The sequence below is a fragment of the Cupressus sempervirens genome, chromosome 5 (genome assembly GCF_028749045.1).
Source record: "Cupressus sempervirens isolate cs-2001-9-10 chromosome 5, ASM2874904v1, whole genome shotgun sequence".
NCBI lineage: Eukaryota > Viridiplantae > Streptophyta > Pinopsida > Cupressales > Cupressaceae > Cupressus > Cupressus sempervirens.
Genome location: NC_143122.1, coordinates 721,862,125 through 722,006,303, shown reverse-complemented (window position 1 = coordinate 722,006,303; position 144,179 = coordinate 721,862,125). Strand labels below are relative to the sequence as shown.

Sequence of the window (144,179 nt, the reverse complement as noted above, 5' to 3'; positions counted from 1 at the left end):
GTCATCATCAAAAACAAATTTGTTGTAAGCCTATTCTATGATAGGATCCATCTCCCTCCTTTTATAATCCTCAACTATGAGGTCCAAAACCTACACTAGGGGTTCTTGGGGCATTCCTTCTTCCAACTTTGATGTTGTTATCAAAACATCATCCTGACCTCCCATCTTCCTTAGTTTCTCCCTTAATGTATTGTCATTATCAAAGCGCATAGGAGCCTAAGAAAGTGAATATTCTTCAACTCTTGTTGAACTTCCTACCTCTAATTTCTACCTCTTTGTAGATGGTTCTGATGGTGGACTCTCAAAATACTACCTCTAATAGAATGGAATAGGATGTGGTTCTATATTCCTAGCCACTATATATCTAGTTCTTCTTTGGAGGGTGTGCTATCCTAGATTTATGAAAAATTTACTTGACAATATCCTCTCTACCTCTTTAGCTTGACCTTCAATATGTTTTTATTAATAAATCTCTTTTCTTATTCAATTTTTGCATGATTCAACAAAATGTATCATCAATTTATTTATTTTGTCACCCCAAAACATTATATCCTTCAATGGATCATAATGATTATCTAAAGCATTAATGAGTATAAGAACTTTACTAAAAACTCTCCATTTTTGCTTTTTGACCTCTTTTTCTTGTAGAGAAAATTTATTTCTAATTATGTCTTTAGGATGATAAAAAATATGATTATAACTCATAGGTTTAGTTCTTTCTTTAAACATCTTGTAAAATCCTTCAAGATCTAAATTTTTTGATAAGACCAAGCCATTTGATATTTATCTAAAAACTTACCTAGGTATCTCCATCCTCCCTTGGTTATTAGAAAATGGTGAGCCACTGTAAAACTTGGAAAAATTGTTCCTTAGGATCTACCAACCAGTTCTCTCTCCTCAAGCCCTCTAACTCGCCACAGGAACTCAACAACACCTACCTTGAGGGGTACTTGGTAGGGTAGGACATATGATTTTTCCCTGGAAACTATAGGCTCTAAAAATAGTGGAGACAAAGTATGGGATTATGTCTCCCCAATTGTGACTTACCTTCAACCCTGTTGCATGTACTTTTGGTATGATCAACTCTAACAAAGGCTTAGGGATTTTATGGTTATCCTGGACCAAAAGTGTCCTCATCTTTGATGCAAAATATAAATCAAATCTTACAAAAATGGCATATGTGACCTCCCAAGTCATGTTAGAATTCCATAGTTTGACAAGAAACTTTTCACCATCTCTTTCCCTTTCTAATTTCATATCTTTTTTGAAAATAGAGACACCCTTAAACAAGCACATGTACATCAAGTACTAGCCAAAAGGCTTGTCTACTTTCCCCTTGTTTATGCCAATCAATCCATTATGCATCTCTTTAACCAAAATGGAAGAAAAATCAAAAGTAGAACTCATACCATACTGAAGGATCTGAGCTATTATAAATACAAGAGGTGTTGGGATGTGTTCCTACTCAGCCATACCAAAAATTTTGCAAAGAGAAATATACAGGGCCTTTTCCCTAGGGTTGAAATATTTCCTTGATAGAGACTCTGGGGTAGATGATGTCACCAATGCCAGATTTCCCACCTTAGAAAAATGCTCCTGCAAAGGCTTGCTCCTAAGATACACCCTTTTTCCATCATAGTTTTCTTGCAGCTTTCCAAAATATATCTCTTTATGCAGGAAAGTATTAGGGTTAACATAAAAAACTCTCTAATTACCTCTGCTATCACCTTGAACAAACCATCCCCAAAATGATTTCTAACCAATCATAGCACAGGGTCGTATCTCTTTGCCAACATAGTCAATAAATCCATATCCATAAATACCTTAGGTAAAACAAGCTTTCCAACATAAATTCCCAAACATTATTAAGTGGAGTGTCCTGGATTCTCTACAAAAACCATTTTTTGAACCTTGAACCTTGTGGAACCCATTTGAACCTCTTTGAGCTTGGTTTGAACTGGTTCAAAGCATTGCTACCAAATTTTCATGTCATTCAAATTGGTGACACTTAGTAGCCTAATTATTAGATGAATTTGCCTCTACAATACCCTAGTTTGTCATTATTATGTGATCTTGATTATATTTGTGTTCATTTGTAAATCAAGAGAAAAATCAAGTACACAATCAACTGAAATAGAGGAGCACACAAAAGGAAGAAGAAGAGAAACATGTGTAACTAAAACATTGTGCATGTATTCAGTGGAATATGAAATGTGCATAATAAAATATGCTTGTAAGAATGATTAAAAACAAGGTGCATGGACTCACACAGGCCATGAGCATAGCCAACACATAGAGCATACTGAAATAATTTGCATACATCAAAAATGAAATAAAAATACAAGGTACCATACAATTCTTCAGTCATATATGTAGATGGTTGATTACTAGCTCTAGTTTCCTTCCAATACTTGCATTATCTTAGATCTTGCAAGGGTTGCAAGAAGAGATTCAGTGGGATTAGATCTAGAATGATCTAAATATTTGATATCTTTTAAATACCATGCATGCATATAGTCATCAATGGAGAATCAGAAAGTACTCATCTGGCTATTCTCAAAACATGCACAAATGACTCAAAAAGATGATGTAGAAGGAGAGAAGCCCATGTTTTATCTAATGTGTTTGTTCCATGTGTTGGAAAAATGAGTTAAATGGATTAGAAAATTCATATCTAGCATGCATGAAAAACTTGCAGAGGTGACATGAACTAGGAATTGTTCCTATAGAAAAAAGCAGAATGTACAATGCAAGCCTATTATCAATGATAGGAAGAAAGTAGAGAACCATATGCAACAGAAATACATGCGACAAGAGAATAGTATAAAGGGTGAAAGTGTGAATTAAGAATAAAAAGAATATACCAGATCATGTAGACATATAAGGTACATCAACAAGTGATAAACATCTATATACATATGTTAAAGAAATGAGATACATTCAGCTTGGTACAACATGCTATAGGAGGTAGTAGTAGAAAAGGAAAAAAATCAGACACATCAAATGCATTTTACATGCATCCATGAAAAATAAAGAATTTCAATTTGCATGCACGTGTAATAACAACAAGGAATGAAAATACATCATTTATCAAATGCACAATTACACCAAAGTGGCATACTTCAAATACATGCATGTAGAAGCGACAAGAAAATGTTTTCATTCCTATAGCAGAAGGCATGATGTCGAAGAATACAACACGTGACTTTGATGAAATAACCTGTAGAAGAAAAAAAACATAAGAAAAAGCATGGAGATCTTATTTATCTCATGAATCTATAGGGACAAAGCCCTTTTCAAATGCATCAATGCCATATGGTAAAATGGCACTTGCAATGGGGTTACAAAAGCATGAAATTAAGAGGAAAGCATCTATATATCTGAAAATTGCAAATGTAAATCTATAGCAAGCTTCAAAGGGCATTCATAGAAAATAAAATGAGCAAATGGAGGGATGAGAATCGAAATCTTACTTTATAGATTGAAGTTTCCAGTTTCTATGCTATAGGAAGTTTGCTTAAGTTGTCTCCTGTCATGAAAAATTTCCCAAAACACCTCCAGTTCAAACTTGGGCTTCGTTTTGAAGGATTTGAACATGTGGAAGACATATTTCAGCCTTAATAATTGTTCTTACATTTTTATGAGTACGTTTTAAATAAGGGGGTGACATTTTGATATGCATAGTGGGGAAAGTATTTATTTTTCTAAGTGTTAGCAAAGGGGAATGTTTATGTGTGCAAGGTGGGTATTTAAAATCAAGGCCTAAGTATGTGTATAAGGGTATTTTATATATCACTTTTGCATTTTGACATTAAATGTAAATATTTAAATGGGCGGTGTTATTATAAATCATCCCATTTAGATATAATTTTAAATGCAAAAATCGCAAAGTTGGTAGAATTTTATTTTACCAAAATCATGGGTAGGGGAAATTTAAGAGGGAAAGTTGCATACACCTACTAGCGGATTTTTGGGAGATGTAAATTTTTCAGATTTAGTTTGCAACATGATTCATGAAGGCAATAGATGGCAATCTTCAACTGATTTGATGGAAATCATTGATTGGTTTCCACTCTAAGGGATGATGCAGATTCTGGGTTATGAGCCTATTTATAACCCTTTCCTTGGCAATTCTGAGTTAGCTCTTACATTCTATCTCCTTGTGAGTTCTTGTATTCTAACTCCTTGGAGAGTTAATGTTTTGTAACTCAATCCTATATTGTGATGCATTTTTGAGCTTTTTCTCCTTCTGAAATAATATAACAATGATCCTCCTTGGTCCTATTGTCAATTTGTCATTGTCTTTTAGGTATTTCTAGCTTGAAGTTAGTGTGTTTTTCATGAAACCTTGGCTTAAGTGTTTTGAGAGATATTTAGAGGTTGTTTATGAGAAGAGTGAGTGTACTTTGTGTGCAATCTAAGTTTGAAAGTTGTGAACAATTTTCCTTCTTTCAAACCCTACACCTTGTTACATTTCATGCACTTAATGTTAATAGGATCTTTTTGTAATCAAACTATTATAGTCATAATTTGAAGTTGTGAGTTTTATTCAAGGTTGCATCACTCCATAGTTTTGGTGAATCACCTCCATTTATAGCTAAAGAAAATTTATGTTTATTCTCTCCCCTTTTCCTACACAGTTAAAGTTAGTTTCAAGAGGTGATTCAAGGGAAGTCAACCCTTCATACTGGAGGTTGATCCTTAACATGGTATACCCATAGGCCAAGGATCATCCCATGTTTCACTAGATTGCTAGAAAGTTATTTTCAACACAAGGGTGCAATCTAGGTGACAACAAGTATTTCATAGTAATTCAATTTTTTTGCGTGTTGATATACTTAAGTACATAACATAACAAGTTTCTAAGGTACAAAACTTTAATCGACTGGGTGAACTCATTTGAGATTGGAACTTGAAGACTTATTAATGAAACAATATTGCGCACACTTTGTTTTAGATATAATTTAAGCTTTTGAGACACCTCAAGAATTATTAACATGGATTTTATAGACCTACCAAACTTCAAAATAGAAATAGGGAGACTCAATATATAGGGACTAATAAATCTATCAGTGAAAATTCTTGTACAAAAATATCTTTAAAGAGGGAAGTGGATTATGATCTAGTGCTTTTGTATTATTGTGTAATTTTTTTGATAAATTCTCTAGGAGAATAATATTATGTACTTGAGTTATTGATAAAATCCATAGGAGCCAAAGATAATCCACAACCAAACAATATTTCTTACAAGAGAGAAGGAATTGAAATGTTATGAAGATAGAGAGTTCATTGATGCACAAATTATACCTTAGTTACTAGTTCATATGCCATACAAAAAATTGACACACAAATTTTTTTTGCAGGGTGAATGTATTTGTGTATGTGTGTGTGTCTGTAAACACAAAAAATGAAAGAAATATAAAAAAATTTCATACTAAATCATTTGATCTAGTATGATATTGATCCATAGTGCTCAATGCCAAACACACACACACACACACACACACACACACACACACACACACACACACACACACATACATAATAATAATAATAATGAAAATCATTACAATTATAATATGTAATTCATGAATCATTGACCGCTAAATGGAATATAAAAATAATCATCTATTAGATAAAAGAAGCTTCACTTATAGTAGATGCACCATGTGTAGGCATGTCACCACTAATACATTTGGCATCGATTTGCAATGGCCAAGTGTCAAAATTGCGACGTGAATGTGTCGCCATTGCGACGGCAGTAGACATCGTTGTTTTTTAGTCGCAAATTACAACGTCTACTCGTGGACATTGCAATTGCGACGCCTATCTGTCGCAAGCTCAACATTCTATCCCATCATTGCTCCTGTCGCAATGGATGTGGTTCTCATAGCAATTCTGACATCTTCACCATGCATTGCGACGGGATGGCATTGGCATCTGCCAATGGGTTCGCTGAGGCAGGAGCCTTTACAGTTCATCCGTGGGCGTCGCACTTGTGACGTCCATGGAAACTTGCGACGGTGCTGTCGATGCCGTTGGCCGTCGCAATTTTTGCGAATGTGTCACAATTGCGATGCAAAATCATCAATTGCGACGGCGTCGCTATGCACGCAACGCTTATTTTGTCGCAATGCGCGTGCATACGTCACAATTGTGACGTCCATGGTTAGCAATATGGCGAGGTCGCTGTGGCAGCGACGCCAACTACTGTCGCCGCTACAGTGGCCCCGCCACAACCTCCTTGATTCCAATTGTATGGTGATTGGATGCTGTGAAATAAATTTAGATGTGGCATGAATAGGGAGGGTAGATACCAACACTCCACTAGGTAGGTCGCCTCTTGCTTGATGTCCTATGTGCTTGCTAGTTGGGGCCAAGAGGGCGAGGGTCCGCACTTGGTCTTAGTGCGAGGATTGTTTCAGGCCAATCTATCATGCTCCCTTCTTCAAATGTGAACTCTAATAAAAAGATGGGTTTAATGAACTATACTTCAAATATTTTTCTAGAAGGGTTGCGCGGGATCTCAACCAGATTTATCTTGATAAAGTCTTTTTATGTAACCTGTAATAGTTATATATTCTACAAGAAAAGTGTGCAAGATATAGTGCAATAATTATATGTTTACTACATTGAAATGTTTGTAAATAATGGGAAAAAAATTGTCATGTGTGAAAGTTATGATGGTGTTACGATGATATTTTTTTTTGGAGGATGGGTGTGTTTTCACAAAAAAATATCAAACATGTATTTATGATATGCAGTATTTCAAAATTATGCATAAGGGAAAAGAAATATAGTGCATTAGCTCAAAACTAGAATGTATTTAACTTCTAAGTCAAACCCTCAAAATCAATCAAAAATTACAAAAGGTAAATGCCAAGCAAAAAAGAAACACTTGTCAGATGAGCCAATAAGGCTGGTTGCTATGATGTACGATCCATGAGGGGGTTGTTGTTCTTAATGAAAAAGTCTAGCTTTGTTTTAACTCCTAATTTGGCTCAGTTGTTCCACATCAAATACATCAGCCATTACAAAGACTCTCAATTAATTATTTTAGCATTAATTGGTGCCATAGAATTATGAGACTGCTAATGTCCCAAAAAATTTCAACCAATTTTTTTTTAGTACAATTTTCCCTATAAAAGCCATGGGACCAACTGATTTATGAGTCTCCTGAACTTCTTAGAAATTTAAGTGGCTTCCCTCTCTTCATGGGATTATACCCTAAGTAGTTACAATTTCTGCATAGGGGTATAAAAACTTGTTTTTTTTTGTTTTTTACAGTATTCACTAAGATGATTTTCCTACAAATGACACAGGAAGCTACAAAAATGATGTTACTTCTATTTTTGAAATGAAAATTGTGTGTGAAATATCTGCATAGCTTTTTGACAGTTTGTGGTAATTTTGCTCATATATTTGAGTACCTCAAGGAGGCACAAAATGCTCATTAGGCTTCACAAGTTTTGTTTACCATCTTTTACGATTCAGAAGAACCAGTGTTGTGCAATTTGAAAGCTAAATTCATAATAAAGTGCTCTCGATTGATCCATTTCTACTCAGCTTATATAGGCAATGGTGATGTAATAGCAATCACAAACAATGACATGGAAAGGAGAAATGTTGTGCTTATTGTGACGAGCCAAACAAAATGAATTGCTATTGATGTATTTGCATTTGAAAAGAATCACTATGTTTTTAGATGAAGAGCTTGTGGAGTTCTTGTCAGATTTGGAGGCAAGAAGTCAACAAGTTTGATTTTCCTCCTTACTAGCTAATGCTAAGGGGGAAAAAAATTATTGACAAAACGTGGGCCAAAATTTTGGAAAAAATTGGGAAAATCCTGATCAACCTTTTTTTGGGAAAATATCTTGATCAAGATAGCAAATCAGAGATCTAGTATCACAACAGATCATTTCCCAGGAATAATAGAATCGCATGCCTGAAATAATGATGGAGAACTTTTGAACCACTGGAATAACTATATCTCTGACTCACCTTGTGCGGCATCAACTTTGTAATAGGAACCAATGATGGAAGATTACTTGGTTAGAACTTGATATGTATCAATAGAAAGGAATGAAGAACATTGTGTACATAGTGAATCATGATATACATAACGTGTTATACAACTATGAGGATGAAGGAAGATGTCATAGTAGTTTTAGTGAGTAGTTGTCTTCTATACAAAGCAAGTATTGTTAGCAAAACTACTTACCATGTCACCTGCAAAGGCAATGAAAAGATTAAGATCTAAAGTATGCGGTGGGAGTATGCAGTGGAAATGATCTGCATAGGGCCTCTTAAAGCACTCTACGATTACATATCATAATTGCAATTTGTCTATGTTGATGGAGAATTTTATTTTGGTGAAGACAAAGACAATATTCAAGCATTGTTGGTACCAGATGATCAACCTCATACTTAAAACAATAACAGCCACAAAACTGTATATTGGGATGGCACATAATGAAATATTCTGGATTTATTTTGTTCTTAGCTCCTCATCTCAAGTCGTAATTTTTGGAGGACATATTGACTTTTATTTATCCAATGACTTATATGAATAAAACAACAATTATATATCTCACAAAGGTAGAAGTATAATGAAGTGTGATACTAATAAGGCACTGATACTGAAAAGTTAATTATTTTGGGTGACCTATCTGCTAGGTGAACCAAATAAAGGAGCTGTGTGGTGGGACAAATGCCACAAATAAGACCTCATTCAATTAAGAGGACCGTGGCTATGATGTTCCAACACAATGGATAAAATTGCTAATCATTGACACAAATTCTCATTTATAAAATCCTTAAAGTTACCTTGACATAGCAGTAGTGAATATGCAGGGGGAGCAATTATTGTCCTTTGGGGAGCTTCTAGTCTGCTTGCAAGGGATTGCATAAGATTGATAAAGCAATATTATATTGTTGATTGAACTGCTGACATCTTTGCATTTACAAGGAGTTGGGAATTAAAATACACATCCATTCATACAAGTACTCTAGGGTTCCCATGTCAATATCAATGGGATGGAAATAATTTTAGATTTCAAATATAAATTTTAAAGGCTCTATCTTGGAAAAATATAAGGTGTGGATATGTGTGAATGAGTAAGAGTGCGTAGTATGTGTGAAATAAAAAAGAAGACCAATGGAGCACAACACACGCTAGAATCGCAACATAATATGGGAGTACAGACAGTATATCCAAATTGTTGGACAAATTGGCTTAAGGGAATGTTACCAAGAGATGGGATGCATCGATTGGAGATTAAGGGCATGCATAAATATTTTCATGAAAGAGAGTGTATGTGATATAAAATAGAATACTACAACAATAACGGATAATAATCCAAGATGATTTGATTATGTGGTATTTGTAAAACCCATTAGGAAGAGCCAAACCATCTTATCAAACTATGAATATGGCTAGTCTCTCATTCTACATACTATGACATTAACCCTTCTTGATATGTGTAACCCTTGTACTTATGAAGTCCTTGCATAGCCATTAGAGTTCAAACATTGTACTATGAATTGATATAAGAGTGGTGATCTCTTATGAAGCATTGGAGTTTATGAGTGTATCACAACCTATATGGAGAACTAACACACATTCGTGTGTTTTGGGGTAGGGTAGTTATTTGAGTATCTTATTGAGCTTCACTTTGTTTCGAGAATACTTTAATATTCTCTACTAAATAGGGCCAACCACGTGAAGGTGGAAGCTCATTTGGCCCCACCCCCCTCCCCCTAACATCACTCTACATTCCCCATTAACATCTAACATTCATTCATTCTTTCAACCATTAATAAAATGTAACATTCAATCAATATCACATGATAACATTCAATCAATATCACATGATAACATTCATTAACACATTAGATTTGTTAACATGCAACATTCATCAATATTCTGCATCAACACATAATTCATGAACATTCATTAGCACATAATTAAATTCATTGAGACATAAAATACAGTCATTATCAATTAAGGTATGTAGTGACAATCATTTCTTTTTTTTCTTTCTATTTCTTTTTTCTATGTAAGCTCTAAGAGGAGCATCAGTGTCATCATCAATTCCCCCCTCATAAGTTGTTCTATTCTCTATTCTTGATGATCTCAAATTCCTATGATGTTGCAAAGGGGGGTCCTCTGCAATAACAAATAAAAGAGTTAAATTAAAAATAATTTATTATAATTGTTACAAGTATTTAATTATTTTAAATAACATAATTGTGTCTCTTTACCTGATCTGACCACATTATTTTGTCTGGACTCAACGTCAACACGGTCATGAACATCGACCCCTCGATCCTCTACAGCTGCTATACAAAATGTTACGTTAATCGAAACACCAATTGCAATTACATATAAAAAATTTAATAGCAAATGTATACCTCCACCACTGGGATGCACATCATGCGAACCTTTGACATCCATAGATTGTGTAGAAGGATTGTCATGCTGCATTCTAACATCCTATGCATTGTTATCATTGCTTGCTTAAACAGATATACTCACTTTATATTGGAACTTAACATCAAATAGACTAATTGGTAAAGTATTCAATTTGAAATAAATTTCATTTAGCTTATTTACCTGTGGCTGAGATGCATCAGTATTAGAACATTCCACACTAATTTCAACTCGTAGCCATTCAACCATGGCTCTATAGCCTTGTTGGAAGCCAATTCTGTTATCGTCTTCTGTGAGGCATCTCTTGAACTCTGAGCCCTGCATTTTTGCGTGGTATGGTGAATTTTACTTGCATTGTTTCATCAACCAATGGAGGGTAGTTAAAATATCAATAGCAAATCATCTATATCCATCACAATATAATAGGAGAAAAATCGAGCAGTTTTGATGGAGCAATCTACTATATAAATGTTGCGTGTTTGTATGCTTTGCTTGTACCAACATATTTTCTTCAAATTCTTAAGTTGGGTAAGAGTTAGTTCAGCTCTTTGGAAATAAAAATGGCTACAAGTGATGCTGCATTCCCTCATTCTTTCAATCACTGCCTTTATTCTCAACTATTGGAGGAAAATTCAGTCAAGGGTGAGATTTTAAATAAAGTCATATTAGTGAATCACAAGTTTTCTTCACTAATCTAGATTGCAGAGTCTTGACTTCAATTGTTGAATTGTTTATATTGAATATGAAAATCCACTACTGTTATTATATTCTATTGACCTATTTATAATTGATGAGCTAAATAAGGGAGTCCTAGCATTTCCCTTCACATTATATAAAAAATTTGATACAATTTTTCATTTACTAATACTTACAACTCTTGCTTGAAGTTTCGAAAAACCACCAGAGCCAAGCTTGTGTGTCTCGTGCTTTTCTAGTCTTGCCTTTGTTGCCTTTGATGTGTCAGGCAATCTATGAAAAGTTTGAAATATGTTAGATAGTATAAATATGAGGTTAATTAGTACATAATTAGATTCTCAACAGTATCACATACCTTGTTGTACTCTCCACTGGTGTAATATTATTTTTCTTGTCAGCTTTATACTTTCCATCCAAAATCAGAGCCTGTCACTCAGCCTCAGGAACATAGGGTGGACACTCATACCTGGGGTTATCCCGTAAATTTTTTCTGTACTGGTCCCTAATATAATTCAAACATAAACCAGTTTTTTCAAGGAGCTTGTTTCTCTCGAATGCACGAGGTCCAAAGAGTTGGGTCATGCTCTCTATAAGATCATCCTTCAACGGTTTGCGTTGGTGATTCCACATTTTAAGTAAAAAAAAACATGTTAGACTCATAAATGAAGTGAAGCTACCTTTAATATAGTTCAAGAAATGGACGAAAAGGAAAACTATTATAGCAATGATATGAAATCAAAATAGTGGTTTGGGGTTTTAGTTAGGATATGATGTTCCACCAGGTACGCATGGTGGGCCCAAATATTCGTAAACACTCATCACCAAGTTTTCTCCAAAAAAGATCATTCCCTACAAAACAATCATGGGATCATTAGTCGATGAAGAGTGATCAAAAACTAAATTACTATTATATCACTATAGAATAATAATAACTTTAAAGTACCTGGAACTTTGGCTACTTTTAATGGAATGCCTTCATCGTCACTGACGATCAATGTGACATCCTTCACCGTTCTCGTACTAGGAACATAGGAACATCCAAGAAATAATGTCACAGGTCCTATTGTAAAAAGTTTCATAAGTTTCATAAGTCTTTGTCACGATCGAAGTATAAAAGAACAAATGATAATTGATGTTATAAAGTTATAAAAAAGAAACTGTTTGTTGCTGTCATAAGAGAGAAAAAGAGGGATTTGTGTACCAGCAGATGGTGCAATAGTCAATGCATGTAAGCTGTGTGTTGTTGACTCAGTAGTCAAAAAGAGATTTGTGGTTCTCTTGGATGGAGGCGGCGTCATCGTAGGATTCAATTGATGTGAAGCTGAAGAATAAAATTGTTAGAGCATGCATAAATATAGAACGCGTGGACTAGCATGGACAAGATTGTTAGAGCATTAAAAAAAAGGATTGTTCGAGCATGTATTGTCAATGATTATGATCATTCCTATATATATTCAGTGGAAAATAGAAGTGGGGAATGGAACATGCGATCTACCTAAACCACCTGCAGCACCCTCATCATGGGAACGGGGCTCGAAATCAAGCAAAAAACTATGTAAAGACAACGCATCCATATTTTAATTAATGCCATAAAAGAGAATAACATAAAAACCATTATTGAACTCTTGTTATAATTAAAAATTTCATTAATACTTACTTTTAAGGACTTAGAGGTGTGCAACAATTCAGATGCCCTATCTTTTATTTGTTGAGTCATAGGCTTTATGGTTGCCAAACGTAGAATTTCTTTGCTAATTTTCTTTAAATTAATTTTAATCGAACCGATCGGGTCATCGATCTCTGCTAAATCGATAGAGAAAGGGTCCTCCTCAAGGGGGGTCTGCTGAGGGACTGTAGGTTCCTTTCCCTCCCTCCGACCACTAGCCCTCTGTGACAACAATAGTATTAGTATTATCAAAATTACTCCAAAACAATAAAGAAAACAACATTAAAAAAATAACATTTTGCTTCTATCTAGTTTGCACAATTACAAATGAGTTTTACCTGCTCATGTGTAGATGAGCCGGGAGCATCACCAGCATCCCCTCCAGGCGGTTGCTCCATATTGTACCCCTGTGTCAAAGATGAAGTATAAAAATGTTAGCCAAAAATTTATTGACTAAATGGTATGTTGGAGTCATTGATTAGAAGTTGGTTTAGCAGTATGTACCACCCCCATGATAGTAGCCTCGTTTGTATCTATGTGGTTCAAATTGTAATTAATAAGAAGCTCTTCCCCTACACATATTGATTTTATCGCACAGATGAATACATGATTTCCCTCGTGCGCCTCAAATATGCAATTGGGTTGCTTTATAGTTGACCCAGGTCGTGTACTATTTATAAAACCCACAATATTCCCTGTTGCTTTTGGCCTTCCATCAATGTATATAGCCACACTTTTACTTTGATTATTTTCTTGTTGTTGTATATAATTTGCGAAGAGGGCATACCTACGCATACTTTTTTTATATTTAACAATATGCATCCAACTTTTGTAATCATAACATGGTCCAACATACTCCAATTCAGAAACTTTGTTGTAAGACACCTTTATGCCATCCATAGAAAATAGGCCCAAACCATGTAGTGATGATGGTGCTATGCGATATATCCTCTCGTTAACACAAAAATCAGTGTTTATTGGAGGAAGTTCCTTGGGTACCCAATGTTTCTGTAGATGTTGGTACCTCAAGGGCACCTCGATGTCACCTTCCGTCTCATCATCATAAGAACATGACCCCCCTTGAGCAAGGAAAAATTTCATGCGTTTATTGAATTTCCTTCTAGTCCTTTGACCTCTAGTTAATCTCCCTATTCTAGATAAATTGCATGTCTCACTTTCCTCTTCTATTCTTATATTTTCCTCACTCGAGGAAGACACTTCTGACAAATACCTATTCGCTGGTACCTGCAAATGGGAGAGATCTTAGAAGACATCAATCTTACTATTGATAAGTGTATTAAATATATTGTCTATAAGGAGTATTGACTTATACTTGTCGATCCATGAGACTGTGCAGGATGCTCCTGAAAGGGGTTCAATTTCCTGCAAATGTAATTCAATTATCGTGAGCATAATCACATCATAATCATAATCACATCCATAATTAGCAACACATAAAAATTAAAAACATTAAAAGGTACACAATAAAACACTTAAATCAGGCTCACATTATAAGCCTACTAGGGAAGTAGGCCTAGTGAAGGGCTAAAACTGGGTTTTTGTAGCAGCTGATGAGTTGAGGGCTTAGTCACCTTGGGGACATGCTATTTGAAGTTGTTTGATGTGTGTGGAGGTGGAGGAAACACCTAGACTAAAGCCACTTGCATAACATTTTGAAATTCAATTAGATATTTTATATTAATTAAGATAACTGTAATTTCTTCCAAAACCCATTATAATAATTTTAAAATGGATTACTGGTTTCTTTTTACTTACCGTATAAATCCCATAGATCCAAATACATGTACTGAAATAAGTTTTCTAGTTTTAGTCTGTAAACCAACATACTGATACAATGTTATTCCTATTCTAAAATGAAATGTTAGAGATACTTGAATTATTAACCAACAAATTGGGTAAGCACTTATATTATGTTTTCCCTATGAATTTTATTCTAGGTACAACTCCCTTTTATAGATATTTAATGAATTCCCTTTTCTAAACTAAACACTTACAAATGCTTTTGACCTGAAAGAAAATAAGGCTCAATACATTCACGCATCAATATGTGTTTTAAATAGTTTTATTTAATTAATTTAGATTAGCAGTATTCTATTTGTAGTTGAAACTTGTAGCTTTTAAATAGATAATGAATAAACTATGTAACCATATATAAGAAAAATATATTTCTATCAAGAAATGAATATTAAATAGATTAAGGATTGATGGCATACCTCTAAATTCCATCATCATCATCCTCATCATCATCATCATCATCATCATCATCATCATCATCATCATCCTTGTCATCATCATCGTCGTCATCATCATCATCCTCCTCGCCATCATCGTCGTCGTCATTGTCGTCGTCATCGTCATCATCAACATCAACAGCATCTTCATCATCATCATCAGTAGCAGCATCATCGTCATCATCTTCTTCTTCTTCTTCATGAAAATTTGTGTCAAGAACATCATCCAATAACTGTCAATCGTGATCACCATCTACATCATCTTCTACTTCTTTGGTATCTTCTTCTTCCATCGCATTATACTTTATTGGCCTTCCTCTCGGTTCATGTCTAACAACAAATGACCAACCCAGTTTATGTGGAACCTCTGAGTAAAATACCTGCTCACATTGGCTTGGAAGAACATAAGGCTCATCCCCAACTGGCTCAAACGACCTTGTATTAACCATTGTAAATCCATTATCATGTTCAATAATAGTTCTATCAGGATCATTTGGATTAAGTCGTAGCCTGTACCATTTGACAATGAAGAGTACTAATTTGAAGGAACTAAAGTCACACTCAATTATCTCATCCAAAATGCCATAGTATCAATTTTTAGACTCTTGAGGATGTAAGTCGTTTCTAGATGAAATATTAGTCACTTGAAAGACTGCAGTTATTCTTGAATCACAAGTTTTCTTCGTGTCATCCAACACTTTGACGCAAAATTTTTGACCATTACAGAACATAGCCTTGTGGTGTTTAAACTGCAATAATATGTGAAACATATCAAAATTATTGTATCGTGAGTTGATAAACATACGGGTGATTAATAAATTTGTACGTACCTAGAAATCTCTTGAACCACGTGCTAAATCTATTTCCCTTTGCGTAACATTGGAATCTCCATTACGATGAGGTTCTTTAACCAATGAAGATACAACTTCCCATGTTAATGTGCGACCAGAATGTTGACATCGTTCAATCCATACCGTCATCCAATCAAGATTGTTTGCAATATACAAATGTAGTGCATCCCACTCTCGAGCACCTGTACAAAAAAAAATAGACAACTTACAACCGATTTATTTTGAAGATTAAGAAATAATTTATTACAATAACATCTTATAATTTATTACCTCTCACTTTCCTCAATGTACCTTTCCCCATCAAGTACTCTCCTTCTAATTTTTTAAAAGGCTTGAGATCCCAAATGCGATCTACATGGATATTTGATGCAAACTTAGGAAGATATTCAGTAATGTACACCATAGTCTGGTATACCATATGTCCCTCTACCATAGAACCCTCAGGATGTGCTCTTTGTCGAACCAAAGCCTTCAAAGATTTCAAATGCCTCTCAAACATCCACATTGACCTAGTATGTATAGGTCCACACAATTCAATCTCCTCAACTAGGTGTATGAGGTAGTGTTCCTGTGCATTGGAAAAAGTTGGAGGTAGACGCTTTTGCATTTCACACAGTAAATGAGGAATTCTTCTCTTCCAATAGTTTATATCTTCTTTATGGATTTCTTTAGATGACAACCACCTACATTAAGAGATTCAAGTCACAAAAAATATATAGATATGAGACTTTACAAAATAATATACAATAGATTACATAACAAGAAAAACAAATCATGAATATAATAAATATATACAACAAATTGAACAGATATTACTGCTTACCTCATATATTTTCCAAGATCATATATCACGTGTTTGATGTTATTGTTGAAGTGCTCTAGGAGAGATAGAGGAAGCATGTACTGCAGTAATTATAAACCAATCATTTCATTGTTTTCTAACATAACATAACGAACAATTCACGTAGTTTATGAATATATTGTAAATACAGAAGAACATAACTTACCTTGACGAAAGTATGCCAATCATGCGTTTTGAGCCCTAGCCCAAATTCACTTTTTTTTTATATGAGATTGTTTATGTTCACAGCCAATCCTATGGGAAATCAAATTTTTCATATGACTTCTTTTATGGCATCACTTTGCTGCTCCGTTAATAACCATGGAATGGCACTTATATTAATCTGATCTCTGTTGCTATTTGAGTGAATGAAATTTTTCAATGCATGATTGGATTCATGTATGTCATTACAAATTTTGACAATTTTTTCTTTGTCATGCCTTCCATCCAATATTTTCCACATTGTCTCTGTTATATTCTTTCCAATATGCATAGTATCAAACAAATGCACAATTTGTAAGTGCTCCTAGTAGGGAAACCTACTAAATTGTCTGGGATAGCTTTTTAGTCCCTTTGGAAGGTTGTTAGTATTGCCTTGACGACCTTCATGATCATCAATTACACAATTAGTCAACAAAAATCACAATAGAAATATATAAATTACAAACATAAACCATTAGGTGGAACAACATTACCTTGACGATTAATTCTATTATATTCCAACTTCCATAGGCGAGGTGTCATTCTTCGTGGCTTTGATGTAGTCTCTTCTTTCCCATTGAAAAGATGTTTTTTCGTACTTCGATACTTATGATTCCTGTGGAGGAAGTGTCTACACTCATCAAACACTTGCTTTCCTAAACTTTTTGAATGACGAGATTTCATCTTTGGACCACAAAATGGACATGCAAATTTTCCCTTTGTTTGAAGACCTACAAGATAATGATGTAATTGGATTATTAAATATGTTGATTTTTATAATTAGAATTATTGTGGGCAACTTGAATTCACTATAACATACCACAAAAATGTGTTAGCCCTGGGGCATCATGTATTGTCCATTCAAGTACTGCATGGAATTGAAATTGTCTTTGTCGTATTGGTCTAGACATGTCATACATAGTGACACTGTTCCATAATTCCACCAACTTGTCGATAAGAGGCTCAATATATACATTCATATCTTTTACTTGATATTTACCTACTTGAAAGAACAGTAACATTACATAGTTATTGTGACCGTTTTACTGCAAGATTTGTAAGTACGTATAAATTAATAACTATCAAATGATAAGATACCTGGAACAATCATTTCCAACATAATGTGCTCCCTCTTTATTGACATCCACGGAGGAATGTTATTGTTGATAACAAAAATAGGCCGCACCGAGTAAACAGATCTCATCTCTCCAAATGGATTGACATCGTCCGCTACCAATGAAAGCCTAAGATTACGAGGTTCTTCTTTGAAGTGTTGCCACTTTTCCTCTATGTGCATAAATGCCAAACCATCCACAGGGATTCGAATAATGTCATCTTGACTTCTATTGCATGCATGATAATCCATAAATTGAGCCAAGCTACTACACCTGAATAATTGTCACATCCGTGGAATAATGGGGATGTAACGAAGAACCTTTTGAGGCACCTTTTTTGTTAGTCAATCTGTTCGATATCTACTCGTATGACATATAGGGCATTGTGTTGAAAATTCATTTTCTTTATAATATATAATATGATCATTGGGACAAGCATGTATTGCTTCATACTCCATTCCAATATCTTTCATAACAGTAGTTAATTCTCGATATGAGCAAGGTAGAATATTTGATGATGGTAACAGAAACTCGCCTATCAATCTAAAACAAAAAATATAAGTTGTTAATATAAACAATATTAGTGGTACATTATTCACCCTTTGTTAACTATAAAGACATATATGACATACCTTAACATACGTGACATTGTTATGTTGGATAAACCATTCATAACCTTCAAGTTCAACAACAACAATACAGCAGAGAGAAGAGTTGTTTGGGAGTCATTGTATAGGGGCTCGTATGCCTTCTGAAGTAGAGGTACATCGAGGCTATCATCATCATCATGATCAGATACGCTTGGACTAGATGTGTCATGGATCAATGTATTTATACCATCCTCTTCAATTGTGTTTTCTGGCGCATGATCGTCATCTTCCATGGGATCATTATCTTCACCTTGGATATTTGCACCTCCATGTTCCTCCACTTCAAAAACCATATTCTTCGGATTGTTGTGGTTCATATCATGTACTTCCCTGGGAAGATCAACCTATATAAAATTGATTAACATAAATAAACCATGATCATCAACTCATCATCAAGTGATTTCATATGTATATAAATTGATAAAATGATATAATGAATGACTTACCAGTGGATGATAGTCATGCCCCCCTTCAATGTGACCATTCTCCCTACAATGTCTCTTAACTATTTTGATTAGCAGTCTTCTACGGTTTAAGCCCTTACAAATATTGCAAGGACAATAACATTTTCCATCACCTTTTCTTTTCAAGTTAGACCACAATCTAGCGATTGTCTCCCTGTTTTGTTCTTCACTTATATTATTTGACATGATCGTTCTTTGCAGGAAGCAAAAATCGAGCTATGAAAACTTTGGTCTATTGCAACTTTCAAAAACTAAGCAAAACTCTCGAAAGTACACAAATCTTCTTAGACCTAGCTAAATACTTTAATATTTTAAAAATACTTTCTTTGACTTTATTCCTAAGATTATTTGTAAAACTTTGACCAATCGCCTGAAGGTCTTATTTCAAGAGACCTTACAACATTAAGCCACTAAAAGAAATTTCAAAACATATAAGCTAAAAGTCTAGTTAAAATATACATTAGAATAAAAAAAAAACAATTTTCATACCCGAGTGCGCTGCTATAACTCGTGAAACAACCTTCTTGCTTAGCTGTAGAAACTCTCCAGCAATCAAATTATACAAACTACAAGGCCTAACAAAAATTTCAAAACATATAAGCTACAAGTCTAGTTAAAATATACATTAGGTTAGATTCAACAATAGCAAGCAATGTTATTCAGAATTAGATTCAACAAACCTTAGCAGTGTAAATAGCCATCTCCTCTAAACTGGACTCCAAACACGAGGGGGCATTCACATACTCTTCCCCTAAAGGTATCCTGAAGAACAAAAGCCACTATTCTTGAGTTTGTGAATTGCACCTTGAGATGAATGAAGCTTAAAAGGAATGAAAATTGTTTTCATACATTTAAATCAGGATGTAATATTTATTCATAAGTATATACCTTGCAAGCACTTAAAATTGTTGTTATATGTGTTGCGAGAAAAGAATAATTTTATACTTATGTGTATAGACGCACTTCCTGTATGTGATCCAAAGCTCGAATGTTATCAAGTGTGTCCAATGATGGGGAGAGACCTCCGTGCAAGCAGAAGATCTATAATGAAACAAAAGAAAAGAAAATTTTCTTATAGTAAGAACAAGTTTGTTGTGCTGCACAGGGTACCAACAAAATAGTGTATAATATCTTTTTCTTTACCTGGCTTTCAAGTCAGCATGAGAGCCTTTAATAGAAAAGTCAAGTTGATAACATATTTAACAAGAGCTGCAGGGCAGCATAGTTCCTGTGTAAGTCCAAGAAAATGTGTGAGGATTGACATAGATTTGCGTAAGTCCAAGAAGATGTGTGAGCATTGACATAGATTTTGTGAACATTTTCTATGTAATGAAGATTTTACTGCAAATGAATGAACCTAGGGGTGGATTGGTAAACTGATTATTTTTTATCAAATGGTGTAAAATTGAATTTAAAACCATTTCAATTGGCCACGCCACTCATGGACTGTTCCTCCATATGTTATAATACTTTCATCATATATCACAAATATGAAATAGAATATGTAGCACACTGAAATAAAGCATTAAAAGATAGTGTCTAAATGTAATTAAATATATGGAACTGGTTATAAGAATCTGTACAAATCAATCAGAATGGGTTGAAATCAGTGCCCAACTTAAGAAGATCAACACTAATAATATGTCAAATATTTATTGTTAATTTTTGCTCGTAGCTGTAGGGAAATTAGGTAAGCAAGCAACAAAAGAGCTAATAGATTGTAAGAGTATACCATTTAAACTGTGTATGCTCATTTAACAAGAGAGCCCATAATTTGGCATGAAATACTCAAGACAATATATTTGATATGCATCTTACTTCAGCATTTCATGTAAACGTGCATATCAACTCCAAGTGTCAAATGTCAGTTGTAAGTGCAACAATGCAAGTTTCCATCTGTGCAACTTGTTTTTCTACTACAGTCAATGCTGATACATCCTGCTTTAACATAAATAGATTCAAAAGGAAGCATTGTCAACTTAAGAAAAATAGTAAAAATATACAGATGGATAAATGATGCATTTGTTTGGTATATTGTTAACTAGTTGAGCAATAACAGAAGCTATGCTGACTGCTTGAAATTTTTTGTATGGCTTTTCCTACCCCTGTGAAGAAGATGAAAAAATGCCATAGATAGTAATCAAAAGGAATTAAGCCTACTAACAACAGCATGATTTGCATTGATAGAAAACACCACAAATCCATACATTTAAAGAATGACTTGAGTGATCTTTCAAACAATTTGAAAATGAGCTCTGAACAAATACTTTTAACCATATTTCCTTTTATTATGCTATGTCTCCCTGCAAGAAAAATAAATAGATCTACAAGAAAAATATTACACATGCTCATCTACATGCCAAACTAAACATGCAATTAAACAAGTGTTACACCATTTGTAGAAACGGGAAGCTCAGGAGCACCCTCTGCAAGAATGATAGGCCCAACACTTTGGTACTTGCTCCCTCATGCCAAAACATGCCAGCAAGCACAGCAACCTTCTTCTCTCTAACATCTAGATGATAGATCATAGAGTGAGACCTGAAACATTGTGATTCAAAAAACATATACAATCTCTTCTAGAAACAACATCAAGTAAAATATTGGATAGCAGAAAAATTGTTATGTATAACAAAAAGTTGTTTTTAAATAAACTTAAGCAATTTTTAATTTACTAAAGTTTTTGATAAGCCCACATTTGCCAATTGTGTAAGGAACTTCATATAATGCTGCGAGGAATGTGTTGATGAAGCCAAAAAATGTGATTTTTTGATTAATCACTAATTGCCAACGTTCATGATTATGTAATTCTGAAGGACATGTCTATATTGTATCTACTCTGATTTACAATCAATTTTCATCCTATCACTGTGAAAAATGGTTGAGAAATGTCAGGATAGCAAAAAAGTGAAAGCCCGACTTGGAAGGGAGACATAGTGGTGCATGTGAGGCTGAGCCCAATAACGATGGAGTGAGAGGTTGTTCTTAAAATTGGTTGATATTCTACCAGTTTTGGAGGCCAGTAAGAGTATTAAAGTGAACTAGAGTAAGTAAACAAAAGAGAGACCTACAATTGATTTAAACTTATCTCTAACCTCCCAATTCTTCGAGAGCCTCTTATAATTCTTCTTCTACTCACGGTTGAAGAAGCTGGAAGGTAGCTTAATATTTTGTAGCCACAAAGACTATTTTTTCCATAATATCATCTGCAGGTTCATGCCTCCATCAATAGTCCAAAGATTTATCTCCAAGAACTCAGAAACAAATTTGAGACATGCAGGCTTTCGTAGGTTGTGGAGTTTGTTATGGCAAGTCTGATGACTTTCAATTTGTTCCATTCAATGTTGTTGATTGACCAGTCTCTAAGGATAATAGAGTCCTCATTGAATCTTGTTCATCCTACAAAATTGAATTGATATGTAGTATGACATAAACTGTCCCTAATCCTCTGTATGAAAGCGTGATTACAGCCTTCAATGGCATTCTGTGCTTTCTCATAATGTCATGACTTTGTTTCATTCTGCATGCCCCCTCAACCCTACTCTCTCCAACATCAAGTATCCCTGAAGCATGATCCCTACTCCCTCTATTAGCATGTATCCTTGAACCCCAATCCTCGCTATTTGAAACAAATTTGAGACATGGGGGAAGTATTCTTATTTCCTTCTTAGGATAATCAGAAACCTAGACCAAGTTAGGAAAGAGGCATTCCTATAGGCAACAAGGGATTAATTATTTATGTTATTGTTAGGATTGAGGGGGTTATACAAGAAACAATACCCGGCCCTCATGCATGCATGCACACCCTGCAAGTTCATGCACCGTCAAATAGTAGGGCATCAGGGCGGCTAGCTTTTTTTTGGTATCTAACCAGCCAGCCAATAAACTCCATTTCCATCTCATAGATATCCATTTCCTCTTTAGACGCGGCTATTCAGGAATGGGCCAAGTTCCGAGGACTAAGCCATTCTAGGATATGGAACCGAGCGTTATGGTGGGGGTATGGACCAAATCAAAAAATCAAAAATTCATATTCCCGTTCACATCTAGCCCCAAAAATAATACTCAAACTAACTGTCCACTACAACACCTTGTACCATTGAAAGATTTCACAAAATTTGTTCTATTTAAATGTTATATCGACTAGATAATGAATCGAATAAGGCGAGATCAAAGAGGAGGATGTCTCAGAGAAAGAGATATTTTATCTCTTCACATCAAACCTGGAGTCCAATCAAGATTTGTTTCTTTCCTTCATCTTCAAGAGGAGGATGTCTCAGAGAATGAGATATTTTACCTTAGACCTGAAGTCCAATGAATATTTGTTTGTTTCCTTCGTCTTGCATAAAATTCATGTAGTCTTTGGATTCAAAATATACTCCAAATAATTGCAGTGCTCTATGCTCGATCGGGGGCAGATTCGCTGATTCGCTATGCTCGGAGGTATTTTTCCGCTCTGTTGGGAGATCTGATTCATTGGGCACAAACAATGTGAACAACACACCCTTTTTTTTTTTCTTATATCCCGACGACGTCACAATTGCAAAATTACCATCGCAATTGCGACATCGTCGGGATATAAAACAAAAAAAAATGCCAAATACACATTGACGTCGCAAAACACTGCCTAATGTATTAGTGCACCATCATCATCATCATCATTATCCTCATCATCCATAATAACTCTAGCAAGATCCTCAATGATTGCATCCAATTTATTACACCAAGTTGCTACATCTCGAAGCTTTGTATCCCCCTCCTTTTATTGGGGATCCATACATCGTAGAAGATTCAAATTGGAAAGAATATACATTATGTCTTCAACTCTTTTTGTAGTCAACAGGTTACACTTTGAGTGGATAAATGATTCTATACTTCAATTTCATTTAGTGATAGAAGAACTTGCAATCTAGAGAGAAAAATATCAAAATTAAGAAAATGAAAAAATAAATTAAAGAATGTAAAGTAATAGTAATATAATTATGTTTGTAAAATAATGAATGAATTCATTTAATGATGAAATGGTCATTTATAGGAGTTACAAAGAAAATATTTCTATAGAGAAAAAATCTTAAATTATAAACTATCTAATAGCTACATAAGTTGCAATATTGGCCACTAAACAAGAAGCAATTAAAATGTTATTATAATACCCTCCCTTAATAGTCAATCTATCAAATACACCAAACTCCCCCTAAGTTTTAGAAACTTTTTCTAGGCTTACAGACTTGTTGACTTTATTTTTTGCCTCATCTACAATTAAACATACAAAAACTAAATCGATCTATCTTCAACTAATTTCTAATTAAAATGACAATCTAATTTCTAATTAAAATGACAATGAAATTCAAAGTGCTTTGTTCTTCATGTAAAACTAGATTCTTGTCTAGTTTCAGTACCCCTTGATTATCATAGTACAAGGGACTAGGATTCACTTGAGATATCTACATGTAAAAAAAAACCCTCCAATTCCTAACTACCTCATAAGTTTCCTTAACTATTCCTTGATACTCAAATTTTGTCAAGGAAAGAGCCACCACCTACTACTTTTCACTAATCCACATGACTGCACTAGATCCCAAACTATAAACATTCCTAGGTGTTGATTCTTTGTCATCAATTAAATATGCCTAATTTCAGTCTGTAAAATTAAAATGCCTAGGATAATGTCTTTTGTTACATTTAAATAAGACCAAAGTTAGGAGTTCCCTTCACATAATGAAATACACACTTCCCTACTACCCAATGATAATCTGTGTGAGCTTCCATGAAGTGTAAAAAATAGCTCATTGAAAATTTGAGATTAGGCCTAGCAATAGTAAGATAGATGAGAATGGCCACCAATTTTCTAAATGTTGATTCATTTACCATAGGTGAATTTAGTTTGATTTTAATCCTTTCTTTTTAGGTGTGGATGTAGGTTTATAGTCTTGCACCCAAAACTTGTCTAACAAATTATGGACATACTTGGACTAAGATAAAAAGATACTACCTTTTGTCTATCAAACTTAAAAACCTAGATAATAGTGTGTAAAATTCATAAACATCTCATGTCAAAGAACTTAAACACACTCTATTTGATTTGATTGATAAAAAGTGTCAAACTATTAATAATATTTAGGTCATCAAAATAGATAAAAAGAAAAATGGTATCACCATTAGTATTTTTGAAATACATACGATGAAGTGTAATCCCCTTAATACCATAAACACATAACATAAAAAAAGAAATAACAACAATTTGCAAGAACAAAATATAGGCTTCTTATTATTGCCACAAATGTGGAATTATAGAATTCAAAATTACAATATGCTAAACCACATGGGCACCTTCATTACAGTAATTTGCAAGACAAAGCTACGAACTATCACCCAAAGTTGTTCTAGACAATGTATGTGCAATTATTAAATATATGATTTTATGTCGCCTGAGAATGTTCTAGACACTCAAACTTAATACCTAGGGCTAACTAACCCTAAAAATACATATAGAGCCAACCAAGTACATTTTCAACATTTATTTTGGAATTTTTGGTTGGCCCAACTTCCAAAGGCCATAATTCTCAAACCATTGCTCTGATTGATTATTATAACCACTTTTTAGAATCCTCAACTTCTAATCTACATCCTTGAATTGGTGCAAGCACCCATCCAACGAGTTTTCAGGCCTCATCCAAGCATGTCCAGGCCTTCAATGGTGAGCATAAATTTTTTATACCAAAAATTCACACCAAAAATATGCAATAAATTCCATGGATACTAATGATATGGCACTACACCTCAAATAGTAGGATGATATATACAAGATAAAGATCCACCTTAAAAATTTGGACATTTTGAGATTGTATGATTGACTTACTAAGTAAAAAGCCTCCATGGGAAAAAACTTTGCATTAAGGAAACCCTTATTCAAACAACTGAAATGAAATATTTTTGGTTGATGCAAGATTTCTCTTACACCTAGGATGCTCCTACATTAGATACATGGTTTAATTTGAGAAGTGACCCCATCACATCTTAGGTATTTAGAGGAAAACAAAGACGATTAACCTCCTCCCTTGCTAGCCATGATGAATCTTCTAGTGTCCTCCCTTTCTATTTGACCAAGTATTCTTCATAATTTATGTTCCTTGTACTTTTTCCAACACAAGTGTCTTGTATCTCCTCAATCTGCTTTGTAATTGAACTAGCTGCTAGAATACTCCATTGGGCTTTTGTGACTTCATATCCATCACCTCCTTCATAATAATTTGTGAAATTCAAAATGTTAAATACTAGTGAAATATTCAATTCAATAGGCAACTCCACTTCATACGCATTTCTAGAATCATGCCTTTTCATTATCTTGCACAGTCCAAACTTCTTCATTTTCAGTTTATTATATGTACCTAATGCAAAACACTCCTTTCTCAAATGAATCATGACTTCATCTCCAATATGAAATTGATTATACCTCCTTTTCACATCTACCTTAGCCTTTTACTATGTATTCATCTTTATAATGTGCTTCCTCAACTCCTCATGGATGTTCTTCAAATGTTCAGCAAATTCTTCTACTTCAACACTATTTTTTCTCCTTTATCTAATTGCCTAAATTTAGAAGCATTTATGAGACTGTTCCCATATACAATGTAGAATGGTGATTTACTAGTACTCTTATTGATAGAATTAGTATATGAAAATTCTACCCATGGTAAAATCAGATCCCATCCTTTTGGTTTATCTTCAGCCAAGCATCTCAGCAAAATTTCCAAACTCCTATTCACTACCTATGTTTGTGTGATGAACTAAAATTTAAATATGTCTTCAATTTCTTCTACAATGTACACTAGAAATACCCAAAAAATTTGGTGTCTTGATCTGAACTATACTCTTTGGTAGACTGTGTAGTCTCACCACTTCTCTAAAAAACAACTCTGCCACATGAACAACATCACTAGTCTTTTTGTAGGGAATTAAATGTGCTATTTTTGAAAAAATTTCAACCACCACAAATATGGAATCATACCCTTGTTGTGTCCTTAGTAATTCAAGAATGAAGTCCATGCTAACATCCTCCCGCAAGTTCTCTAGTACAAGTAATGGTTGACACGACCTTGTATTCTACTTCCCTCATTTCACCATCTGACATACTTTGCAACTTTGTACAAAATTATTGACAACTTGATGAAAATATGGCCAATAATAGTTTTGAGAAACCAAGGTAATGGTTGTATATCTCTCACAAAAATGTCTAGCTAGTCTTCCATTATGCTCCTCCTTGATCAAATTCTCTCCCATAGAACTTCTGAGAATGCACAACTGACTTCCTTTGACCATCATACCATCTTGGATTATGAAATCTAAACACTTTTTCCTATCGAGTGTAATAGGTATTAAACAATCCTTCCACACTTCACCAAAATCAATATCCTCTAGATACAAGTTATTGAGCTCCTTGAACCCAACCACTTCAATTTGCATTTTTATCAACAAAAGGTGTCTTCTACTAAGAGCATGTGCAACTCTATTAGACTTTTCACTCCCATGTTTCAAAATATATGTATAAATTTGCAAAAAATCAACTCACTTTAAATGCCTTTGGTTTAATTTTCCTTGACTATTCAAATATTGTAAAGCTTGATGATCAGTATACAAAAAAAACTCCTTGGAAAGAAGATAGTGTCTCCACTTCTTCAATGCTTGAACTGTAGCATAAAATTCCTAATCATAAATAAAATATTTTCTTTTGGCATCATTCAACTTCTCATTGAAATAAGCAACATGTCTACCTTCTTGGCTCAAAACAACTCCTATTGCAGTACTATTAGCATCATAATCTACTTAAAACAACTTGTTAAAATATGGAAGTGCTAAAATAGGTTGCTCTATAACTTTATGTTTCAATAGATTAAAACTCTTATATGATCTTGCAATCAACTTAAATTCTTTCCTATCCCCTCTCATTATTTTATTCAAGGGCCCACAGATACTGCTAAAACCTCTTATGATTTTTTTTGTAAAAACAAGCTAATCCATGAAAAGATCTTACCTCTATAGAACTCTTTGAAGTAGGCCATTCAAGGATAGCCTTCAATTTCTCCAAGTCAATTTTTAGACCTTCTACTGAGACTTCAAATCCCAAGTACACCAACTCCTTCACAAAATTGTACTTCTTTAGGTTTACCAACAACTTTTCTTCTTTGAACTTATCAAGCACCTTTCAAATATTCATCAAATGCTCCTCAAATGTCTCACTAAAAATTAATATACCATCTAGGTAAAGAATGAAAAAATTATGCAAAACTCCTTTAGTACCTCATTCATGAGCCTCATGAAAGTGCTTGGTGCATTGGTTAATACAAAAGGCATGACTAACCACTCATATAGTGCTTCCCTTTCCTTGAAAGAAGTCTTCCACTTCTCTCCTTCTCCAATGCAAATCTGATGGTACCCACTCTTTAGATCCATCTTTGTGAAATATACAACTCCAATCAAATAGTTCATAATATCATCCATCCTTGGAAATGGAAATTGATACTTGATTGTGATCTTGTTGATATCTCGCAAATCTATGCACATCCTCCATTCTCTATTCTTCTTTGGTGCTAATACTACTAGTACAAAACATGGACTTAGACTCTCTCGAATCAACCCCTTCTACAACAACTCATGAACTTGTCTATTCAACTCTCCACTTTCTACTAGTGTCATTATGTGCACTGCCTTATTTGGAAGACTAGCTCTTGGAATCAAATCCATCTAGTGAATGATATTCCTTACTAGTGGTAATCCATCAGGTACATTATCTAACATAATATCAAGGAACTTTCCCAACAAATCTCCAACTTATGTAGGTACCCCCTCTACTTCTTATTTACCATCTTTTGGGATTACAACAAAACACATATGCTTATGCTTCGTAACTTTGAGAAACTTCTTTCCATCAACAAAACATATCTTGGCAACACTCATACCTTTTCTTCTTTCTCCTTCAACAATATCAACTTATGGTTTACTCCTTCCTTTGTCAAAGTGTAGGTATTTTCTCACCCATCATGCACAACATTCCAATAAAACTTTCATGGCCTACCTAAAAACATATGGCATATGTCCATATGTATGATATCACACAACACCTCATTTTGGTAGCTTCCAATCTTGAACTTCACTGAGCATTTCTCACTCACAATGACCTTGTGAGAATCTTGTACCTAGGCAATATGGTATGGGTGCAAGTGTTTCTGCCTCTTGAGATTTAACTTTGTGACCATATCTTTTGACACCAAATTATTATTACTTCCACCATCAATGATCACATCAAAATACTTATTATTTGCACTTGGTGCAAAACAAACTCCTCCTTTGATTAGGTTCATTTTCTCCACTTAGCAACACTCTCCTATTAACTATAACTTCTTGTCTTTCAACATCTTCAAAATGGGATTATTTGACATCTTCATCAACATGTGCAACTCTAGCCTGGCTTTTTATTCTTTGATGTGTAGTCCTTCCTTGGTGTTGAGAACATTCAAATGCTCTATGCCCTTCTTCTCCGTAGTGAAAGCATTTTCCATCGAAACCTTCTCTTCCAGATCCTTTCCTTCCACCCCTTCCTCTCTAGTCTCTACTATTTTGAGCATAGAAATTATTGGAATTTTTTCCCTTCTAATTCTAACTATCACTTATCACCTCATCCATATTCTTTTGAACATCATTTCAGCCTCCATAAGATCATTTTTAGGATATTTCACCGTGATCTCTTCCACTATTCTTGTTATCAAAATTCTTTCTTGGTTTCTTCTCAAATTTTAGGGAAAAATGGCATGCCTCCTCAATACTAGTCATTCAAACTAGACTCAACTCCACTTGAATGCTTGTCTTAATACATTAAGAGAACATGCAACTTTCTCTTTATCAAGTTCTGCATGGCTGATTCTAATGAGAACTCGGTACAACTGTAGAACTCTTTAGTATACTCTTGAAAAGATCTTCCCACTTGCTTCAACCCTTGTGATTTTTTTAGCAGATCCAACTCATAGTCCACAAGAATGAATTGTCTCTTCAATTTAGCTATCATTTGGTCTCATCTAGTGATTTTTTCCTTTCCTCTTCTATTTCACTCCAACTAAATCTCCTGCCACCAAATCTTCACATGTCCCTTTAGTTTTTCCTTCACAAACTTGACCCTATTAGGATCCTCAATATCTTCATACTCAAATTATTCCTCCAATTCATTGATCCAATTAATCAATTCCTCTAGGTTAATATTTCCCCAAAATGTGGGAACATAAAACTTAGGTCTTTTTCCAATCTTACAAATGGCCTTAAAAATATTTTCCTCCTTTGGGTTAAGAAATTCATCTACTACCACTTGATCAACATTTCCTTCTTCTCTTTCATCCTCACTTTCATCATCTCCTACGAGAAGATTCATTTCTCTTTGTATTTCTTCTTGCAATGCTTGCATTTGTCTCTAGAGGGCTCTAAATCCCTTAGGTGTAACACCTATGACACTCCCCCATGGTCTCTTCGTAGAGGCATCTTCATGCTTCTAGTGAAACCCTAGTGAAAATTGTCTCATAATTGGTGATCTGTCTACACACTCAGCCCAAACCATAGTTTTGGTGCAACTATCCCATAGTTGGCATTCTATTTATATACTCAAGAACTCTAGCTCTGATACCACTTGATGAAGGGTGCTACCCTTAATACCATAAACATATAATAGAAATAAAGAAATAACAACAATTTGTGAGAAAAGGTATGTGCTTCTTATTATTTCTGCAAATGCCAAATATAGAATTCATAAGTACAATATGCTAATCCACATGGGTACCTTCATTATAGTAATCTACAAGATAAAGCTGTGAACTATCACCCAGAGTTGTCCTAGACAATGTATGAACATTTCTTAAATATGTAAGTTTATGTTGCCCAATAAGGTTCTAGACATTCAAATACCTAGGGCTGACAGACCCTAACAATACATATAGAGTCAACCATATATATGTTTGACATTTATTTTGGAAGTTTTGGTCAGCCCAACTTTGGAAGGCCATAACTCTCAAACCGTTGCTCTGATTGGCTATTATAACCACTTTTTGGGATCCTTAGCTTATAATCTACAACCTCATGCCCATCCAACAAGTTTTTGAGACTCATTTGGATAGGTTGGGACTTCAACGGTGAGCCTAAAGTTTTTACACCAAAATTGCACACTAAAAATATGCAATAAATCTATGAATACTCATGATATGGTACTACCCCTCAATTGGTAGGCTGATATATCCAAGATGAACATCCACCTCTAAAATTAGGACATTTTGACCTCATATTATTGACTTACTAAGTAGCAAGCATCCATAGATGACAACTTTGCATTAAGACAAACCTTATTCAAACAACTAAAATGAAATATTTTTGGTTGATGCAAGATTGGCACTCTTACACCTAGGAAGCTCTTGCATCAGACATCTGGGGTAATTTGAGAAGTGACCCTATCACATCTTAGGTATTCTTTATATTAAAGAAGTTTGCTTAGTGTGTATCTCAGGTAATGGCTGATACAACGTTGTATTTTGCTTCACTCTTTTTGTTATCTGTCATACTCTGCAACTCTGTACAAACTTCTTGACATCTTGCTACAACTGTAGCCAATAATAGTTTTAAGCAACCAAATAAATGGTTTTATCTCTCCCAAAATCTTCAGGAAATCCTCCACTATGCTTCTCCTTGATGAGATTCTCTCTAATAGAACTTTTGGGAATGCACAACTGACTTCCTTTGAATATCATACCATCTTGGATTATGAAATCCAACCAATTTGTCCTATCAAGTGTAATAGTTTTTGTACAATCCTTCCACACTTCACCAAAATCAAGATCCTCTGAATATAAATTACTGAGTTCCTTGAACCCAACCACCTCGATTTACATTTTTGTCAGTAAAATTTGTCTTCTATTAAGAGCATATGAAACTCTATTAGACTTCCCACCCCCATGTTTCAAAACAAATGTATAACTTTGAAAAAACTCAACCCACTTCAAATGCTTTTGGTTTAATTTTTCTTGACTATTCAAACATTGCAAAGCTTGATGATCAGTATACGAAACAAACTCCTTAGGAAGAAGATAGTGTCTCCACTTCTTCAATGCCTAAACTATAGCATAAAATTCCTTATCATAAAAAAATATTTTCTTTTGGCATCATTCAACTTCTCACTAAAATAAGAAATAGGTCTACCTTCTTAGCTCAAAATAGCTCCTATTGCAGTTTCACTAGCATCACAAGCTACTTGAAACACCTTGTTAAAATATGGAAGTGCTAAAATAGATTGCTTTATAACTTTATGTTTCAACAGATTAACAATCTTATTTGCTCCTATATTCCACTTAAATTCTTTCCTATCCCCTCTCATTGTTTTAGTAAATGGTCTACAAATACTGCTAAAACCTCTTATGAATTTTCTATAAAAGTTATCTAGTCCATAAAAAGTTCCTACCTCCATAGCATTCTTTGGAGTAGGTCATTCAAGGATATCCTTCACTTTCTCTGGGTCCATTTTCAAACCTTCTATTGAGACTAAAAATCCCAGGTACACCAACTCCTTCACAAAACTGCACTTCTTAAGGTTTATCAACAATTTTTCTTTTCTCAACTTATAAAATACCTTTTGAATATGTGCATCAAATGCTCCTGCAATGTCTTCCTAAAGATCAATATATCATCTAGCTAGTAAACAATGACAAAATTGCCCAAAAACTCATTCAATACCTCATTCATGAGCCTCATGAAAGTGTTTAGTGCATTGGTTAATCCAAAAGGCATGACTAACCACTCATATAGTCCTTCCCTTGTCTTGAAAGTAGACTTCTACTCATTCCCTTTTTTGATGTGAATCCAAGGGTACTCACTCTTTAGATCTATCTTTGTGAAATACATAGATCCAATTAAACAGTCTATAATATCATCCACCCTTGGCAATGTAAATTGATACTTAATTGTGATCTTGTTGATTGCCTATGAATCTATTCACATCCTCCATTCACCAATCTCCTTTGGTGCTAACTTTTGGTATAACACATGGACTCAAACTCTCTCAAATCAAACCCTTTTGCAACAACTCATTAACTTGTCTATTCAACTCCTCACTTTCTCCTGGTGTCATTCTGTGCACTGCCTTATTTGACAAACTAGCTCCTAGAATCAAATCCATCTAGTGAGTGATCTCCCTTGTTAGTGGAAATCCATCAGGTATATTATCTAACACAATATCAGGAAACTCTCCCAACAAATCTACATTTTTTGCAAGTACCTCCTCTTCTTCTTCTTTACCATCTTTTGGGATTACAACAAAACACATATGCTCATGCTTCATACCTTTGAGAAACTCCTTTCCATCAACAAAACATATCCTAGTAGCACTAAGTACCTTTTCTTATTTCTCCTTCAATGGATTCAACTTATGTTTGACTCCATCCTTTGTCAGAGTGTAGGTATTTTCTCACCTAATATGTACAAAATGCCTATCAAATTGCCATGACCTACCTAGTAACATATGGCATATGTCCATATGTATGATATCACACATTACATCATCCTGGTAGCTTCCAATTTTGAACTTCATTGAGCATTGTTCATTGACCATGACCTTGTGGTCATCTTGCACCTAGGCAATACAGTATGGACACGAGTGTTTCTACCACTTGAGATTTAACTTTGTGACCATATTTTTTGACACCAAATTATCAGTACTTCCATCATCAATGATCACATCATAACACTTATCTTCACATTTACACTTGGTGCAAAATAAAATCCTCCTTTGATCATGTTCATTCTCGCCACTCAGCAAGACTCTCCTATTAACTAGGAATTCTCCTCTTTCAAAATCTTCAAAATGGGATGATTTGGCATCTTCATTGATATGCCCAACTATGGTTTGCCATCTTCATCAATATGCACAACCCTAGTCATTTTGTTCTCTAGTTGGAGAGGTTTATTGATGGTTATTGGTAAGATATCTTTCTTAAGGAAATGCCAAGGATCCTGTTACAAAATTGAGATTCATGCTTGATGTTATGGTTAGGATTCTTGAGATCTCATGATGTCATTATAATCGTGGGGAGGAAATTGATGCAAGAAAAAGGATGAATAACTAGGGCCAAAGGCTCACCCAACTATCCAAACCACCCTGCAAGAGTCAACACAATGAAAACGAACACACAGAACAACAACCAAAGGAGGAAGAAGAGAAAAAGACTTTATTGATTCATCAAAATATCTTCATACATGCCCAGTTGTAAGGCCTTTTGGGTTACAACCAATTAAAAATACATTCACATTCCAAGATCCAACTATAAATTTGCACTTTTAGTTCTACTCTCTCAAAACTTTTCCCTTCTAAAACTTACTTAGCTCTAAGCCTAAACTCTCTATTTATACTTGCCAAAATGGCTTACAGAACATTCTAAAACATTACATAAGAGGAAGGCTGACCCAACAATGGTCTGGACTCATCCCAAGAAAAGATCTTAACATAAATGTTGTGAATGAAATAAATCTCACGAGTTGGCTCACAAAATCACGTCCAAATACTGACACTCAACATACACTAGGTAACTTGGCACATGAAGAATCACTCGGCATCCACTAGGTAACTCGGTACATGAAGGAATGCTACAGTAACTCGGCACATGAAGGAATTGCTACAGTAACTCGGCACATGAAGGAATTGCTACAGTAACTCGACACATGAAGGAATTGCTACAGTAACTCAGCACATGAAGGAAAATAGGGTTACTAGGCACATGAAGAAAATTGGGTTACTAGGCACATGAAGAAATTGCTAGGCACATGAAGGAATTGCTAGGCACATGAAGGACTGCTAGGCACATGAAGGAATTACTAGGTGAACAAAATGAGCAAGATAACAAGGCAACCTAGGATGCTCCTGCATCAGAAATGAACACATCTAATTGAATCTGGTTGCATCATATGCTTTCACTTTCCTTCTTGAGATGTTTCTTATGTACATGTATCTTGTGAGGATGTTGGTTTACTTCATTGTTATTTTATTTATCATGGTTTAGAGTAGCATGTTGTTTATGTGAGTTACCTAGATCTTCTCTATGCTTTTGATTCTCTTGAGTGTTCATACCTTGAGTTTGGTGGTTTTGGTACCCACTGGTGTGGAGGTTCTAATCCTATTTGCTTCCTAATTCAGCCTTTTAACCTTGTTGTTCCTAGATGGCATTAGGACAATATCTTGTATAATATTGGTGAAGCATCATACCAAATTTATGTGAAATCTCATAGGATACATCAAGTATCATACCACTATTATGTGAAATCTTGTACAATACTGATGAAATATTGTACTCCAGTTATGTGAAATTTCATAAGATAGTGGTTAAATATCATACCATAGTAATGAGAAGTATCACATTACTTTAGTGTGAAGTGTCATACTACTTTTTGTAAAGCTTGGGTTGTATATAAAATATATCATTCAAGTATAATTGGCATACTTTTATTCCTTTACTCTTCTTCCAAAGTAAAGAAAGAAGAGTATGCGACTTATACTTAAGATACACACACACACACAAACACACATACACACACATATATATAGACGACAACTCATTTAAGATAGGTTCTAATTCCCTAGTAGTTGAGATAAAAATTCTAAAATCCTAAAGTTCACGGGATTTAATACTTAGTCTTAATTTATGAGTTCAGGATTTAGATAACCTAATTTCAAGATAGTTATTCATGAATTCATTCATGCTTTAGGCATATGGTAAATGAACTTGTATGGTTTAATCATTTAGAAATTTTTCTTTGGGATCTAAAATGAGCATGTAATCCTGTTAGTAAATTATGGAATGAACCTTGTATGTTTAATTCATGTAGATGGAAATGAACATTGTTGTTAGTGATGAACGCATGGGGATCTTTGATGGTTGGTATAGTCTTCTGTTGCAATCTTTGTGATCAAATGTTTGTAGCTGCAGGTATCTATGCTTTATCTTTAAAAAAATGTTTTTCTTTGTTTATCCTTACTCCCAAGGATCTTTGGGAAGGGCACTATGATGCTCCTCAATATCCATATCCAATCCTCCCTAAGGAGCACTAGACTATTGATAGCTCCCCTACTAGAACTCATTTGCACACTATATAAAAGTCAAGACTATGTTTGTGTCTATCTACCCTACTTCCAACCTCACCCCTTCCATCTTGAGGTTTTGAAACCCTAGCCATTTTTTTGACTCAGAGTATGGTGACTAGATATGAGGGTGACCTCCCCTCAATGGTGTCAACTAAGTACATGTTGACCCAATAGATTATGTTAGTGTAGGAGGTGTAGTTAGTGCATAGAAACATCCTAGGTTAGTGCATAGAAACATCCCCAATGATATATCCATGAAGGTCCCAAATGAAGTAATGAGTTAGAGAACCTCATCTTGGTTATAGCTTGAATACTCTTGCAACGCGAAGAATCTCATCTCATATTGTGCCACCATCACATTTTCCTAGTTAATCTAATGGAAAGTTCATTCAGTTGAGCCTCTCTTTACTAAGAATATAGAAACTTCTCTTTGAACCTCTCCTCAAATATCTCCCATTCAAGATTTTCAAGGATAATATGGGGCTTCTACTCCTCTATGCTCCACTAGGTGGAAACATGATCTCTAAACTGCATAACGTACAATAGGCTCTCAAGTTTCTTACATAAGGATGCATAGAAAACTAACATCCTAAGTCTAACAACTAAGTTTCATTATTACTACCAACTCCCCTTTCATCAAAGCAAGTTGATCAAGATTGCATAAGATCTCTCATCATGCTCAAATAGGTAGCCTCCTCATCACTTTAATCCCTATCTTTCTCATATGCCCCTCTAGCATTAGGTGGTGTGTGAGAATTCTCACTCTCCCCTCTCTTCTCATTTCTCATACATATAGGTCTTCACCCTATGATTCCTCTAACTACAAACCACCATGTTGAGAACCCTCGATCTAAGGTCTCAACCGATTTATGAGCTCCAGTAGAAATGACACCAATGCCTCAACTCCACCTCGATTCTCTCACTATCTATCCCCCTCTTCATGATGATATTCCTCACAATATTCCACACATTGTTATTCTTCTTGGTTGCTCCAGATGGCATTCTTTCATCTATGACCCCTTCTACGTTTACATGCAAGAGACATCCTTCATGGGACAACAAGACACAAGATAGAACCTTATGAAAACATACAAAACTATATCATAATCAAAAAATATATTTAATAAAAAATACCAATATATAAATAATTCGACATCTCAATATCATAATGGGAGCATAACACAGAGATCCCAATGCTTGAACATTGGAGATGGAATGCTCCACTTGGGAATCCCTGGAAACAAGGATATTACATATAGTAACATATTTTGTGTGTTTAAATAAAGCATAATACATGCATACATTAATCATAATGATTGCAACTGGAAGACTTAACCAACTACCCAAAGATTTTCAAATGTTTCATTTCTTACAAAATGCGTACATTTTCATCTTGATGATTAATCATGTAAGATTCATTCTATTATACATATTATCATAAGATACAACATTCATTTAGATGCCCAAATACAAATTCCTAAATGATTAAATATACAAGTTCAATTCCAACTAAAATGTAAAGATAACATGACAACTTTTCTAACTATTCTGAAAGTGTATAATGGTCAAATTGTTTTGGCTTGGGAATTTACAACTTCTAAATGGGTATCTAAATAACCACAACACATACTTCCAAAAAGTTGATAAGTGCTCACTATCCAAGGTGAAATGAAGTAAAATTAGTATTGTATGACAAAACTCCATTAGAAGTATGATAAAATACTCTATTGTACTATACAATGCTAAAGAAAGTGAGAAACTTCACCAAAACTTCATGCGATGAAATCTACTACTACATGCGATGAGATATAATTTTGCATTTCATATTGTGATAAGATGCTAATACTAGATGCAATATAATGCCACTATTGGGCACAATGAAATACTGACATTGTTAGATAAAAATGGCCTTCACTCCGGAAGCCATAACTTTCGTATCTAGACTCTGATTGATTCCATTAAAAAATAATTACAAAGGTCTCGGTGAGCTCTACAACATGGAGATCCTAAAAGTATCATAGGGAAAAAGTATTTTTGACATTGAACCAAGGAATGAAACATACCCTAAAATAGGTAATCACAGTTGCCAAAACATGCAATAGATAAGATGCTTTGAACAAACAAAGAAGGGACATATTGACACCAATGTACGACATAAAATAAAAGCTAACTCCACACTCGGGAGTACTAAATAGATTATAATCAAGGCATCATCCAATCAATTACAAACCAATACATAAAAGTAAAACATCCTGTTAATTGATAAAGATACACGAATAACTTAAAACAAGAAGAGTTTGCACCAAAGTGCAAGTACACAAGTGAAGTCAAGAAGACAAGAGGAGGAGGAATAAGTCAACAATGGCCTACATTTGGAAGACAACTCCAGCAATGATATAGGTAACAATGCCTCCCAACTATATAGAAGTTGTAGGTGGCCCAACCCACCATGCTTATGGAGACAATGACTCGACCACAATCACAAAAGACAAAAGCATCCAAGGCTAATACACACACCAATAAATACATGAAAAAAAGAAATCAATGATCATGGATACAATTTAGTTTATTAGGTCACTAGCAAAAAACACTCGAGGATAACTATGTAGGGACTTTGGTGAATTGTCATCTTTTGGCTTGTACTAGCCTAAGCTATATAGGGGTATGTTCCCTCTAGAGACTACATACTGTGTACTTGCACTAGTTTCCATAGAACATTGGCAACCATTTAGACACCTCACCCTCACATTGGATCCCTTGGGATGCTCAACAACTATACAGATGTGTCGATCACATGTCTTATAAATTTTTACAATTTAATTTGATTAGCAATTGTTAAAACCTCCCCACATTACCTTGTAAGTCACTTTCAAGATGGGGTAAACATGAAATGTCATTCCACCCCTCTACCTTACATACCCATGCTCATCCTACAATGAGTTCCATAAGGAAATGCAAGTACCCATCCCAAACTCCAAATGAACAATCACTCAACTAACCTAAATCTAAGACTTCAAGTCTCACAAGATCTATTTGTATGCACATGCACATGCTCATGGCTGGACACAACCAACTCCATGAAATCCCATGATAAAACCAATGCAAGGGTTAGATTTGAGGAAAATCGTAGGATTTAAGGATGAAAACTTACTCAATTGGGCATTTTGTTAGGAATATGGATTCACCAACAAATCCAAAATCCACAAAGTAAAATTATAAGATGAATGGAAGCATGGAGCACAATCCATTTTCATTATCCAAACATACGTCACAAAATCCCAACAAAATTTGGGTGGCATGCAAAATAAGGCAAAGATTAAAATACCTGAGATCAAAATTTCTCAAATATCAACAAAAATGTAAACCCACTTCTAAAATGTAGTCAAGCTACAAAAAATCCAATAAAAATCAAGCTCTGAGTTTGCATGCAAAATCTAGTCGCATAACACTACCAAAAGTTACAAATTAAATCACCAAATCCACCAAAATAGTCACACTATCTAACTGGGATAATTAACATATGCAAATAGGGGGGAACACTAATTTTCAATCTCCCAACATAAAGCAATAAAAAGAACACATTAAAAACTAGATCAAATTAAAAGAAACATGAGAGCTCCACCTCTCACCAAATGCTAAAAAATTGGGAAATGCAAGAATAAATTGGAGAGAACTCTGAAGATGCTAAAAGTCATGGCATAAAAGGAGATCCTTGCTATGAATCCAACAAGTCCACTCTTGTGAAGATCTAACAAGCCAAACTCCGACAAACAAATCTTTTAAAAGACCAAAGAAAGTTTTGGAGAAAATTCTCCAAAATCATGAAATAAAAGTGAGAAGTTAGTAGTAAAACTCACTTTTCCTGATATAAACACTTTTATCAAAGTGAATTATAAATTAGATTATTTAATTATTTAATAATCTAGTTGGTCCCTTTTCCCAATTAAATTAGATAATTTCATACAATTGGAACTCAACTATGAAAAATTAGCTAGTAATTAAAATAAATAAAATCAAATAGTAAAAATTCTCCCAAATCAATTAAACCAACATTTTAATTAGTATTTTCCATGATAATTGTGGAACCCTAAATGCATAGACACTCTCAGGAGTTTTAAAACATAATGCATTATAAATCTTGATTTACTAATTGCTAGAGGGTTATAATAATAAATGTATAGATATGTCACCTATACAAGGATGAAATTGGCTCAACATGAATAGTCAAGGTTACTATCTCTTGGTGCCACTGTTAGGGATATAGATACACACTCAAATCCTAAACTCGGGATGGACGTTGTACCTAGTACTTGTTTAGTAAACAACAATATCAAGTGTTGATGCTCGATATATAAATAGGCGAAGCACATAAAGATACATAGTTGCATGAAAGAGAATGAGACACCATGAAGATCTCGCAAGCAAATGACTATGACTTTGTTTCCACTTAGAACTAGCACCAATGGGTGAACCACACATAGTTGCGGTGCAGTACAATATAACAACATATAATCACATGATATCATGCATTTAAATTAAATCATTTAAATAATCACTATTCATCATTTGAGCATTTATCTATTGAAGGTATGAGATAAGATATGCACAATATAAAAGCACACCAAAAATGAATCTAATAATATCCATATGATAACAAGTAAACCATAGCCAATGTTTGAATACAAAATAAATTAGGTATCATCATAAAGCATCATGTCACACCACTAGCATCATCATGCATATATGATAAAAGTGAATAGAAACACCATTTAACATCTAGCAATTATGATACTGGTAATCAAAATAGTGTATAGTCATCAAAGTATCTCAATATGCAAATAATCATGTATTGACTATCATATTATAATAACCATATAACATAATGCAACCACGAGAGGAATTACATGGAAAGGGAGTGTGGTGTCAATATATAAATTGAGGCGAATTAAAAGTTGTAAGGCAACATTTGCAATATTAGATCTTTGTGAGTTCCACATTAGAGACACATGGCATATGACAAGTGACCTAGCAATATCTTTGATGAAGGTGGAAAAGGTGGTGTTTTTGTGTTGGGACATTTCCCCCCAAGTCCCCAAGACTCATAAACATCCCTCATAGGGGAGAGATTTTCTATTTGGGGAGAGGGGATGGGGTGTGGGTTGTGGAATGGGAAGGGACACTTCCAAATGAAAAAGGAAGAGAGAAAGATGTAGATTTGAATTTTCAGTTAACATGTTAGATAATTGATGAAATCTATAAAGCCAACTTTGTGTTTCAGTCCAATATCCACATTCTCACATGTAGCCTTCAAAGACTTTTTCTACTTGGAAATTCTTTCATAACTTATGTTTATTTTTGAGTTCTAAGTGAGTCAAGATTACATTAATCAAATAAGGAAACCGAATTACTGAATTTGAAAGAAAAATATATGACATGTTCACATTAGTTAGCTATTTTTGCCAAAGCAGAAAAATGATACTAGCACACAACTTTGATGAAAATATCAGCAAAGATTTCTTTTCTAAGATTCAAATGTTGTAAGTCAAGATAAGTGAATCAATTAACATCCAAAAAAAGACCACAAAGGGTCATTGAAGGGACTACCGAGCAAAAGACAAGAGCCAAACCAAAGAAGGGATGCCAAACAATACTAAGGGAAAACAACCACCACCACCACCACCACTAGATCCAACAAGAAACCCCCAAAAAAGAGAGTCCACAAACAAGACCCACAAAACCCCACTACATAGTTAGAACAACAAAAAGGAACCCCAAAATCAGTGTTACTCGAGAGACTCACCTTCTCCCCTCCAGATGCATCTTGAAGACGTTTTGTGTCTCTAGAGTCCTTAAAAATAACTTTTCGTTTCTTCGAAGTCTTCAAAATTTGATGGAGACTTCATGATGAAATACAACATTAAGTCACTACCATTTGAGGACCCTAAGTTGGAGAGTGATGACTTTTGTCATAGCTAAAGACCTTGAGATGGATATCACAACCTTATGGAGTAGATGATACGAGATTGCTAATTTTTGTTTAGCAGTTCTAAGTTTTTTGTTTGCATATCAACAATTTAGCATCAAATCATATATTTTTGAATTTTAAATTTCAATATGTAATGATAATCTCAACGATTATTAATCTGATATGATGATGATCATTTGCAATGTAATGGGCACCCCTGGATGTCCCAAAAAAACTAAACCAAATTGCTGAAAGGAATTATGTCAAATAGTTTGCATTCAACTTCTTAAAACCCCTTATAACTCCGAAAATCAAACGTTTATTTGTTTGTTGTGTTTCTTGCATGGAATTGGTATCATACAACATAAACAAGAAAGAAACTACAATAATATGCAAAGTGGAAATGAACTGCTGCTAATAAAATGTTATTTTCAGAATTCATAAAACCAAATACATGGCAGATTTATCAACTCACTAATTACTTTAGCAATATTGTCATAATACTCCAGCGCATGCTTACGAACCTGCTGCTACAATACTTTGTCCTCCAATCAGTCCACTACCTTCATAATACCATTCCCTCCAAACGGCATAAGCGTTGGACAAGTAGTGAAGAAGATATGAGCAAAATATCAAATCTGCCTGTAGCCGAAAATGCAACTAAACTGCCTGATAATGAAGCCAATAAGAAAGAATTCCAAAGGCCAAACCCCAAGGGAATGACGTCTAGAATGTTACAAGAGAGGATAGACGTCCTCAAATGCCAAGAACAGAGCTGCAACTCACACACCAATTTCTTCTCATATTCAACCTTGCCTAATGAAGCCACAAATGCTTCCTTTTATTCTATTTCCAATGGTCCGCTCAACTCATATGGGCAATGTGGGATAAAAGATGTGTAATATATAAAACATATATTAAAATACCCCTTATGTCTCCCTTGGGTACACATCACCATAAAATAAATATTAAAGTAACACTTTAATATTTTACAATTAAATTAGACTTTACTTTAATAAAATTTCAGGCATTAAAATGTATTAGCAATCGGACTCCGAATAATGCGAGTGATAGCTCATCGGAAAGCTCTCACCGAAGAGTATCGAATCCAATCACCAAAATTGACCTGCACTATGTCTTGCCGACTTACTAAAAATAGAAAGTATGCCTGAAACTGAGTAAATCAACTTCATTTTGGCCCAAACTAGAAATGACTAGGCCAAAACATTTCAGGATCCCATTAAACCCTTCGTTAGCCCTCGGGACCATGTAGAACAAGGCTAACGCACACACACTTGGTCAACTGCTAAAATGGGGACATTACAGTCCACCCCCCTTGAAATTGCTTGTCCTCAAGCAATCTCAGTCTAGCCTGCTGAATAACCTGCTCACTCTCCCATGTAGAATCTTCCTCCGGCAAGTCTTTTCGTCTGACCAAATACTGCTTCACTATCCTGTTTCTAAGCTTCCTCTCTCTGGTGTCCAGAATAGCCTCGGGTACTAACACAAACTTCCCCTCCTCATCCAAAAGGGGTAAATCTGCAGAAGGCATTACACTCTTACCGATGGCTTTCTTAAGCCTAGACACACGAAACACATTGTGCACTCGATTGCCCTCTGGAAGCTCAAGCTCATAGACGACTTTTCCCACTTTGCGAATCACCCTGTAGGGACCATAAAATCTAGGTTTCAACTTTTCAGCTCCGCTCTTCTTGAGCGATGACTGTCTATATGGTTGTAGCCTCAAGTAAACCATATCCCCTACCTCGAAGCTACGCTCTATTCGGTGCTGATCAGCATACAATTTCTGTTGATTCTGGGCCTGTTGTATATTCTCTTTGAGCACTTTCAGGATGTCTTGACTATCCTGCAATAAGTTTTTGGCTTTGGGCACTCTACTGTCCCCCAAAACTAAATCCATGAAGCTAGGTGCTTCATAACCATAGAGTGCCATAAAAGGAGTCATCTTGATGGACATATGATAAGTGGTGTTATAACAATACTCTCCCATATGCAACCATCTGATCCAAGCCTTTTGTTGTGTAGTTACATAGTTCCTCAAATATCCTTCCGCCCATTTATTCACAATCTCTGTTTTCCCATCTATTTGCGGATGATAACTAGTGCTAGGTGTAAGATCTGTACCACACAACCTAAACAACTCTTGCCAAAAAACACTCATAAACTTACTATCCCGGTCGCTGACAATGAATCTGGGCAACCCATGTAACTTGAATATCTCTCTAAAGAAAAGATTTGCCACCTGTGCTGCTGTGTAAGTGGACGGAATAGCAAAGAAGTGAGCAAACTTTGTCAAGCGGTCCACCACCACATAGATGCAATCCCTTCCCTGTACTCGTGGTAAACCAGTGATGAAGTCCATCGAAATACTTTTCCATTTCCTATCAGGAATGGGCAAGGGCTGTAATAAACCTGCAGGAAATGTGTGCTCTCCCTTATTCTGTTGACAAACCACACACTCCCTGACATACCTCTGAACATTATCCTTGAGCCCTTTCCATGAGAACCGCTCTGGGATCTGCCTGTAGGTCTTGAAGACCCCCAGATGTCCAGCTGTGGGTGCATCATGAAATACCTTCAGTATCGCCTCTCTTAAATGTGATGATGGAATCAAATAAACCCTGTCCTGAACTCTAATCAATCCATCTATCACCTCATAGCGATCATCCTGTATGGTACCTGAAATCAACCCAGAAGCCCAAGCATCTCCGACATACTCTGCTATAATCCTATCTCTCCAATCTCCTGAAATCTCTGCCAGAGCACATACGTGAGGTCTTCGAGATAAGGCATCAGCCACCACATTTTTCTTACCTTTGACAAACTCTATGTCAAAGTCATAAGCCTGCAATTTAGTCACCCATTTTTGTTGCCGGTCATTAAGATCACGCTGGCTCATGAAGGATTTAATACTGTTGTGATCAGTCTTGATCACAAAACGTCCACCTACCAAATATGATCGAAATTTGGCCAATGCATGCATTATGGCCAACATCTCCCAGTCATAGATAGAATAACTTTTCTCAACTCCCCGGAGCTTCCTACTCTCGAATGCAATGGGATGCTTCTCCTGCATCAATACTGCTCCAATCCCATCACCTGATGCATCACAATGAAGCTCAAAAGGCTTCATGAAATCCGGTAGGGCTAGAACTAGACATGAAGACATTACCTGCTTGAAATGCTCAAAACACCTCTGTGCTGCCCCTGTCCACACGAAGGCTCCTTTCCTGGTAAGATCTGTCAAGGGTGTAGCAATCTGTGAGAATCCCTTAACAAACCTCCTATAAAAACCACATAAACCAAAGAATCCCTTAAGCTGTGTAAGGTTTGTGGGAGTAGGCCACTCTACAATAGCTCTGATCTTTTCGGGATCAACCCGAACGCCATCTGCACTAATGATATGCCCAAGGTAAAGGAGCTCAGTCATACCAAACTCACATTTAGATTCCTTGGCATACAATGACTCTCTCTCCATAATAGATAACACCTCCTCCAGATGATGTAAGTGCTCCTCCCAGGTCTTATTGAAGACCAAGATGTCATCAAAGAAGATCAAGACAAATCTCCTCAGCTGCTTCCTGAATACCTGGTTCATACAACTTTGAAATGTAGCAGGTGCATTGGTTAGACCAAATGGCATAACCATGAACTCAGAGTGGCCATAGTGACATCGGAAGGCTTTTTTCTCAATATCCTTTGCTCTCATCCTGATCTGATGGTATCCGGATCGCAAATCAATTTTGGTGAAGAAGCATGCTCCATGCAACTCATCAATCAGCTCATCAATCCTAGGAATGGGATAACTGTTTTTAATTGTTTTCTTATTCAGTGCCCTGTAATCGATGCACATGCGCATAGTCCCATCCTTCTTCTTTACCAATACTACTACTGAAGCAAAGGGGCTCTTACTGGGCCTGATATGCCCCATCTCCAACAAATCCTTAATCGCCTTCTCTATCTCATCCTTGTGTTTCTTAGGATGATGATAGGGAGTAATCATAACTGGTTTGGCTCCCTCCTCGAGCTCAATAACATGTTCCATCCCTCTGTCAGGAGGAACCCCATGAGGAATATCGCTAAGTACTTTAGCGTGTCTATCAAGTATCTTCTGGACATCTAGTGGATGACTCTTTTCTTGTGGCTCTGGTGAAGTTGGCATAATGTGGCACTCTGCCGCCCACTCTATGTCATCATGACGAAAAAGTCTTTGCATTCTCCTCAAGGACACTACTCTGCAACCTCCATTTGAAAGCCCTCTAAGTACCACAGTTCTGCCCTCATGCTGAAATCTCATCTCCAATTTCGCTAGATTGAGTGTGAACTCAACTAGTGAAGCCATCCATGTCATGCCGAGGATGACATCATAATCTCCCATGTCCACAACATAGAACTCATCCTCCAACTCGTAGCCATCTCTAAACCTGATACGAAGATTAGATATCTTCCGAGTGCATAATAACTTATCACTGTTAGCCACCATGACTCTAAACCCATCATGCTCCTCTATCTGTAACCCTCTCCTGGCTACCAATTGTGCATCTATGAAGTTATGTGTAGCCCCAGTGTCGATAAGAGATATCACTTTCTGCCCCTGGATAGTACCCCTGACCTTAAATGTGATTGCCTTTTGGGCCCCTGTCAAGTGTGCCAACGATCTATCATCCTTAGGAATGTTGCTCTCCTCTATAGTATTACCCTCATCTGAATCAAAGTGCTGATCCTCCCCTTTTGACTCTGACTCTTCTGCTGAAAAATACTCCATTTGATTTGCCTTAGCTTTGAGAGAACATTTATGAGATAAGTCCCAAGGCTCTCTACAATGGAAGCACATCTTCCTTCGAAGTTCATTCAAGGTTTCATTGTCTAGTCCTTTTGACCCTTCTTTGGGTTTGCTATACTCTTTTTGAAACGGTTTTTTGTCTTTGTCCTTGCGGTAGGAAGAATCTGTTGAATGGTTTTTTCCTTTGTATACCGAAGGGGCTAAATCTCGTGCCTTTTTAGTTGCTTCAGCTAAGGTGAGTGGATCATGTCCCTTCACCCAACCTTGTAATGGATCAGCAAGACCATCACAAAATAACACCACCAATCTCCTAAGAGAGATATCACTAACAAGTACAGACAAGCGTTGAAACTCGGCAATGTAAGCATCCACATAACCTGACTGTTTTAACTGTGCTAGCTCCTTGAAATATAACTCGGGATCCTTAGTGTCAAATCTCCCAATCAATGTTTCAGTGAATTCCTCATAGGATGTAATCTGATTATGCTCCAAAGTCACCATGCCATGATGCCACCATTCATGTGCAACGCCATCCAAGTGCATAGCCGCATACTTGATAGCCTCCTCCTCAAGCATAGGATTTAGCTGCAAGTATGAATCTACCTTCTGCACCCAAGCTCGTGCAGTCATCTTCCTTGAAGCATCATAATAAGGTAAAGAAAGTTTTCCAACTTTCTTCCTCAGCTCAAAGTTTTGATTCCTCCCTCTTGCTTTAGGCATGTGTCTCATCCTCAAGTCCATATAATCTCTAAGAGAAATATCCGCTTGAAACTCTGATCCACTAGCCTCCCAGTCCCTCCTGAACTGATCCTGTAACTCGGTAATTTGCGGTTCGTTTACAGGTTGAACCAGATCTCTGGGTGGGAAAGTGGGTAGAAGAGGTCTCGAGCTCGCAGTCCGCGCTGGGCGTGCAACGTTTCTAAAGTTATCAGCCTCATTCCCATTATTGCCGTGTCCATTATTACCATTAATGTTATTCTCAGGACCATTGTTGTTGCCTTGGCCTCCATGGTTATTGTTTCCCCTGTTGTTATTGTTTCCCTCGTTGTTATTGTTTCTGTTGTTAGCATCACCTGGATTAATATTGACACCCATCTGTCTAGCCATGAGCTACAACATCATGTCCATTCACCTATTTTGCTCCTGTTGCATACGCTGCCCCTGCTCTAATGTATCCAGTAACTGTCTAAACAGTACCTCCCCCTGATCTGGACCATCATTTCTGCCTCCGCCTAATCCTGTATTCCTGTCATCTCAATCACCCATATTATTGTCCTGATCAAAGAATATCTCCTCTATGTCTGTATGGTTGGATTCAATGTCCACCTGTACGGATGTACTACACTGTTTACTTTGCAAGTCTGAAATCCTATTTTGTCTTGCTCTGGTATCGCGGAAATTATAAGACCCCTGTCGCATGCTCAAACATAAATGCTTAGCCTGTATTTTTTACTTACTTTTTCCCTCTATCTGGCTGTTCCAAATTCCCTATAAGACCTCCACAGGATGGCAGGACTTATAGCTCTGATACCACTGTAATGGGCACCCCTGGATGTCCCAAAAAAACTAAACCAAATTGCTGAAAGGAATTATGTCAAACAGTTTGCATTCAACTTCTTAAAACCCCTTATAACTCCAGAAATCAAACGTTTATTTGTTTGTTGTGTTTCGTGCATGGAATTGGTATCATACAACATAAACAAGAAAAAAACTACAATAATATGCAAAGTGGAAATGAACTGCTGCTAATAAAATGTTATTTTCAGAATTCATAAAACCAAATACATGGCAGATTTATCAACTCACTAATTACTTCAGCAATATTGTCATAATACTCCAGCCCATGCTTACGAACTTGCTGCTACAATACTTTGTCCTCCAATAAGTCCACTACTTTCATAATACCATTCCCTCCAAGCGGCATAAGCATCAGACAAGTAGTGAAGAAGATATGAGCAAAATATCAAATCTGCCTGTAGCCGGAAATGCAACTAAACTGCCTGATAATGAAGCCAATAAGAAAGAATTCCAAAGGCCAAACCCTAAGGGAATGACGTCTAGAATGTTACAAGAGAGGATAAACGTCCTCAAATGCCAAGAACAGAGCTGCAACTCACACACCAATTTCTTCTCATATTCAACCTTGCCTAATGAAGCCACAAATGCTTTCTTTTATTCTATTTCCAAGGGTCCGCTCAACTCATATGGGCAATGTGGGATAAAAGATGTGTAATATATAAAACATTTATTAAAATACCCCTTATGTCTCCCTTGGGTACACATCACCATAAAATAAATATTAAAGTAACATTTTAATATTTTACAATTAAATTAGACGTTACTTAAAACTTCAGGCATTAAAATGTATTAGCAATCGGACTCCGAATAATGCGAGTGATAGCTCATCGGAAAGCTCTCACCGAGGAGTATCGAATCCAATCACCAAAATTGATCTGCACTGTGTCCTGCCGACTTACTAAAAATAGTAAGTATGCCTGAAACTGAGTAAATCAACTTCGTTTTGGCCCAAACTGAAAATGACTAGGCCAAAACATTCCAGGATCCCATTAAACTCTTCGTTAGCCCTCGGGACCATGTAGAACAAGGCTAACACACACACACTTGGTCAACTGCTAAAATAGAGACATTACATGCAATATTCAGAAATTAGATATGACGATGAGATATGCAATGTGATTTTTGAAGTATTCGACTCAATATTAATATGACACTAGTATTTAGTATTAGACTCTTTAAACTTTTAATGTTCAATGCTCATACTTATAACTTTCTACAGTACTTGTTTCTAGCGCCATGTTATAAAACTATGATATTTCTTAGGAATTATTAATTAAGCTTGTCTTGAAGAACTTTGGCCAGATTGTTCAAATTTTCCGATAGGCTTACGCCGTATACTCAGAAAGCGGCACCTAAAAATTCAAAAGTGGGAAGGATTATGTGGGCTCTAACATAGAGCACCAGCTGTAGGTGGATGCTCATGTGGGCTGGCCGTTTTAAACATTGCAGGCGATGTCGGTTTGAGGCTCAACTTGCAGTGCATCTTGATTTCTATCTTATGCATGCAATCGTAGTCACATAAGATCGAGTCATTATGTATGAGTTGACTTATTGAGCTTGTCTTCACATGGCCATGAACATATTCAAATCCTTTCCCCTCTAACGAATGCTCTCAGAATGTTACGTAATGCCTAGATTTAGTGTGGGTGATTCCTATATTTCGGAAAAATCTGAAAAGGAGCTCTATAGTTGATATTTTTCTTGAACAAGACATACATACAGAAGGTATCCATGGGAAGAGTAGGGAAAGTCCAGTTTAAATAGATTGAGAGCAGGACGAGTAGGCAGTTTAGTTTAGTTTTTTGTAAAAAGAAAAAGAGGTTGTTTAAGAAAGCTGTCGAAGTTTCAGTCTTCTAACTCTCAGTCTTCTGCAATGTATTTCGATCATTTAAACATCATACACTAGGGCTTGATTCTTACATTAAGAATTTTAAATAGTTGTAGTTGGCTTATTTTTCTCAAGATTAATTTTTCTCAGTATGTGATGTTTAAGAATGACCTAATGCACAAATTGATCTCATCATCTTCTCCAAGGCTCAAAAGGTCTATAAATATGCAATACCAGGTATATCATATAACCCTAATCTACACCAAGAGATACTCATGTCCATTATTCCAAATTTACCATATAGAGGTACAGAGAAATCAGTGTCCATATACAGCAGCGTGATGAGACTTTCTCGTGTTTTGTTTAAAAACATGCCTAAAAATTAATTTGGGTAAGCAATATCAGCATAAATAACTACGAGCTTTTCCGTTAGGCTACTTGGTTGCAGTTAAAGAGATGGGACGCGAAGTTTCATTCATAAAATAAACGAGCTCATAGAGAGCTATGAACTTCAATTATAGAGAGGTCAAAGTTGACACTTTACAGAACGATCTGGCTTGAAATGGCATGAAAATATGTGCAATATTTGACCACTTGTTATACAATTCAATATTCAACACACTTTAAATTGTTTGGTGTTATGATTGATCAATATAAAATGAAAATGAAAATTATGGTATATTAAGTGAATTAGTTTCAGATGCTCTACGTTAGAGAAGTGTATTAGTAAGACACACAGGTTTATAGTTTTTAGGCTTTCTACGAGCTTAGTTTTTGTAAATGAAAAGTTTTTGTTCATGTCTCAATATATATATTTTAAATGAGGACATGATCTAATTTACCAAATATCAAGTAGAAACAAACACATAGAAGTTCAGAATCTTACTTTCAGATTTAGAAAGAAAACCTAGCTGTAGCTTTGGAATCCAGTTCATCCATTCGCAACAGTTAAAACTAATTTATTGGTTTATTTATTTTTGTTCTGTTCACAACCTAATTTCAGTTGTCTTAAATTTCAAGGGCAAGAGTGTGTTCTATCGGTTTTTATTTTCCAATGAAGAAAATGACATCAAGGTTTATATTTTTTTATTTAAGTTGTACAAGATGGATTTTATATTCAATCAAAATATATATTGGTCTTATTGAGTTTGGCTTTTATATTTCTAAATATTATGTAAAAGTTTCAGACTAAATAAACTTTTTTTAAGCCTATAGATTTAGGCATTTTTCCCTCTCATAATCTTCTTCCCTTATTTAAATTCTTTTTTTTCCCTAAAACTTGAGGTGCTTTCCTTTTTCCTTCAATCATGTCACGAGCCTTCCTTTTTCCTTGAATCATTTTACGAGCCTTATTCGTTAATAATATTAAAGAATCTCAAATTATTTGTTAATTTAGTTTTTTTAAAAAATAGTTACCAATTAATTATCTTTTAGTTAAAATTTATCAAAGTTCTTAATTTAGATCTTTGTATTTTAAAATTTGCAACTGGTTCAAACCCCCAGAGGCGCATTTGGGCCAGGTTCGACCCTTGAGTGACTTTGACAGACTGGATCCCCCTGCATGTGGCAGGTTATTCAAAGGACAACTTCTGGTTCTTCTAGTTTAGATATATGCTTACTCATAATGTTGTAATCAGCTATGTAATGGCAGAGATGCCGATATCTATGTAATTGTAATGTCCCCTCTTTAGTTCGACATGACATTGATCATGGATTTTGCCTATTCCAGACTCTCGTAGGCAAATGGTGTGGAGAGAGAGTCAATTCTGCGGATCAGATGCTCATATCTTGCTCTTGAAGAAGTGTTAAGAGGTTATATTTTATTATTATGTGTTATTGGGGCCTACATGTTATAATTTTAAGTTGAATTGCACTTTTTATTTTATAAAATTACTTTATTATAAAAAGTGCATTATAATGAGATTTTATAAAGGATGTTTCTAGAAGTTCTAGAAAAAGTGCATTATAATGAGATTTTATAAAGGATGTTTCTAGAAGTTCTAGCAACTTCTTAGAAAAGTGAATAAATAGAGGGCTGGGCCTCTCATTTTGGACATGCTTGGATTTGAGATTTCTTCTACTTCTTCCATTGTGGAGCAAATTTGTAGTCTCTTGGGTCTGCAAATTATTATTTGATCTTTGGGAACGAATCACTCCCTTGGATTGGCGACTTTGAGGGTGTGAAATATCACCTGAATTGTTGCATTTGAGGAGTTGGTAATTCAGCCATCTCATTTGGACTTCATTGAGATTCAGTTATAAGGGTTTACTTTGGTTGGAATAAGGGTTTCAGTTGTGCCCTAGCATTTGTGGATTGATTAACAGGGTTTGAAGACACAGTTGTGCATTATTTTCAGACTGCCAGTCCAGGGTTTAGACCCACGTTTTTGCTCATAACTCCTAATTGGCTTGATGGATGAATTTCATATTTTAGGGGGTTATTCAGCAACCCTAGGCGCCCAGATTTATTGCTTTTGGAGTGACAAAAAAATGCTGCAATATTTTTATCTAGCAGCTGTACCAGGCCGTACCTGTACGACCCTGTCAGTTGGGCAGCAGCAGCAATTTTGTGAGTCGGTTTGGGGCAGATTGTGAGGTCTTCGTGTGGCATTAATTCAGCATTCATATCCGGCAAAATTGGAGCTATTCCAGGTGCACAAACTGAAGTTTTGATTGCCAAAATATTGCATGTTATGGATTAGAACAGTTAGCACTGTCATTGCATAAATAGTTATTTCCAGTCATTAATAACTGTTGTAAAAGTTTCATCATTTGCATTCCAAATCTGAACTGGGTTATTGTTCATGTCATAACATTGCATTGTCAAGAGCTTGATGTATTAGAAGTGCATAGTTGAGACAGTCTCTCATTGTAATCAGTTCTATTTGCTGTCATAAAATCAGAATTGCATTGGACTTCATATTTGAGTTTCATATTGTCATCTATCTCTTAGATTGGTAGTGTTATAATCTGGAATTGTTGTTCATACATTATTGGCATCATATATTGAGGTTTCGTTGTACAACAATTAGTAATATTGCAGCCTTATTCGGTTACATGCCAACTGTTTGACAAAATTGCTAAGTCCAGTTTGAGGGTTTCAGCGGCCTTTATAGTAAGGGTCATTACAGTAGTATCAGAGCTATAAGTCCTGCCATCCTGTGGAGGTCTTATAGGGAATTTGGAACAGCTAGATAGAAGGGAAAGTGTTTGACGAAATGTCAAAACACTAAAATCAGAACATTTATGTTTGAGCATGCGACAAAGGCTTTATAATTTCCGCAATACCAAAGCAAGACAAGATAGGATTTCAGGCCTGCAGAGCGAACAGTCTAGCTCATCTGTACAGGTGGACATAGAATCCAATCATACAGACACAGGGGAGGTATTCTTTGATCAAGACTACGACTACAATATGGATAGAGGCGGGAATGCCGGTCTAGATCAGCAAGAGGAAAGATTTTTACAGTTATTAGACACCTTGGCACAGGGACAACGATTAGCCGAATAAAGAGCACAGGAACAGAATCAGAGAATGGAGCTTATGATGCAGATGATGGCTCGTCAAATGGGGTTGAACACTAACATAGGTGGAGGAAATAATTAGAATGGTAACAATCAGAATGGGAATAATCAGGATGGGATACATAATGGAGGCGAACAAATTGGGAACAATTTTGGTTATGCACCCCAGCAAGCTAGGACAGTGAGTTCGAGACCTATGATTCCCACGTTCCTTCCTAGAGCTCCAGAGCAGCCAGTACCAGAACCCCAGATCACTGACATACAGGATCAGCTGAGGAGAGATTGGGAAGCAGGAGGTCTAGATTTTACAGCTGCAATCACCTTTAGAGAGTATATGGATGTGCGGATGAAGCATATGCCCCGTGGACATGACAGGACTCAGAGCTATGAGCTACGAAAGAAAGTAGGGAAACTTCAGTTACCATATTATGATGGCTCGGGGAAGTCTACAGCAAGAGCTTGGGTTCAAAAACTTGACACATACTTTCAATTGAACCCTATGTCTGAGGAAGAAGCTATTAAGTATGCAGCAATTCACTTGGATGGGTTAGCACACGAGTGGTGGCATCATGGTATGATCACTATGGGTCATGCACACATTACCTCATATGTGGAGTTTACGGAGAGACTGATTGAACGTTTTGATAAGAAGGATCCAGAACTCCATTTCAAGGAGTTAGCTCAGCTTAAACAATGGGGATCATTGGAAACATACATTTCAGAATTTCAGAAACTTGCAGTGTTAGTAACAGATGTATCTGAACGGAGGCTATTGGTTTTATTTATGGATGGGCTAGTTGATCCGTGAGAGGGTGGATTAAAGCTCTCAACCCTCCCACTTTGCAGGAAGCCATTAAGAAAGCTCGTGACATGGATTCCTCTTCAGCTTCTAAAAATAAATTCCAGGCAAAGAGTTTCCCTTCAAGAAAAGATAGGGACAGGAAACCCTTTCATAGAGAGGCACAACTACCTAAGGAGGAAAGTAAGAGGTTGGACAAGGAGACACTTAATGACTTGCATAGGAAGAAGCTATGCTTCTATTGCAAAGGCCCGTATGAGTATGGCCATGACTGTCCTATGAGGCCAAAAGGGAAGACCAACCGAGCAATGTGGGCTTATTACGAAGGCTTAGATTCAGATAGTTCAGAACATCATGATGAGGATCCTGATGAAGCAGAGGGAGAGCAAGAGATAGACAGTGCAGGGCAACAGCAGGGAACAGAGCTACATTTACAGGAAGCATGACTGTCTAGTATCCAGAGAGAGGGATCTTTCAGACTTCGGGGAGTTTTGGCTGGGCAGAAGGTTATTACATTATTGGACACAGGTGCCACACATAATTTCATTGATGCACGATTCGTGCAGAAGTGTGGACTTGTTACTGAGGAGTTCGTGGGACTAAGAGTCAAGGTAGCTGATGGATACACTCTTCGTTGTGACAGGGTGGTACAAGACCTACCTTTGCGCCTGAACAACTATGAGTTTAAGGCAGACTATCATGTGGTCAACATGGGTGACATGGATATAGTACTTGGAATGCAGTGGCTACATTCATTGAAGGTGGTTACCCTGAGACTAGAGGATATGGAGATACAATTCGAAGTGAATGGTAGGACTCATGTGCTTAAGGCTATCCGTAATGGAGACATCAGGACTATCTCATTTAGGCGGCTGGAGAGATTAACTAGGCATAATGATATAGAGTGGGCAGCAGTTTGTACTTTGACACCTACACAGGAGGAGCAACATAAGACGGAATATCATCCTAATATTCAGAAATTGAGGATTAAGTACGAAAAGGTATTCAGTGAGATTCCACCAGGCAGACCACCAGACAGAGGCATTGAGCATGTTATTGAGCTGGAGGAAGGTGTTAAGCCTATCATGATCACACCATATCGACACCCAAAGCGACTCAAGGATGAGATCGAAAGGACCATCGAGGAGTTGCTAGCTATGGGGCACATCCGACCAAGTAAGTCACCTTTTGCATCTTCTGTTGTTTTGGTAATAAAGAAGGATGGAACTCTTCGGATGTGTGTTGATTACAGGGAATTAAATAAGAGAACCATTAAGAACAGGTATCCCATTCCTCGCATTGATGAGTTGATAGATGAATTGCATGGGGCTTGTTATTTCACGAAAATTGATTTGAGATCAAGATATCACCAGATCAGAGTCCGTGAACAGGATATTGAGAAAACTGCTTTCAGATGTCATTGTGGGCACTTTGAGTTTGTAGTCATGCCTTTCGGCCTGACCAATGCACCTGCCACTTTCCAGTCCACTATGAACAGAGTTTTCCACCATCAGTTGAGAAAATTCGTGCTGGTGTTTTTTGATGACATTTTGATCTATAGCTGATCATGGCAGGAGCATCTAGATCATTTGGAGACAGTGTTGAGCATTTTACAGAAGGAGTCCTTGTATGCAAAAGAATCCAAATGTGACTTAGGGATGACCGAGCTGTTATATTTGGGACACATTATTAGTGCAGATGGAGTGCGGATGGATCCTGAAAAGATTCGCGCTATTGTTGATTGGCCTCCACCAGAGAACCTTACACAGTTGAGGGGGTTCCTTGGTTTATGTGGTTTCTATCGCAGGTTTGTCAGTGGCTACTCACGACATGCAGCTCCCATGACAGATCTACTGAAAAAAGGGGAATTTGTGTGGACTCAGAAGGCACAGGACTGTTTTATGAGATTTAAGGAGATAATGACTACGTGCCCAGTTCTAGCATTACCTGATTTCACGAAGCCATTTGAGCTTCAATGTGATGCATCTGGAGAGGGAGTAGGTGTTGTACTTATGCAGAATAAGCACCCCATAGCTTATGAGAGCAGGAAGCTCAGAGGCCCCGAGCGTTCATTCAGTATATATGATAAGGAGATGTTGGCCATCATGCATGCTTTGGCCAAATTTAGACAATATCTTGTGGGTAGCAAGTTTTGTATTAAAACTGATCATAACAGTTTGAGGCATTTCTTGGGACAACAGGAACTGAATGATCACCAGTAAAAGTGGGTAAGTAAGTTGCAGGCATATGATTTTGACATCTCATATGTCAAGGGAACTCAGAATGTTGTTGCAGATGCTCTTTCTCGAAGGCCACACCTCACTCTTATGGTTTAGATATCAGAGGATTGGCGACACTTGATTATAGCAGAGTATGCCAGGGATACATGGGCCTCTGATATAGTGGAGGGAACAGTGATTGATACCAAATACACACTTGTAGATGATTTAATCATTTACAAGAATAGGATTTACCTAGTCCCAGGATCGAAGGTTAAGCAACTGATTTTGAGAGCATTTCACGACTCACCGACAGCAGGCCATCCCGGGTACTTCAAGACTTACAGGTCAGTTCGAGAGCGGTTCACTTGGAAGGGGCTGAAAGCTGATATTTTGCAGTACGTTCGAGAGTGTCTTGTTTGCCAGCAAAACAAACAAGAACACACCTATCCGGCAGGGTTCCTACAGCCACTTCCGATCCCTGACAGGAAGTGGGAGTGCATCTCCATGGACTTTATCATAGGTTTGCCCAAGGTACAAGGACGGGATTGTATTTATGTGGTGGTAGATAGATTAACAAAATATGCTCATTTCTTTCCTATCACCACTACCCACTCAGCAGCTCAGGTGGCAGAGGTTTTCTTTCGGGAGGTTTTCAGATTGCACGGATTGCCTCGGAACATTGTGAGTGACAGGGATAGCCGTTTCATGAGTCATTTTTGGCAGGAGGTATTCCGGTTATGTGGCACAAAGCTTACACCCAACACTAGCTATCACCCACAAATCGATGGTCAGACGGAGATTGTGAACAAATGGGTGGAAGGGTATTTAAGGAATTATGTGGTAGCTCAGCAGCGAGCTTGGGTCAGATGGATATATCTCTGCGAGTATTGTTACAATACTACATATCACATCACTATACAGATGACACCCTTCATGGCACTTTACGGTTATGAAGCACCTAGTTTCTTGGATTTGTTGTTGGGCGACAGCCGGGTACCCAGTGCAGGAGAATTATTACAGGAGAGTAAGGATATAGTTGCTACTCTCAAAGATAATATTGCGAGAGCTCAGAACCAGCAGAAGCAATATGCAGACCAGAAGAGGACTGAGCGTAGTTTTGAGGTGGATGATATGGTTTACCTCATGTTGCAGCCATACAGGCAATCTACTCTTAAGAAGAGTGGTGCAGAGAAACTCAAGCCACGCTATTACGGACCAATCAGGGTTATCAGACGAATTGGTGAGGTGGCTTATGAGTTGGAGCTTCCGACAGACAACAGGGTGCACAATGTGTTTCATGTGTCCCACCTCAAGAAGGCGTTGGGTCAGAATGTGGTGCCTTCCGCAGTATTACCTCCTTTAGACGATGAGGGAAAATTGATTTTAGTGCCAGAATCCATCCTGGAGAGCAGAGAAAAGCAGCTTCGCAGAAGAGTGATCAGAGAATACTTGGTTAAGTGGAAAGATCTACCTGTTGAGGATGCTACTTGGGAGGGGGAAGCTATTTTGCAGCACCCGGCGTTGAGATTACTTGAGGCCAAGCAATTTCAGGAGGGGCGGACTGTAATGTCCCCTCATTAGTTCGACATGACATTGATCATGGATTTTGCCTATTCCAGACTCTCGTAGGCAAATGGTGTGGAGAGAGAGTCAATTCTGCGGATCAGATGCTCATATCTTGCTCTTGAAGAAGTGTTAAGAGGTTATATTTTATTATTGTGTTATTGGGGCCTACATGTTATAATTTTAAGTTGAGTTGCACTTTTTATTTTATAAAATTACTTTATTATAAAAAGTGCATTATAATGAGATTTTATAAAGGATTTTTCTAGAAGTTCTAGAAAAAGTGCATTATAATGAGATTTTATAAAGGATGTTTCTAGAAGTTCTAGCAACTTCTTAGAAAAGTGAATAAATAGAGGGCTGGGCCTCTCATTTTGGACATGCTTGGATTTGAGATTTCTTCTACTTCTTCCATTGTGGAGCAAATTTGTAGTCTCTTGGGTCTGCAAATTATTATTTGATCTTTGGGAACGAATCACTCCCTTGGATTGGTGACTTTGAGGGTGTGAAATATCACCTGAATTGTTGCATTTGAGGAGTTGGTAATTCAACCATCTCATTTGGACTTCATTGAGATTCAGTTATAAGGGTTTACTTTGGTTGGAATAAGGGTTTCAGTTGTGCCCTAGCATTTGTGGATTGATTAACAGGGTTTGAAGACACAGTTGTGCATTATTTTCAGACTGCCAGTCTAGGGTTTGGACCCACATTTTTGCTCATAACTCCTAATTGGCTTGACGGATGAATTTCATATTTTAGGGGGTTATTCAGCAACCCTAGGCGCCCAGATTTATTGCTTTTGGAGTGACAAAAAAATGCTGCAATATTTTTATCTAGCAGCTGTACCAGGCTGTACCTGTACGGCCCTGTCAGTTGGGCAGCAGCAGCAATTTTGTGAGTTGGTTTGGGGCAGATTGTGAGGTCTTCGTGTGGCATTAATTCAGCATTCATATCCGGCAAAATTGGAGCTATTCCAGGTGCACAAACTGAAGTTTTGATTGCCAAAATATTGCATGTTATGGATTAGAACAGTCAGCACTGTCATTGCATAAATAGTTATTTCCAGTCATTAATAACTATTGTAAAAGTTTCGTCATTTGCATTCCAAATCTGAACTGGGTTATTGTTCATGTCATAACATTGCATTGTCAAGAGCTTGATGTATTAGAAGTGCATAGTTGTGACAGTCTCTCATTGTAATCAGTTCTATTTGCTGTCATAAAATCAGAATTGCATTGGACTTCATATTTGAGTTTCATATTGTCATCTATCTCTTAGATTGGTAGTGTTATAATCTGGAATTGTTGTTCATACATTATTGGCATCATATATTGAGGTTTCGTTGTACAACAATTAGTAATATTGCAGCCTTATTCGGTTACATGCCAACTGTTTGACAAAATTCCTAAGTCCAGTTTGAGGGTTTCAGTGGCCTTTATAGTAAGGGTCATTACAGTAATCCGGTTGTTTTAAGAACCAGTCTCTCTGCCCTACCCTATAAAATTGTACCCTATAGAATAGTAGGGCCTTAGAATTGATAGGGAGCCTTTGATCCAGCAGATTATGCAGGTGATCCAGTGGATTGTGTAGTTGGCCCACTATTTTAAGGTAAGCAAGTGACTAAGCCATTGATTAAGTAGTTGACTAAGCAGCATCCATCAAAAATTTGCAACGTGATTGTATTTGATTTAGTTTTAGACTTTTAAATTTAAATTGTCTATTAATTATAATTTAAAAAGTAAAAGAATATTTAATATCTATTATAATGTGGAAATCATTGTCTTTTTGAAGTTATATTTATTTTTGCTTTATGTATGTATATTTACAACTAATAACTTTGTTGGTATCTAATCAAACTTATAATTTTGTTGAAAAGCTATTTTCTGATATAGTGTTTGCATTGTCTATGTTGTTGTGGCTGTAAATAAATCCAATAATAATTCTCTACGTCTTACAAAATCCATGCATTTACATTCATCTCAAATTCTTTGGGATTCTTTGGGATTATGAGTTATCATACACAATTGCCTTCGATTTTACTTTGTTCTATTGATTTATACATAATTGTTATTTAATGCTTTTATAGCATCTTTTGTTGGTTGACATTTGGGAGGGAGAAATGAGTGTCTATATGCTCTTGAGGCATGGATCCGCCGCTCTTGGTAGGTGGAAGGCGATATGGAGATTATGTTGGCAGGGAATAGTTATTTTTTTGTTGTATTCTCTTGCATGTCTGATCGTGATCGTGTTTTTGAAGGAGGCTCTTATTTCTACAACCATATGGGGTTATTTGTCAAACCTTGGCATTCAAGTTTTAATTCTGCTGAGGATATCCCTTCAACAGTGCCAGTTTGGGTTCGCTTGCCTCGTCTTCCCTTGGAATTTTGGCGTGAAGACATCCTTCGACAAATTGCTGCTTTGTTGGGGAAGCTAGCTGCGATCGCACATCAATCCCTCGATAAAAAGGTTATTTCTTATGCTAGAATTTGTGTTGAAATTAATTTGAATAACCCATTACCAGATTCTTTGGAAAATTGTCTGGGGGATTCTTCTTGGGTGCATCAGTTAGATTATGAATCCCTCCCTTTCCGTTGCCGAATTTGTCATGAGTATGGTCATTTACTGCGGCAGTGCCCCCGTAACTCGAGTTTCAAAGGAGTGGATCGTTCTACAGCTGGCAATGCTGGTGGTTTGGTAGATACTACAGGAAAAGGACAATCTCAAATGGTTAATACTACCAAGGGGATGAATCCACAAGATGCTACAGGTAAGGGTAAGGCTCAAATGTAGGATAAGGATGGATTTACCCTTGTTCGCCCTCGAGCTAAGGGACGTGGTCAAAAGAGGCCTTTGAAAGAAAGATTATCTGATTCAGGTTTTAACCGCTTTGAGGTGCTGGATAGTATGGTTTTAGAGGGTATTCCTCCTCCTATCTCTTCTGATCCAGTTTGCCCAGATGAGAGATCTGTTCCTAATGATGCTTGTGGGGCATCTCAAGTTGTAGTATATCAGAACTGTGAGGTTCCTGTAGCTCCTGTGACAGTGGCTTTGGTGACTCCTGCAGTGTTGGAAGATGATGATGTTGTTTTGGCTGACTTGGTTAAGGATGTGCTACCATCAGGTAAGGGCAAGGGATCTCCTCTCCCCTTGGGGTTGCTGCCTCGACCCTTTAAGCGGGCTTCTTCTACTCCCCCTCTAAGGAGTGGGCGCAAAACAGACCAAGAGAAGATTAAACTCACAGGAGATATATTGATTGAGTCTGGTTCAGTGAAACCTTTGGATTCTCATTTTCCCAATTCTACCTAATGATGATTATTCTCTCATGGAATGTAAGGGGGTTGAATAGCATCCCTAGACAAAAGGCTATTCATAACTTGGTGGTTGATCATAGTCCTGATGTTTTTTGTATCCAAGAGACTAAGCTCTCTGTGGAGTCTATGGTCCAACATTCCTCTAGTATTTGGTCTCGTGGCCAATGCCAGTGTGTTGGGGCAACAGGCAGTGCTGGTGGTTTAGCTATATTTTGGGATACTCAAAAAATTTCTCCTCTTGGCTGGATGTCTTCTCGCTCAGCTCTCTCTATGGTAGCTTCTGCTCTAGACTCAGGAGAGGTAATCATGGTTACTAATGTGTATGCACCTGTTGATCTTGTGGGAAAGGAGGAACTTTGGGAACATATTCAATATGTTAGAAATTGTCATCCTTATCATCCTTGGGTGTTAGCAAGGGACTTCAATTCAGTTTTAAGTCTGGAAGAGAAGCATGGTGGTTTGGCTAGATTGGGGCCTTCTTCTGCTCTTCTTCGGCAACACATATCTCTTTTGCATCTCTCTGATGTTAAGCCTTCTAATGGCCTCTATACCTGGAATAATCGCAGGACTGGTGTTGCTGCTATCTCAGAACGCCTGGATAGATTTCTTGTTTCTTGCTTCTGGCTTAGTGGCACCCTTACTATCTCTTCAAAAATCCTTGATTGGAGGGGTTCAGATCATTGGCCAATCAAATTTTCCGCTATAGGGGCTTATGTTCCGAAGCATCCTCCTTTTAAGTTCCAGTTGATGTGGCTTCATGACTCCTCTCTTCATGATTTTGTTTTTTGTTGGTGGAAAGATGGTGCTCCTGCATATGGTACTGCAATGTTCTCATTTTCTAAAAGGCTTCAATATGTTAAAAGGCAGCTCAAGATATGGAATAGGGAATGCTTTGGGAATCTTCACTTTATGAAGAGGCTTGCTCAACAAAATCTTGATGTCATCACAAGGGAGATTAGAGATCGAGGTTTCTCAGAGGATCTTGGCCAGGCTGAATCCCTTGCTTCTAGAGCTCTAGAAGAATGGGAACTTCGAGAGGAAATTTTTTGGAAGCAAAAGGCTCGAGTTGATTGGCTCCAGGAAGGTGATCGAAACATTGCCTTTTTCCATAAATCAATGCAATCTTGCCGGAATCAGAGCACTATCTCTTCTTTGGTTAATTCTCAAGGTATCCAACTGAATTCCTTGCTAGCTTTGTTCCAGGAGGCTATTTCGTACTTCTCTACCCTCTTCTCTGAGGACTCTCCTCCTGCTGATAATGAAGAAAATATTATTTTGTCCTGTATTCCTTCCCTTATCACTCAGGAAATGAATGATTATCTCATGCGTCCTATCTCTTTGGAAGAGCTGGAGGAGGTGGTCTTTGGCATGCCTAAGGGGAAGGCTCTTGGTCCTGATGGCTTTCCAGTTGAATTCTTTCAGGAATTTTGGGACATCATTAATCATGATTTGTTGGAGGTGGTTAAAGAATCCTATGCTAGTAAGCAGATGCTTTGAGCTTTGAACTCTACATTCTTGACTCTTATTCCTAAGAGAGAGGGTGCTAATCAATTGGAGTTTTTTAGACCAATTGCCTTATGTAATGTGGTTTACAAAGTTATTACTAAGCTGATTGCTGAGAGACTAAAAAGGTGGCTTCCCATTATTATCTCAGAAGAACAAGGTGGTTTTGTTGCTGGCAGACAAATTTTGGATAGGGTGGTTATTGCTATTGAGGCTATTCACTCTATGGCTACTTCAAGGGAGAGAGCCATGTTTGTTAAGCTGGATATGACTAAGGCCTATGATAGAGTTAAATGGAGCTTCCTAAGGAGTATTCTTCTTTCTTTTGGATTTAGCTTTGACTGGGTGAGTTGGATTATGAGTTGTGTTACTTCTGCCTCTTTTTCTGTTCTTATTAATGGTCAACCTTCACAACTATTTGGTGCTTCTAGAGGCCTCCGCCAGGGTGACCCTCTCTCCCCATATCTATTCATCATCATGGCTGAAGGCTTGGGCAGATTCATTAAGCATCAGGTGTCCCAGAATTCTATTCAAGGCTGGCGGTGGGGTAATGGCTTACCTTCTCTTTCCCATCTTCAATTTGTTGATAATTCTGCTCTTGCCGGTCTTGCTAGGATCAAGGAAGCTGAAGCCTTTCGACATGCTTTGGACGTTTATTTGGCAGCTTCAGGCCAGAAAGTTAATGAGCACAAATCTTTCATTTACTTTTTTAACACTCCTGATTCTATTCAAAACAGGATTGTTGGTATCCTACGGTTTCAGATAGGTTCACTTCCTTTGACTTATCTTGGCATTCCTATTGCTGTTTTCAGGCAGCCACGTCTCTTCTGGCAAAATTTGATTACCAAGCTTCAGGATAAGGTAAATCATTGGACTCATAGATGGCTTTCTACTGCTGCCCGGGTTACTCTTCTTCAAGCTGTTATCCAAGCTCTTCCTACTTATAGAAGCATGGTTCATGCTACACCTATTTACTTTCTCAAGGAGTTTGATGCTCTTTCTCGACAATTCCTTTGGAGTGGTAATTTGCGTAGTACTAAATGGAGCTTGGTTAATTGGGCAACTGTTTGTAGGCCTAAAAAGGAGGGTGGTCTTGGTCTTCGATCCGCTCTATTGAGTAGTCAAGCTTTGGCTGCTAAACTTTATTGGCGATGGTGCTCTGGACAACATTGACTTTGGGCTCATATTATCACTCATAAATATTTTCATGGTGCTGATCCTTGCTCTGTTTCTGCACTTCCTCTTGAAGGTCGTGGCTCAATGGTTTGGCATACTTTGAAGACAGGTGCGATGTTGGTGAAGAGGGGTCTGTTCTGGATATGTAAAGGAGGTTCTCAGGCTTTGTTTTGGTCTGATGCTTGGGATGGATTCCCTTCCATTTTATCCATATACCCTCATCTTCAGCCTCTTTGTGACTCTTTTCTTGCCGCTGGATGGGATAAAGTGGCTCATTACAAGACTCCTTATCAATTGGGACTTGTTGTTGGTTACAGATGGAAGCATTCCTCTGATTGGCCTCCTGGAGGTACAGACATGGATCGTCAGGAGCTTTCTCAAATTCTGGCCTCTAGAGAGTGTTCTTCTTTGCTTGGTCTAGATGTTTTGGCTTGGGGCGGTACCTTGTCTGGTAAATATCATGTCTCTGCTGGGTATCAGGAGATAACTAGACAATTATTTGGGGATGCTGAGGTCCCTTGGTGGAAGCAAGTTTGGAATAAAGTTTCTTGGTCCAAGTGCAATTTTTTCATGTGGCTAGTGGCTCACAACTGTTGTCTTACCTGGGATAATCTTTGTAAACGTGGATTTCAGGGCCCCTCTTATTGTGTTTTGTGTGGTAATGGAGAGGAGTCTGTCTCCCATCTGTTCTTCCATTGCTCCTATTCTACTCAGATATGGCACCTTTGGTGGAGCGCTTGGGGTTGCTCTTGTCGGCATGCTTCCTCTTTGCCTGAGTTCTGGGCCCGCTTGGGTAGTGCTCCCTCCAAGTTTTCTTCTCTCCATGCTGCTTGGATTGCTGGCCCATCTTTCATGCTTTGGCATATCTGGTTGGAGAGGAATCGTCGCATATTCCAAGATGTTCGGCTTGGTGTTTTGCATCTTTGGTGGAAAATATCACATTCTCTTCAGGAAACTATTCTTGTGAAGTGTGAGCTTGATGGGGGTATGGATCTGGTTGATCTTGCTATCTGTAATCGCCTCAATTTTCATCTGCAGGATGGGGTTGCAGCTCATAGGTTTCCTTCTATGTCCAGGCAGCTTCACCATCAGAGGAAGGGTCGGGTTAACCGGGATGGGCACTGGACTCCTCCTCCCTGTGGAGTTCTGAAAATTAACACTGATGGTTCTTCCCATGGGAATCCTGGTCCGGCTGGTATTGGCGGAGTGGCTCGTTGTAGTTCTAGGGATGTTAAATTTTTCTTCTCAGTTCATAAGGGTGATTATACTAACAATCTCATGGAAGCTCAGGCTATTTTATATGCTGTGGAACAGTGTTGCTTGCGGGGATGGAGTAAGATTATTTGTGAGTCTGATTCCCAGGTGGTGGTGAACATGCTTTCTTCGCAAGAGCTTGAGGATGTTAGTTGGCAGCTGGCCACTGTTGTTAAGCAGATTCTTTTCTTCTCTTCCTCTTTTCAGTTCATTAGGTTCATGTATATTCCTCGTGAATGGAATAGAACTGTTGATTGTTTAGCCAAATGGGCTTCTAGTCATGATCCGGGTTGGAATATTAGGGATAGGGGGCAACTGTCCTTTGAGATGGTGCAAGAATTTGATGATCTTGTTGCTCAGGATCAAGCTCCTTGTCGAGCTCCTTGTTGTATTCCTTTCTGTCTTAATAAATTTTTACCCCTCTTTTTGCAAAAAAAAAAAAAGAAATATATAAAGGTAGGAATAGTGATGTGTATAGAGAAATTATGAGTTAAAAACAGATACAGGGATATAGAAATAGAGAGGGGACATAGATCCATTAATTTGTCTCAATATAATTTTTAAACATATATATTCTCTACATGGATATAGAAATAGAGAGGGACATAGATCTATTAATTTGTTTCAATAAATTTTTTTAATATATATATATATTTTCTATCGGCTTAACCCTTGCACCTCTCAAAGGTTAAAAGAAATTTTTGTTGACTCAAGTACCCGAGTCTCCTATTTTTGAAAAATAGCCATACTAGAGACCTCCAAGTCTCCCATCTCCGGGCAACCTTTCCCAAAATAGAAAGATAGGCCTGGGGGCTGGTAGGGTGCATGAGAAATCTCTAAGACTTCATGGGATCTCATGGATGTAGAATGATAGAAATTAAAATACATAAAATAGTCTATTTACATAATTTTGACATTTAAGATTCAGTTGTACCAATAAACACTATATACTTAACTTTCAAGTCCATTTTGCATTATTATAGACATTTGAGATTCAGTTGTACCAATAAACACTATATGCTTAACTCTCAAAGTCCATTTTGCATTATTATAGACGTTTGGGATTCAGTTGTACCAATAAACACTATATGCTTAACTCTCAAGTCCATTTTGCATTATTATAGACGTTTGGGATTCAGTTGTACCAATAAACACTATATGCTTAACTCTCAAGTCTATTTTGCATTATTATAGTAAACTCTTTAACCATGACCAATACATTGAGATATTTCACCTCCTTAGAGCTTCATAAGTGATCTAGAATTTTACAATTCTCAGGTGTAGAGATTGCTATGAAACATTAACTGGATGAACATCTGAATACAAAGGTTCATATCCGAAATTGTCCAGGGCGCCATCTTGTCCAAAGGAAAAAGATAACTACCAAACATTCCAACAATTAAGTGTATGCCTACTATTTTGTAATTATTAGATTCTTATTCCAATAAAGAAAAAAAGTGTATGCCTACTACTGAAAAGGTGGAAGATCAAACTGCCCACTTGAAAGGTTATTACTATGCTATAAATCCAACTTTTGGATACACTGGCCTGAAATATTTGCAATCAAAAATCCTGCAAAAACCTGTAAAAAAATGATACAGGTTATTAGATAAGATTTTGAAAGCTGTATTGCATGAAAAACTCAGACATAACTACAAACTGCAATATTTCTGTTGTGAAAACTGCTGCATTAATTTTGCCTAAGAGCTATGCATACCTGCGTGGAACCAAGAATGTAGATGGTGGAATAATGACGACCATGTATTATCATATCAGCCATCATTGCTAAGGGTATAGTAAGAGAAATTCCCAAAGTGGCTACTAAAGGTGTTGTCCACACAACGGACAGTGCCCTGCAGAAAGACATACTCGCACTTGGTTTATCTATATTTTGCTTCAAATAATAGTGAATATGTTAAAAAATTACAAGGCACATACCAAAAGTAGTCTGAAAGCACACTGCCTATAAAGCCATTGGCAAGTACAACTTCATCCACTCTCAGTGAAGGGGGCATGCTAAACTTTGGTTCTATACCAATAGCATTTAGAGGCCATACTGTGCAATCACATGAAGGACAAAATACATTTTAATTCAAATATTCTTCTCAGCCGATTTTAAAGAAAATGTTTGAATTAAAATTTAAAACCCATATAAAAGTAAGGCTATTTCATTTAGAAATTTAACATAATAATAGAAATGAAGGAGATAACTTGGGACTGACCCAAAGGACTTCAAGTGGTGGATAAAAATGCTTACCGTTACATTCTATAAGATATCCTTTCTTCTGGAATCTATGTTCATAAATTCAAGATCAGGCAACTTTGATTTTTATTATGCTAAAGGATTAAAGCTGCATTTATAACCAAGCAGATTGAATCTCGAATTAATCAGTGATATGAATTAACAGGAAGTATTTTCTTCAGTGCTAAAGCTCTGAGAGGTTCAGTTATTGCAAGTTGACAGCAATGCTTTCCTTCAAAATATTGGCATTGTCAGTAACTTAGTTATAGCCTATTAGTCAATGATTTGGGCTACACAAGGGTTTTCTCTTTTTGGTGTGCCTGTGGGATTTCGGATAATTCTAGGTTCTTGGATCCCCAATGACAAGTGAATCATGATAGCTCTATAGCAAATCAGGCAGAAGAGCACATATCAGCACTATATAATAAGTAGGGGGAATGGTGAAGCGGGGCAATTTTTAGTTTTATCAAAGGGTTTGCTATTTACAAGTTACTGTAACTCTGTTGATCCAATAATGGTACCATTAAAACAATTAGTGGTGTCACATTTCAGAAGACAAGCAAGGGAGTTCCAAATTATATTGTTGAATTCATTTGTCCATTTTTTCTTTGCAGTGCTGATAACATAGTGACATGTAGCTAGTGCCACTATACTACTACAAAGAAATTCGGAATAGAGCAGACAAGAAGGGTTTTAAAGTAAATTGTTAACCCCATTTTTCAATTATTTACAAATTACTGTAACTCTGTTGATCCAATAGCAGTACCATCAAAACAAATAGAAACATCACATTTCAGAAGACAAGCAGGGGAGTTTCACATTATATTGTTGAATTCGTTTGTCACTTTTTTTTTGCAGTGCTCATAACACAGGGACATGCAGCTAGCAGTATTAGACTACTAAGAAGAAATTGGGAATACAGCAGACAAGTAAGGGGTTCAAATTATATTGTTGACATCATTTTTCACTTTTTTATTTGCAAATGTTGGTAACAACATCAGGATATGTAGCTTGTGGCATCACACTACCATGAGGAAATTGGAAATCAGTAAAATCCTGCTCAATTCCTCAACTGTGAATCACCACATTGCATCATGCTAATGACTGAACTGGAACATCATCATTTTGTTAAATCAGCTATCATTTGGAATCATACACAAATACTTCCTCGTAAATGAAAAAAATTAATATCATTTACAAAATACTTCCTCTTAGCTTCATCTAACTCCTCACTGAACGATGCAACAAATACCCCCATACTAAGAACAGTTCTGATTTCTCATTAAGGCTGTCATTATACAATATACTGCACGTAGACTTGACATCTGTAGCAGACCTGCATCTGAACATGCAGGTGCAGCAATGTCAGTTAAACTGCTTGCCAACAGACTCACAGAAATGCTTGAGTCTATGGTGGAGATCCATCACAAGTACTTTGTGAGCTTGCCACATACACTCACCACTTTGGCTCACGTCTGAACATGTATATGCAACAAAATTGCAAGAAAAGAAAAGAAAATTACTTTTTACTTCTTAAGAAAACTCAATCCATGCAATTTCCTCACACAACATTTGCAAACTTGTTTTGAGTGAGTCAAATGAGTTTAAAACTTATTTGAAGGGCAAAGTCTGCAATTTCTGAAGTTCCAGGTCAGAAATTTTCCTTTTTTCTCCCTCATATTTCAAGAACTTATTTCTTTTATAAATACTAGATTTCAAAGTTTAAAAATGTTTGGGAAATTTTTGATTCATTTTTCACAAATTTTAACATTGATTTTGTGTGATTGTTTATGAATGAAAATGCTGTTTTTTACTGGTTAGCATTTATCAAATTATGGTATCATATATTTTTTATTTCAATTATTAATGCTATTTATCAAAATGTAAACTATTTTCTTTTAGTTTAAATCACTGGTGTTCTCTATTTTGTTCTTGTTTTGGGTTTAAAGATATGTTCTTTAATTTTAAACATTTTTAATACACTACAAATTGTGGGCATAAGAAGAATATATTTTTATAATTATATCTATGTCAGGTTTACACTTAACATACTGTGCCGTCAAAAGGTAGAATCCAATCCACTCCAAGAAGGAGAGAAAGGTCCTCATTTGGAAACATGGCACACCAATATTGAACTTGGGAATGGTTATTTACAACTACCATGGGGTAAAGATGAATGAGGGCATAAATCACCTCATGTAGCATGTTTCATGAATGGTTCATCAGACAGCAAAATGTATCTCAATACCACAATCAACATAGAACAAGAATGTACACAACCCTTGCATTGACAAATAAGAAGAAATTGTATAAGTGGGTAAACACAGCCACGGCCCACAACAACCATTAATCCTGACTTTGCACAAGAAACAAAGGTATCTATAATAGAGATTGTGGACTCCAATTATGGGCCATGCCTACACAACAAATCCACCTTGTCCAACTCAAATAGAGTTCTGTTGTTAATTTTATATGAGGTAACTTTGATATCATACTGATCTGAATCTGCAGATCGTACAGATCTGGTAAAGCATGAAGATCCTTAAGTGGATTGGCCTCTTAAATACTTTAAGTTATTAACCTGATCGACGCCTTCCTTGGGAGCATTTAATAATTTTTTATTGCATAGTTATAGTTAGTGTAATTACTAACTAATTGCAGATCCTTAGAGATGCCGATCTTGGCAAAATACTTATTAGTTTATATATAGGGTTGACCTAGAAAGGGTCATGTCCTTTCTAAGGACATGCCTCTTGGGTGCTATATACATAAGAGGTTAGAATGTGGATAAAGGACACACATCAAATACAAGTTTGCTCCTTTAGCATTTACTACCTTATTCAATTTATAATAGAGATAAATATTTTATTTGCAAAACTATACATCATGGCAAGAACACTTAATATACGGTCTAGTATATTTAAAGACCATTTTCAGCAAGAGCAAAGGCATTATATCAGTATTGGTTGATCAGAATTTGGAGAAAACTTACATGGTATCAGAGCTCTAGTAGTCAAACCCAAGCTCTACAAATTGGCAATCAGATTAAAAATATCTAGCAACATCCTTCTATCTTCAATGGCTAGCGTAATCAGACCCAAAGACAGGTTTGATGGAAAAGAACACTTCGTTGCTTGGAAATTCAGAATTATGATGACTCTTGAAGACAATGATGTAATACAATTTGTCGATAAGGAATCTAAGCAACTTGATGCTAATCCCCATAAAACTAACTGGATTAAAGGAAAAAGGAAAGCTATGCAAATCATAGTAGATGGAGTTAAAAATGAAATAGTACCTATGCTAATGAAACATCAGACAACATTTAATATGATGAGTGCATTATTAAATGCACATGAGGTTAACAACGCAACTAGAACCCTTGCACTAAAAAAACAACTAAATCCTATAAAGATAAGGAAGGGAGAATCTATGAATTCATACTTCCTAAGGATGGCTAGTGTAAGAAATGAACTTGCAAGTATAGAGACTATAATTGAAGACAAGGAGCTATCACTTATGGCTATAGATGGGTTAGCAGATTCATGGAAAACATTCTCACAAGGAGTAAGTGCTAGAGACAAACTTCTAGACTTCAATAGACTTAAAAGAGATTGCCTTGGAGAAAAATCTGGGCAACTCAAGAAAGGAGGGAAATTAAAAACTGAAGATGAAGAACTTCATGTCCTCAACACAAATTCCTATAAAGGTAAGAATAAGCACTTCAAGAAGAAGAATGGTAATCAAAGAACTGACAAATCTAAGAGAGATTTATCCAAAACAAAATGCTGCAAATGTGAAAAATTTGGACACTATAAATCTAATTTCCTTGAGAATACAAAGCAGCAAGTAAACTATACAAACGTTACTAGGAAAGGGGAAAACTATGATCCTGAGAAACATGTATTGTATTTAGCGCTATCAAATGAAGTAACAAGCAAAGAATGGGTAATTAATAGTGGATCATCTTGACACATTACAAGATACAAAGAAGTACTAGACTCAATATCAGATGAAGTTACCATAGGTGATAATTCAACTCGTTTTGTCAAAGGAAGTGGGAACTGCACCTTGAAATTGAAGTTGGGTATTTCTCTTCATCTCAAAAGAGTACTCTATGTACTAGGAATCAAGAGGTCTAATTTCTATTACAACACTTGAAGTTGATGGACATAAGGTTGCATTCATGAATGATAAAGTAATGACCTGGTTTAAGAACTCTTCATTTAAGAAATCAAAGTTGATTGGTCAAAGAAAGGTATACTTGATGAATTAAATATAGAGCCTATTCAAGCCTTAATTCATGAAGTTGTTGATATAAATGAAATGTGGCATAAAAGGTTAGGACATCTAAACTTCAAAGCCTTATTGACTATGGAAAAGATGGTTATTGGTTTACCTAAGTTGAATAAAGACCATTCGAGCATATGCAAAGGATGTGCTCTAGGTAAGAATGCCAAAAGTCCATTTCAAGATAACACTAGAAAAATTAACAATGTTTTAGAATTAATTCACTCAGATTTATGTGGACCTATGTTTGTTCCTTCTCTTGGAGGATTTTGGTACTAAACACATTATATAGATGATTTCTCTAGGAAAACATGGATGTACTTCTTAAAATGTAAAGAATCAAAAGAAATCCTTAAGGGCTCATTTGGTTGCTAAAATTGGATATGAATAAGAAAATTTGACTACAAGAATTTGGAAATTAAGCGTTTGGTTGCAAAAATGAAAAGTAGAATAGGAATGTGTTTATTCTAATTTTAGCCCAAAATGGGCATGGCAGACTTCCCACTAAATAGGTGGAATAGGAATAGCCTATTCCTATTCCACTCTTTTGTAAACCAAAATTAATAATTGGCCGGGTCCGCCAACATGCTCCAACTTGTGGAGGGAAAAAATGGGGTTTTTTTGTGCATAGGAAATGCACAGCTGTGCAGTTTATCGGTCAAGAGCCGAAGAAGGGCAGCAGTCGTATTTTTTCTTCATTTCACCACTGCATTTTTCTTACCAAGTTTACAGACTAAGTATATGCCAATATTTGAAAGAGTAATAGAGAAGATCTCATTGACGTCACTTAAATGGTTAGAGTTTTTTTTTAAATTTAGGGTTTCTAGCTCTTCGGGTTAGCGATTTCTTTATTGTAATTTGTAGTGTAAGTCTGGTGCTTGTGTGAATGAGGATAAATTAAAGTCACTGGTGTGCTTTTCAAAATACATAGCATATACAGTGCTTTACATTGCCTAGAGAGAAATCAGTGAAAGTATTGTGGTCTGTCATAGCCAAATTGACAGAGTATTATTATCTGAAGATTTGCAAGTTTGTTTGTTTTAATGGTGGCTTGTTCTCTTGCTTTACATATGGTAGGTTTTGTCATTTGATTTATTGAAGTAATAGGCTCTTGTTGGCCAGTGATGAACTCATATTACCTACATTGTTTGACGCAATTTGTGATTTTAACCTGTTGAAAGTTTCTGAGGCAAAATAAAGATGTGATAAAGTCAATTAACAAAGAAAGAAGTAACTTAAAATATTTTTTCCATTTTAAAAACCATTAAAATATAATCAGAATAAGTTTAAATTATTAAGATATAAAAAAGATTATTCCAATTCCTATTTCAATTGTTGCGACCAAACATAGAATATACATTTTCCGACTCCTCTTCAAGGACAACCAAATAGGTTGAAATGATATTCCAAAACTAGTTTTAAGAGTGCATGAATTCCAAAAGAGAGATTATTCCAGCATAGATTAATTCTGCGTTCAACAATTCTGGCAACCAAACAAGCCCTAAGAGATTTAAATAATTCAAATCCTTAACTGAAAACCTATCAAGACACAAAATTAAAACTATTAGGACTGATAATGGAGGGGAATCTACTTCAGATTTGTTTAAAGATTTTTGTAAAGAAGCAAGAATTAAGAGGGAATGTACTGTTCCTTATAACACACAACAAAATAGGGTAGTAGAAAGGAAGAATAGAACAATTATAGAAGCAACAAAAGCTATGATATTTGATCAAGATTTAGAATATTATCTTTGGGCAGAAGCCTCATGTACTATTGTCTATATTCAAAACAAAAGTCCTCATCCCGACCTTAGAGATAAAACTCCTGAAGAAGTATTTTCTAAGGTTAAACCAATATTAGTCATCTTAGGATATTTGGGTGCCTAGTATACATACATGTTCCAAAAGAAAAGAGAATTGTGTTAGAATCCTCTAGGAGAAAAGGTATTTTTGTTGGGTATAGTGAAACATCTAAAGCATATAGAGTTTACATACTTGGTTAGAAAAACATTGAACTTAGTAGGGATGTAATATTTGAGGAAGATTTAGCATTCAAAAGAGCTCTAAGTTTTGAAGATCCTACACATATACCTAGTTCTGAAGAAAATCATGAATCTGAGTTTCAGAGGGAGAACGTTGAAGAAATTGAAGGTGAAATTCAAAATCTTAATCTTGAGGAAACTCAAAATCCTAAGAAAAGACCACTTTGGGCTATTAAGACTATAGAGTAAGCACAAGAATTTGTTGCACCATCTAGAACCTTCAGAGAAGCAAAAGACCCAAAAAAAATTCTAGCTATGTAGCAAACATGAGTGATGTATCTAAATTAGAACCAACCAATATTTCAGATGCTATTAAACATATAGCTTGGAAGGACGTTATGATGGAAGAATACCAATCCATTATTAAGAATGATGTTTGGGAATTGTTCCAAGGCCTGAGGGAAAATCTATTGTTTCTTCTAAGTGGATATTTAAAATTAAGCATGCTACTGATGGTAGCATTGAAAAATATAAAGCCAGATTCATAGTCAGAGGATTCTCTTAGGAGGAGGGAATTGATTATGAAGAAACCTTTGCTCCAGTTGCCAGATACACCTCTGTAAGAGCAATCCTAGCTATTGTAGCATCAAAGGGATGGAAAGTACATCATATGGACGTGAAAACAACATTTTTGAATGGAAATATTATAGAAGAAGTATATTTGGAACAACTTGAAGGATTTGAAACTCATAATCCTAAAATCTTTGCTTGCAGACTCAAGAAAACTCTCTATGGGATTAAATAGGCTCCCAGGGCATGGTATGAAAGAATCGATACATATCTCACCAGTTTAGGATTCTCTAAGAATGAAGCTGATCCAAATCTATATTATTAAAGGGATAAAGATGATATGATAATTTTGATACTATATGTTGATGATTTACTAATAATAGGTGATGATCATCTTATAGATCAATGCAAGAAAGATCTAATCAAAGAATTTGATATGAAATATTTAGGACTTCTTCATTACTTCTTAGGACTAGAAGTGTGGTAGAACTCGGATAGCATCATACTTAATCAAGGAAAGTATACATTAGACATCTTGAAGAGATTTGGAATGTGCAACTACATACCTATGTCTTCTCCAATGGAGGCTAATCTACACAAACTTAAGGAAGTAACAATAGAATCACCCTCCATAGATTTTACTCTTTACAGACAGATGATTGGGTCTCTTATGTACTTGGTAAATACAATACTTGATATTTTCTATGCTATTAATGCCTTAAGTCAGTCTATGTGTGAGCCAAAGGAGATTCACCTAGTTGCAGTCAAACACATTATGAGATACTTACAAGGCACTCTCAACCTTGGGCTCAAGTATGAGAAGTTGACTTGGACTTACATGAGTTCACAAACTTAGATTGGGCTGGAAGTGCTACAAATAGGAAAAACACTTCACGATGTTGTTATAGTTTAGGCTCAGCGATGATATCATGGGTATGCAGAAAGCAAGCATCGATAGCAAAGAGTTCCACAGAAGCTGAATACATTGCAACAACAATGGCCTCTTGGGAAGTAGTTTGGTTTAAAAAGTTACTTGTGGGATTATTTGGTCAACCCATGAATCCCACTATTATTCACTGTGATAATTAGAGTTCCATCAAACTTTCTGTGAATCCAATTTTTCATAATAGTTCCAAGCATATTGAAATTCCTTACTATTATGTAAGAGATATGGTAGACAGGAAAACTGTCAAGTTAGAATACATTTGCAGATCAGACAACAGATATTCTCAACAAACCTCTCTCGAGTGAAGATAGATCACTTCAGAAAAAGACTTGGTATGGCTGAATTATAATACATCTGTATTCTTTAATTATAAAGAAATAATTTTGTGTTAAATTATTATTGTTAGGCTATTGACTATTATGGGCTTCATCATTTGTATCTGTAACAAACAGATTTTCATATCTAAAACAAAGACATTTAATACTAATAATCCCCAATGTTTATATAAGTAACTGAATCCATTTCACATGACAATGACTACCTTTCAACAAATAACAGAAAATAACTGTAATCATATTCAAGATCAACTATTAACTATTCTCAACTATATCTTCATGTTCAGCTGAAATAAATAGAATAAAGACTATCTATCATAACTATAATCATGCTTAACCGAAAATAAGCATATTCCTATTCAATTTGAAATAACAAATAACTATTCTAACTTTAGTCATATTAAACTGAAATAAATGACTAACATATGTATATTCATGATAAATTGATTAACAAGTAAAGTAAATGCTTAACAAGAAAGAAGAAAATGTACTAGTATCATCGGAGCATCTTTTATCTAGTTGTGCAAGCCTCGGCATTGGTGAGAGGAGAAGCATTTTCATAGGCTTAATCTCCTAACCTCGGACCATACTTATCCCTACACATTCTGTTATATTAGAATGGCCCTCCCTACCTCAGGATCAGGCTTGGGATGTTCTTCTATCCAGCCATCTGAGCTATTGGGTGTTTTGAGTGCCCACTCAGTTATACCTATATAACTGATGTTACGGACATCAAGTGATCATTGGATGGCACATATGCCTATAAACCACCTTGGCCAAGGATTTTCGATGGGTACATTGATCCGATCACTACCACTTGACTTGACAACTGATTCCATTACAGGAATAAGCATGAGCTATTAAGTATTTCATTATGTAAGATATTCATATCTAATTTCTTTCCTGTTTTCTTGCAGATTCATTCCACCTCTTCATCATTTCATGGCTTCATTGCCGATGAATTCTAGGTGCCTGAAAGATTATGAACATTTTGTCCCTTTTATTTACACCTCTTCACCATTTCATGGCTTCATTGCCAGTGAATCCTAGGTGTTAGAAAGTTATGAGAATTTTTTTCTTTATATCATGGATTAAGACAACATGATTAATGCCATTGATATCTATATTATTGGTGATGGTTCATACAATCATTATAAGACTCCTACAGCTACCATTTGACTTCTTAATGGTGGTTTAAGATACAATGAAATTATAAAAAGATCAATATGGGAACTCTATGAAATTCACAAGAGGCCATTAGCAAAGCAACATATAATAATCTTAGTTCTAATATTTGATTTCTATGCCTAGCCGGCTATAGTTGGACTTACATTCAGAAAAGATGAAAGTATTAATTTTGATGGAAAGACATTCGTAACATGATATGTATGTGAATGAAGATTTGATTTGAACTTGGCACCCTTGGTTCAAATATTTGCAAGGTTCATGCAAAAGTAAGAAGAAAACAACATGGAACTCGGCTTAAGTAGATGGACTTTATGGTAAACGTAGTAGAAAAGGATGGAAAGCTAGGGTCGAAGATGTCCGACTCCTATCATGGCTTCTTCTTAAAGGAGTAGCCATGGTTTCTCGACTTTCATTGGTTTAAAGATTTAAAACCATTCAACTTCCAATTGAATAAATCGAATTATGAAAAGAGTGGGAAGAAGGAATAAAATAAAAGGTTGAAAAGAGGAATTGGAAAGATTATAATTTTCATTTATTATTATAATATATTCTTATATACATTCATGTAAGTATATCAATGGGGTGACATCATTAAATTACGTTATTATAATTTATTGGTGCCATTTCATTTTTATATTTATATGTTTGTATGTAAGTATTTATTATAATAATATGATGAAGATTAATTAAGAATCTTGAGGCATGTCTTATATTTAAATGAGATTATTTTATGTTTTTTCTAGATTATTTTCTTAATAGCTCATGCAGGTCCCATAATGTATCCTATGGTCAAGTCATCGTAACCCTTTCAAGAAAGTTTAAGGTCATACCTGCTAATCTGGATGATTGAACTAAGAAGCAAACATCCTATTCCGATGATCCCGTTTAGCAATGCTTCCCCCCTCTTCATCTTCTCCTACAATCACCCATGAAAAATACTTCTGCCACAATAATAATTCCATAGTAATTCATAAAAGAAACATATTAATTGTTATTTTAATTCAAACAACTGCTAATCATCTAATAAAAGTTATAGGTTACCAACCATTTCATCAACAATTAATACAATGTATATAAATAACTAACTATTTCACATGATCATGAATGTTAAATCCAAAAATTATGAACAAATTTAAAATTAGGCCAAAATTTGGGATGTAACATATCCTCCCCCTTAGATTTTTCATCGTCCTCGATGAACATCACAACAAAACTTTAAACAACACTTAATCTACTTTATTAAGGAAGAAAAGAAATGATCAATTTCCAGTTCTAGAGAAAAGATGAGGGTATTTTTGGAAAATTTCATGATAATCCTCCCAAGTGGCATTATCCTCTACATATTGATCCCACTAGACCTTGCATTGTGTCACCTCCCAATTTTGTAAGCGTAGCTTAAGCACCTTGAGTATTCTGAGTGGTCCTACCTCTACCACCCTTGGTTTTCACACCTGTAATAGTTTCCAATTGATTATATGATCATGATGGATAATGTATTTCTTAAGATACAACACATGGAAGACATCATGCATCCTGGCAAGGGCTGGTGGTAAAGCAATTTTGTAAGCTACTGGGTTCACAACTTCTAGTATTTCAAAGGGTACTACATACCTCGAGGCTAATTTGGCATTCTTAACAAACTTGATAGTACTCTTCTGAGGTTTAACCCTTAATAATACCCTTTCTCCCACTAAGAATTCTCTAGGTGTTCTTGCATCTGCATAGCTTTTCTGTCTGTCATTGGCTTCCTTCAATCTTTGACGAATCTGGATTATTTGTTCTTCCATTTCCTTAAGCATTTCGGGTCAAATAACGATTTTTTCTTCCAAACGATTCCAATTCATAAGAGTTCTACATTTACGACCATACAAAACCTCAAAAGGAGCCATTTTAATGGTGGACTAATAGGAATTGTTGTATGCAAATTCCACCAAGGGTAAGTATGTTTCCCACTGGTATTGTTAGTCCATACAATATACTCTCAGAAGATCTTTTAATACTTGATTTACTCTTTCTGTTTGACCATCTTTCTAAATTGATGTTTAATTTAGTACCCAATGCTGAAAATAATGTTTGCCAAAGTCTAGAAGTTATCCTAGCATCCCTATCTGAAATAATTTTCTCTAGAATTCCATGCAATCTGAAAATTTCTTTTATGAATTTATGAGCAATTTCTGATGCTCCATTTGTTAGATTCCTCGGTATAAAATGAACAACCTTTGTCAATCTATCAACCACTACCAGAATGGTATTGCGTCGATTCTATGTCATAGGTAATTCTTGTACAAAGTCCATGGAAATTATCTGCCATTTCCACTCAGGTACCTCAGTAGGGTGCAAAAGACCTGTTGGTTATTGATGTTTTGCTTTTACTCTCTCGCATTCTAAACAACCTGCAACAAATTCTATTATATCCTTTTTCATTCCTTTCCAAAAATATAGGGGTTTTATATCAGATAGCATTTTAGTTACCCTTGGGTGTCCTGAATATGGAGCTGAATGAGATTCTTCTAGAATCAGTCTTCGGAGTTCATGGTTGTTGGGTACATAAATCTTGTTGTGATACCTTAGTAATCCATCTTCTTCTAAATTAAATTCCAAATACTTAGCATTCTGTGGGTCCCTGATAAGAGCTAGGTTGATTTCTGCATAAAACTCATCATGTTCTAAATATTGTAGAATCTAGTCTTTTAATCTGAAGTTTATTGTAGCCATTGTGGAAATGTGTCTTCTCCTACTTAGGGAATTTACCACCTTGTTTTCCTTGCCTTTAATATAACTTATGTCGAATTCGTAGCCTGCTAAAAATTTCAGCCATCTTGTTTGTCTAGCATTTAGATTTGGTTGTGTGAAAATATATTTCAAACTGTGATGATCCGATTGAAGTTCAAAAGGTTTTCTGATTAAGTAATGTGTCCACATTTGTAGAGCATGTACAATAGTTGCTAACTCCAGATCATGAGGTGTGTAATTCTATTCATAATTCTTCAATTTCCTAGATTCATAAGCAATTATCTGTTCATCCTGCATTGACACACCTCCTAATCCTTCTCCGAAAGCATCCGTTATAACTATGAATTGCTTTTGTGGATTAGGTACGTTTAATATGGGTGTTGTAGTTAATTTTTCTTTCAAATACTCAAAGGCTGATTGACATTTTTCTGTCCAGATGAATATTTTTCCTTTTCTCTAAAGTGATGTGATCAAATAAGCTATCCTTGAGAAGTTCCTGACAAATTTTCTATAAAATCCTGCTAATCCTATGAAACTTCTAACTTCTGACACATTTTTAGGTATAGGCCATTCCTTAATTGCTTTTATTTTTGATGGATCTATAGCTATGCCCATGAGCTGATATAATGTGCTCTAAATACTGAATTTCCTTTTGATAGAACGCGTACTTAGACAATTTTCCATACAATTTATGTTCTCTTAATCTTTGCAAAACTATTTCCAAATGCTTTTGATGTTCTTCCTCGTTCTTAGAATAGATAAGAATATCATCTATAAAGACCAACACAAACTTATCTAGATAGTCTTGAAATATGTTATTCATTAGGTTCATAAAAGTTGTTGGGGCATTGGTTAACCTGAATGGCAATATTGTAAATTCGTAATGTCCATACCTAGTTCTGAATGCAGTTTTGTGTAATACATCTTCGTCCTTAATACGGAGCTAGTCATAACCTGACCTCAAATCAATTTTGGAAAACACTGTCACGCCCTTCATTTGATCATTAAGATCATCTATTCTAGTAAGTGGATACGAGTTCTTGATAGTAACTTTAGTGAGCATTCTATAATCTATGCATAATCTCATGGTTCCATCCTTCTTCCTAACAAACAACACTGGGGCTCCCCATGGTAAAACACTGGGCTGGATCAGTTTCTTGTCTAACATGTCCTATAGTTGTATCTGCAACTCCATTAATTCCATGGTAGTCATTCTATATTGTGCTCACAAAATGGGTTCTGCTTCTAGTATCAAATCTATGGTGAAATCAAAGACTCGAGAAGGGGGTAGCCCAGGGAGTTCTTCAGGAAACACATCTTGATAATTCTTTAGATAGGGATTTTTCCTTCAAAAGATTCCTTTAACTTTTCTCCAATTTCCCCATCCTCATAAATATAGTCATCTCCATATGTGGTGATATTAGGTTCTCTCATGTCCTCAACCTTGACTGCAAAGATCTTACAGCCTTTTCTTTCATATTTCTTAAGTTGCATTGTAGATATCTATTTTGATTTAATTTCATGTTTAACCCCTATAATGCTTGTCGGCCTACCTCGATCATCCAAACAATTTATAGTTCTTGCAAGACAATCCACCTTGGCCTTATGCTCACTGAGCCAATTGATGCCTATGATAATGTCGTAAGACCCAAGAGGTGCTACATATAAGTTCAATTCCATTAAAAAATTTGGAAAGCCAACCTGAGCCTCAAACAAACACTGCTCTACCTTAGCCATTGATTGGTTTGCATATTCGACTATCCATGGTTTTGTCATAAAACTAGATCTCTTTGGAAATCTACTTAATAGTCTAAGTCATATAAAACATTTAGAAGCTCCAGTATCAACTAAAATGGAGAAAAGGTTTCCGTAGATCTTACCCAAAGTTTCAATTGGGCCTATTTTCTATTTTGCTTGCTTATTATCCAGGGCTACATGGATCCTCTGCTGATAAACTTCTTGTTCTTGTGGAAGAGGTGGTCATTGTGGCTGATTGGTGTTGGGTTTTTTGGGGCATTTATTAGTGAAATGATCTCCTCCTCAAGTGAAGCACCCTGAAAGTGGTCCCTTCCTCATTATTCTTATTATTCTTATTTGCATTAAAATTACTTTTAACATCCTTAACTCTATTTCCCTTTGACTCTAGTTTGATGTACTTGAAGTCCTTAAACTATCTTTTCTAAGATCCAAGATCAGCACCTTCTGAATTTGAGTTTGTTTTCCTTTTATTGTCCCGGATGGAGTCATCTTTTTTGATTTTGTGTCCTTGCCGAACAACCTTCTCTAGAGCTTCCTCCATGGTTTGAGGAGTGAGAACATCAACTGCTTCACCTATTCCGTTGTTTAGAGCCATAATGAATTTTCTCATTTTCAGATTGGTATCCTGCTGATATGGTGGTACACACTTTAACAGTTGGGTAAATTTCTCCCAGTACTTGTGTACTGTCATATCTCCTTGCTTCAAGTTTTGGAAGTCTAGTAGTTTTTTATCATAAAAGGTTTGAGGCAGCCAGCGGTTCCTAAATATGGTTACAAACTTTTCCCAAGTAATCTCAGTGGTTTTAATGTTCTGTTCAACTTTGGTGTTTCCCCACCAGGTTGTAGCTTTTCTAGTAAATTGATATATCCCAAAACCACTTTTGAGGTTTTAGAAAAGTTTCTAGTTTTAAAATATTGTTCCATTTTAGTTAGCCAAGCTTTTGCTTCCTCCCCCGACTTAGAACCAAAAAACTTGGGTGGTTTGATTTTCTTAATATCTACTGACAAATCAGCCATTATTTCTTGTTTCTCTTGTTTTTTAGTTTGTTTGGGTGAAGAGGTTCTCTTTTATGTCTAGAGACTTCTATCTCTGTTCTAAGAGGAGATGATGACTGAGTTCCTTGTGATTATTGCCTATCTGGGCTGCCATCTCATTTATTCTTCTTTCCATGTTTTCCAACTTCAGTTGCATTTTTTGCAAAATCTAAGTAACAAGTCATTAAAAGATTGAGTGTTTTCACGGATTATGCCTTGATTTGCAACGTTCTTTTTGTTGTTCATTTTATTTGTTTATTGGTTTCACCTGTTAATTTTACAAATTTGTGTCAATTTATTGAATTCATACATGTTTAAGAATTTCCGCAACAAAAAGAGCTTGTGAATGCATGAAACGCATGAAATAAATTTTAATTAACTTAATACTTTGCTGCTACTCTTAGAGCAACCTTATTTACAAAAATTTCCTCTATTGAGGATGTTTACATCAAAATATTTAATCTTGCTCTTCAGCATTTAGTTTTGGCTTAGACTGGTCAATATCCCGCACCATCTAGGATTTGTGGAACTGTAAAAGAGAGTTTCCCTGTCAAGCATTCCAGTTTTGAATTAACTTGTTCCTATATACTACTTTACTAGCAGTAGTCCATTTGACTCTTTCTTTCTTTATCTGTTGTAATGCCCGGTTCAGAGTTTCGTTGTCTTGGGGCATGGAGCAGCAAGTATAATTGTATTTAGGCATGTTTTTAATTAAATAAGGAAAAATGGGATGTCGAGCCTTCTTGCGTGGTGTTTTCCATACTTGCATCTTGTGCAATCATTCTAGAATCTTTCAGGTTTACATAGAAGGTAGTGTGCCCTAGGTGCAGTGTTGAACCCAATGCTCTAATACCATATGTAACAAATGGATTTTCATATCTAAAACAAAGACATTTAATACTAATAATCCCCAACATTTATATAAGTAACTGAATCCATTTCACATGACAATGACTACTTTTCAACAAATAACAAAAAATGACTGTAATCATATTCAAGATCGATTATTAACTATTCGTAATTGTACCTTCATGTTCAGCTGAAATAAATAGAATAATGACTATCTATAATAACTATAATCATACTTAGCCAAAAATAAGCATAATCCTATTCAATTGAAAGAACAAATAACTACTCTAACTATAGTTAGATTCAACTGAAATAAATGACTAACTAACATATATATATTCATGATAAATTCATTAACAATTAAAGTAAATGCTTAACAAGAAAGAAGGAAATGTACTAGTATCATCGGAGGATCTTTTATCTGGTTGTGCAAGCCTTGGCACTGGTGAGAGGAGAAGCATTCTCATAGGATTAACCTCCCAACCTCGGACCATACTTATCCCCACACATTCTATTATATTAGAATGACCCTCCCTACCTTGGGGTTAGGTTTGAGATGTTCTTCGGTTCAACCATCTGAGCTACTGGGTGTTTTGAGTACCCACTCAGTTATACCTATATAACTGATGTTACAGATATCAAGTGATCATTGGATGGCACATATGCCTATAAACCACCTTGGCCAAGGATTTTCGATGGATACATTGACCTGATCATTACCACTCGACTTGACAATGGATTCTATTATAGGAATAAGCATGAGCTATTAAGTATTTCATTATTTAAGATATTCATATTTGATTTCTTTCCTGTTTCCTTGCAGGTTCATTCCTTCTCTTCACCATTTTATGGCTTCATTGCCGGTGAATCCTAGGTGCCTAAAAGATTATGAACATTCTGTCCCTTTTATTTACACCTCTTCACCATTTCATAGCTTCATTGCCAGTGAATCCTAGGTGTTAGAAATTTATGAGCATTCTGTTCTTTATATCATGGATTAAGACAACATGATCAATGCCATTGATATCCGTATTATTGGTGATGGTTCATACTATCATTATAAGACTCCTACAGCTACCATTCGACTTCTTAATGGTGGTCTAAGATACAATGAAATTATAAAAAGATCAATATTGGAACTCTATGAAATTCACAAGAGGTCATCAACAAAGCAACATATAATAATCTTAGTTATAATATTTGATTTCTATGCCTAGCCGACTATAGTCAGACTTACATTCAGAAAAGATGAAAGTATTAATTTTGATGGAAAGACTTTCGTAACCTGATATGTATGCAAATGAAGATCTGATTTGAACTTGGCACCCTTCCGTCCTCTAGCCGAAACTCTTACTCGGCTTAGTTAAATCACCCAATTTCAATTATTGCTTGGTTCAAATATTTGCAAGGTTCGGGTAAGAAGAAAACAGTATTGAACTCAGCTTAAGTAGACAGAATTTATGGTAAACATAGCAGAAAAGGATGGAAAGCTGGGGTCAAAGATGTCTGACTCCTATCACGACTTTTTCTTAAAGGACTAGTCATGGCTTCTCGGCTTCCATTGGTTTAAAGATTTAAAACCATTTGGCTTCCAAGTGAGTAAATCGAATTATGAAAAGAGTGGGAAGAAGGAATAAAATAAAAAGTTGAAAAGATCATAATTTTCATTTATTATTATAATATATTCTTATATACATTCATGTAAGTATATCAATGGGGTGACATCATTATATTACGTTATTATAATTTATTTGTGCCATTTCATTTTTATATTTATATGTTCATATTTAAGTATTTATTATAATAATATGATGAAGATTAATTAAGAATCTCTTGAGGTATGTCATATATTTAAATTAGATTATTTTATGTTTTTGCTAGATTGTTTTCTTAATAGCTCATGTGGGTCCCATAATGTATCCTGTGGTCAAGTCATTGTAACCCTTCCAAGGAAGTTTAAGGTCATACCTGCCGATCCTGATTACTAAAGTAAGCGGACATCCCATTCCGATTATCCCCTTTAGCAATGCTTCCCCCTTCTTCATCTTCTGCGACAATCACCCATGAAAAACACTTCCGCCATAATAATAATTCCATAGTAATTCATTAAAAAAAAATATTAATCATTATTCTAAATCAAACAATTGCTAACCATCTAATAACAGTTATAGGTTACTGACCATTTCATCAACAATTAATACAATGTATATAAATAACTAACTATTTCACATGATCATGAAAGAATAATTCGTTAAATCAAATAGTTATAAGAAAATTTAAAATTAGGGAAAAATTTGCGATATAACAGTATTCATTATCTAAGAGGTGACAATCTCTGAGATAATGAATACTTGTATAAAAGACATTATGAGAGATGACGATCTTTGAAATAATGTACTGAAAGTAGAGAACTACTGTTAGATCTAGATGAGTTCAAGATCACATTGTGTGCCTATGAGTCACAACTTGGATAAAGGAAGAATTTAATCATTCTCCGAATTTTATCCTGTGTACTGGCAGATCTTAGCTCAGGATCATATTGTGATATAGGTTTGTCAATACCTTTGAATCACAACTTGGATAAAGGAAGAATTTAATCACTCTCTGGATTTTATCTTGTATATTGCATTCCATGCAATACTGTTATCGCAAGTGATAAGTCATATCACAAGTCTTGTAGTATGACATAGTATCATGTGTTCAATGATACCACATGCTTAGAAGATTCAGATAGATATAGAGTATCAATCTATGCTTATTCATCTTAATTGATGGTGTTAGATATGTTATCTCTCAGTTTGATTATCAAGTTAAGAGGGAGTGTTAATTTTATATGAGGTAACTCTGATATATACTTATCTGAATCTGCAAATCGTACAGATCTGGTAAAGCATAAAGATCCTTAAGTGGATTGGCCTCATAAATACTTTAAGTTATTAACCTAATCAATGCCTTCATGGGAGCATTTAATAAGGTTTTATTGCATAGTTATAGTTAGTGTAGTTACTAACTAATTGCAAATCCTTAGAGACACCAATCTTGGAAAAATACTTATTAGTTTATATATAGGACCGACCTGGAAAGGGTCTGTAAGAATGTGGATAAAGGACACACATCAAATACAAGTCTACTCCTTTAGCATTTATTGCCCGACCATCTTCAACAAGAGTAAAAGCATTATATCAGTATTGGTTGATCAGAATTTGCAGAAAACTCACATCCAACACAAGGCTTTTTGTTCCTTAAAATACACTTGGATCACAATCTTCATTTGAAGATGCAATGTGGAATAATGAGAAATACAGGGAATCAGATGTGTCTTGTGTTAATTTTTTGTTATGTAACAATGTTCCTTTCAACACAATATATAAACTATTTTGAGAAAATTACTCATTGTAGTGATCGTTGCAAGGAAGGATATAGTCCAAAGTGTTGGAGTTAATGGCAAACCACACATGTCCCAAAAATCACTTGAAACCAAAATAGAGATATACACTTAGTCTATTCAGATTCATTGTTCACTCATTAATTACTGTTAAGATAATAGAGAGTTTGTGGAGTTAAAGGCAAAGTAAATTCGGTCACATGATGTGTAGGTCCCAAGATGGGTAAGAGCCTTGAGGGAACCCGCTTGTAGACTATTTCATGCCCCCTTGGCATAGTAAATCTACCATCCTTGTTAAGGTTAGTGACTAGGAGAGAAGTAAGGAATTAGGACATAAATATGTATTATGAATCAATGACTGTTCCTCAATTTGATTTAAAAGCATAGTGATATATGATTACTCGTTTGGGAATTAGAATTTTCTACTAGGGAATGTTACAAGATGCCATTCCAAAGTGCAATCAAAACCCTAATTGGGAATTCAGGAGCAAATTAAGGTTGGTCCTAGTTGGGGACATTACAAAAGGAGAGGATACTAGAGCACACATAAATATTTACTCACAGTTCCAAACATTCATATACAATAGAAGATAGGACAAAATTATATTCTATAGACTATTGCTATATAATTCTTATTAAACTTGGAAGAAATCCCTCACAATTCTGATTCAAAAACTGAAGGTCTTCCCTCTTCTCTGACAATAATCTAAACTAACAAAACTTAATTTTCTCTAAACCTCCCTGAAATGCTTTGCAATTTAAGAAAGCTGCAGTGGCTAAAGGAAAACAAATTATATTCGGTTTCCTGGTGCTTTTGGCCAAGACAGAATCTTCTCTGTCGTTGCTACTGGATAGTTTGTAATAACACAGATGATTAAATTTTCGTATTGGTTAGATCAACTCCACAATCACTGAGAAGACTTTACAGATTCATTGGAAACTGTTAGAACTGTGACATGGAAAAAGGTGAATTAGGAAACATGCAGTTGAAAGGGAAAAATATTTTGGTTTGGCAAGAACCAACTTACCTTCTTGTGGTTGTATCAGATCATATCTATCATACATAAGTTGATTGAATGTTTTCATTTGCATAAATATCTGTTACAAAACCCAGTATTCAAATCAAGTACAAAATTTGATGAATGGAATCTGTCTCACCAAGCCACCAAAGACCAACAAGGCTGAACAAACCAATGTATCCAAAAAACTTTTGCACATCAACCTTTTCCCCTTCTGCACCAGCAAGTTTCTTGAGCAATACTGAAATGTAGAAAAACAACACCAGCATAAACAAAATAGTATTGAAATTTATTCACAAATTTATATCTAGTCTGTAACAAGACAAGTGTGAAACTCAGAAAGTGATAGTACTGCAATAAGGATGTTACCAGTGAAAATGCCATAGGTGACTGCAGAAAGAAGTCCAAATATATCTCCTACAATTGAATGATGATAGGAACTGCAAACCAACATATATAATTGAAAAAACATTAATACTTCCAATCACCAGAAAGTCAAAAATGCTGGTATACCTTAGTCCATAATATAACAGTGCACCCAGAAGTACAATCCACTCACCACTGACAAAATTGCTACAGCACAAGATTTTGTGAATTCATTTCTAAATAGACTGATTCAATCTTGTAAACTATACAAGACTTCTTCCTCTATGGCTATAAAATCTGAACGCTGAGAAAATGTTCTGGTGTGTGCTTATAAATGTTTTTGTTGCAAAAGATAATTCTATATTGTATATTTGATACATAAGCATGAAAAATGAACACAGAAATGAAGAATGTACCCAAAAATGCTCAGCTTCGAATCATCTGCAGCCCACGTCTTTCCAACAGTTGTCATGGCTACTCCAGCCATGCTTACAAACACGGCTATGACTTTTGAAATGTTAAGGGAATCTTGACCCAGCATTACCCCAAAGAAAAGAGTGAACAGACCTGATGTTGAAGATATGACAGTTGTGCTTGCCACGCTTGTTCGTGCCAAGGCAGCATTTGATAGGTACTGCAATTATTCAAAGTATTATGAGACAATTCTAATGCACATTGCTTAATGGAATGTACACTAAATTACTACAGAGTTTTTAAAAATGGCTGGTTGTACAACTATTGAATCATCTCAAGACTCATGCAAGACATCCAAATTAAAAACCACATTATTAAAATTGAACGCAGGATAGAAAATAATAACAATACGACTTAACAAAAATTGCATTTCAACACCTTTCGAGATCGAATCAAGCTGTTCCCTTCCTTAACTAAGGAATGGCTAGCAAACTAGAAGAAAATAATCTACAGAAGCTCAGACACACAGATACACCCACACACACAACTTGGAATCCTCAGAGAGGCAGTTAACAGGATCATATATGGATTTTTAAAAACAGAAAACGATAAGTTTAATTTGGGTAAATTTTGAGACTTGAAACCTCTCAAAAGTTATATGAATAATGAAAGAAATCTGTTAATAATAATTTGTTTACTATTTACATTGATCCCTTACACAAAACTCAACAGGTTAAGGCTATTTCAAGAAGCTTATTAGGCAATGAACTAGAAGAGACAACATCTACAATTGTTAACCTACATGTTAATTTCTCTAGTAGAAAGCCTCTTCTGCTACAAAGAAAACATCCAGCTTAATTGTAAAATTTCCATGACACAAGTAGAACCACCACAACATCAGAATAACTAGCATCTTACTGAATTTGACAGTGTTGATACTGCCAAAATTGTATACTATAATTTGCTTCTTAGGAAGCAACTTCAAGTGAATTTGACTCTTAAGTTGTCTAAATTTGGTAAGAACTCCCTTCAATTTTTTTAGACCCCTATAATACATGTATGCTTAGAGTCTTGCTGAGAATAATTAGATTAGGAATTTTTTAGATTGTTATGTGTGTTACAAGGTCATTTTGAATATAGATAGAAGTAGTAGGATGTTAAGTTGATCCAATTTGGATTTTTAGTAAATATTCCCCAAAAGAAGGTGTTTTAACATCGACAACTCATAATTACATTTCAACTAACTTTCTTAACAAGGAGGTTGGATATAACAAGTAGTGTTAAGTTAAAGAGTCTTGATATGACAATGGAAGTTGAGGGATGCCACTCATCTTGGTGTTGATGGTACCCAAAATCTAAGCAGCAGGTTTAGTAAGTCCCTATGGTTTACATCATCATATCATCAATAAATTTTATCCTAATGCATTTGGCATTTAAGTTTTGTATGCATTGATAGGAGAGATATTGCATTACATATTTGCAGTCAATTATAAGTTTCAATCAACACTTGCCATATGCTCTCTTAGGAAACACTAAATAACAAGAGATTGCCTATAAATGAAAGGAAATGGATCAATCGTCCTGACAATATCAGTCACCTTTATTGTTTTATAATTTTAATAGCTACAACCCTAAAGGAACTACCAAACTCAATGCCTTGACATACGCATAAGACTCTAGGGCTTAGTGTGTTTCACCCCCCACATTCCTATTCAAAGAGGACCCCTATCATAAGAGTGTAAGGATGTAGTGTTCACATTTTTATGCAATGTTGTTCTGTAACTGTTGGGCCAATCCCTAGTTTGTTTCTAAGCCTCTGGATGTGTTGGAGAGGACTCCAAGAATATTGGAGAGTTAGGCTTCAATTTTTATTGGCTTTCAATAGCACTATAGTGATCAGTTTATGCTATAATTTGTTGGGACACTCTTTGTAGCATTTTTGGCCTTCTGAGTTCTCCATAGTTCTTGGAAGACATTATCATTTTTAGTAGGTACTCATTTTGGATTCCAACATCCCTCTTCAATAGCATTGGCTTCTTAGCATGATCAATTTTAGAATTTGGTGCTTTGGTGGTGCTTTCTGCAATGTGGTTGAGATAAGTTATAAAGTTAATGTTATATTTTTTACTTCAGCGTTTTTATTTAAACTGATGTTATGTCCCCTCAAGCGAATGCCTACGGGAAAGGGTGCTTTGACATAAGTCAATTTTATATTCTAAGGCCACTTAGGGAAAATAATTTATTTTTAAATTTTAAATAGCTCTTTTTTCCCTCCAACTATATAAAATGAGGATTTGAAACTATCATTTGGATTACTTAAAGAAGTGCACATAGCAGGATGCTGTCGGAATGAACAAAGAAATTGTTCCAGTGTTTTATTGAGGAGGAAAACCTCACTAAAAAATAAAAAGGCTTGGTGGTGAAAGATCCTCTCTGGCTGTTAGGGTGATTTTACTAAGGAATCACCAGTGTTTTAACTTTTAACAGAGTTTGGGTAATCCAGATTTAAAAACAAGCAAATATTTTCAGGGTTAATTGATTTGAGTCTCTTTGAGATTATATAGTCTAAGATGTTTTCTTCTTGTTGTGTCTAAAGGAGTTTCTAGCATGCTTTCAGACCTGTCAGTACAATCCCATCTAGAGAAAGCTCTACTTCCTTGGTTTTCTGGTTTAGGGCATCAGATGGTGTGAAAAGTGATTGAACTTGGCTTGTGGAAATTCTTTATGGTTAGGCAACCAAGTTGGGTCTGATTTTGGGATTCATTGCTGTGAATTTCAAATTTATTTTAAGGGTCAATTTCATTGTGTAGGTTGTACAGGTACGTGAGAGGTGGTGTATGAGTTTTAGAAGCCTAGTGCAGGTTTTGAAGAGTTTGTTTGTCAATTAGGATGGTACCTAGACCTTTGTGGTCATCTGCAGGTATTAGGACATGCTTCCACCTGATATTGAAGAAAATGTGAAATATTTCTCAAATTGCCTCAGCTCCTAGAGCCATGGTTGTTTGAGCAAATTCAATCAAGGAGATGTTAATTATTTGCACTTTGGAAAAGGTGCTCAAAGCTGGGAAGCATAAAAAGAGTCCGTGATCATTGGTAGGAAATCTGAAGTGAGTTTGGAAAAGATTGACGACTCCTCCTTTCCCACTACACTTAAGAGTCAATTTTTAGTTTAGTCTGTTAAAAATTGTAGCTGTGATAGAGATCTTTATCTCTTGAAATTTGGACATTATTACCATTATTGTCATCTTTAGTTGAAAAGGTCACTTAAGTTTAATTTGTAATATTAAATATGTCATTCACATGCATTGAGGCGTAAATATCCAAAGAGTTATAATTAATTATAGGAGTTATGGGAATCTCAAGAGACCTTTGGATATAATGTGAAGAGTCTCTACTATTGTTATATATTTGCTTCAAGCAAAGGATATTGTACACTTGAACATTTCATTATCAATAAAGACATATTTTTGTTGTGTGGCTTGAACATTTCATTATTAATAAACACATTTTTGTTGTGTGGCTGGGTTTTTCCCTTCATTCTTGAAGGGTTTTTCCAAGATATTTCTGATATTTATTGGTTCAGTTTTGGCTCTTTATTGCTGTTTATCACCATTGATTTATGGGCTCTAGATTTAACATGTTATCAAAGCCAAGATTGATATAGCTCTCAAAAGAACATTGTATTTGCAATTTTAGAAGTTTTTATTTATTTATGATAACTAGGTATATTTTCTTCTATGCTTTTGCTCGTGTTTATGAGCACTTTAGGTTTCTTTCATTTTCTATCCATGTTGTGTGCGTTTAGGCATGCGTTTCTGGCTTTTTGGTTTTGGTATCCTTGGTATCGAGTGGTGTGTGTTAAAGCATGCGTTGGTTACTGTCTTTTATGTTTCCATGTCCTTGGTTTCATTTGCTTCTTATCGTATTAACCAAAGGTGGTTATGGAGTATCATTGAAGAATCTCTCTTGTAACGTCAATTTTTTGTAGTATGCAATATGAATTCAAGGTCCTCTGTGTCTTCTTTTTGTTGGGTTGCTTCAGGAATTTTTTTTCTATATTTTGTTTATTTGTTTCCATGCTCATATGGTCATTAGCATGCCATCGCATGAGAGGTGTATTAGTCGTGAATTTTTATGCGAAGACTACAAGGCAAGCCATTATTTTAGATAACGATTGATGAGGAGGAATGGTTGATGAAATTCAGATTTTTATCACACAAATAAAATTCTAGAGCAGGATTAACAACACTTGATTACTCATGGAGAGCACAGAAGCCAAGTCATCGGAAAAGAATGCAAAAGTGGAAATTATTTCCATCAAAGCTCCCAACTTTCTCATGATAAAGGTCACAGATTGGTCATAGGAATTTCTTTGCAATCCTATTTTTCTCCATTGTTGTGACTGAGTCGGAAGGCACTAGGAAATCTTTATTTCTGGTTCTCTATCAAACATTCACAATAGCATTCATATATGATGTCATGTCATTGCTATGGTTCAAATATGTTTTCTTTACCCCTCCAAGAATTCCTTGATAGATACTTTTATCATGCAAATTATTTCTATATTCTATAAGTCTTGATTAATTAAAGCGTTGGGAGTTTCTGAGATGTGATGTTACCATAGCATTTTCTAAGTATATTGCTCTCTAAGTATGCTTGATATGGGAGGCAAACCTTCATTTAATAAACATTCATTGTATTCTAAGGTTGTATATCAATGTCATATGGTGTCTCGATATCAATAGAGGTAGAAGAAAGAAGCATTGAAGATGAGTTGGGTGTATCGTAAGATTTTGAATTTTCTATTTGATCTTGTCTCCTCTGCTAATTTATTGCCCTAAGGTAGTTAAATCTTTGTTCCAGTAAATCTTTGCAAATTTGGGCTCAACTATTATTTGTAGGCTTTGGTCATTGATTCTTATGCAGGATGCCAAGTTATTTTATTTTGAGGTGATTTAGAAGAATTGCAAACATTTGTTCAGATGATTTTAGTATATCACTTATTTTGGGCTTCATTCGTGCATTTAACTTATGTCAAGCCATCTATGTCTAGATACCTCCTTGCCTTCCAGCTATTGTTCTCATTTTGGCTCTATTTAATTTGATAACAATATGTGATCTTTGATGGCATCGGCTCAGTATTTTGAGGATATTTGTCAGAAGAAAAGCCTGGAGGCAGAGATTCATTTGTTGTGCCATTGCTCCCTATATAAATAGCATAGAATGTTGCAAAAGAAAAAGGCTATGCAGTCTGCATAAGAGGGAGGGACAAATCAAGTGTATTGGCTGCATGATCATGGAGATCTAATCTGAAAGAAAATCAAGAGATAAGTTTTCACTTAATTTCTAGTTTTATTCTTTGATGATTCCTTCGTATTGGTATTGAAGACATTTGATATTGTGAATGAAATTACTGGATGAAAAATTGTTAAATTTGTATGCATGATAAAGAAGAATTATGAGCGAAAATCATGTATTTTCTTTTGGTAAATGTATTTACTTTTATGAATTTTTAATAACCTCTCTTTGTTGCAGGAAGCAATGAGATAAAGATATTTGCTACATGTTAAGAGGGAGAAGTTTAGCCTCAGAGAGATCCAACAAGAAAGGCAATAGGTTGCTTTAACTAAGAGGGAGATTTTTTAGCTTCAGAGGGAGGCTTAATCAACTATCTTCTTTTCATAATTAAGGGGGAGTGCTTATGAAATCCCCATCTTTCTCATAATACTTGTGGTATTTGTAATATTTGAGACTTAAATGGATCTAAGTCTTGCTTTTATTATGCTTATTTCTATTCTTGTGTGAATAAATGAGATTGTAAGATCAGCTATGATAACTTTTTCACTATCTGATGGTGAACATCATGTTGAGAGAGTCCATGATGTCATCACGTTGAGAGATTCCATGATGGAAGTGTTGAATACAATTGATTAATTGTGTATTGTCTTTGATGTTACACAAAATGTTATATCATCACCAGTCAGTGTATGTAGAGCTCACTTGGGCATTGAAGACAGTTTTCTATGTCTACCAAGCATTTCAGAGCTTGCTTAGTTCAAAAGGCAGTATTTACCGAGTTCACTCAGGCGTCAAAGGAAAGTTGGCAAATGTTGAGTGTTCATTGAGCTCACTCAGTTACCAAAAGAACTTTGTGAATATGCAATGTTAACTGAGTTCACTTGGTTAACACAGGAAAATTGTTTCAAAGTTAGTATCTACCAAGCAGGGTCAACTAACAAAGGATTTTCTTATTTTGACATATTAAGTTCAATTAAATTGTATGTTGGTTCTAGCCAACTAAAGAGATGAATATTAATTATTCTAAGTTATATTCTAGCCAACTTGACAATATAAAAGATATAAATATAAGGTCAAGTTGAGATTTAGAAAGTGTGAATGCATGGAAGATAATTGAAGATTTCATGATGCTAAGAGGAAGTGAATCAGAAGGATAAGAAAAATATCCTTGTGAAGCTGAAAAGATACATTTGATCAAGAAGGATCAAGTATACGAGCCAGAATTGAGATCTGTAATCAGCAATTTACTTACATTTGAAATCAGGTCATCTCATTGTTACTCTCTAACCATTGTAGCAGTGATCAAAATCTCTTAACAGAGTTGGCTTAACAACTATTTGTAAATCTTCTAACAAAGTGGCATTTCTATTGAATTGTCCAAAGACCTCTAACAAGGCCACTCCTAATAGGGTGATTAAATCCTCTAATGGGGTCACACCTAACAGTGTGTTTTGTAACCTTTAACAGAATTGGATCCTAACAGGGCTCGCTTCAGAAGAATGAAAATCAGTAATTAGTTGCAATTGGTGGTTTTTCCCAAATTGAGTTTCCACATGAAATTTTGGTGTCAAATGTGTTCATGCTATTTCTCTTATGTGTTTGCACCTAAGTTAAAGTAATAGTAATCACAGATAATATCTTAAGATTTTCATGTTAAGTATTTGCTGAGCATTTTCAATGTTTACCAAGTTACAACATTTTTCTGTGTGTTTGCCAAGCATTAACAGAGTTTATTTTTCAGAGTTTATTTTGTACAGACATTTAAGGGATCTAGGATTTATTTTTGTGGTAACTGATTTACCCCTCCCCTCTCAGTTACTCTTCTCATATTTCGAACAATTGGTATTAGAGATTTTGATGCTTGCAGAGAAGGTTTCAAGGACCTAAGCTAAAGATCAGGATGTCTTATAGAAGAGAAATTCCCAAGTTGAACCGAGACAATTTTGCAGTATGGCAAGGACTTATGAGGTTACATCTAGCAACTACCAGTGATTCAGGTTGTAAGTTTCTTGATACTATATACAAGACTCCTACTAGAACATTATCAGTTGAAGATATTGCTGAAAAGAAAAATCATAACATCATGATGATTGACATTGCATCTGCTCTTAATTATGTTGACTTTGATGAAGTCAAAAGTTGTACTATAGTTTATGATATGTGGATTGAACTGAAAGACATCTATGGAGGAGATGATAATGTAAGAAGAGTTAAAGCTGAAAGTCTTAGAGGACAATTTGATCAGATGAAGATGAGACAAGATGAAAACATTGCAAAACATTTTGAGAGAATTAAAACAAGTGTGAACACAATCAAAGCATCTAGAGGAGACATTGAGGACAAAATAGTTGTAAGCAAAGTACTCAGAACCCTTCTTCCTATCTATGCAATTAGAGTGTCTGCTATTCAAGAAATGAGATGTGATCCAAATAGAAAAATATCTTTGGATGCTCTAATTGGAAGATTGATAGCTTTTGAGTTGAATAACTATGATAACTATGTTCCTTGTTCCGAAAGTATTGAGTCTGCATTTGAAGCCAAACTTTCACTCAAGAAAAGAAGTAAGAAATCAAAGGCTAATCAATGAAGAAGTGAAGAAGAAGATAGTTTTGACAATGATCTTGAAGTTTTTGAAGCCTTACTTGCAAGTAAATATTTGAAAGGTAGAGAAAAGTACAAAGGTAAGATTCCTCTTATCTACTTTTCTTGTGAAGAAGTTGGTCACATTGCTGCAAGGTGCCCAAATAGAGGAAAAAAAGATGAAAATAAAAGTAATAAGTACAAAGGCAAGAAGGAATTCAAAAACTACAAGGACAAAGGTAAGAAATCTTGTTTTATAGCTAAAGATTCTGATAACAGTGAAGATGAAATTGTATATATTGTTGTAAATGATGAATTTGATGATGAAGGAGATAAGATGAAACTTATCTCTCATATTAGCAAAATGATACATGGATTATTGATAGTGGCTGCTCACATTATATGATTGGAGACAAAACAAAGTTTGAGCACATGGAACATTATGGTGGTGGTAGTGTGAGATTTAGAAACAATGAACCTTGTTGCATAAAAGGAAAAAGATGTATCTCATTGACCAATGAACTTATATGTGATAATGCTTATTGGGTTGAAGGACTAAAGCACAATCTAATGAGTGTGACACATTTGAATAACATTGGATTCAAGGTAGAATTTATGAATTGGAAGGCCAAACTGCTGGATGGAAAAGAAAATCTTGTTAGATCTGGCAAACAAACAAAAGGTAACCTATTTCATCTAGTTTTTAGTGAAAATTCATGTTTTATTGCTCATGTAGAAGAAAGTTGGTTATGGCACAAAAGATTATGTCATATGAACTTTGATAATCTGGTTAAAATAAGCAAAAATAGAAGAGTAAGAGGTATTCTTAGCTTGAAGAAACCTAATATGGATCTATGCAAAAACTGTCAAATTTGTAAGATGGGAAAGACTAGTTTCAAAAGCAAGAACTATCATTCTGAAGAAGTCTTAGAGCTTGTGCATATAGACTTATGTGGACCTACTGGAATAGAGAGTTACAGTGAAGATAAATTTTTCATTCTTTTTGTTGATGACTATTCTAGAATGATGACTGTAATATAACTAAAAGAAAAATCTTAAGCTTTTCAAAAATTCAAGTGGTATCTGGCAAGAGTAGAAAAAGAAACTAGAAAGAAGTTGAAATGTTTAAGATCAAACATAGGTGGTGAATTCATCTCTAATGAATTCTACATTGAAAAAGAAATTAAAAGACAAGTATCAACCCCTAGTATACCTCAGTAGAATGGTATAGCTAAAAGAAGGAACAGATCCATCATAGATTGTGCAAAAAAATTGATGATAGAAATCAATGTTGCAATCAAATACTGGAAAGAAGCAATTAGCACTGCAGTGCATACCTTGAACAGAGTACAACTGAAGAAAGACTCAAATCAAACTCCTTATGAACTATGGTATGGCTACAAACCTAATGTAAGTTATGTAAGTTACTTGAAAGTATTTGGCAGCAAATGTTATATCTTAAAAGAATCTATGAAAGGTAAGTTTGATGTAAAAGGTGATGAAGGCATATTCCTAGGATACTCTTGCAGAAATAAAGCATATAAATGTTTGAATTTGTCTACTCATATAATCATAGAAAGTGCGCATATGAGAATTGATGAGTTTGCAAAAAAGAGTGAAGAAGAAAGAAACAAAGAGCCTAAGGATTACAGAAGATTTGTTTACTATGAACCTGATACCTTGCCAAATCTATCTGGTAGACAAGAGGCTTCACCTCTCGAGTCCCCGAAATCTCCAATAGCTACCAAGTTGCAATCTGCGCAACCCGAGTCACTGTCTAAAGGACCCAAGTCGCAGTCATAGGCTACCAAGCTATCACTAGAGCAAACTGAGTCTGATGGATCCGAGTCATAGATAGTAGGACCTGAGCTTAATACTAAGGTTCATGATGAAATCAATAAAACAACTCCAAATCCAAAGTATCTATGCTAGCAAGATATGTCAAAAGGCATCATGCACCTAACCAAATCATTAGAGACAAATCGGATGGAACAATGACAAGAAACAAATTGAAAGGTACATGTTTACTTGCTAAATTTGAACTTAGAAATGTTAAAGATGCTTTGGATAATAAAAGTTGAATTGAAGGAATGAATGAAGAAATAGAACAGATAGAGAAGAACAAAACTTGGGCTCTTGTTCCTAGACCCAAGGATATATATGTAATTGGCATAAAGTGAGTATTCAGAAATAAGCTAAATGAAGATGGAAATTTTTTCAAAAATAAAGCAAGGTTAGTATGTAAAGGTTATTCTCAAGAAGAAGGTGTTGATTATGGTGAAACTTTTGCTCCTGTTGCAAGATTAGAAAGTGTTAGAACTTTACTAGCATATTTAGCCCACAGAGGATTTAAAGTTTATCAAAAGGATGTAAAATCTGCATTCTTGAATGAAATTCTTGATGAGGAAGTATACATAAAACAACCTAAAGGTTTTTTAGGTGCTAGCAAAAGAGATATAGTCTGTAGGTTACACAAAACATTATATGGTCTCAAGCAAGCTTCTAGAGCTTGGTATGAAAGATTTCATAACTACTTGGTGCAAATTGGTTTTCAAAGAACAACTGATAACAATAGTTTGTATATCAAAGAAGGACCAAGCAAGAAGATTGTGTTGGCAGAAATATTCGTGGATGACACTTTATTTATAGGAAATGATGACTTATGCAAGGCATTTTAAGAAGAAATAGTAAAGAATTTGAAATGTCTATGTTTGGAAAGAAAATTTTTTGTTGGATTGCAAATCTAGCAAAAGAAAGATGGTATTTACATTACTCAATCTAAATATATCAAGGAGATACTAAAGAAATTTGGAATGGAAGATTCAAGATCAATTGGAACTCCTATGTCTACTGGACATAAAATTTCCAAAAATGATGATTCCAGAGAGGTAGATGAGACCACATACAAATCAATGATTAGAAAATTGCAGTATGTAGTGCATACAAGGCCTGATATTGCATTAGCAATCAGTATGGTGGCAAGATTCTCAACAAATCCCAAAGAAAATCACATGATGGCATCAAAAGAATCATGAGATATTTGAAAGGTATTGAAGAATATGGTTTATGGTACAAAATAGGAGGCAATTTGGATTTAAAAGTATTCACAGATGTTGATTAGGCAAGAAGTATTGATGACAGAAAAAACACTAATGGTGGAGCATTCATTCTTGGTAAAAGACTCATGTCTTGGACAAGCAAGAAATAGAATTGTATCTCTCAATCCACAATAGAGGCAGAATATGTGGCAACAGTAATCAATTGTTCTAATATTGTTTGGTTCAAACAACTGTTGGCAGGTATGAAGATAGAGATCAAGGATCTAGTAGTTATACACTGTGATAATCAATATATCAAAGAATCTAGTGATGCATACCAAAACAAAACACATTGCTATAAAATATCATTTCTTGAGAGAATTGGTACAAGATAAAGAAGTAAATTAGAACATGTGAATACAAAAGAACAAATTGCAGACATATTCACCAAGCTATTATCTAAGGATACATTTCTATATCTAAGAGGTAAGCTAGAGGTCATTCTCATATCTGAAGCTCACTAAATGAAGTTCAGTGATGCATCAACTAGAGCACGTTGAAGATCAATCAGTTGGTGCAGTATTGACAAGGGCATATTGCAAATGAATCAGTACTTGAGGTACATTGATATTCACTAATTATTGTCTTTGGCATGAGATGTCAAAGAGAGAAGTTTTCTGTCATATCTTAAAGAAATTTTGTAAAGAGATGTACAAAGGGAGAATGAACTTGGTCTAATATTAAAGATGGAGTTTGCTATCAGAAGAAGTTGTAGCAAATAGAAGTTTTTTGACAAAGGGAGAAACTAAAGCCAGAAAGAGTACACATTGATAGAGGGAGTGCTTGTGGATGAGAATTAGAATGAAACTAAGGATAATTTCTTACTTTATTCTTGCTCTAAAAATTTCATTGCATTATGACATGTGTTGCCATCGATGCCAAAGAGGGAGATTGTTGAATACAATTGATTAGTTGTGTATTGTCTTTGATGTTACACAAAATGTCATATCATCACCAATCAGTGTATGTCGAGCTCACTCAGGCATTGAAGACAATTTTCTATGTCTGTCGAGCATTCCAGAGTTTGCGTAGTTCAAAAAATAGTATCTACCGAGTTCACTCGAGTGTCAGAGGAAAGTTTGCGAATGTTGAGTATTTACTAAGCTCACTTAGTTAATGAAGGAAATGTTGGATGGAACCAGTGCTAACTGAGCTCACTTGGTTACCAAAGGAACTTTGCGAATATGCAGTGTTAACCGAGTTCACTTGGTTAACATAGAAAAATCGTTTCTAAGTTAGTGTCTATTGAGCAGAGTCAGCTAACAAAGGATTTTCTTGTTTTGGCATATTAAGTTCAATTGAATTATCTGCTAGTTCTAGCAAACTGAGGAGATAAATATTAATTATTCTAAATTATACTCTAGCCGACTTGACAATATGAAAGATATAAATATAAGGTCAAGTTCAGATTTAGAAAGTGTGAATGCAAGGAAGATAATTGAAGATTTAATGATGCTAAGAGGAAGTGAATTATAAGGATAACTAAAATATCCTTGTGAAGCTGAAAAGATACATTTGATCAAGAAGGATCAAGTATACAAGCTAGAATTGAGATCTGTAATCAACAATTCAACTGCATCTGAAATCAAGTCATCTCATTGTTACTCTCTAACCATTGTAGCAGTGATCTAAATCTCTTAACAGAGTTGGCTTAGTAGCTATTTGTAAATCCTCTAACAAGGTGGCATTTCTATTGAATTGTCCAAAGACCTCTAACAAGGCCACTCCTAACAGAGTGATTAAATTCTCTAACAGGGTCACACCTAATAGTGTGTTTTGTAACCTTTAATAGGGTTGGCTTCTAATAGGGCTCACTTTAGAAGAGTGAAAATCAGTAACTAGTTGCAATTGGTAGTTTTTCCAAATTGGGTTTCTACGTTAAATCTTGGTGTCAAATATATTCCTGCTATTTCTCTTATGTGTTTGCACTTAATTTAAAGTAATAGTAATCATAGATAATATCTTTTGATTTTCATGTTAAGTATTTGCCGAGCATTTTCAATGTTTACCGAGATACATCATTTTTCTGTGTGTTTGCTAAGCATCAGCAGATTTCATTTTTCAGAGTTTATTTTGGACAGACATCTAAGGGATTTGGGATTTATTTTTTTAGTAACTAATTCACCCCTCCCCTCTCAATTACTCCTCTTATATTTCCAACAAGAAGTTGGATGTCATGTTGAGATATTCCATAAGAGTTCACATTGAGAGAGTCTATGATTAAAGGCTTAGTTGCGAGTCTTACAAATCTTTTCATGTTGAGTGATTCCATGAATATGAGTAATTGTTATAGGTTTTCATGTTGAGTGATTCCATGAATATGAGTAATTGTTATAGGTTTTCATGTTGAGTGGTTCCATGAATATGACTCACTGTTATAGGTTTCATGTTGAGTAGCTCCATGAATTATGTTTTGAATTTGTATAATCATAATTTATCATTGACATTTTGTGGTTGCGGTTTTGTGTGACTGTTCAGATAAAGATCTCTCTCTTGCTAAGAGAGAGTGTTAAAGTTTGTAGCTGCGATAGAGATCTTTATCTCTCAAAGTTTGGATGTTATTACTGTTATGGTCATCTTCAGCTGAAAAGGTCACTTAATTTTAATTTGTAATATTAAATATGTCATTCACATGCATTGAGGCATGAATATCCAAAGAATTTAAATAATCAATAGGAGTTATGAGAATCTCAAGAGACCTTCGGTTATAATGTGAAGAGTCTCTCTTATTGTTATATATTTGCTTCAAGCAAAGGATATTGTGCACTTGAATATTTCATTATCAATAAAGATATATTTTTGTTGTGTGGTTGGGTTTTTCCCTTCATTCTTAAAGGGTTTTTCCAGAATATTTCTGGTGTTTATTGGTTCAGTTTTGGCTCCTTATTGTTGCTTATCACCATTGATTTCTGAGCTCTAGATTTAACATAGTCAACCACCTAGAAAAAAAAGCAGGCTCGTAGCAGCCAATTCCTTGGTTTTTTTGTCAATTCTAGGTGTTCATGGACACATACTAATCACCTAATTGCAACTGGAAGGTGGAAAATAATGAAGGATTGACAAAGTTCGATGATTTTTGTTGATTGATATTTGTAGCAACTCTTCACAACAGCCACATACTTCCTATTTGCTATTTAGAGGTATTTCATATTAGTGATATTGTCTTACAATCATTTTAATGACTCAAAGTGACTTTGTATGTGATAATATCCAAAGGAAAGTTTAGCAGTAGGATATGTATATTGGAAATTAAACCTTTGAATAGGATCTGGAAAGTGATGAATATACATCTGATCTTGGTGGTATCTATTACTAAATCATGACTTAGTTGTTGCATATATCTTTTAAGAATATCTGTGATTTAGCACACAAAAGATATGCAATGTATGTGGTCATTAATGCGTATCTTTATCTTTTAGCTTGAGAAAGAATAGTTTTTTATATCTTCATTGAGTAATATTCTTGACCTAGACTTAGGAATATTCTCAAAGTTAGGCAACCTATGATGTGATATTGTGTATCTTTTTCCAAACATAGAATCGATGCAATTTATTTTAGTGAAGCGATGTTATTGCTTGAAGATGATATGAGTCAAGCATGTTGACCAAGTGGGGATGATAAAAATGGAGAGGCATTAATAGATCTTTGAGAGCACTTGGCATTAGAAATGAATAAGATGATTTTAATTGGCTGTTTATGGATATAGTATGGTGGAAGTTCTTGCCCTCAATTGCGATTTTCTGCTTTCTTGTGTGCCATGAAGCTCCTTATAGAGTACTTATTGAAAATCCCATTTTTTAGCATTGATTGAGAGTGGAATTTTTGAATGTAAAGACAATGAAGGTGTGAGATATTGGATTGACTCAAGGATCATGTGTGTGTGTTCATTCTTGCGAGTGATAAAGAGTTAATTATATTATTGTAGAAAAACATACTATTTGTGGTTCGTATGTTATTTGGAGAAGAAGTGATTTATTGTATTGAGCGGCATTTAGAGTGCAAGATGTTAAGGAAGTTTAGTGGATATAAATTGAGTGTTCTTGCAATTGTCGCACATGTTTTGGGAAGCCATGATTTGTGGTTTGTTTTATTTTTGGAGTGATTATTTCAAAGGGTTAGATGGTTTGTGAACCTGATTTTCTACAATGTGGAGGTATTCATGAAATCAATACTGCTATCATTATATACTATTGTGCATGGAATGCTAAGGAAATAGGAATATCCTTCAATTCAGTTATTGCTGATATAAAGGGGGTCATATTCCTTCTGTTTTCAAAGAATGGTGTAGTGTGTTGCTGCTGTATGGTGCAGATTAATGGGCATTGTGTAATTCTTGGTGCCATGTTTACTAAAAAAATTATTGATTACTGCAATTGAGTTAGTGCTTCAGCTGAATGGACTTGATGCATCAAGGAAGGTTGGTGCTCACATATAAAATCTGGGTTGGTTTCTTCATGAATGAACACTATTGATCTCCAGTGGTTTTTTACCCAAAATGGTTTTCCACGTGAAATTTGCTGTTCTCCTTGTTGATGTTTGGTCTCTCTACTCTAATTCTCTGTTTTATGTGGTTTCTCAATATTTTCAATTTGCAGGTATTAGGGCATGCTTCCAGTCATTGTTGAAGGAGATATGAAATATTTCTCAGGTTACCCTGCTCCAAGAGACATGATTGTCGGAGAAAATTTAGTCATGTAGATTTTAATTGTTTGCACTGTGCACCCTGGAAAAGATGTCCAAACCTGGGAAGCATATAAAGAGTATGTGACCACTGGTAGGAAGTCAGAAGTGAGTTTGGAATGCATTCACAAGTCCCCCGCTCCACTACACTTACAAGTCCCTCTTAGTTTAGCCAACCACTCAGAAAAGAACAACAGGCCAGTACAAACTATTTCCTTGGTTATTTGTCAATTATGGGTGTTCGTGGAGACATGCTAATCATCATTGCAGTTGGAAGGTGGAAAAGTTTGGATGATTGACAAATTTAGATGAATGTTGTTGATTGTTATTCCTAGCAACTCTTCACAACAGTCTGCATACTTCTTATTTGCTTCAGAGGTATTTCATATTGGTAATCTTGTGTTCAACCATTTTGATGACTTGAAGTGACTTTGTTTGTGATATTATCCAAAGGAAAGTTGTAATAGTAGGATATGTATATTGGAAACTGTATATCAAAATTTGAATAACAGTGAATATCATCTTTGCAAGTGCATATTTTTGTTATTGGGCAAAAGAATTTCAAAACAAATTAGGGGATGTATTTAGAGTCGCATCAGAACTGGTATTTCCTGCCAGCCTATGTTTTAATCAAGTTGTGCAGATGCAAATGACTCTATGAGTGAAATAATTTTGAGATATTACACACAAGAAAAAAAAAAACAAAACCACTAACTACATTTGAAAATCCTTTTGCAGTATATCACAGTTTACGAGAGGGATTGGTGAGTAACAGTGACAGTTCATCAGATTCCACAAGTCATAGAACGCCTGGAATCATTGAGGTTTGGATGAGGTGTGCAAAGAAGAAACAGAAAAACAATATGTTCACTCAATTTCTGCTGTAATGAAAGGGCAAATTCTCAGAACAAAGAAGAGATTACAATCTCATATGGCTAATAAGTCTATAGCAGTGCAAATGATACAGGAAATGATTACTGATTTGACAACTCTTGCAAGTGAGTTAAATATGCTATCAAAAGTTGACACTGCTTGTCCATCCACATCACAATGTTCTCCCAGAAAAGCAACAGTTGTTACAGAGTTCACCGATATTGAAGAATACAATTTAGATTGGAATCCTCCCGAAATTGTGCCATTTAATGTTGCTCTGGTAGGAATCTTTGTGGTAATGGAAGAAGTTCATGAAGAGAAAGGTAATGTCAAAGAAAAGGAAGCAGAAAAAGAAAGTGAAAAGTTAATAGAAGAAATCAGGTTTAAGGAATCTGTTGAGAACCCTAAAACTATCAAACTGACAGATATGGTTATACCTGAGAAGAAAGTTATGATATTAGAAGAAGAAGAAGGTAAAGAGGAAACTGAGGCACAAGAAAAGGAAAAGGAAGTGGAGAAAGATCAGATAAAGAGGAAGAACCGAAGCAAGAAGAGGACAGAGAAGACAGAAATATTTTGGTGTTGGTTTGTGCCAACAGTCTTGTAGCAACCAGTTTGAAAAGAAAAGAGCATCAAATTGAAATCATTGATCAAAGACCAGATATTGGGTCTAGTTCTCATAAATTTATGAGAAATTTCATACTGTCACCCCTTTCTTTTCAACCAATCATGACTTTCATGTATCTCATTGATTTCAACAAGGTTACTCCAAAGTATCATTGTCTTCACATAAGAAGAGATACCGAAAGAGTCTGAAGAAAATGAGGTCATTGAAGAGACTATGTCAGCACTTCAAGCCATGGTTCCCACATGTACAGTAGACACATCCTGTTGTATAGAAGTCAAGTGTTAATTACTTGTAAATATTGCGAAGGATTTAAGTTTTTAACCACTTCGGATGATAACAAAGTTCAGTTGAAGGAAGAATAAACTAAAGGAAATGCTCTAGCAACAACTTAAAGACAGGTACCATAAAACCTTTTCTATATACAAAACTTTTTTCAAAAACGTCAAGAACTGTTGGAAGATGGAAATGAGCTGTATGGTTACATATTGCAATGGCCTGTGGCCACCGATAAGATCAAATAGGCAATGGACTCTGTTGATTTGAAAATCAGAAATGCCTATCAGTCCTACACGATCACCAATGATCTTGATGGATCAAATGGGACAAAATTAGAACAAATGCAAAGGAGATTCTTCCATCTTCAGCAAAAAAGGGATTATATTATTATTCTATTAAGAAATTTTCAAAAGTGTGTGTTCCATGTATTTCCACTTTGAGCAATGCAACCTTAGGTGCACAAGGATACCTAGTAGAAGAACTGGCACCATTGAAGCTGCAGAGGACACGTTGACTACAATTCATGTACATTTTTTCTGACTGAATCAAGCTATCTGAATGGAATGGAAACAAAGACAAGTCAATTGAAGAGCTTCAACAACTAAAGAAAACCCTTGAGTTCACTCAGGTTGCTGATTGAAGTTTGTAAGTTTTTTTATATATTTCAGTTTGTACCGTGTGTGACCCCTTTCTCATTAAATCGTAAAAGAGAGAGTAGTGATTGACATAAAAAAACACAAAAACAAAAACTATCTACAAATTTTTTTTTGAAAAAGGAAAAGTAAAAGTTATCGGTATGTCCCACTTAGGGGGAGTTTTGGAGTTTTGCAGTCTTCACTTTTTGTCAGTAGTTTTGATGTTTCAATTTTCATTATATCTGTTTTGGCCTTCCAAAATATTTAGGTCTGACACCAATGACAAGGGAGAGATAGCTACACTATCCCGTTTTGGTTGTCATTGATGTCTCTACTCTAGACTTGTTTGTATTGGTTATCACACTTGCATTCTTTGATATTGGTTCAATATCCATTGACAACAGACATCAAAAGCAGTCATTGACAGTTTTGTTAGCGATATTACCAGTACTAATTCATGATCAACATCATGCATGACTAATTTGGTCTACAATCATTATACTCACGCTCAAATCTATTTGGTATTGTTGACAATAGGTCTAAATTGAAGAATGCCAACACATTTTGTCTTTAGTCTTAGCTGCCATGGAGAATGTATAGACCGATGATGGTATATAACTACAACCTTAGAAATTTTAATGTATACCATTATGTAATTCTATGATGATACCTGTGATGTTGAATGTATAAGCGAACTGTTATACGCTTATGAAGTTTTGTATTGGTAAAAAGGAGAAGATCTATATTACCTGAGAATTGAATCCAGTGCATATATAGATGCATGACCACATATTTGATTTCATATATTAAGAAATCTTCTCTATTTCTGTATAAGGGCTGCAAGTCCAAACACAGGAAGCACACTGGCAGTGAGCCACCTTGGCAGTGAACCACCTTATGTATTATATAACCGGTTACTTAGAGTTAAGCCTCTTTGTGGTTTTTCCCATCTCGGGTTTCCACAATAAATATAGTGTTATGTTTCGTGATCTTTAATTTTAGTTCTTTCCTTTTCAGAAAAGTTACTTCAAGGGCATACTGAATCACCCTTCCCCTCTTAGTACACCGGATGCTAGACAAAGCTTTCCCCTTCCACATTGAAGGAGGTAAAATTATGAACTCAAACTCAATGTATATCAGTTGTGAATTTCATTCTCAGGGTGGTCTGCTTCAATTGAATAATCATAAAAGAGTGTCCGAAAAGGAAAATGAAAGCCTTAAGGGAGAATGTTCAAGGGATGTGAAAAGAAGATTGTATCAAAGGGTCTGACTTGGGCATCAGCACTTTAGGTGAAGACATATTATCTACGGAACTGGAGGCAGTTTATGATTTATTTGGGCTATCAAATTAGAACAACTTGCTGATGAAAGGAACTATGGAATTAACACATTTTTTTCTGGAAAGGATGTTAGACTCAGAATTTGATGCTCAGGATGAATTAGATTTTGCATCTGCATTTGATGAAGAGTAGTTGCCTTCTAGTAAAGAAAATTTGTCACTGGGTATTTGGAATTTTGGACATCAACCACACATTTGGTTGGTTAAACCAGATTGTGGATCAAATTTGATTATGAAAGGGGGTGAGAAATCATCAAAACATCTGTGGAAGTTAGTCAGTGAGGATCCAAACCAAATGAAGATCACCTCCTTTTGGAATTAGCACTATGATTAGACAATGCCAAAGGCCATTAATATAAGGCTTTTCTTTATTTTCCTTTCAATACTTTTCAATTTTAGTAGACGAGGTATGTTCTTTTATTTTATAGGTAATTAATTGGTAATCGGTTGGTTTAGCTGTTTCAGTATCGAGAAAGATGATTGTCTTAGTCATATCAGTGATGTGCAAGATTATAACTCAAGACTGGGTATTAGTTAGCTTGGTGAAAAGACATTTTCTCACTTTTTATTCAAGATTTAAAATTGAGACATTGTATATGAGGTCCTAGATGTTAATATTTCCCAAAATGATTTGATCCTGTCAATTTAAATGTTTGGATTTTGCCAACTCATAAATATTACCAACTATGGAGGCCAGCTGGTTGGGGATATGTAATTATAGCGACATCCTTTAGCGATATTTATAGTAGGAAAATTTTAGAGATATTCTTTGCAAAGCTTGTCTTACAATAAGGCGAGCTCTCAATTTGACATTTCACATATGTGTTGGCACAGGAGATGAGAATAAAGTGATAGATCCTCATCCCTAATGCTTCATCATTTCTCTCATAGCCTTTTCGGTTTTAGTTTCTCTCCAATCTTTAGTATGGGAAGTTCCCACCTTTTCTAGCTTGGAAAGCATCAACAGGTTTTGTCTTTGCAAATGGATGTTTACCAATAGAATACGATGGACACATAATTCTGGTGGCACAACTTTCAAATCCTTATATGTGCAGAAAAAATGTCCTTAGACTTTAGGAAAATTTTGAATGTTGCCACCTTCAAAGCATGGTTCCAATCATCCCCTACGAGGATGTTTATGGGATTAGTCTCATCTCCTAGGTTTGTAATTTTTAGTGAGGGCTCCTCATATTTGATTGGTTTCTCTTTGTTGAACTGGTGTGTTGGAGCTTCGCTTACCCAAGCCTACCCTTCCTTATACTCTATGTACCTGGGTTGGAATGACTCCATTTTACCCCTTTGTCCACTTGGAGCATGTTACACTGGAATAGCTCAAAATCTTCCATCTGCCAATGAAGAGTCCATTCATTGAGTCTAAGTTATCTTTAGAGCATCACTTCAATTTTGGATGCCTTCCTCATTGAGTTCTATGCATTTCTTCCCCTCATCTATTCCTTTTTCGGATTTTGACTCCAACAAAGATGCCAAATCTCCACTCGCCATTTGGTATTTAAGTCAATTGTGAATTTCCCACCACCCCTCTCCATCGATAAGGCGTTCCTCTTCCAATCTTGTTTCACCTTGGCTTGCACCAGCCAACCCTTTTCAGGAATGGTGTCATAACCCTTCCTCTTAAATGGGATTGCCACAAAATCTAATACGAACAGTTGGCTGTTGATCATCACCCTCTATGCCATCATTGTCTTGATAGACTTGATGCCATGTTGGTCTATACCTATGACATGGGAATTTAGCGGCTCACCCCAACTTTTCCCATGTCTCCTTAGGCAGGGCATTAACACCCAACCCTCCATCACCGATGGTGTCCGTCAAGATGGTGCTGAGGATGCCCATCTTAACTACTATTGGATGGCTACTTGTGTTGACCGCCAACAACATCGGATCCCCTGAAGACCAGTTGGAGTCATTTGTAGTCCACACAGTTTGGTACTTTCAGCACTAGAATTTCTATTTGCATTATCTGCCTTGGTATGTTTTGATCCGCTTGACTTCTCAGTGAGATATTCACCATGTCATGTGTCTCCCTCCTCTCTACCATCATTTCCTTCTAGTTATCTGCCTTTTCTTCACGTACCCTTTGCTTCTTTGTATGGGGTTGTGAATACATGGCCTTCTTTACTTACCCTTGGGTGACTGCCAACACCTCTTCCTCTATAACATCCCTTTCAATGTTTAATAAATTTAACCCAGACTTCAAACAATTTACATCTTCATGGTTTCTTGGACCAAGCCACCTGCAATGGAATTGTGGTGTTTCCTCCCTCGAGCAGTCCCTAGCAAAATGTTCCTATTGGCTACATGCATGACACTGTATCATTAGTCATCCTTTAGCATCATGTTGAATGTGTCTTCGGCCATTGTTATTGTTAATATCGGTGTTATTGTGGTTTTTCTTGCCTCCCCGTTGTTTATTATGATATTTGTTGTATGATTTCATATTGTTGGTTGGTTGTGTTTCTCCCATTCTTGTTGAGTAGGATGGTTCTTGGGTCAACAAGATTTGTTGGCTCCACATCTTCATATTATAGGGGCATTCCTTAGTGGAATGTCTCATTATCTAGCAAATGTCATAGAATATTTTCTTTGGGCATGCACCTTGGGTATGCTCCTCCTTGTTTTTCATTCATCATTCTTGGTTCGAATGATGGTACCCTTCATTGTTTTAAATTCCCTCGTCATCTATAGTATGTCCTTTTGTAGGGATTGTATTTTCTTATTATATTCTTCGTCATTTCTCTCACCCAAAGAATCATTTTTGTCAAATGATATGCTCTTTTTCTTCACTATTCTACTCTCATTTTTTAGGTCCATCATCCTGTTGTATGCATTAGCATATGATGGTGGTGGTACAATCTTCATCTTCCTCCTAAGGGAGAGTTCTAATCCTTGAATAAACTAGCACTTTTTCATCCCATCTACCAGTTGTCTCTCCATCTTTCCTAATAACTCCTTTAGTTGTTGGTTGTAATCTCAGACAGTTTCATCATTCACCTGCTTGGTATTGTAAATTTTGGCTACAATCTCATTATCATCATGGAGAAGCCAAAACTCATTCTCGAATTCCTTTTTGAGATTCACCCATGTTGAAATTTTTGTTTGATCAATATTGGAGTAACATTCCACGAGCACTCTACGTAATGTTATTGAAAACTACTTCATCCATTCATCCTTATATGTTACCCTTTTGGTAGACTAGATGATCTCATATGTTTTATAGTGTCATACGAGATCCTCATTCCTGTCACCTACAAACTGAAGTAATTTTTTTTCATGACATTGTAATAGTTCTAGTTAGCGCTAGTGTTGGTGTCCCCAAGCTAGGTATCCCTCAATTGGAAGTGTTTTAACCAGATAGATTGCTTCAATTCTCGTGTCCCTATGTCCCTCTAACACTTGTGGGTTCATTAGTATCCCTATCACCTCTATCCTTTGCCTCCTCTCCCTCATTCCTTTGGGCTTCCCTCGACTCTACGTTTGAGGTGAGAGTTAAATTTGTGAACCTTCTTCTAGTCTCTCCAATCATATCCTCCCCTTTGTACACACAATGGTGTTCCTCTCTGCCAACCCCTCCCAATGTTCTACACCGAACTCCCCACCTTTGGGTGTTACCATGAATGCTAATGATATTCCTATGGGAGAGTATCCCAGCATTACTAGAGCATTGGAGAGGTTGATAGCATGTGTGTTGCATTCATGACTATGTTTGTCATTGATGTCAACATACTGATAAGATTGGCAGAGTAGCGGAGAGTGTTTGAGACCATATGGTTCGAGGATTAAAGATGAGGGCAAGCAAAGTTGAGGACATGTTCTACAGAATATCCTAATAACGTGGCTAAGAGTGCATGTAGAAAGTCGAAGACTAGTAATAGTTCTTTGAGATTTATAGAAGAGAGTTTACAAACAAAGTTCTTGAGAAGTGGTTTGTAGTAATTGGATTATATCTCCTAACAAGGGTAGAATCTGGTTGAGCGTAGTTAGATAGAGGTAGAAGACATCTTGATGATGATGTCAATGAGTGTGCAAAGTCCGAAATCACGCATGTGAAAGATTCATAAAGACTATGAGCCAACAATGTTAAGTAATCATGAAAAGATGTATTATAGCATGTATTGTTTTATCTTAATGAGGTTCTATTGTAATTGTAATTGTGAAAGCCTCAAGCTAGACTCAATATATTGTTTTTAGGACTTGGTAAAAAGGAAGGTTTGTTTCTTTGGTTGTAATATGGATAATGTGGATTAAGTGTATGTGTATGTGATAAGTGAAGAAGATTAGTACATGTGAGTAAGCAATCAAAGGGATTATTATGGTGCGAGTTTGTGGATTTGGTATTGAGATCTAAGAAGTGTTTGGTGCGGAAAAGGCATAGTAAGAGGACAAAGAAAGAGTCTCAGTTGCTGAGATCAGTTGTATTTTCTATTATTTTGAAAGGAATAGTACAGAGGCTGGTTGGACAGTGAGTTCGGTGGTTTTTCCCCTAAAGATATTTGGATAGTGGGTCCTCCTTCTACAAATCCTAACAGGTTGGAATCTCCTCACAGGGATTCAAAGTCTCCTAACAAGGACTAATATGTACTCTTTGTATTTCATTGGCTCCTAACAGAATTCATCCTCTTACAAGAAACTTATATATTAGTACATCATTTTGTGGGTACCATCCCCACTGGGGTTTTCCCTTTGATCAAGGGTTTTCCTAGTTAACTTATCTGGTGTTACTGTGTATATTTATCTTCTTATGGTTGTTTATGTTAATCTCATGTTTGAAAATTAATAAGGTTAATAAAAGTTGTATAGATTCAATAATTGATTCATACCCCCCTCTCAGTTATCTTGGTGGTCTTTACTTTCTAACAATTGGTATCAAAGCATCAAGTCTTTGAAGGAAAAGCTTAACAACTTAAGGAGATCAATGGTGGGTCATTTTAGAAAAGAAAATCCCAAGTTTGATGGAGTTAACAATGACAGCTGGAAAGAGAAGATGAAGACACATCTGCTATGCATGGGGATAGGATATTGGCTGATGACTAAGAATGAGAAGACCATGGTTGAAGAAAACAAACTTGAAGAAAATATTGAAACTGAAAGTGATTTCTTACATGTAGCAAGCTTGCTAGAGAAGAACTTTTGTTATCTCTTCCTGAAAATGAGTATAGTCAGATAAATCTTTAAGGTTATCTAGTAAAATTTGGAACGCTTTGGAATCTACTTTTGAAGGTGATAAACATGCTAAAAGGGTTAGATTACAAAATTGGATATGTCTATTTCATGAAGCTAAAATGATAGAAGATGAATTTGTAAGAAGTTATATAGTCAATATATCAGAAATTGTTATAGGATTCAAGGCTTGTGAAGGAACTAAAGAAGAAGATGAGTTCATATAGAAAATCTAGAAAACTTTGACACCACCATTCAAGAAGACAGTGCAGATGATTGAGCAAGTAATACCTTGTACAGAGAAGTTCTCTAAAGAGACTTTTCTTGGAAGATTGGAAACAACAGAAATAAGTTTGAAATAGTCCAGAGATTTGCCTAAAGTGGAGACTACCTTTAGCACACTAAGTATTCGTCCTACCCTATCAAGAAGTGCAAACACCAGTGGAGAATATGCTAGCAACAGTAGATCAAAATTTGAGGAAGACAGAGAGATTAAAGAAGGAATTTCCTTGCTTGTAAGAAGAGAACTAGATCGTAAAAAAATCTTCAAATGTTGAACTTGCGATGGATTTGATCATTATGCTTCTAAATGTCCTAAAAGAGTAAAGAAGTACAAAAGGAATTTCAAATCTACAAAGCCTAGAGAATGTTTGTATGTGAATGATGATGATGAATAAAATGAAAATTTTTTAAACAAAAGTGATGATGAGTTAGGATTTGTTGCTATAAAAGAAGAAAGTCTTGAAAAAGAAGTTAGAGAAGAAAGAGCCTTACTATCACAAGTTGAGAAGAAAGTTGATTAGATAATAGATAATGGTTGTTCACATCACATGGCTAGTGATATGAATAAGTTTGTTGAGTTCAATAGTTATGATGAAGGAATTGTCAGAGTTGGAAACAATGCAACTTGTCACATAAAGGGAATAGGATCCATTACTCTTGATGGAAAACTAACATAGATGATGTCTACTTTTTTTATGGATAAAAACATAATCTCTTGAGTGTTGGAAAACTAGTTGACAAGGGATATTAGTTGCAGTTCATATAAAAGACATGCTCTATCAAGGATAAGACTAGTAAGATGATTGGTACTAACACAAGATCTAGAGGTAATGTTTTCCAATTAAATCCTACAAAAATTACATGTTTGGTTGCTAACGCTGATAACAGTTGGTTATGGCATACAAGGTTTTGCCACATAAACTTTGATAATACTGAGAAACCAAGTGCTACATTCGCATTAAGAGACTTGCCTAAAATTGTGAAGCTTACAAACATTGTGTGCAAGGAATGTGTTATGGCTAAAGGAAAGAAAAGTTCTTTTCCTAGCAAGAAGTTCACTACAACAACGAAGTTGTAGATTGTTCACACAGATTTGAGTGGTCCTACAAAGACAAGAGGATTCTATGGTGAAAGTTATTTCATGATTCTTGTTGATGATTTTAGTAGGATGATGTGGGTTAGCATTTCTTAAGAAAAAGTTTGAAGCATTTGAGAAGTTTAAGGTGTTTAAGAACAGAGTTGAAAATGAGTGTGGATTAAAGATTAAGTGCTTAAGATCTGATAGAGATAGAGAGTTTAACTCCAATAAGCTTAACAATTTTTGTGAAGTGAATGGTATTAAGAGATAGCTTTTAGCCTCTAAAATGCATGAGCAAAATGGTATAGCTGAGAGAGGGAACATGTTTGTAACAGAAGCAGCAAGAGCTATGATGTTTGAAAATAATGTATCAAAGACATTCGAGAGAGAAGTAGTAAATACATTAGTATATACAATGAATAGAGTGCATATCAGAAAAGATACAAACAAGATTGCTTATGAATTATGGTTTGGACATGCATCATCAGTGAAGTATTTTAGAATTTTTGGAAGAAAATGTTACATTAAGAGAGATGATGACATTGATGAGTTTGATTCAAGAAGCGATGAAGGTATGTTCCTTGGTTATTCAATGAAACGAAAAGCTTATAGATTTTTTAATCAGAGGACTCAAACTATTGGTGAGAGCGCAAATGTGAAAGTGGATGAGAAGTTTGGAGTTCAAGAAAGAATACTTGATTATGATTCTGATGAAGAAGCTAATCCTAAGGCTAAATATTATTATGATTCTGATGAAGAAGCTAATCCTAAGGCTAACTTATTCAACTATTTTATGAAACTAACAATGATTTGCAGAATGAGACTCAAGTTGTTAAACACAGAGAGGAACCAAGATCTGAATCAAGAGTAGAAGTAAGAGTTGAGACAGTGACACCAAATAAGAATTTGACAAAGAATCACCTTGCTGATCAGATTGTTGGAAGCAAAGACAGCAGAGTTATGACAAGAAATAGAGTACATGAAGAGTTATGTTTGATTTCTCAAGTGAAGCCTAAAAGTATAGATGAAGCTAGCAATTGGATTCAAGCTATGAAAGAGGAGTTAGATTAGATTGAGAAAAATGATACATGGGAATTAGTTCCTAGAGCTAAGGACAATAACATTATAGGAACTAAATGAGTTTTTAGAAATAAAATGAATGAACGAGGAGAGGTTATGAGAAACAAAGCTAGACTAGTATACAAAGGATATTCACAATAAGAAGGTATAGATTATGAAGAGACATTTGCACCTATTGCCAAAATTGAAGCAGCAAGAATGTTTTTGGCTTATACAACTAACAATAAATTCAAAATGTATTAGATGGATGTGAAGTCAACATTTCTGAATGGAGAACTTGAACAAGAAGTATATATTGAGTAGCTTGAAGGATTTTTTTTGACAGAAAGAGATATGATATGTAAGTTAAAGAAAGCACTATATAGATCATAGTTACGAGACTCAGACTCGCCTCTGACTCGGAAAGTCAAAATCTAACTCAGACTCGGTGATTGAACTCGACAAGGACTCAAAAAATTGAAACCCTATGAAATTCAAATATTTTTAAGGATTTTAATATTTTTTCATGCATCTTTTAGTCAATTAACATCATATATACAATAATTGAGATAAATAGAACCTACTTAATACACATACACAATTTTGCATAGAACACATAAGTATAAAAGAAAACTTTTGAAGGAAAAAAATTGAATAACACAATATAAAGTAATAAACATAGTGTCACTATAGTGTCAAATGTCTACAATATTCATGGATTACGAAATTCATGGTATCAAAAGTTCAAAACATATATCAAAAAAACTAGAGTGTAGAATAGTAGAAGACTAAGGCTCATAGTAGCCTATGTCCTCCTATATATATGCCTAAGATAAGTCATGGAAGATTGTAGAGTCATCCTCTCTCCCTGTGTCTAAGGATGAACCTCATCCTCATCCTCATCCTCATCATCATCATCATTATCATCCTCACCCACATAATCCTCATCATCAGACTCAGATCTATCACTCCTAGCTTCAGGGTCTTGCACTCTGTCTCCTTGCACTCTAGCCTCCTCAACTACAATCGCTACTACCTTAGCTTCCTGATCCACCTGATCATCCCACCCCATGTCTTAATCACTAAAGACAGGATCAAAAATCTCTATGTTCCACTCTGTGTGTGGGTCAACATCCTCTAATACAATCGGTGATGTATCAATGCCCAAGATCTATCTATGGCGAAGGCGAAGGTTGTAGTCAACAAAGACAAGATCGTTCAATTTTTTCACTACCAACCTATTGTGCTTCTTCAAGTGTATATTCTCAAATAGACTCCAATTATGTTCACATCCTGATGCACTAGATGGTTGGCTCAAGATGCGAATAGCAATCCTCTATAAATTTGGCACCTTAATGCCAAACATCTCCCACCATGCATCTGAAAAAAGAAAATTTTAAATTAATTCAATAACTTTGACTTTATCAAATTAAAATGGTAATAGAATTAGAAATTAGGATGTAGAGTTAAAGATTTTTACAAGGCATCAATTTTGTCCTATTTTTCTTGCACAACTCCTGTGCAAATAAGTCCCCTTGAGCTTTCTTAAACAAATCAATCTCATGGACTGCAATTGTTCCAATTGTTGAATCAGGTGACATTCTCTCTACAACATCGTAGAGGCCACTCCACACCTCATCATTAGCCTTGAAATGTGAGCTGAATTGGTATGTTGGATTAAGGAAGTAGGATGCTTCATGTATAGGTCTGTGAAGTAGATTGTGCCAATGTCTATCAATGACATCTCATATAGGCCCATACTTATCTCGATTCCCTGCGAAAAAAGAGTGAAAGACCTCTTTCACCCTATCCATGCCCTCATAAATGTAGCCCATTGAGGGGCTTCTCTCCATTAGCAATTCATAGGAGAATAACAAGAGTCTTTACAAATTGCAATCATTATGAAAGTTGAAAGAGAAACAATTAGCTTTAAGTTTTTTCTTTAAAAAATGAACAATAATTTAAAACATAATTTTATAAAAAAAAAAAGTTGAAATAAGGACGAAAAGGAAAATTACCGTCACAATATCAGTGAGTGATGTCTAAAAGGAGGCCTCATCAAAAACGCGATTAGTTGCATCAATCCCTACAATGGTCTTTGTATATGATGATGCAATCCACTCTTTACTAACAAACATGCATCTCAAACCTCCCTTTGAATCAAGCAAAGATTTCAATGTGAGAAAATTGGTTGTAAATCTAGTGACCCCTAGACAAGACAAATCCTTTTGGTCAATGTATTTCCTTGCGAGGTTGAGGACCCATGTATGATTATATATGTATTTGCATATACCTTCCTTGCTCTATAATTTTTTTTATCCAAGTGAGTTTACCAAGATCCTCTAACATTAAGTCAATGCAGTGAGTAGCACAAGGGGTCCAAAATATGTGAGCGTGTCTCTCTATAAGAAGTTTTTCTACAACAACATGATTTGCTACATTATCTGTAACTATCTGCACCACATTCTCCTCACCCATGTCCTTTATCACTTCATCCATTACCTTACAAAGATATTTAACATTTTTTGTTTTTCCTGAGGCATCAGTTGATTTCAAAAAAAATGTGGCACTTGAAGAAAAAGAAACAAATTAGTATAATGATCAATGATGAATCATAATTTATAAAGTCATAATTTATAAACTTAATCACTTAAGTACAAGTTCTACTTCTCAATTTTTTATGTCTACGACTCTAAGTACAATTACCTAATGAGGAGACAAGAAAGTTGAGGACTCTTCTACTCCTATCAGTGCAACCATCAATCATGATGATGCAACCCTTTGTCTTCCACACCTCATGCTGCTCCTTGATTGCACCTTCTACATCAGCCACCCTTTGGGTCAAAATAGGGCCTCCTAGCTTGTCAGCATTAGGGGCTTTGAACCTCGGACTAGAAATAGTAATAACATCGATTGCAATTTCCCAATAAGGGGACCTAAAACAAATTAAATAAAATTTAAAGTTAAACAAATTCGTATATTATAATTAAATTTGAAAATAGAATACAAATTAAAAAATTTTAAAAAAAATTATTGTCTCTTGAAAGTTGAAACTTAAAAGCAAAAGAAGTAAGACATAAATTTAAATTTAAATAAATAAGTACCTTGCTGCATTGAATGAAATGTTGTTGTAGATGAAGAAGTCTCCAAGTGCTAATTTTGCATAATCATGTTTCTCCTTGTTCCAACCTATGTTCTTAAGCGATGGTTGTGCACTTGAAGCCATGCATGGAACAAACATGGAATCAAGTGTTGATCTTTGCTTGCGAATGTGAGGCGCAATGGTCACACTCATAGAAGCAATGGCATCTATAGGTGGAGTAGGGGATAATAGAAAGCGAAAACTAGAAGATCCATGTTGGGCTAGTTGTGTCATTTCTTCTTGTTGCTTCTTTTTCAATTCTTTTTTCTCCATTTTTTCCTCTAAAAGAGTTTGCATATCTTGCATAACATCGTAGGGTACATTTTTGCATTTTTTAGCATCACGCCTAGGTATATAGCTAGGTGATACTTCAATCTATTTATTCCTCCCCCATTATATACTACACCACAATGCCAACATGTAACAACTCCCTTTTTGTGGCCCGGGGTGGCATGTTTTGAAGCCCTATCCCTTGTTATTGCACTTGGGTCTGCATCAGGGTTAAATGCAGGCCTAGTTCCACTTCCAGAAGGCTCACCATTAGGCATTATGTCAATGTGCTTGCTACTGTGATATGAATAAATTATAAATAGAAAAAAGTTAGCATCAAATAAGATTTTTAAACTTTAGGGCCTTCTTACTTTGTCATCAAGATAAATTAGAATAAATCTAGATTTTAAATAGTAGATAGCATAAGTAGAGACTAAAAAAATGTAAAAAAAATGGAAACTAAAAAATATGAATGTAAAACATATTACAAAACAACACAAAGAAATGCAACTTGTTGCTTATCTCTTCAAATTTGCACAAAGTCAAACAATGGAAATGCAAGTAAGTTTGTAGAAGCCTCCTCCAAATGCTTCTTTAAGCTCCTCTCAATGCTTTAGTGCAAGCTACAAAGTTGCACAAACCATTAACAATTGATATAGGAGAGCCAATCGGTTTGCTGATTTCTCTCTCAAAACCCCAATACTCTTCTCTAACTCTTTCCTCTCTATCACAAGCATAAGAAAATGGTGAAATAACCTTTTTAGGTCAAATAGATATTATAACAACCAGAAAAATGCAACTTAAGTCATTGATTTTTTATTTTTTGCACTTTAATGTCTTTGTCGTAGGCGAGAGTCCTAGGCTTAGGACTCGGCAAGTCTGGCGAGTCTTTGGACTTGGCGAGTACACATGGACTCTGCTAGGACTCGGTCGAGTCTGAGTCCAGATGCCAGTTGCCTCAAAAAGTGCACCTTTTTTTCGAACTCACAAAGTCTCGAAACATTGATACAAATTAAAGCAAGCATCTAAAACCTGGTATGCAAGGTTGGATAAGTATTTGGCAAAATTGGGATTTGCTAAGGGAAATGTCGATAGTAACTTGTATCTAAAAGAAATTGAGAATGGTCTATTAATTATTGTGATATTTGTGGATGACATAATCTTTGGAGGTGATGATGAAGCAAGTGACAAATTTGCTTATGAAATGAAGAAAGAATTTGAAATGAGCATAATTGGTGAGATGAAATATTTCTTGGGTTTGCAGATTGTGCAGAATAGTGAAGGTATTTTCATTTTTCAGACTAAGTATTTGAAAGACTTGTTGAAGAGATTTGGTTTGGAAAGTTGTAAGTCTTTTGGTACACCTATCGTAACTGGTCATAAGTTATCTAGCAAAGATGAGACACCTACTATTGAGCAAAAGAAGTACAGATCCATGATTGGAGGTTTGGAATATTTAACTCATATAAGACCAGATATAGCTAATGCACTTGGCATTTTTGTGAGATTTCAACTTGACCCCAAGGAAGCACATTATGCAGTAGTAAAGAGGATTTTCAGATACTTGAAGGGTATACCTGATTATGGATTGTGGTATGGTAGATCAAAGGACTTTACTCTATGTAGATATATCGATGAGGACTGGGCAGGTAGTATGGATGATAGAAAAAGTACAAGTGGTGGAGCATTTTTCCTAAGAGGAAGATTGGTTCTTGGCTAAGCAAGAAACAAGACTATATTTCACAGAGCACAATAGAAGTAGAATATATAGCGACAACAAATAATTGCAATCATATCATGTAGATGAAACAAATGCTGAAGGATATTGGGATAGATTTTTTAGAACCTATTATCGTACATTGTGATAACACAAGTACAATGAGTATGATTGAGAATCTCATGTTACATTCTAAGATGAAGCACATATCTATTAAGTATCATGTTTTAAGAGAGAAGGCTATAGAAAAAGAGATTAGATTGGAATATTTTAGTACAAAGGAGTAGATTGAAAATATTTTTACAAAGCCTTTACCTAAGGATATGTTTGAGTATTTGAGAGGTATGCTTGGGGTTATGCCCTTACCTACTTTAGAGTAGATGATGCAGAGATTGCATCAATCCAATGGTACGAAGCACTATTGTTCATCTGGACTGAATGTTGATGCTTCTTTTATGGGGGAGTATCTGTGTTTGAGTTGAGTCATGAAGGACTCTTGGTAGTTGGTATTGAATAGTGTCTTTGGACACTTGATCTGATTGAAGACATTGAGTAGAAGATTGACATAATGATGCCTTTTTCATTGATGTCAATGGGGGAGAGAATACATGAAAAACATTTCCTGAGAATGGGAAAGAGAAGTATCTCTTGAGAATTGGAGAGAGTTATGAAGAAAAAGATTGATGTCAATGAGGGAAGTATATCAATGGGGGAGCAGCAACACTGATAAAGAGTTGTTCCAGAGAGATTCAGATTCAATTGATGAAAAAGATTTGAAAAGATGAGAGCAACACTAGCAGCAGCAGAGTTGTATTTGGTATTCTTGGAACTTCGATGTTTTTCATCTATATTGCCATCAATGCCAAAGGGGGAGATTGTTAGCATCAATGCTGATGATATTCCTATAGGGGAGTATCCTAGCATTATTAGGGCATTCGAGAGGTTGATATCATGACTATGTGTTGCATTCATGACTATGTTTGTCATTGATGTCAACATACTGAGAAGATTGGCAGAGTAGAAGATAGTGTTTGAGACTGTGTGGTTCGAGGATTGAAGATGAGGTCAAGCAAAGTTGAGGACATGTTCTATAGGATGGCCTGATAATGTGGCTAAGAACACATGCACAAAGTCGAAGATTGGTAATAGTTATTTGATATTTATAGAAGACAGTTTATAGACAGAGTTCCTGAGAAGTGGTTTCTAGTAATTGAATTATATCTCCTAACAGGGATAGAATATGGTTGAGTGCAGTTAGACAAAGGAAGAAGACATCTTGATGATGACATTAGCGAGTTTTCCAAATTCGTACATGTGAATGTTATGTTACATATGGTATTAGAGCATTGGGTTTGACACTGAAACCTTGGGTCCAGCACTATTTTTGAAAAACTGGATATATAAATGTTGAAAAAGATTTATTTTACATAATGGATATTGCAATCAAAACTTGGAAAAACACACTGGAAAAAAAATCATTCAGAATAGCCAGGAAGATTGAAATGATATAAAGTGGACAAATGTATGAACTATGATATCATAAAGACGAAACCTAATTAAAAAGGATTGGCAAGTTGAGTGTTGGAGATCAGGTTTGACAACCCAAATTTTGAAATCCTTGGCTAGGGTGGAATTAGGCTGATTTTTCGAACAAGTATCCAGATGTTTTAATTATTTTGTCGAATAACTATTGGGACTTCAATCGAACAAGTGATCTTAGTTGGTTGTCCAGACACCTCAGTTATTTTGTCAAATAACTGTTGGGACTTCAACCCACCTAAATACTTAGATGGCAAGACCAGAATGATATATATGTCTTATCCTTGGTGGGAGGGCCATTCTTTGTTGAGAATGAAAAGGTCAAAATGGGTCCAGATACCAAGACTTGCGCAATCCAAACACAGTTTATATAATTTTGATAAAATGTTATCTAAATTCATCATGATCGGGTTTGTTGACCCAAATTAATGATAGAAATAAATTGTTACCTATTGAATTTGAATTGAATGAAAACAAAACTGTGAACCATGATCCTTTCTGATGTTGGTTAAACAACAAGATCATTATGTGCTCTAGTAAGGAGTGAAACTATCAATGCTTGTTTATAGTTGTAAACCTTGACAAGATGGGCATGGAAGCCTAAGTTATACAAAGGGAAAAGATGAATTTTCAAGTGTTTACAAAAAAATGATGAGAATCTTATGAATTGTTTTAGATGCTTATGATCTTGATTTGATGATCTTGCATAGTATATCATGTTTTTACCCTTGAGCACATTGTTATACATGTATAATACACATGCGATGTTGACTTTACTTATTGAGCTATTGAATATTGTTTTGGAGATATCCTATCATGAAATGATTATTCTAATGAAATATTGGGCATGAAGGCCAAGGTTACAATGGAAAAACATGGATTCACTAACCTATTATAGGTAATCTATAAGTTTGCAAGGACAATCTACCTATTAATAAGTGCCTTATGCCAAATGGTATGTATAAGTGATTTAAGAACTTGCTAGTTGAAGAATTTCAACTTTACTTACTTTCAGTCATTGAATCTTGAAAATCCTCTTAAATGAAGATATCAATATGGTATCAAACTAATGATATGGTGAGTGTCTACAAAGTATGATAGGAATATGAAACATAATCAACTCAACCAATGCTGAGATGACCACCATTACGGTAAAGTGAACTCAGGTGAGCACGTGTTCAATTTTATGTTACCATGCAAGTATCTTTCTGGAAACTTTTAAGTAAAAAATGGAGCTTGAGTTTCGATTATGATTATGATTCTGACCTAATTGAGAAAAGAAATGATATCACAATGTTATATATATTGTATGTGGAATATTCTTTTAGTGTCAAATTTGCAGAGATCATCAATGATGATGAACCACAAGGGGAATGGTATGTTATAGTACAATTTTAAAATACTCCTTTATAAAGTTCGTTGCAATTTCAAGTTCATCAAAGGACGACGAATCACAAGGGGAATGGTATGTTATAGTGAAAGATTCATAAAGACTGTGAGCCGACAATGTTATGTAATCATGAAAAGATGTATTGTATTGTGTATTGTTTTATCTTAATGAGTCCCTATTGTAATTGTAATTGTAATTGGGAATGCCTCAAGGCCAACTCAATAAATTGTTTTTAGGACTTGTATAAAAAAAGGTTTGTTTCCTTGGTTGTCATATGGATAATGTGGATTAAGTGTATGCGTATGCTATAAGTGAAGAAGATTAGTACATGTGAGTAAGTGATCAAAGGGATTATTGTGATACGAGGTGGGGGATATGGTATTGAGATCTTAGAAGTGTTTGGTGCAAAAAAGGAATGGTAAGAGGATGGAGCAAGAGTATGAATTGCTGAAATTTGTTGTATTTTCTGTTATTCTGAAAGGAATAATACAGAGGCCACTTGGACAATGAGTTCGATGATCTTGTGCCTAAAGTTGTTTGGATAGTGGGTCCTTCTACCTTCTACACTCCTAATAGGATTGGAATCTCCTCACAAGGCTTCAAAGTCTCCTAATAGGGACTATTATATGCTAAATGTATTTCATTGGCTCCTAATAGAGTCCATCCTCTTACAAGGAACTTATTTATTAGTAAATCATTTTGTGGGTACCATCCCCATCGGGGTTTTCCGTTTGATTAAAGGTTTCCCTAGTTAACATATCTGGTATTATTGTATACAGTTAGCTTCTTATGGTTGTTGTTTATGTTGATCTCATGTTTGAAAATTAATAAGGTTAATAAAAGTTGTCTTGATTAGATAACTGATTCACCCCCCTCTCAGTTATCTTGGTGGACTTTACTTTCTAACATGGTGACCCTAGTTCGGTTTTCCTCTAGTACCCCTTCCTGTAGTCCCTCAGCAAGCCTCTTCAACTATCAACTTTATCAGCCTACTATTGCAATGAGAACTGAATAGCACCAGTCTCATTGATATGTTCTTTTATACTTTTAACTTTATATAACAAATTTGGCATGAATTCTTCTTGTGCATGCAAATGAAACAACACATGATATATATAAGAACACTTTATTAATTCAGTATTCATGTACAATACATGTTATCAATGCAACATAATCATAACACTCCCATGTTCTCTTTTATTTTTATTTCTCTTTGAAAGTTTTAGGTTTTGTTTTGCTTACAATGGTTTTCATCATGTGCATCTTCTTCTCTTTGGTGATGGTAGTCTCAAAGAATTTATTGCCTTCGGTTCTCATGGTTGACCTCCTTTCAATGTTTCTGAAGGGAAAGGAAGCTTTGTGCCAACAAATGAGGGAGATGACAAATCACCTGATCCACTGCAGGACTCACTTGGAGGGCACTCCACACGACACTCTCCAACACCTTTTCTCGAGTGGCTTCTCTCTTAACGTGAGTTTTGATGGACACCTATAGTAACACAACAAAGTCTGATGCCAATGCCTGTTCACCTTCAAAGAGTTATGGGTTTTCCTCCTCCTAGTGGCTACTTTCGTCATAGTCTATGAGTGGCCCATTTCTTTCCCTTCGTCATTCAAAGTTTGTCACTTCCCAAGGTTGTAGAGGCAACAATGCCAAATGTTTACCACTACGGGTAAAGTAAATTAATGCATACTATGGATGGAAGAAATGTGACAGATACAAATAAGAGCAATGTAATATTAGAGAACTGCAACTTCTTTCATTAATGCCAATCAAGTTTACATCCAAATATGACTCCATAGTCCATACATAGTGATAAGCATAAAGATGATGCCATATATTTCCTCCAAGGGTGTACATATAAACTTAGAGGGGGTGCAAGGTAAACCATCTCGACTTATAACTGCCTACCTCTCAGGCATAACAACAACCAACAACATATTAACAATTAACAACATATTTATGATGACAATACAACTATGCCCAACAAATATGGATTCAGCTCTACATTTTCTACCAATAAAGAGCCCAAGGCAAATGGATTTCTTAGAGTAGGTGACTCAAGACAAATGGAGTAAGATAACCAATGAAGACCTGGATGATGCTCCACTAAGAGCAGTACATAGAATCATGGGGAAAGAGATCATAATGTCTGATCATAGGATCAAGGTTAGTATTGATATCCCAATGACCTTCATTGCTTTACTTCTGGTTATGAGTTTGCTGAAATTGGAGGCTATGCATATCTGCAAAAGAGTGTTTAATAACAATTTGTTAGGTAACATGGAAAGTTCGATGGAGAATGTAGATGCGAATTTACAAGTTTACCATGAAGGTTATGTTTCTGAAGAAGGAGATGGGCAGTTAGTGGCTTTGGATTTTCTGAAGAGGCCTCTTCTTACATTGAGGGAGAAGGAGGGTTTTGAAAATTGTAAATGGGCACTTGTTAGAAATTTGGAACTTTTACAGAGGAGGTCTGGATTAAAAGAAACTCCAGGCTTTGACTAGTGGACAAACTATCTTTTGAGGAAGAGTTTTCTCCTCCCTATCTAAGGCCAGAGTCTGCACCTGCTGAGAAAATGGTAGAAGAAATTTTTGCCTGAAGAGCTAATAAGGAGCCGATAAAGCCAGGGATGCTTCACCGTGGCAAAGTAAGGTCCACTCAGGTAATTCTTCCTCTTCCTTGTTGTCACTTGCAGATGGCAGACCATGGAAATTTAGACAAGCAAAAGATTGGGAAGCTGATCCATGCCAATCTTAGTACAATGATAATGGCTCTGAAGGCTATATTTGTACGCCTGTTCTAGCTAAGGAGATTTACATTTTATCAGTCATTTTCTTTGAGCGGCCTATATTATCTTGGACAGTATTTAGGCTTACATTATTGAGGTTTTGTGTAGTAAGGGCATCTATTTGCTTGTTGAAGCTGAGCTCTTTGGACTGGACATGGTGTGTTATATTGTGGTCTCTCATGCTTTTTAGTTTTTATTATGTATGTAATTTGTTTTTGGTAATAGAAACTTATGGCTTCGGCCTTTTACTGATAAAAAATAAGCGCTTCAGCAATTCCAATGCAACAGAAATTAGAAAGCACATAAATAAACTCTTCCATTAGCCCATTATTTTCTATGTCTCTGCAACACAGACTTCAATAAAAATAAGGAGTTGACTGTGTAATGGTTCTCATCATTAAAGCTTACCTCTGTAGCAAACCATATCGGTGCTATACAAAAACTACATTTTGCAACTTCCCATGATGTAAGCTCTTCCTGATACACGAAACCTTCAGAGTCCTCTTTGCTTTTTATGAGCAGTGGTTTTCCTTCTTCCTCTGCACAAAGATCATTGTGATTGACTTTTCTTGACAGACAATGATCCATCTTAGTTTCCAAAACTTTATACATTAGATTTATCTTCGCTGGTAAATCAAGATAACAAGAGGTGTCAACAATAGCATCCGCCCCTTTTTTGTTATTTTTATGCTTCCTACTTATCAGGCCGCAGATCCGGTCTTTTATAATAGCTATGGGAAGGTAGACTACCATAAGAGAAACTCCCAAATATGTGAGCGCAAATGGTTGCTTGTACGTCAGAAATATATCCTGCAGTGTACAGAAACATGAGAACTTTGATCACTATAAACGAAATTTATCTTCGTAATTTCATAGTTTGATATAAACAAATGATACTAAATGAGAGAAAATAAATCCAATCAAGCAACAAGAAGAAAAAGCTAGTTAGATAAACATTTATCTAACGTGTTTCTACTGATCAATATGCTCAAGCATAAGTAATCATTATCCAAATGTGAGTTCATTCTTTCAATTTTTTTGCAGAAATAACAGGTTAGAACTATCTACTGCCAGATGACACAAAAGTTTAAACAACCACTAGAGATGGTTTCAAACCTCCAACAAATGTATATATTGCTCTCAAACACATCATATGCCAGCCCTCAAGCTAAGGTTGAATATACTTATCAATGAAGATATCTAGTCTCTAACGTTTTGGGAAGAATTTTTCTTTTGTTGGCCCTCTTTGATCATACCTAGGAAAGGTCAGCCTTCAAACATGCCACCAGGTAGAGCTGAACTATAGCAATGTAGATTATTGCAATATAACTTATGTAATCATTGAAACCGTCAACTATGTCTTTAAACAAGGGAGTATTGTCTTAGGACGAGAACCAAAGAATACATAAATTAAGAAAAGCATCTCATACTAAGCAACAACATACGAGAGTTTTCTTTCCATAAGAACTAGATCAAACCCACAGAATAGAACTGAATTCCTACAGTTCTTCACAAAGATTTCCTGACAATTTCAGAAGAAGAATCAAACTCAAATCGAATCCTAATATATAATGTATATAGACAAAAAACAACAAATCTAACCTGGGTGACTTCAGCCGAGGTGACCCATATGAGAACAACTATAACAATAAGCACCAACCCTGCATTGTACCGCCATCCCATTTCTTCTATCACGCACCAAAAACCCTCACAAAACCACAATTCTTAAAATCCAAAAACTATTGTGCAGACACCAATATTGTCAAAGTCCATTAATGCAAAACAAATTTATTTTTTCAGCAATCGTTCACTAGAAACAGACTCTCTTCAAGTCCTCCATCTTGCAATTGCACCCACTATAAAAACTATCATAACAAACATGTTTGTATGCTGTTACACCTTCAAATTATCTTCCGAAATGTGAAAAGACGATAATAAATATGGTTTCTCAAATATATACAGATGTAATGTACAGAAGGAAATAATGCACGATACGAGAGAGTTTGAAATAAATACATAGCATACAGGTGCCATTTTCATGCAACTCCACGACAAATGCAGTTTTCATGCTGCACGTATTGAGTTTTACTTAATCATATTGTTGCTTTTCACATCAGTTGTCTGCAGGATATGTTGAAAAAGCGTTGTGCGTGCTTTGCTATAAGATAACGTGTATGCACCTATGACGTCCTCCGTATTGATAACAGGTTTTCTACAAGGGGAGTTAGGGAAATGGCTATGCAGCTGGCCAGTTTAGTTAGATAATTTACGTAGGGGAGGTTTAAACAAAAAAACACGTACAGCAATTCCCCCTTGTTAAGATATCTAAATACGTGGCTGCATAGTCATTGCCGAGAGTTAGTACCTATGAGATGTAAGATATTGCAAATGCATTCAATTGGAAGGGTGTGGGGTTGGTTTGTTTTTTTTGGTGTCGGGATTGAGTGGTTTCCAGAACTTTAATTAAGGTAATATATAAATAATTAGCTTATTTAGGTGGTGAAGGTTGAGGGATTTTTATGTGTTTAATTTGGATTTATGTTATAAAGATAGGAGGTTGTATCAATTATTAGGTTTTTAATTTATTGTAAATAATTAGTTGAGTTCTATGTTATTAAGAATTAAGATAACATGTGTATGAATAAACAAACTTCTTTAATTTAGGGACAAGGATAAAAAAGGACCTTCATTTAACTAGGGACATAAATGATGTAGGAGCATCTTGGGGCAGTTGGTGATCTTGTATGTTCGAGTGGTTTTGACCTTGGAGTTGGTGAACTCGGTTGAAAGGAGGTGATGCTTGGTTACTATTGGGGTAGTTCTTGGGTGTAGTTTTGCCCAAGGAGCTTGGTGATGCTTATGGTGCTCGATTAATATTCTACTTGGTGGAACTAGTGTTCGGTGATGCTTGTGGGAGCTCAACAGGCATGCTTGCTAGGTGTGCTAGTGTATACTTGGTATGCTCGATGGTTTGGCTCACTGACTGGATATTCTTGGGAGATCTGATCAATTGACTTGGTGCATTTAATATGTGTTGTGCATGATCATAATGCAGATTGATCATGGAATATGTGAGGACCTATTTGGGGTCTTTGTTCTTCTCCTATGTCCATTTAATGATTGTTGTATGTCAACTTAAGGCATACTATGTTTATTTCAATTTTACATTATTTTATTTGCAATAGGCCTACCTGTGGTCATGCAAGTATAAAAGAGGGGTTTGGATAGAGTTTTAGGCATTAGAGTTAGTGGGTAGTAGCAAAGATTCAAGAAATAGATTTGGAGCTGTGAACTTGGTAGTAGAGCTAGTAGCTGAGTGTAGGCTTAGGAAACAAGAAGGTTACTTGGTGCCTTGCAAGCATAAGTTTAGATCTTGCTTGGTGTTTCTACCAAATTGATGTGTTGTTATAGATCTGGGCTAGCCAAGGTTGGATTAGATCTTGTGAGGTCTTGCAGAGCTGTTACTATAATTGCTTTGTATTTGGCCGTAACTAGGAAGGCCTTACAACTTGATGCATTGCATATAATCAATTATTTGATGAATAAAGAGTTGAATTTTCTATCAGATTTTGTGTTGTGTTTCCAATGTGTGGTAATTTGTTGGGGTCTTGGTCACCTCCATTGGGGGTTCACTCGGCCTTGCACAACACATGAATAAATAATATGTAAACTAATTATTGACCTTCTTAATTTGGTATCAAGAGTTGAAGTGTCTTTTAACAACCATATTCACTTTGAGTACAACCTTAGTCTTATTCTTTGAAGGTGTGGGACTAAACATTTTAGAAAGACCTGATCTCTAGTAAACACTTTAAAAGTTCATTCAACTTCACCAATAAATCAAGGGTGTCATTTTCTTTAATAAAACTTAAATTTAGTTCAATTGACTCAAATAAGTTTTGGATTACTGCTACTAATTTACTTATTACTAACTAATTAACGAAAACTCTTTTCAATCATAAAAATGACCTAAGTTCTATCTTAAAGAAGTATGTTGTTTCCCAATTTGTTTGTTAGAGAGGAAAATACCAACATATTAATTAAGTGTACACTTCAACTCAAAGCACTCAATTTCATGTAAAATTGTGAATTCAATTGGGGCGAAGATATGAATTGAATGCAATGACTTGATATATCTTGAAGAAAGTAAGTTTGAGATAAGTTATAAGAAATTCAAATATTATAATGTGTTTTTTTATGTTAAATTTTAAATATAGAGTTAGATTAATAACATCACCTTGGAATTTCAACATAGTTTATTAGTCATTAATTGATTAAAATTTATACATTTTGTAGAATGAAAAAAGTGTCTTTTATGTTTAATGAGCACATTGAATAAGATATGGGTATGTGCAAGATCATGGTCAACCAAACTATGGCCTTAATTGGTAGTGAAAAATCAACAAATCAAAGTTATGTTAACTTGACACGTAATTTTAAAGTAGTTATGAGCTTTATATCAAAATTTTGTAAGAAAAGAATCTGTAGGAAATTGAATGTAATTTCTAAACTACTAGGCCTTATCTGGAGAAAAAATAATTTGATTTGTCAAAATTTTGGATTTTAATTCAGTGCTACAAAAGTTTCAGGGCAAAAATAAAAAGTAGGCGTATGTCTAACCACCTTAATCAAAATCAAATGATAATATTTTTTAGTATAATTATAGATAATAAAAAGTAGACTCATGGCTAGATGTGACACATATTTTTGGGTATTTTTATTCCAAACAAATAATTAAATATGAATTTTCTACTATAAATTTTTCAGAATAAAAAAATCACATGTTTGACCACCTTAACTAATTGAAAACTTTACCAAATTAAATTAATTTTTTTCTTATACTAGGTGAAGCATAGAATGTGATGCAACTTTTGGATTTCAAAAATGTTATACCCCTTTCGACACATTCAAACCAATTGAATAGGTCCCTAGGGGTCCTAGGGCCCCTAGGAACATATGTTATCATGAAATGCATCAAAAGGGGCCATAGGTTATCCTATGACCACTTTCAATGTGTTCAAACCAACAAAAATAGGTCCCTAGGGGTCCTAGGGCCCCTAGGGACATGTGTTGTCATGAAATACATCGAAAGGGGTCATAGGTTCTCCTATGACCCCTTTCGATGCATTTGAACCAACCAAATAGGTCCCTAGGGGTCCTAGGGCTCCTAGTGACATGTGTTGTAATGAAATGCATCAAAAGAGGTCATAGGTTAACCTATGACCCCCTTTTGACGCATTTGAACCAACCAAATAGGTCCCTAGGGGTCCTAGGGCCCATAGGGACATATGTTGTCATTAAATGTGTTGAAAGGGGTCATAGGTTAATATATGAGTTTGAATGCATCAAAAGGGGTCATAAGTTAACCTATGACCCCTTTTAACGCATTCAAACCAAACAAATAGATCCCTAAGGGTACTAGGGCTCCTACGGACATATGTTGTCATGAAATGTATCGAAAGGGGTCATAGAATTCAACGCATTCGAAACAACCAAATAGGTCCCTAGGGATCCTAGGGCCCTTAGGACATATGTTGTCATGAAATGCATTGAAAGTTGTCATAGGTTAACCTATGACCCCTTTTGATGCATTTGAACCAACCAAATAGGTCCCTAAAGGCCCTAGGGCCCTTAGGGACATATGTTGTCATGAACTTATGACCTCTTTCAACACATTAGAACCAATCAAATAGGTCCCTAGGGGTCCTAGGGCCCCTGGGGTTATGTCCTTAGGGGCCCTAGGACCCCTACGGACATATGTTATCATGAAATGCGTTGAAAGGGGTCATAGGTTAATCAATGAGTTTGAACATGTTGACAGAGGTCATAGGTTAACCTATGACCCCTTTCGACACATTCGAACCAACCAAATAGGTCTCTAGGTGTCCTAGGGCCCCTAAGGACATATGTTGTCATGAAATGTGTTGAAAGGGGTCATAGGAATCAACACATTCAAACTAACCAAATAGGTCATTGGGGGTCCTAGGGACCCTAGGGACATATGTTGTCATGAAATGCATTGAAAGGGATCATAGGTTAACCTAGGACCCCTTTCAATGCATTCGAACCAACCAAATAGGTCCCTAGGGGTCCTAGGGCCCCTAGGGACATATGTTGTCATGAACCTATGACCCCTTTCGATGCATTCGAACAAACCAAATAGGTCCCTAGGGGTCCTATGGCCCCTAGGGAGATGTTGTCATGAAATGCGTCGAAAGGGGTCATAAGTTAACCTATAACCCCTTTCAATGCATTTGAATCAACCAAATAGGTCCCTAGGGGTCCTAGGGCTCCTAAGGACATATGTTGTCATGAAATGCATCGAAAGCAACGCATTCAAACCAACCAAATAGGTCCTTAGGGGTTGTAGGGCTCCTAGGGACATATGTTGTCATGAAATGGGTTAAAAGGGTTCATAGGTTATCTTGTGACCCCTTTCAACGTATTCAAACCAACCAAATAGGTCCCTAAGGACATATGTTGTCTTGAAATGCATTGAAAGGGATCAGATGTTAACTTATGACCCCTTTCAATGCATTTGAACAAACAAAATAGATCCCTAGGAGTCCTAGGGGCCCCTAGGGACATATGTTGTCAAGAAATGCGTCGAAAGGGGGTCATAGGTTATCTTATGACCCCTTTTGACACATTCAAACTAACCAAATAGGTCCCTAGGAGTCCTAGGGCCCCTAGGGACATATTTTGTTATGAAATTCGTCGAAAGGGGTCATCGGTTATCTGGGCCCCTAGGGACATATGTTTTCAAGAAATGCATCAAAAGGGGTCATAAGTTATCCTATGACCCCTTTCGACACATTCAAACCAACCAAATAGGTCCCTAGGGGTCCTAGGGCCCCTAGGGACATATTTTGTCATGAAATGCGTCGAAAGGGGTCATAGGTTATCCTAGGATAACCTATGACCCCTTTCAACACATCTGATCGAATCATAAATAATATCTTATTAAATATATTAATAATAATTATATATCTATATATATATTAATATATTATATTTATAGGTCATAATAATATTATTAATAATAATAATATTATATATTACTATATTATATTTAATAATAATAGTTAAAATCATAATAATATAATATAATATAATAATAATATATATTACTATATTATATTTAATAACAATGATCATAATATTAATTATATAAAAATATTAGATTTAATAAAATACTAATATATAATAGTGTACAGATTTGTTCACATTGCCGACACGTGCCAAATTTTGACTTCCCTCTAAAATTTGGGCATCCATTTCAGGTACCCAATATGGGATCAAGTACCCAAAACATTGGTATACTTTTTCCAAAATATTCTCTGTCACTACAGATCCGACAATCACATTTTTTGGGGGCCACTTTCAGGGATTTGGAGAAAAATGATTTCTTGGGGCCCATACAATCGAAAAAGGTTCTATAATGTATGATTAGGTGTCTGATATTATTTTCTGAATGGAGAACAATAGTCGTTGAAAGGCTAAACTCAAAAGGAAGGTATTGAATAAAGACATTGCAACATATAGGGAAAGGGACAAGGTAAATCACCGAAGGAAGAGACAAGGTATGTTAAATGTGAGTCAAGTTGATAATGTATTGATTGAAGGTGAAATCATAGAGTCACATAATGAATATGTATAGTTGGGGAATGAAAATATACCAATTGATAATGATAATGTCAGGAGTGAAATTTTAGAGAAAGAAAATTTGGAGAATGAAATTTTACAAGTTCATAATGTAAATTGCATGATTGACCATGTCAAAAATGATAATGCACAGGAACATTACATATCTCCTAATTATAATCGACATGAAGGTTCTAGAGCACCAAAATGGATAATTGAAATTAATGAAATGATTATTATCAATTTGGAAGGAAAAAAATCACAAAGAACCATTCGGTTATGGGCTTCAAGACTATATAAGACATTTTTCGACAACAAGACAGTGGTAGAGCAATGTCAACTTTTTATGTACTTATTAAAGATGCAAAAGATGAGACCTATGCTTTCCAAAATGAAGATTTGTGTCAATAAAAAATTTGAAAAAAATGCCATTATTGTGAAGAATCTTTTCAGTGCTCTTAATAGCATGGGAAAAATAGTAGGGAGAAGGATAAGAGAGTTGCTCGATGGGTTGTTACAACCTCTTTGGCAAGTAATCATTTGAGAAAGGGTAGATATATGAGATACACTTGTATTGACTTGAACCTAAATCATACTACTTTAAGAAGAGCGCTTAGTAGAAGAGAGAGAATTGATGACCCTCTTCAAAATGAAACATGGGCTTTTGGTGGGAGACTTCCACATTTTGATAAGAAGCTATCTGATGATGCAAAGGAAGAAATTACACGGTTTTGACACTCTAGCTTAAGAGTGTCACTCAATGCTAAAGACGTGTTAAAATTGAGAATTGGCATCAGAGACCACACGCCACATCCTAAACATTATTTGGAGGTAAGTCAAACTATGTTGTTCAAAGAATTTGGAGAGAGTCATCCAAGATTGCATATACCACAAAGGGCTTTTAGATCTTTGAAGCAATTTTATTGTGTACCACTTAAAATTCTAAATACATGTTGTTACAAATATTATGTCGAGTTTTCTATGCACCATGAAATATTACACTCCATCCATTCTACTTTGCATAGTAAATAAATGTTGGAGAATTGTGGTGCTAGTGGGCTTCTAAAATCATCAAGAGACTTGCTAGATTAATTTTTATGTCGTAGAGTTGATGGTTGTTTCTTTTATAGAAATGCTTTCTTAAATGAGAAGTGTTTAGAATGTGGTGGCTTATCCAATTTTGACACATGTTTCCATAAGGGGTGTGAACAAGATCTTGAGAAGATAATAGTAAAAAAGATGGTATATGAAATGGTGAAATACACATTGAAGAGTGGGGGTGAGGGCTCTAGATGTGAATTTGTTGCAAAAGAAATCAGTGTGGCTAATTTTATTTCAAATTTAAAGACAAATCTTTTCTACAAGTATGCAAGACATAGTCATAGGTCTCAGTGGTTGGATCAACAATTTAGAATGTGTAAGGAGACTTTTTCCATTGAAACTATTATATTAGGTGTTGACTTTGCTGAGAACTACACATTGTAGCCTCAAAATGAGACACAACCTTAATATTACAACTCCATTTAGATTTCTATTTTTGTCCACATAATATATAGACATGCCCTTGATAGTGCGGAAGATAATTGGAAGATTATTAGAGAGTTCCATTTTTATGAGTGATGATAGATCTCACTCTCACGAGTTTGTGCAACATTGTTTTAAGAATTATTTTGATTTCTTATAGGAGCATGGCATTGCTATGGATAGACACATCATTTGGTTAGATAATTGCACAAGTCAATTCAAGAATGCTCACATGTTTTATTGGTCATGTATGATGCACATAGAGAGGAGGTGCCTCATATTGAATTTTTTTTGAGTTTGGCCATGGGAAAGGGGAACATGATGGAGTAGGGGCATGTGTGAAGAGAGCTCTAGTTAAGAAGCAATTGAAGATTTCAGGAGCAAAGCTTATTGATGCTCATAGCATTGTTGATTGGTGTAGTTTAGCATTATCACACGACAGAACTCCTGATTTAGTAGTATGCAAGTTTTTTTGGTTGTTTGAGGAAGGGTCCATAGGTGATAGATTAGATTGTGCTATAGTGAGAGACTCATCAAAAATTCATTCATTCTGGAGCTCTAATTCTAGTACATTGATGATTTGAATATGATAGCTAGCTAGCTTTTGGTCTTAGTTGTTTTCAGTATGATTGAGATCACTATGAGTCGAGTGAGTGGGTGGACACATGGGCTCCACATTATCTTAATCTGTTTTCTATCATACCCTTTATCATAAATGATGACATGGAAAGTTCACTTAAGCATAACCATCTATCAAAACTTCTTCAACCAAGACATGTATTTGCATTGGTTGCACTAGAGGGGAATGATAAGAAATTAGATTATTGGTTAGCACGTTGTACAAGAGGTAAACAAAAGCTTGCACAACCGATCACAAATAATGAAGGACTCACATATCCTACTAGTTCAATAGTTATTGTTAGAACATGGCTATGTACATATATGCTTAGAAGGAATAGAATTCCTAAATTCGAAGACTATCAGAAGCACACAAAAATTATCATATATTCGCATCTTATTATAGCAACAAATCTGAAGTTGTTTAAGCATCAAGAAAGATGAAAAGTAAAATAAATTTTTACTATTACTAATGCTAATCATGAAGCCCTATTGGAGACCCTAAAATAGAGAGAGGACCCTACTAGAACACTTGACTAGGTATATTTACTTCTAATGTTATTTTGTTCATAATGATTTGGTGAACCGATGATTATCTTGTTTAATACAATAAGTTACTAATATTTTTTATTATATTGGAATGTAGGTACATCATGAAGAGTATCCATGCATGAAGATAAAAAACTAAATAAGGAACATAATGAAGAAAAATCTATTCTATTTTTGACACTACAATTTTTGATAATTGCGTATTGATGTAATATTGATGAAATACTTGAGATATTGTAAATGTAAACTTGTTGATTTAATGTAAGAAACAAAGATAATTTTACTTAATCTAATTTATGTGGAGGGACTTAAAAAATGACAATTTTAATACATGCAAATACCGAACTTGCATTATGCCCAATGCCAAAAACTTGAGAGAGGTAAAAAATATTTTTTTACTTAATAAAAACCCTAGTTTCACCATTGCTATGACCTTAGAGAGTTTCCATCATTCATAGCCACCCTATACTGAAGGGTCTCCAAAGTGTTCTAAGTTTGTTTCAAATTCAATCTTCCAAGGGTCATAACTCAAAGCTTGTGGGGGATATTTGTTTACTTAATAATAACTTATTTTTTGCCATTGTTCTGACCGCGAAGAGTTTCTATCATTCACGGCCACCCTGTACCGAAGGGTCTCCAAGGTGCTCTAAATGTGTTTTGAATTCAATCTTCCAAGGGTCATAACTCAAAGCTTGTGGGGAAATTTAAAATGCTATAGGACAATCATGCCAAGGCCTAAAATAACCTATCTCATTTTTTAGAGATCACATTCCATTTGGATTCAACACAGGGATCTTGCTTGATGCCAAAACTCATAGTGTTCCTTAGTTCATAGGTGCATCATAGTGTAGCTTTGAAACCACTGATCTTGGCATTGAATCATCAATGTCATTAGCTTTGGATGGGCGGGTGAACCCTAGTGACACCCTTGTTCTAGCCATGGAGAGCCTCCATCATTCACGACCACCTTATACCGAAGAGTCTCCAAGGTGCTTTAAGTGCATTTCAAGGTTGATCTTTTGAGGGTTGTAACTTCAAACTTGTAGGGGCTATCGATGAAATTTCAAATGCTACAAGATGGCCATGTTGAGGCCTACAATAACCTATCTCATTTTTGATAGATCATAGTCCTTTTTGGATTTGGCACAATGATCTTGCTCAATGCCAAAACTCATAGTGTGCCTCGGTTCATAGGTGCATCACAACATAAGTTTGAAATTGTTGATCTTGGCATCAAATCACCAGTGCTATTAGCTCTAGATGGGTGACTAAACCCTAAAGAAACCCTTGTTCTAGCTTTAGAGAGCCTCCATCATTCACGACCACCCTATATCAAAGAGTCTCCAAGGTGCTCAAAGTGCATTTCGAGGTTGATCTTCTAAGGGTCATAATTTGGAGCTTGTGGGGGCTATTAAGGAAATGTTGAATTATATAGGATGATCATGTTGAGGCCTAAAATAACCTATCTCATTTTCAAGAGATCACATTCTGTTTGGATTTGGCACAACGATCTTACTTGATGCCAAAACTCGTAGTGTGTCTCAGTTCATAGGTGCATCACAGTGTAACTTTGAAACCACTGATATTGACATCAAATCATCAATACGATTAGCTCTATATGGGTAGGTAAACCCTAGTAACACCCTTGTTCTAGCCACAGAGAGCCTCCATCATTTGCGGCCACCCCGTACTAAAGTCTCTAAGGTGCTCTAAATATGTTTCAAGGTTGATTTTCCAAGGGTGATAACTTGGAGCTCATGGGGGGTTATTGATGAAATGTCAAATGCTATAGGATGACCATTCCAAGGCCTAAAATAACCTATCTCATTTTTTAGAGATCACATTTCATTTGGATTCAACACAGTGATCTCACTCGATGCCAAAACTTGTAGTGTGCCTTAGTTCATCGGTACATTACAACGTAACTTTGAAACTACTGATCTTGGCATCAAATCATTAGTGTCATTAGCTCTAGATGGGTTGGTGAACCCTAGTGACACCCTTGTTTTGGTCATGGAGAGCCTCCATCATTCACAGCCACCTCGTACTAAAGAGTCTCCAAGGTGCTCTAAGTGCATTTTGAGGTCGATCTTCTAAGGGTTATAAATTGGAGCTCATGGGGGCTATCAATGAAATGTCAAATACTACAGGATGGTCATGTTGAGGTATAAAATAACCTATCTCATTTTTGAGAGATCACATTCCATTTGGATTCAACACAAAGATCTCGCTCAATGCCAAAACTCATAGTGCGCGTCAATTCATAAGTGCAGCACAACGTAACTTTGAAACCACTGATCTTGGCATCGAATCATCAATGCCATTAGCTTTGAATGGGTGGATCAAGCCTAATGAAACCCTTTTTCTAGCTATGGAGAGCCTCCATCATTTGTAGCCACCCTATACTAAAGAGTCTCCAATGTGCTGTAAGTGTGTTTCAAGGTCGATGTTATAAGGGTTGTAACTCAAAGCTCGTGGGGACTATCAATGAAATGTTGAATGTTACAAGATGGTCATGCTAAGGCCTACAATAACCTATCTCATTTCTAAGGTACTCTAAGTGTGTTTGGGTGGGTGAACCATAGTAACATCTTAAGGGATTACAAAGATTATTTCAAATTAAACATATATGATAGCATTTAAAATTAAACATTGCATCTAAATTTAATAATAAAGGTTGCTAAAATGTTATTCAAAAATTATTGCATTTGAATCAAATATAACAAAAATGATCAAAATGAATGATATTTCATAAACATGAACTATACACATGATCCATGATAAATTGAACAATACTAAACTAAATTAATATGTATATCATTGTACACATAAATGACAAAAATATATCAAAATACATATATCTATAGATAAATTACACAAATATATATCAAATTTAATGTATCCATAGACAAATTATCCAAATATATATCAAAATACATAGATCCATATACAAAATGTGGCTGATCATGCCATCCAAATGTGTATAATATCAATGTTTTTGTATACATTGTGGCATATTCCATCTCAAAATGTCTCATGATGCATCCTATGACAACTATACTATCCTATGCTACTGGTGGATGATCAAAATGTAGCCTCTTCGCTACACTAGGTAGATCAGATGCCTCCTACATAAACAAAAAAGGAAAACCCAAAATTAGACTACTAAATTTATATGATTCTATGTATCTAACATTGAATTACTCAAATGCATAATGATCCTTTTTTTAATGAAGATTTATAGTATTAAAATTTCATCATAAATACCTCTCTTGTTGACCTCCTGCACTTGTCAGGAGTCCTCTCATATGTCCTTGGCAATGATTGTGGTCTGTGTATGTTCAAGTATGTTTGTTAGGTGAATCTACAACTTAAACTATAACATTATAATTCATAGCATGCTAAATTTATAACATATAATCAAAAATTCAAACTACAACTTACCTTTGTTGACTCCTCTCGATATAATGGTTGCGTCAGAAAAGATACAAAACTCTAGCATCCAACCTCCTATACACTAGGTGTTTCCTATGAGATACTAAATACTAGTTTGAACATCATAGAAATTAGTTTGAATTTATTTATGAAAATAAGGAAAATAAAAAATAAATGATACTTATACATACGATGGGGCTCTCACTGTGAATGGAAATGCTAGAGGGTCTATGATGTGGAATCCGCCTAGACTCATCACTAGTAGCTATGCCCTATACAATAAAGAATGTAATTAAATTTCATTACCACAAACATTTTAAAAGAATGCATCAATATTTAATCACTTTAAAAGCACCTAATTACCTTTCCCTTGTCAATGGGCTGTGCCTCATCCCCTGCATTCTTCCCCCTCCTAACAGGTGATACCTGCAAGAGAAAACAAAGATTAAAAACCATATATATGCTCCAATATCAAATAGAAAAAACCAATAAGAACAGAACATAATGTACCATAGATGTCTCAAGGCCAAATAAATAGCCAAGAGTGTGACATTACAAATGTTTTGAGCTCCTCCTTAGTCATTAAATAAACATGAATGAAGATCACATACATGTATAAGTTAGTATGAGTTAAAAATTAAAATTACTCTATTATAAGGATTAACTTTATATCGCATATGGCATAAAAAAAAATGTATACACATACCAACATAGAAGGATTCCATGCCTCTGCATGACCTTTCTCTCCCCCATTAGGGTGTGTAGCCTTTGTACATGCATTTGGTGTATCCTCCTCAAATACAAATTGATACTTAGAAAGATCACCTATGGGACCCAGAAAAAAATTCTTGCACATTATTCAAGTATGAGGCACACAAACATGTGATAAGATCATTAATGATGAAATTGTGCCTGCATCATCAACATGGGGAGGCGACACTGACCTAGCCTAGGATATCAATAGGCTACTCAATCTATGGATGGCTCTAATAGTCTAAGAGCTAGCCTATGTAATGATATTAGGATGTTGCACTGGAGGAGGGGGGAGACATCAGTAGGGGGGACAAAAGTGCCATATTTCTTCCATAGGGAAAAGGGTCTATTCTGAGGAGCTCCTCATCCTACACCCATGTTGGGCCTCAAGATCCAATAGTTCACCTTGAGGCCGAACACAAATTCGGCATACAATTCTTTAATGAAATAAAATGACACCTCTAAATTGCTATGTGGAGGGATTTCAAAAGCCATCCACCAACGATCCTAAAAGTTTGCATGCATAGTCTCATTTGTGCACCATTTAATTGATAGCTTGGGCTTTGTGCATTCTACTTGTTTTCCAATTTTTGGGTCCACAAAAAGGCTAACTATATCATCTTTAGTTATATTTAGAGTTGTAACCTCATCATAGTCCAACCCATCATCAAACATGGCATGCATTTGGTCATGCTAGTGAAGAGCAACATTTTGTTCATTGATAAGTGTTTCAATATTATCCACTATAGTGTTTAACGTGGATAACATGGGAGTCAATGTGGGTATAGTGTTATATGTGGTTCAGAAAACCCTTAGTTCAACAAGATTTTCAAATATCAAATCTTTAATTTGAGGAGGGTTTTGAGGGGGTAGGGGATCATTAAATGGACAATTTTGAGGGGGTATTGGATCATTTGGTGGAGGGTTATGAGGAATATCGTTTCTTGCCTTTGTATCATCATTTGGGTCAACTATACCTATTAATTTGGAAAACATAATTTCTATTAAAAACAACCTAAATTTCAACAATTTCTATTAAAAAAACTAATTTTTAACAAATTAAATTCAAAATAACTAATTTATAATAATATTCATTCAAAACATAAAAAAAACTTACCCTTATTTGATACCCATTCAAAAATCCAATACTTGAATGGAGGTCAACAATCAAACAAAACAAAATGCAATGTAAAAAGAGCTCTCATTTTTTTAAAAATCTATGTTATAGGTTTCAGGCATCTAATTTCATATTGGATACCCGATATAATATCGAGTATCCGATATGAAATTGGATACCTGATTACCAATTGGATACCTGAAAAGACTTGGTCCCAACTTTTTAGCCTTGGTATCCAGATGGGTCGAAAAAATTCAAAGTAGATTTTGAAATGCTTTTAGACATTTTCAAACTCCACTTTTTTCACATCACCTCTTTTTGGCACACCATGATCCTACACATACCCATATGTGTTAGAGTCTTCCCATAAAAAAATTGATTCAATTAAATAACTCATAGTGTTAATTTACTCATTAAAGTTTATTGGTCCCTTACCATGTTGAAATAGAATTCTCTCTCTCTCTCTCTCTCTCTCTCTCTCTCACACACACACACACACACACACACACACACACACAAAGATAAAGAAAGTTTTTCATATAAATAATAAACTTATGAACAACTAAGAACTTGAAAGTACACAAATAGCAATAGACATAACATTAGGAAGTAACATGGAAATCCATGATGGGAAAACCCTATCATGTTCCCCACTAGTAAATTTGGACCTATTTTCAATGAGGCTTGGTTGATTCTTCGACTACCAATGGTCAAAATATTTCATCATTATAATTTTGTCAAAATTTTAACAAAAGCTAGGGCTATAAATTTATTGACAAACAACCTCTTTGTAAATGAGCCCAATCTCTATTAGGAGGTGGTGTCAGACCATAACTACCAAAGGTTGAAACTTTGATGATTAGGAGTGATTATCGACAAGCTTTCCATACCATCAACGAAAGGCCTTGTCAAGATATCATCAAAATCCTATGAGATTTTGACAACATTACCATGTCATTGATGATAACTACCATCGATAGATCGACTACGAGTCATTGAAACTTTGACGATAGTCCTGGTTTGTAAAAAAATAAAAAATCATAAGACTCCTTTTTGTTTGGTGATCTAATTCAATTGGTGACTGTTCATGATAGAAACATTAGGAGTGTAAGAATCCTATTTCTTTGGTGATCCAAGGTAAGGAAATTATTGGTCTATGAGGAATAAGGGTCCCTATTGATTTAAGAGTGGGTTCCCACCATAGGGATAACTAGACAAGTGTCTCTATTCTAGAGACTTTCCAAAGAACATTTTATCCTTCTAATATTTGGCCCAAAATAGATTGTACTATGGACAAGAGCCATTAATCCAGAAACTTTCTCTAAAACTTTTTGTTCTTTAACATTTTATCCTAAAATAGGATTTATACCATTGATTTAGGATCATCTAACAGTCATTAAAAAGAGTTATTATAGTTTGGATGATATAAAATTATACATGATACATAATTAATTTTATTTTGGTGATAACTTTGCCAACATAATCTAATCTTTCCATGTGATAAATTAAATATTTTTGCTTACAATTTCTAAGGCATGTCCTATTAGATGGTCACATTCACTAATCTATGGTAAAAATTTAAGTCAGGTTATATGTAAAGTACACAGACTTGACGAGTGTCTCTCTCTTAGGGATTTTTCAAAGAACTTTTTATCCTTCTAATATTTGGCCTGAAATAGATTAAATTGTGGACACATGTCATTATTCTAGAAATTTTCTTTAAA

General features: G+C 35.5%; 1 protein-coding gene and 1 non-coding gene across 3 annotated transcripts; one reads left to right on the top strand and one right to left on the bottom strand.

Moving 5' to 3' along the window:
• Positions 1-67,007: 67,007 nt before the first annotated feature.
• On the bottom strand, positions 67,008-129,156 carry LOC149558022 (putative transporter C405.03c). Of its 2 annotated transcripts, none has more exons than XM_089786082.1 (8): positions 128,832-129,156; positions 127,224-127,625; positions 88,963-89,180; positions 88,550-88,620; positions 88,320-88,421; positions 67,787-67,904; positions 67,566-67,701; positions 67,008-67,430 (listed from the first exon to the last, which is right to left on the bottom strand). In XM_089786082.1, the coding sequence occupies exons 1-8, from the start codon at positions 128,853-128,855 to the stop codon at positions 67,368-67,370; spliced, it is 1,134 nt and encodes a 377-aa protein (XP_089642208.1). In that variant the 5' UTR covers positions 128,856-129,156; the 3' UTR covers positions 67,008-67,367. The 2 variants fall into 2 exon arrangements, with proteins under 2 accessions (XP_089642208.1, XP_089642207.1); XM_089786081.1 differs by lacking the exon at positions 128,832-129,156 and adding an exon at positions 128,418-128,787.
• On the top strand, positions 73,495-73,575 carry LOC149558023 (small nucleolar RNA SNORD34). The gene has a single exon (XR_016352508.1). It is a non-coding gene; the product is annotated as a small nucleolar RNA SNORD34 (small nucleolar RNA).
• Positions 129,157-144,179: the final 15,023 nt, after the last annotated feature.

Excerpts from the sequence above, each read along its gene's own strand:
- LOC149558022 (XM_089786081.1), bottom strand. The coding sequence starts at position 128,498 with ATGGGATGGCGGTACAATGCAGGGTTGGTGCTTATTGTTATAGTTGTT. Across the intron at positions 89,181-127,223 it reads CGATATGGTTTGCTACAGAG|TACCTATCAAATGCTGCCTT; the intron begins GTAAGCTTTAAT and ends GAATAATTGCAG. Across the intron at positions 88,422-88,549 it reads CACCTATGGCATTTTCACTG|TATTGCTCAAGAAACTTGCT; the intron begins GTAACATCCTTA and ends TCTACATTTCAG.